Raw genomic sequence first — 143,273 nt, forward strand, 5'->3', positions numbered from 1 at the left:
AATGCAATCTGCCGCAAAGGGCAGATTCAATATCATGAGTTATCTCAGAAAAAGTCAGATAACATCATACAAAGTACAGCTTGAACAATACTGAATATTTCAGGCCAATTCAGATGTCAATAATTGAGAGTTTAAATATATATGTATAAAAACCAAAGCCATATTTAAACTTATTTCAAGTGTCTCATATCTGGCTAAAATCCAGTTGAGATTTAGGACACTTTCACTCACACATAGTTACTTACATATGCGTCTCCAGTGGTCTGATCACAAATCTGAATGCAATCCATCTTGGTTTTCCCAGGGTGCATGCAAATCAGAGTCCGGCCTACTCCAATACAGAGTGTGGTGGGGATGCACCTGAAGCTGAAATTCCAAAAGAAGAACAACTTAACCTGTACTTGAGCAGTTTAGTCACAACAATAACAGCATCACTAGCCAGCTAACAGCACAAACACAGAGATGAATCATATTCATGAACTACGAGTGAGACAAGTGTTATTATCTTCATGCCACTCCATCACCCACTCAGACCATTCAGTGATCAAACTGATCAGACAGTCAAGGCTAATATCAGTGTAATTTCTGCTGTTATCACAGGAGAGCTACTTCCACAGCCTTCTGGTTATTCAATAGTTACCCATAGCCATCCCCTAAGACGCAGAAAGTGTAAATGGGGTCCAACATCTGCGCAGGACATTTTATATTTAAAAAATAAATTTGTCCATTCTGGTTCTAAACTGCATCTATTATATCTTTGGCATTTCTGTATTGATATATTGTCCCGACTGATTTATCATAATGGAAACACGATGCAGAATTGTCAGGGGTATTGTTTACAATGTAAATACACATTTAATATCAAACATGGCACTTTAAGAGGAAAACAGACTTTCAGGGTCTATGTAGTTTTCATTAGATGTAAAGATACATCTCTATACAACATCTGATATGCATATGTACTGGCACACACTGCTGGGAACCTTTCAAACAAATTCAAATGAAAATATCTGTGGGGAAACAGAACACCTACTAATATGTCTTGTCTGTGGCCAGACGTAATTGCAACAAGCAATTAAGAATTTATTTCAGAGGAAAAAAAGACAGCACACAATCCATCACACTGTTCAGATGCCCTATCAAGAGATTTCTTGATAAGTTGCCCTGCCTAATCTAGTTAACATGGTGATTCTTCAGATTTTAACGATTCATTTCCTCAACAAAGTCCTGTCTGTGGACACTCCTCCCTTTAAGAGGGAGAGCCAGCCACATTGACTGTGTTTCCTCATGTTGTTCTTGTTAGTGCATAGCAAACACTAAACTCATCAACACAATTTCAAAAGTGTTATTCCAAAATGTAACACATTCATCATATGATTTGTACATTTACACGCAAACACTGCTTATGTCTGTACAATGTTTTCTAAGCAGTGAGCATAATGTACCTTGAACCCTGTGCCATTGTGATTTACACACTACAAAAATCCTGTGAAGTTTCCCATCTGCATTTGCTGATGGACCAGAAATCCATTCCAGAGGCTTTGCTGTTGAAGCCCGGAGGTCAATTTCAGCTGACAGATTCAGAGGAGATTTTCTTTGCAACCTGTACTTTCACCATTAATCGCAGAATGTGAACCAGCAACCCTGGACATGGAGTAAATTGCATCAGATGCTATCATCAATCTCTATCTGTTGGCAACATGTCTTATAAACTTTACCAGAGCAGAGTCGGCTGGATTGTGCTGTATCTCAGTCACGCAGGTCTCTTCAGAAAGTCTTGTGTGACAGGCCATGAAAGACCTTGTGTAAGCTTGTGTAACACACATTTCCTTTTTTTTTTTCTTTTTTTTTACTTTTAATATATTTTTGAATCAGATGGAAAGAACTGTGACTGTGCAAAGCTTATATGATATTCCCTGCATCATTTAAGCCTACTATGTGTGTCCACTTACACTCAACAATTTTAGTCCTAGTTCTTTTATCTAAGGTCTTAGAAGAAGTAGCCCCCTTAAGTAACTGCTTTGAAGTATAACAACAGTATTTTTAAATCAATCTGACTTTAAAGCCCTTCACAGCACCAAACAGTTACTTATAAACTCACTAATGATCTACGACTAGCGCAAGTGTTGAGCAATGCTCTATTTTAATCACTCTTGATCTCATCAGTGCCTTTGATACAGATGGTTGCTCCATTTTACTCGACAAAAAATTTGTTGGCACTGGTTCACTGGCAGGTCTTTCTCTGAGGTGAGTCGGGTGTTCACCAAGGTTATATTCTAGGCCCTTTACTGCTTCCAACAAGCAAAATGCATAAAACAAGAAATATGAATTAATTAATCATTATAGCGACAGGCAATTAATTGGAAGCTAGTTTGATAATTCATTAATTATTAATGTCATTTTTCAAGCAAAACACCAGACATTTTCTGGTTCAGGGATTAGTCAGTTTTCAAGTCATTTAAGTCACATAGCCCAAGATCACAAAATTGTCTCTGAGGGTTTTATTCTTAGACTCTTCATTTGGATGAGAAAAGACATCACATAAGCAACCCTGTTGGTATGTACTGGTTAAGGGCTCCTCCCATCCTCCTGTGCTGAGTTTAGTGAGTAAAGGCCAGTTTAGTATTCATAAGAATATGTGGTTGCCCAAAATCTGTAATCTTTTGCAATCTGTCTTTACTTTGTTTTATGTTAGATTGGCTGTGTACATGCAACAGTAATGGCACTTTCTGGCACACTGGAAACAAAACAATTATCATCTGCTCCCTGCCCGTGTTGGGCATTAGTCTTGTGGGCTCCCATTTCGTTGTACAGTTCACTGGACAAACCAAATTTTACAAAGCATTTGGCCTAGCTCTTTTTTTATGGATTCTCACTGTTTAGTGATTTGCAGTCAGCTTTATTGCTTTTATTGTCCAATTCTATTTTCACAATTTATTCCAGTAACAAATTCTACTGTATTCAACCTTTACTGGTATAGTAAACTACAGGTATTTTGAAAGGTTAAATTGACAACTTGTTTTGAAAAATTGAGAAAGTGAGAAAGAGAGAGAACAGAAATCCTAAGGTGCAAGTGCTGCTGAATTACTCTCAGCCAAACCAAAACATTTAATTTGATCATTTTGTAGGCGAATTGTTCAATAACATCGAAGAAACAGCCAAGTGACAAATACTGGAGTCACCTCACCTGTAATGAGAACTGTGGTAGAGGTGAAGAAAAAATGGTTTGACCTGAAAGTGAATTGCAGCAGAAAAAAAGAGATCAGTTCCACGAGAGGGGGGCAGAGAGCCAGTTACCTGTTAACCATAAATGCCCAGTATGCAGAAAACATGATGTGATGTTGGTACATTAAAAGCTTTAAATAAAATATCAACTTTGTTGAGTTGTTAGTTCCTCTGCATTAAAATCCCATATGCATGCATGCATGCATACCAGGGAGTAGCTCATGATCTACTGGCCTCTATAATGAACAACACATTAACTTTAAGTAGGCTGTGTAGAAGACTCACTCATTATTGCAGTTCATAAACTACAAAATATATGCTCCTGACAGTCATCCTTATTAAACAAAGCCATAATTGTTATACGCTCGTCAACATTTGTGATTTGTGGAGAAGAAACTCAATGGAGAAGAAGCAAGTACAACATTGGAACTGCAATTGCAAGATAATATAATGTAAGTTTAGCATCAGCACTGACATCTCCGGCCATCAGCACATGACCTTTTCATTTAAGAGTCTTTGCTCCTAAAGCAAAGTTGTGAATAGAAGACTACGTATAGATGACATCAAATTTCTCACAAAGGTCTCACTTGTAGTGCTGTTTATTCACAGCTATGCCCCATCTCTTTGCAATGGTAAATTATATAGTTTATATTCTTAAAGACTGCAGTCATCTTCACTTTCCCCCCAAAGCTTTCAAAACAGACAATTTAAAAGCAATTGTCGGTGTCAGAAAGGGCATTTTTAATAACAACATCCCATATGTGGCAAGGTAATGCAGTTGAGGCAGAAACACTTTATTATAATAATCCCTGTGGATTTCTCTCTTTTCAGATAAACCCGTGAGTTATTGGCTCATTTTGACATTTTAAGAGCACCGACCATCAGATCATCTTAAATTCCTCATAAGTAGGCTCTGTGTCACTTTTTCTTGCCTTTTTATCATATCACACAGTCTTCGGTGGTTGTCATGGAGTCCTTAAAGTGCCCTGGATGAGCTTATAACGGCTGCTGAGCTTCCATGTCATGTCATAGCCATCTCTATGAAAACTGAGCAAAGTCAATCTGCTGATGAAAGCAATGTGATGAGGTTGAAACCTCTCCAAAAAATCCAGTAAGTGGACCTTGAGTTGGGATTGTTTTTGTTTTTGGTCTCAGAATCTAGTCCCCAACAAAAACATATCAAGGATAAAGTTTATCTCACACTTTCTTCCCAGATAGTTTCTATTTGAGGGTGAACTGTTTACATTATTGTGACCTTTAAAAAATGATATGCAAGACATCAGGCATCGAAGCAACATAGAATGCTGGCAGCATCAATCTGGACTGTAGTAGGCAGCATCAGGAGTGTCAGTGCTTTTAGAGATTATCATAGGTCACCAGAGGTCACCAGAATATCTGGGTTTTTGGATTTAAATGCGTAATGCCATGTTTATTGTTGGAAGGAAACAATCCCCTGTAAGATATATCTATGAGAGAAAAAATCCTCTCTATAGCAAATGTGTAAAATCTGCATTTTGTACAATGACCTTTTGTGTTCCAAGTTCAGTCAAATCCGATTTGAAGGTCTACCTCATTCGCCTGATCTCAGCAAGCTGTGAAAAGCAGCAGTCATCATCTAACACCAGGACCAGAAAGCCAGATCCTGACATTTAAATAAAAGATGATGCAATTCAAAAGAAATGCCGGGCTTCATAGAAAATCTGATAACACAGAATAGCTTTTACCCCGATTTCATAAAGAGGTCCTCACTTGAAGGGAGCATTATTTTTATCTTCTGTGCTACATTGCTAGAAAATTAAATATTCATAGGCTGCTTTCCTCATATTTACATACAATGTGTTTTTTTCTCTGTAGGTGAGCCATTTTCAAGGGCACTGTTTTTATCACTGGGACTTACTAACCTCTCATTTAATTGTGCTGTTGAATTTCGAGTGTCTACCTTGCTTTGGCACTTGAGTGCTGAATGAAACAAGCAGAAATTATGTAAGGTAAGTTCCCTTTTGGACTTGTGCACCTCAGACATTTTAAAGTGAGACCATTGTCATGTAGCTTCATTGTCAAAAGACAGCAACTGATGAATATTTCATCCCTCCTGCCTACCGAACCTTTCCTGCCTGCATACAGATGTTCACTGCATTAAAACACTGCTCTGGCCTGTGGTGTTTCCTGTATGGAGGGTTCGGATTCTTCACCAGTGCTAGTCATACAACTGCATTTGATTCTTTGTTTTTCTCACAAAATGAAATTCTGGATTTAAATTCATTGAACAAAATAAGTAATAAGCTTTTGAGTCAAAGGATCACTGCAGATCTGATTATGAAAAAAATTGGGGAACTTCTATTTTATCACTACATAAGATAAGATATGATAAACATTTCTGTAGGAAAATTGAGGCTGGACTTTGTAGCTATTGGCGCTGCATTATGTAAGTATTGTTAGTATTAGTGTGGTTATTATACGGGAGCTAAGATATTAGAACGCCTTGTTGGCAACAATTCTGTGGGATATATGATTGTGCAAAAATATCCAAACCCACTTGGTTACCATTGGAAAAAAGAAATGTCATAAAAAGTAAAGACAGTGGCAGTCAGAACACTAAGTATTGAATCAGACAATGTGAATTGTGTTTGTCACATAAACACTCATGTGAGGCAATATTAGGAAATAACATCCCAAAAAAATCCTACATACTAAAGATTACCCACTATTACACTATGTGTAATTTACATTTACATATTTTACTCTATGTGCAATAGTGGATAATTACACTTCTTGGTAATTGCCCTTAAAATAGTCTAGCAGTAATCGTTTTAACAATGAGGGCAGCACAATAATGGAAATATGTAAAACAGTGTGATGATACCTGAGAGAAAAAGTCTTTAAATAGTCTAAATTACGCACCAAGGGGAGACAATTAAAGGACAAAAAAATATTATTCCTTATATTAATCTACCTCATAATTGATCAAGTATGTCAAAATAACTGTTTAAACTGACTTCACAATCTTGTCTGTAGACAGTAAAATGCTTTTTCAAAACTCTTTTATGTTGTCTCATTAACTGAAACCAAACAGCAGATATAGTAAAACAAGTGAGGCTGTATTCACGGTTGTTTTCTCAGTTTATAGAGGCATGCAGACACATTATGTTGTGATAATTTTGGTCTTTCAAATTTGAGTTATTTTATGACATTTGTATTATTGTTCACAGCAGCAGCAACAACAGTAGCAGCAGTGGTGTGCTCTGTGCTGACAAACGTTTGCGAGGCACTTCTACTTTACTGAAGTACAATTAATTTGACTTTATACTTAAACTCCACTGCATTTCATATTGTGTTTTTTACTCTGCATTGTTTAACAGCTATAGTTACTAATTACATGCCACATTAAGATTTTAAAACAAATGATCAGTTTATAAAATATGATGCGTTGTGGTAGATTAAACCCAATCCAACAGTGCATGACCTTGTTGACCCTGACCTTTAATAACAGATAATGTTGTTATAACACTGACAGGGACCATGATAAATACTTTTACCTCCTTCAAGCAGGTTTTGTCTCTAATTCTCCTGTACTTTTTCTTAAGGAAATTTTGAATGCAGGACTTTTAAGCATTTTGATGGTGCAAGCTTTACTTGAATAAATGAAATGAATACTTTTCCCCCCTGTCTTGTCCAACTTTTTGGCTCATACAGTATGTACTGCACATACAGGACAGCATGGCGGTGCGTTCACTGCTCCTCCTGCCCTGCACCACCATTCTTGTGCCTTTTTCCCCGTAGGCCACCATAGCATTATGAGGTATGAAAACAGCTCCTCTCAAGCCATTTGGCTTCCTGCAGAAAGGTTGCCACAAATCCGCCACACACAGGCAGTATAGGAGCTACGAAGCATGCCGGGCTTCTACGAGAGGGTGGGGTTTGTTGATGTCATCGTTGTTTTTTCTAAATAAATCCTCAGGCTATGAGCTGTTCCATGTCACATGCATCTTTTCTCTGATGAATATTGCATGGATTCCAACTTGACTTGCCAGCCAGACCAGCCCTTAATAAAATCACTGTGAAATGGTGAGGTAAATTATGCCAGAAGTGCGCTGGCACCAATTAATTATTCATTAATTATTCATTAGGATTTTCAGGCAGTCAAGGCCTACATACCTTTTCTGACAAAGCTTCTGATTGCAAGACAGAATTAGCATTCAGAGAAAGTTGTATAAAACAGAAGTAAAGGATTGCATGTACCTGTCATACAAACAGATGTATAAAATGCAAATGATATTGTATTACAGGCTTCTTCACTTCCTCAGAACTTTGTTTACTCCCTGTTTGTCTCTAAATTACCATTTTTATTGTCTGAAAAATGTGAAATTATTATGACGGATGTGGGTGCGTTGCACACACCACGCTTTAGCTAAAGACAATAAGATCACACATTGCAAAGGGAACAGACACATATTGATACAGTACTGTGTGGATGTGTAAAGGGTATTAGTCAAATTACTCTGCTGACCACTGCAGGGTAGGGTGGAAAAAGTGGGCTGTGGAAATACAGCGCAATTGCTGCATATATTACAATTATGTTTTCTATTGAAATAAGTGCACTGACATGTACAAGGAGAAGAACCTGTGTCATCCTTTCTAAATAGTCAAGGAATTGTGTTTCACAAGGAGACCAAACCATGGCTTTGCCTGCATAATCCATTATTCTACTCAAGCATACACAGCATTTTTATGCGTCTCCACGGGAAAGAGGCTGCATCCTAAATTCCTCTACACACCTCAGTACATTAATGAGAGCGTTAGTGCTGATGGTTTTTATTTGCAGCACAGACGCTCTGGGTCTCTTGTGTTGCTGTGCCACACTCTGACGCCCTGTGTCTAACCATGTGAGTGGAAGGTGCAGCTACTTTGCATGGAGCAATTCTAAGTCAATTTTCCCAACTTTCTCAAGCGGAAAATGAGCAGAGCACAGATAAGATGCGAAAGTGCATTGTCGACTGTGTAGTATATCGGCTTTATGATGGCATACAGTGAAAATCCTGTAGACCATGAGCAGGGAACTGACTGTAACTCGAATCACGTTGTATAAATATTCTCCCATGATCTCCATGGTAATGTACCCGGCTCATCCAACCATTTCTTGCTCTGATTCTGTTTTGTTGTGCTTTCATTAAGCATTAGCCAGCATATATACTTCAGTCTTCAAGCTGACAAAGCTATATAGTTATGAATTCATGGATAAATGGATTTACTAAACTGGTGATAAATGCTTGTGATGCAGCCATGGCATTGCAAAGACGCTAATGGATGCAGTTAAAACCAACACCTAACTGAAATAATGAGTCATTGACCCAAGCAGTCACACAATGATGAGATTTGAATTATAATTAGATAGAAAGGGATTTGAAATGTTATAACGCTTAGGTAGGCACCACTAAAATAGCTGCTGCAAAATCTAAAACATGGTCATTTGTTTGGTTTTTTTTAAAAGCAACTGCTGCCAGAATTTTCTTTTTTTTTAGCCACACAAGCAGCAGAGCTGTAACGATGGCCATGTTAATGGATTTCCATGAAATTTAGCACAGACATTAATAGTTTCCATAGCATGATTCCTAATGAGTTTGATCATCTCCTGCCCTTCATCTATGGCCACCAGTGGGTTGGCATTTTTGAGTTTATATACCAACAACGGTGGAAAGAGTTTTTTTCTTCCAGAGGTCCATCACCTTTGGACATTCCTGTACTGTATGTACTGTGAAATTATTCCTAACTTGTCATTAGAAGAAAATGAGCAATTAGGGGGCTGAAGTAACATTTGAAATAATTGTTTCAAGGAAAGAAATGTGTAAGAATAAATGTGTAATTAGGTTATCTGGATTCCTAGATGAAAGAATGCTATTTGGCCATGGTAACAGCCAGTAGATATCTGTTTTAAATGGTGATCAATCCTACAACCACAACTATTTAAAGTTATTGTTATTGTTAATGTTTTAACTTTGTAAAGACTTGAAACTACTCCTTTAGCAGTTAGCTACACCCTTTTACCCATGTACGCTCATGTGATGCAGAGTGTAATTGAAAGCAGGACAAAAGGAAGAATTAGGAAGATAAAAAAGTACATTAAATACAGAATTTTCTCCACATTTTATAGCCTTTGGAGCGCTCAACTTGGTGCAAAATATACTTTGTCCACAAGATGTCCCCACTTATTAATATCATAATTTGGCTTTCCAATAAGAATTTTAGTTTAGAAACAATAGTTCATTCAGTTTGGAACAGTTTGCATGTGGATGTCCCATATAACTCACCATCTTCATTATATTATACAGAGCATATGAACTGGGCTCAGTCTGTTGGCCACGCAGGAGGAGAAGATAATGAAGGGGAATTCAAATGTTGTGCTGGAGTTATGTGCTCATTCCAGCCTCCACTGAAGCTGGGGCTCGAGCCAAAGAGTCTCGTGGTGTAACAGTGCTCTTGTCTCTCAAATTTTATCACTCAATAGACCTGCCATCTGGCCTGTCTCAGAGGTGCAGAGAGACAGTGATCCAAAATAGAAGCAGCAATAGAAAAGGTCAGACATAGAGTAAAAGCATGCGCAAAATTACTCTCTCTTGGCATTGCAGTGCAACACAGTGACAGATTCAGTACAGATCTTTGATGGTTTTTTTCTATACAGAGGGAATATGCTTTCGTAACAAATGAGGGTATTCATTTTTATCACTGGTAATAATAATAACATTAAAGCCTGTATCCTCAAGATAATAACCTGCTCCATGTCCTTGATATGTAAAAAAAAATTGACAGGAACATTGTGAAATTGCCTCTTAAAGAAGATTTGATTTGGACCAGAGCCAGAGCGGCAAAGCCGTAAATAGAAGGAGATAAATCTGCTGATGCATGTTTTCCTGCATCACAAATCCTCATGATTACCCCACTCCTCTATGTTTTGTGTGAATGATTTGCTGGGGCTTGATCAGAGGCTCAGTCATTCAAAAATGGATCTATCCTAACCTCTCCCCATGAAGGTACGCTCAGGCTTGAAAAGTCTGATCTATGGTACTGCAGGAGGAATTGACCCTCATCGGATAAACCGCTCCAAATTGCCTCCCTGATATATAGCTGGCCCTTGTTACCGCTCTCCCCCCTGTCAATTTTCCTCATTCCCCTCAAGGTCAGCTCTCCGTGCTGTTGGACAAAGTAGCAGAACAGCTCTCCTGTTACTGCCTGCCTACCTCACATCCAGCTCTCCAGCCCTCGTGCCTCCACCTCTCTGCCCCTGCGCTCCAATCACGTTTCAGATACGTTGATTACGACCACATTCCTGAAGTACTATAGGGGTTAGAGGGGAAAGAACATGTTGACAACACAAAATGGCTTCAGCTCAAGGAGATACAGGGTTTAGAAATACTATAAAAGCCTAAAGGCATTCAGCTGTCTTTATAATGCATATGATCCCTCACATGTGTTTTGTAATCACAGGGCACAATGAAAATTACATATAAACTTTATCATTTCATATGTCAGTGTACCCTATAGGGCTGCAACTGGTGATCATTTTCATTATTGTGTAATCTCTTAGTTATGTTTTGATCTTTTAGGCTACTAATGTCCTTATTTTTCCAACCGCCTGTCCAACTGACAAAGATATTCACTTTACAGTAATATAAAACAGGAAAAAGGAGCAAACAGTTGCTGGGATAAGCAAATATTTTATATTTAAATTTACTTCAGTGATTTTTTTTATCATCAAAGTTGCTGCCAACTATCTGACGATTGCCTGATTAATCAAAAGAATTGTTTGTGGAGAAAAATGACGGAGCGTGTGTGCCGGACAATTTCTTGGCCAGGCACAGTAACTTTCTGGGGTTTCCGCTGGTTGCCTGGCAACTACTCAGAGCCAAGAAATAGTCCAGCACACAAAACCCCTATGAAACATAGATTTGTTGTTTTTCCCAGATTAACTAAATGAGGTATTGCGTGTTAATTAGGGAGCTTTAGAGGTGTTGTTTTTTCCCCCATTTCCTGTCTTCGTGCTGAGCTAAGTTAGCAAGCTAGTGGCAGCAACTTCATATTTACTGTACGAACATTAGAGTGGTCTCTTCTTCACATCTAATCTTGGAAAGAAAGTGAACAAGTACCCGAAATGTCAAACTATTGCTTCAACTTAACCTTGATCATTTGAAGTGTCTGACCAAACAATGCTGTCGATTGCCAGTGAAGACCAGCTCCAATGTAGCATTCATATGTTAAAGTATTCATACGTTAAAGTAAAAAATGTGCAGTTGCCTCAATGGCCACAAGTGACAATTACAGGATAATTGTGGATAATGGTAAAAATCTAGGGTAGCTAGATTTAGAGTCCTAAAGTCAGTTACACTGCAATATCTGTCTAAAGTTTTCCACAATTAGCTGCCATGAGCTACTGGTCATACCAGACCAGGTAAGGCTATAGCAGCAAAAACCCTGAACATATTGAATCAAACAAGGGTGTGTTTTATTGTTTATGAGTTCAAATTCTTGTTTGTAAGAGGAAGAATGTGTTGTTTCTTTTTTTCAATTTTGAAGTTTCATATTGTCACTAACACAAGATTTATGTTAAAGCTATAATGTGTTGTCGTCATTGTTTACAGACAAAAGCTTTAGTGTAAGAAGGAAGCAGGAAACAAAACTCAAAAGGGACTTTGTTGCCCTCTCCCACTTGTTCAATATACACCATGGGCCATCTATTGCAGGGGCCCTCGCATCATTTCCTAAAATGCTTCTTCATCAAACAATAGGACCCCTGTGGTGACGGAACATGCCCCGCCATAGGTTCTTTATCTGTTTACACAGGAACGTACTCTGCTGAGTGTTTGATGTGACAAAACTCCATGAGACTGTATATTCCTCACAGAGGAAGAAAGAAATGTTAGGTGACCTTATTTTCACTAGTCAGCTTCACTTTTTTTCTCCAGACAAATCTGTGTGCTTTGTGTGGGGTGCATGTTTTAGATTAGAATAGATTAATCTGTAATAACACCCCGAGGAAAATTGGGTTGCTGGAGCTGCAGGAAATGGACTGGAGCAAGAACATAGGATACTGAAGATAAAAAAACAATAACCACAACAAAAGAACATACTAGAGACAAACAAAGATATGTGGTCTTTGTGGTAGATTTAGGTAGGAAAGAGGCAATTGTTATTGATGTAAAGGTTGCTTCTGATGTATTCTAATTAATGTTATTATCTTCATATGTGCATCCTTATCAGCTGAGAATGCAGTCATTAGTCTGTTAGTCTAGCACGCGTGTGTCCTTGATACTGTTAGAATAATGTTGAAGTGAAAACATTTATATGTCTGATTTGACGTGTGCACGTGTGTTTTCAGATTATCCCACACACAGTTACAATTTTTGATCTCAAGAAAGGTCAGAGCCAGTGATATTTTCATACTAAATATGAACAGCTATAAAAAAATGTTTGCATCAGAGATGCTCTCTCTTGTGTCTATGCATGAAAAAACTCAGATGATCCGCCAGACCTCTGCCGCTGGATGTTTTCCTCTACACAGATAATTGCATTTCACATTGCATAACACATTTGATTTCATTCAGGCAAATCTGCACTGCAAGCTATTGACATGTTTATGTAAACAGGTGACATTTTGCTGTTTGCTGAAAATTGCTTAATAATGTAAATTTTTCAAGAAAATAAAACACAAAAAACAACTCTTGGAATTCAGCAAATGGATCACCAGATGTTCAAATTTCCATCCTTTTTGAACACTTTAACCCTTTCATGCATAGAGGTCACTGCAGTGTGCAGCTATTCAAAAGCTGTTTTCTTGTATATGCATGAGCTTTGATGGTGTAGTTGCACATCAGCCACTACAGTGGAAGCTACTGCATCATCTCATACCCAGTGGGAAGCCATTGCAAGTGGAAAAAAAAAAAAAAGTGTGAAGCAAAGATGGCCGACAGACAGCCAGAAACACCAAGTTGCTCATTTCTTTCTGTTCTATAAAAAGAAGAAAAATATGGTGAGTAAGTAACATCTAAGGAGGAATGCAATTGCTTAATTTTCCAAGTATTGATTTTATATTGGGAGGAAATTATGATTAATCACATGTCCACTGAATTGTATATCATGCATCAGTAGATATATTTCAACTACAGGACATGTAAATATATCTTTATAAAATTTGTGTTGAAAAAAATTTTTTTTTTTCATGCCTAAAGATGAATAAAAACACTTTGTAAAAAATCCTGACTGAGGTAATAATAATTCATGCATGAAAGGGTTAAAGACTTTTCTCTCATGTTGGCTTAAACATTGAGTAAAGTCTGAAGAAGATTCTATGATTTGATCAGAAGCACCAGAACAGCCACTATGTGGACTTTGTGGCGACAAAAACAGTTGTGCTTTTAATTTGAAAAATATGCATGTTGCATCCATAGTGCATAGCAAAACGGATTGGTATTTACCTACTTAGCCTACTTAAAGGTACCCTTACGTTTTTGAACACTAGTAGTGCTGTTGAGCTATCGTCTTAAGAGTGAGTTTCATTTGAATTCTGCATGCTCACTGGTTTTACATTATTACACTGATTAACAGCTGGTGTCGCTAATATGCAAAGAAAGGCAATAATTCAAAGGGGGGTAATAAAGACAACTGCAAGCTAGAGAGCATTGATGTTAATATTGGACAGTTTGAAATATTTAAAAGTAATTTATTGGGGAAGCTGCATGTTTCCTTAGACCACAGGAATTCATACATTGTGTTTTGGTAAGAAACTGCATATATGTAAGTTTTGTTTGTTTACAAGGAAACTCCAGCTTGAATTTAAAGTGCAACAGCAATATCTACAATTAAACAACAACTGAAGTTATGGGTCTTCAACGTGCAGTGTTAGATTGCGTTCTAAGACAGAGGTATCCCAATATAGTTTCAGTTCATAAAAACATAACAGCCCCTACAAAGAAAACTGCTTTGGAAAACTGCGCAAACACGGCAGACAACAGACAAGTTCAGAGCAAAAGCATGAAGGAGGAGAAAATCTGTCCAGGATTGTATACGTGAGTGTTCATGCTCTCGGTTCAGCACGACTTGTAGTGGGCCGAGGTTGAAGCCTTTATGGCAGGAAGTTTTGTGTAGCCGGATATCTGACAGCACAAAGGAGTGCTTGAAGTGCACCATAAGAGAGTATACACTGTGTGTGTGTGTGTATGTGTTTGATGGAAAGGAAGGAGGCTTGTAAACAAACAAAAGATCAAAACACGGCTCATGTGACTGAGGTATTTATCAGAAACCTCTCTAGAGTTGTAGTTTCCGATCCTTTCACCAGCCACCTTTTGTGGCGCCCATTGGTGTGTAACACTGCCTGATGTCTCAAAATCTGCCTGATAACATTTGAAATATGCTCTGACAAGTAACAAAGCATTCAAATACTCCCCAGAAATGCTTTGTAATTTGATAAAATACCTCTGTGAATGATGCAGAAGCCTTGGTGCACATGCTGGTCACATTAGGATGCACAGTCACCTTTGTGTTCAGCAACACAACGAAGTACAAATTAGAAGGATTAAATTGTGTAACGGCATTAATGCACTCATGTGCGTCCTGAAAATAACACAGTGTTGTAGCTGTTGTAATCATTATCCAGGATGCCACCAGCCCCCCACTAGATACTGACACAGTTTGGCTGTCATTTTACATGATCAGATTCATTTTTTAAATTGCCATGAACACCCGGTTATAATATTAACATAGCATTGGAAGTTCGAAGACGATAATACGTAAATAGTTTCCATATTGTCAATACGGGTGTCAGCACTGATCATTTTCTGGTGTTTTTCAACCTGGTCTATCTCTCATAATTGTTCCTGTTCTGGTCCATGCTAATGTTGTACTATATATTGGGGCAAGCAGCATGAACCTCCTCAAGTTACACTTGACAGCTCTACAGAGCTTTTACAGCTCACAGCGTTGCTGTTTTGGTCCACCTGTACCACCTTCACAGTATCCTTTCTAGTTATTTTCTGTGAAAATGTCAGGACCACTGCTCCTGCACCTGTCTGTGGCCAGAGGTGGCACTGTTGTCTGTCCCTGTGTGTCTCTCCCTCCCTGAGTGATTGCAGGATTTAAGGCAGCTGTTGTAGTCACCTGCAACTAATCAGCCTGCCTGGTACTTAAGTCTGGTTCAGGCATTCACTCATTGTCAGTTTGTAAATGCTGCTGTTCCTCCTCAGACCCTGGCTAAGACCTCTGCTCTGCCGTGCCGTGCCGTGCCTTGCCTGTCCTGGATTCCAGCCTGCGTCTCCAGCTTTGAAACCTGTTTTGGAACTCTGATTGCTTAGATCAGCCTTAATATCTAGCAGCTAAATTTTCTGGTTATTTTGTCAGCTGTTCACTTTTGTTTATTGGTTTTCAGCCCTTGTAGCTCGGCAGCTAAGTTTTGTCATTTTGCTTTGTTAGCTGTTCCGTCCTTAGTTGGTTTTCTATTTTTGTGCTCTGCCATACTCCCTTAGTTAGTTCCCCTTTTTTGTTTGCGAGGAGTGGCAGCCTCGTCATTTTTGCATTTTCATATTCGGTGATAAATAAACCTGTGTTTAACCTGAGTTCGGTTTTTGGGTCGCTTGAAGCTCTCACTGCACCTTACACAGTTAGAGACTAGCTGAAGCTGGTGAACACTGTGGGGCATTTAGCAGCTAAAGAAGCAGATATTTCCTTTAGGAGGCGGTGCAGACCAAAACAGAGCTAAAAGGGTGTATATTCATTGGGTGGTCAGGCACGCAACTCCAAATGAATCGCTGATATTACTTGATATGTAAATAGGCCTCTGTTTGCTAACAAGTTCTTCATATCAACATGAAAGGACAATGCTGTGTTAACAACGTATTGTTATTGCCTTGCATTGATTAAAAAAAACATGGTTTAAATTGTAAGACAATTAATTCAAAATGCTTTTCTCTGACTAAAAGCTATTCTTGCTAACTGCGCATAAGTCTGCTTATGGGGCAACCAGCCAGCGTATTCCAGTATTTTACTCGAATCTGGAAATATCTAAATGTGCAAACAAGGCCTGACAAAGCAGGTCATTTTTTTTTATTTTTGGTACTTTACAGTTTTTTATCTCTGTACTGAAAGAGCAAGATTAGTTCGATACTCGGTCCAAATTCTGTTCCCAAGAGATAAAATGGGCTTCATTTTTAGGGTGCAAAAAGAGCATTGTATCCCAGTGAGATGAGTTATTGCCTCAAGTCTCAAGGATTTAATAAGTGTATTATATCCTTTAGTAAGCTGTTCAAGAGACTAATGTCCCTTGAACTGCTTTCCTGAGCAAATAATGCATTGCTATCGATGCCAGAGCTGGACAGATCTTCAGTCACTTCAGACTCAGTGTCGCTTTTGCCTGGCCTTGTTCCACATAGAAAATGTCTGCCAAAAACAGATCTGTACTGTTTTTGGCAGAACTCTGTGTGTTTCTCTCTGTCCTGAGAGGAACACAGAGAAACACACAGAGTTCATGTGAATGTGCATGTTTGAGCTGAAAGTTCAGTAAGGCATTGCTGTACATTGGGGGCACCTCAGAAGATCAGCGGTTTGATCCCCGGCTCCTCCAGTCTGCCTGCCAAAGTATCTTTGGGCAAGACATTGAACCCTAAACTGCTCTTGAAGCACAGCTCCAGACTGTTTAGTTTTTCTAAATGAAGTCTCCTCCTGCCCAATTAGTTTCCTCCTATTTGAATGTAGTGTTAAAACACTTTGACTGGTTGAAAAGACCAGTAAGGCACTATACATTTACGTTTTACACTGTACTGGGTGAAACCTGTCTTGTCACCACAGCCACTAAATGGACTAGCTGTTTTCCTACTTGTATGAATGAGCTGATTGGCTTTTGGAACATTCTGCTCTCACCCTGACCCTTACGCAGACTCCGCTCCCACTTTCAACTGTACCACCTTCCCTGTGCAAAAGGTAATTGCCACTGACTTTTGACCTGTGAGTGTCAATTCTTTGGGCCATGGTGCAAATTGGTCCAGTGAAGTCAACACTGGAGGTGGTGCAATGTTTACTTATTTCTTGGTTACACTGCTGGTGCTGCTTTTGTAAAATAACCAACTTGTTGAGACATCTTGTGCTCTTATTATATTGCAGATCAGATTTATTATGTAATATCAGATTGAAAGAGGAGGTACATACTGTACACTTGATGAGGTGGGGTGTATACAGTAGTGCAGTAAATAACTTTGTGAACAAGGTTGGAAAATCAGTCACGGTAATGAACAAAGAACGTGTGTGTGTTGACTGAGAATGTCCTGGTTTAATTGAGTATGTATGGCAGTTTTTACTGCAGCTTATTATACTGTATAGGAGCTGTGTTTCACATAGCTTAGCTAATCAATTTTAATCCCTCTGACAATGCTATAAGGTCAGTCACAGCAGTCGTCCCTAACCACAGCGCTGCAGGCTGTACCAGACATCAGAACATTTGATAGCGGGCAGAGAGGAAACTGAATGATAATTCTGTAACTGTATAGGCTTCTGTCTTTATTCATTACTCCCTGTCATGCCAACAAGATAATGATTTTGAACTTAAGTACAAGTCAATTGGCATGTGCTGCGTTCTTGCAACCCTGTAGCTTACATGAGTAAACAACCGTAAGAGTCTACAGGCAGCGTGGGCCTATGAGGTTATACATAGGTTCTGTTATGTTAAACATGTTTCATTTTTATCATGCTCCCCATCTTAGATTAGTGTGTTAGTATGCCAATATTTACTAATAGGCTATATGCACATGGTGGGGCTGAAGCAGCTAAACCACTTAAACTACTTAAATCTCTCAAACCAGACATCCACACTTTTACTAAATGTCTCGGAAAAAGACGTCTAAGTTTCAACATATTGATTGCACACCTGATAACTGATCATTGCTGTCTGCCTTTGTGTCAAGCCTCCAGTAAGTACAACAAAATATTTATTATGTATATTTATTTCCCTACGCAGAATTTCCCTGATGCAGAAATCAGGCGAAAATGGATTGTTGCTATCCGAAGGGAGTAGTTTACAGTTACTCCTCATACCCAAGTTTTTAGCCAGCATTCTAAAAAAAGAGGATGTTCATGAGCCTTGGTCCAAGTTCTTGTTAAAGACCAGGAGCTTGGGAAAGAAGAGCGCGGCCGATGGAGGATGACACACCGGCAAGGCAGGCTGATATAATCCCCAAAGACAACGACTACACTTCAGCTCCGGATCCCACAGTTGTCATCTAAGCTCTCAGCTCAGCCCATATATGAGATGTTCATGTTTCTGAACTATTTTGCACTGGTGTGCACAGTGTGACTTTCCCGAACGGTATAGAGTCCATCAGTCCACAGTCAGTCAGGTTACTACAACTTGGAGCAACTTTCTCTACAGGGTCAGTGAGCATCAGGATACCAGAGGGGAAAGTAAGGAAACATCTATGTGTATATGCCTGTCAGTTGTGTACACATATATATATATATATATGTCAGCAGAGTTCAAGGACTATGCAGACACTACAGGCATCCTGGACTGCATAGAGCTAAGATGCAGGTGCCCATCAGCTCCTCATCTACAAAGTGTTCTCTGCATACAAGTCTCACTGTACTCTCAAAAGGGTCTCTTGGAGTTGCTCCTCGTGCTTTCACATTCATTGCTCCACTGTATGCAGGAATCTGGAATTTTCTCCCTTTTGAGACCTGGGATTGCCAACATGGTTGACATAGTCGCCAGCTTTTCTCTCAGATCCCACTTGTGACATTTCTCTCAGATCCCACCTGTGACATTTCTCTCAGATCCCTCCTGTGAGGTCAGGGAGCCCCCAGCCATCGCACACCTCAGGGTGCATGTAGAGCGCGTCATACGCAGAGTGAAGGAACACACGTTCTTTGACACTCCGGCTTCTGGCAGCATTAATTAGCTGTATGCTGTCTCCTGACAAACTATGAAAATGGGTCTCTCGTAAAGACAGAGTAGCACTTGTGCTTTGTATTTACATTTAGTCAACCGGCAAATAGTTTTATCCATAGCAGTATCCTCTGTTAGCATAGGAGAGAGTGAGATGTAAGTATTGAAAATAGCAATTATCTGTATATACATATATGAAGTGTTTTATATTCAAGTTATTCAATATTGGTTTATTGAAATACATCCTCTTTTTCCAATAGAAGTTATACTCTGATCTTTTCTGGTTGTTCATCTACCTCTCTATAACAATTACCTCAGTTTGCATGAAGCACAAACACTCCATTGCTGCCAAAAGAGCTGCCACACAATTTCAGAAAGCTGTATCTGCCAAGCAGGTACACTGGCAGCTTTGCAGCCATACAGGATGGGAATCTTACACACAATCAGTGCGTTGCATCCTTGTTTGAAACTGAGATATATACTGAACTTAAAACTTGGGAAATAGTTTTGGCTAGTAAACAAACATGCAAAAAGGCTAACATTACCCGTCCAGACCCCCGTAATTGTGGATGGTCCTTTATCTCTTTTCTGATGTGTCGCATGATGCATCTAACATCGTTGACCATGAGTCTAGGTAAGTCTTTAAGGGACAGAGTGAAAAACGGTTGATATCAAAGGTCACTTCATGGTAACCCACCCAATATTTGTTGAGATATTTTAACAAGAAACAAAAATGTGGCGCTGCAGAAGTCAGAGTATCACCAAAGTTATTAGAGAATATATGGTAAGCAAAATTGTGTGAAATCAAGCCAGTAGACGTTTCAGTAGATTTCAAAATGTGAAAACTTTCATTAGACAGGATCCACTAGGGATCTAGAATAAATCTAGCAAATCTAATGGCAATGGCATCACATAGGTCAGTAGGCTTCATCCTCTGGGGAACATGAACGTCTGTACAAAATTGCATTGCAATCCATAGTTGTTGAGATATTTCAGTCTGAACCAAAATGATGGGCCTACAGACCAACATTGCCATCCTCACAGCAAAGACACAACTGTGGTTTAGAAATAAGAGGGAGGAAGATTTAACTTTTAACACGTATTCAGATTTGTGGGAAATTGCAGATTACATTCCTATAATCATGTGTGTGCGTGTGGTTGAGTGTGTGCGAGTATGAATGTTTTTGTCTGACATCCATTTCCATTCTTCACACACCACACCACTGTGAATAAATGCCAGCCCAGGAGAAAACACTGAATTGTAGGTGGTGCTCTACTGCATCCTCTGTTTGAAAAGCAATAAAACTCCTCATTGGAGTGGAAAAAAAATGAGGGGAAAAACATAAAACAACGTAACAAAGAGAAATAATGCTTCAAGGGTGTCAAGAATTTGAAGGCACTTTGCAAGTGCGCACTGCTTCAATAACCTCTTGCACTCAGGCCTTTCCTTTCCCAAGCCCAGATACAAACCCATTAATAGCTCCTCAGGGAGTTTGGGAGAAAGGCTCAACCAGATCTGACCCCTGAAGTGTTCAGAAATCTTTCTTTCAGGTGGCTGAGGTAAACAATGTCTGTTGTTTAAATAAAATGGATTTCTTATATGTGCAACATCGAATATTCAATTGAATAGCGCTGATAAATCAGCTAATGCAGGAAATCATAGTCTCAGAATGCATCTTATCTCTTAAAGTGCAGACATTTTTCGATATCCTCTTAGGTCACACACGCTACAGAGTCCTGCAGTGGATTACTCTAACCTTGTGTGTGAGCTCGGCACATGACAGAGGGGTGGAGAAAGCATTGTGGGGGCACGGCACTAAGCCTCCCACAGCCAATAAGAAGTTGACTGACCTCACCATTTAGCACCATAGTGTCCAGGTCGTCCAGCTGTTTGATCTGGGTACTGAATGAACTCAACTTTTCAGCTTCACTTCAGTCACTGGAAACAGATGAAGTCTGAGGCAGAAGTGCCACAGGCTACTTTAGGACTGTCACGGTGGATATAGACCCACAGATCGCCTCTGGAGTATCTGTGAAACATATGCAGTGATTTTTTTTTTTTATTGCATACATAGTCAGAGACCATTCAATGATGTCTGCAGTGTGTTAACAGGCCTCAGAGACCACTGTTTATCTGCAGAGCTCATTCACCCCCCCCAACAAGAGCTCCTGCCAAGGTAAGATACTTGACACGCACTATGTTCATTTACCATTTGCCAGACATCACTTTAAAAATGATTGCCTGCATAAGAAATCTATTGTCAGCTGGTTACTCATGAAAGATGCATTGCTTTGTCAGTATTATAACAATACATATTATGTGAGCGCGCAATTTCCCTGAGCAAATATTTAGTGTTTGATTCTTATCTATAATTAATCAGACAAATTCACTAGATCTAATAAGCGGTACGAGATACCTGGGGTCACAAGAGGCCCAAAGCATTGCTGCAGGGAGAATGAATGAAAACTCATTTGCTAGAAGCACAAAAATGGAGCCGTAGATGTAAAATCTCACGTTCATTCAACATTATTCCAGCTAGTTTTGTTGTGAATCTCCCCAGCCTTACAATCTTCTTTTGACCTATTTATTTCAGTGTGTCTCATAATAAATCAAACAACCGAGTAAAGAGCTGGAATATTTCCCCGAAACCCTCTCAGAGAGTGAGTTAGAAGTCGGGTCCCTGAATGCAGCATACAGGTGACATTACGGAGGGCTTTCTTTACTTCAGGGTACTTCAAGCTCAGGGTCTCAACAGTGCTGTGACCAAGTGATCCATGTTAGTCAAACTAGTCAACTGTTGTGAGACTAACACTTGTTGTACCTGCGCTGAGGTCCTCTGCTGAGCTGGTATGTGTGTACTGCAGAGTGGCACTCTCAGGCCGCCCACTTTGACTGCTTTATTTAGACCTTTACAGTGTGAGGGGGGTTAGTGCTGATGTCTCTACCCATTTGTCTACCTATTTCATTCTCCTATCTCGCTTAAATTAATCGACTCTGCAGTTTTCACCAAATTGTTTGATACTTTTCTCTCCATTTTTAGAGCCAAGCCATCAATCCTCCGTATGAAATTACCAGTTTATTCATTATTTTGGTGGGTTTGCCATTCTATCTGGTGTCCTGTCGGTCGTAAGTCGTTCCTCCATTCATCACCTAATGTCAACCACTGAATTTTTCATTCTTTAAAAGTACAGACAATGCTGTCTCAACGCCAGCAAAGAGCATTTCCCCAGCATACTGTCCTATTTGAGAGGCCGTCTGGTGGATGTGTGGAGACTATTTTCAGATCTTTCAACCTCTCTTGTAATTGCGCACACCTTCAGTTTTCAGAGTGGGAAATGTGACAGGTGTGAAGGGAAATCGAGAGCATTCACCTCCTCTGTTTAATCAAAGGTGACAACAACTGCCACAGTACACCACCACATAGATAAACACTATGAAAACAAATGAGAATAGCAAAGCAGTCACTTGACACAGTTCAACATGTTGCAAAAAATACCTACTTGCTTTTATTTCCGAGTAGATTGAAGTCAATCTAATGTCTCTTTGTAATGCACTTAATGCTCCCTGAAACCACAGTTTATCATTTTTATGTTTCTGCACATGTATGGATTAAACAAATAAAATACATGTTAATTAGAATTATAGTATCTTGTACATTTTAACTCAGGACAGAGGCAGGCTAGTTGTTTTTCCCCCGACTCCAGTCATTATGCTAAGCCAGGCTAACTACACCAGCTTCTTACTCAGCACACAGATTGATATCAAGCCTCCATACTCACTCTCAGAAAAAAATAAAGCAAAAACAAATTCCTCAGTTTCCTGGAGTAGTCTGAAAGCTTACAACATACTACAGCTGTTAATTGCTGATTTGTGTTGGCCTATTCTACAAATCACCACTGTGTAGGCCTGTAACACTCTTACATCACTAAACAATGAGCAGGCACACATGGCATGTATTAGCTGCTCGTAACAGCTCCACCTCCTCTTGATAATGTGTAGTGTTACAGTAAAAGCTTGAATCAGTAAACTGCATCTGTTATTGTTTGGACTCACTGTAATCTTAGTGTCACATCAAGACAAATCCTTGATAGTCCAATGTAAGACATGCAGTACATAAGACAGGCAGCGCTTAAGCATTTAATGCTCAAATATGTTATTTTCATCTTATGCATGTATATATTCATTTGATTTGTTACGCCCTAGTTGTGGCTATCTAATTATTCCATGTAACCCCGGATGTCTATATGACTAAATAAAAGACAAACGTTCTCATTTTACCTCCTTTACGTATTACGTCTGTAGAATAATGCAGGAGGTATATTTACAGCTGCACAGCAGCAACCAAAATCCCAGCTCAATAACAAAAGTTCTTTAATGCATTAAATATTCACTACCCGCTGCACACAACTGGCTTATCCAATAAGTTTTCAGAGCACTAAACCAATTCATCAACCACATCAAGTCCTCTATGGCTGAAAAACACTATATCATCACCCACTCCCGAGCATAGCCCTGAGCTATTGAGCAGTGTGAATTCAACCTGTGTTCATGGTCGGATCGATGTTTTCTCTGGATAGTCTCCCCTGTGTAAACAATACAGTAAGTTGTTTGACTGTGCAGATGGACTCTTATTCATCACCTCTAAAGTGAGACTGCGGGATTCAGCGGGAGGTGGGTGGGGGTGGGAGGGGTAGTCAGTGAATACATGCAGAGAAAAGCTCAAAGCACAGGAAGGCCAGAATCTTAACTCTTTTCTCCAGTAAGGGAAAAAGAAAATTGACACATATGATCACTCTCCAATCACCAAGGTATCAGGAAAGCAAAGCTGATAGGCCACTAAATGGAGCATATACCAGGTGTTGCACATGTTGATGGTGACTTTATACAGCGGAGAGTATTTTGGTCAGTTAATACTGAAGAAGAGACACAAGACAGAAATCAGAGGGCATGAGACAGATGGAAAAAGAAGAAGATCAATACAGTCAGACAGCAATCAGCCCAGATACCTCCTACATAGAAGGTCAAATCATTTTCAAAAAAGATGTAATAAGCACAAACTGGGAGCTAAAAAGATAAAAAATATGGCTATAATTGTAAAATCAAAGTGTAAATGGTTACACTTCTGCAGTAGCAATTTTGTTATGTTTTGTTCTTATTTTCTGTCATTGTCTGCTTGACGTGAACACAGTGTTTTGTCCTCAGCTTTGAAACATTTGACATGAACCCTCAGCAACACTGCATCATCTTCCCAGAATAACGGTCACCGTAAAATACCAGGAAACACAACATGCTGTTTATAGCATTGTAAGGAAAACTTAAGCGTTATAAGGGCATCTATCAAAATATAGATGAGCAACTTATATAAAATTAAAAGGGGCCATTCGTGGAACTTTGAAAATAGCATTTTAACCACAGATCACAGCTCTCATTCATTTCATTATGGAAAGTTCAAGGATGAGCATGTAGGCATTCTGTTGATAACCAGTTGGAGCTGCTGTATGCTGTTATATTTCCAAGTAGGCTGTAAACAGACTTCATCCACGTGCGATGATAGAAATACAGAAGAGAAAATGGAGAAGCAAAAGGGAAACCAATTGAGACAATCAAAATGTCTTGTTTTACTGTCTTTTTTGAAATCTCTATAAAATGTCTTTGTGGCTTTAGCTATAACACCGATTCCATGTTGAAATTCTCATAAACCTAATCAACATTTTATACGTATTTAGTCTCTTAAATTCCTCTTTTATCATCCAATGAGAAATCGGTTGATGAAAGGCTTTAGAACCATTCGCTCCTTTCAAGCGTCTATGCGACAAAATTGTCTTCAAGACTAAATTAAACTGTTGCTGACACTTTTCATTCAGTTGACCCAAAAAATATTCAGAGCTGTCTAATGCGTCAAAGCTGAGGGAAAAACACGAAGTTCAAGTCATTAAATTGAACAATCGATTACAAATTGATGGATCGATGTGTTCTCTCAAGTCTTTTATCTTTTAACACTCTAACTTCAATGTATTGAACTTGTAGTCATATGGCTGTTTTCAGCAGCAATACGTTCTCCGAAGTTCTTCAACCTCATAAATAGAGAAACAGAAAATTCTAAATACTAATCAAATAATCATCTCTGCTGCTGTGTTCTGTCCTGAACAGGTCTTCATATCTGTATAACGTGTTGCACTTGAAGAGTGAAAATGGCACCCGCCGTCGGTGGTCCTCAAGGCTACACACCACCTGAGGGTGGCTGGGGATGGATGGTGGTTATCGGGGCCTTCATCTCTATTGGCTTCTCCTATGCCTTCCCCAAGTCCATCACTGTCTTCTTCAAAGAGATTGAGGCGATCTTCAACGTGAGCAGTAGCCAAGTGTCCTGGATCTCTTCCATCATGTTAGCAGTCATGTACGGCGGAGGTGAGCTAAAACCCACAATACCTCATGGGTTTGTTAATGCTTGACATTTAGCGCATCAAACGGATTTATAGATTGGATCTATTCCTAGCTCTTAGCACAACTGTAAAAGATTTATTCCTGGAGTGTTCAGTTAAAAGCCAATTCATTGCTTTTTGATCAAATAGAGGCTTGTATTGTAGCCTTTCAGCCTTGATTTGTCCACAAAGAGGCCAGAGATTCTTACAGCACGGCTTAAATCAAACACTGAGATAAGGCAACACTCTAACGCCTCCATTGAAGTGATGTTTACAAAAGTGTAACTTTTCTGTCTCTGGTGTACATGAGTGGGCTTTAGCCTTGTAAACCTGCTTATTGTCTTCCCCTGTGCTTTGAGAGTGGAGGACCTCTGGGGGTTTTGGGTGTGTTCCCACATTGAGATGAGATGAATGAGACGCTGGGTGATGTCACACAGGTCTGGCCAGTCAGGTGATGATACGCCTCTATTCATGTGCGTGATATTCAACACGGAGAGAACAGAGTTCAAAGGAGCTCTCCCCCCTGTCCCTCTAGACTGGCTCTGAAATCAAAACACTGCAGTTCTCTTTACTCTAACGTGTGATAAACTGGAAAAAAGGATGACTTAAGCATCTTTTTTTAATCTCAGGGAAGTTTCAGGAGAGTTGCTTTGGTGTGCCAAACTGATGAGAGGAGGAAAATATTACGCCACATAAGAACTACTTTGTATCAAATTTTCTTTTCTGGCCTGAGTGTAAAATTTATTTGCAATATCTGCAAGCAATAAAATAAAAGAGGATATAGTATCTTTTCATTGGCTCTGCACTGCATCCATTGCACTCCATGCATATTGTTGAACATATTACACCTAAACCTATCCTCCCTGTGTATCATATTTTTTGCTACGTAACTTCTGCAAAAGCAAGTTCCCAAATGTCTGCTATTAAATTTAACAGTAGTTCTTGTCAAAGGTGAGCAAAACTTCACGTCACACAGTTCACATTGTTACTGTGCAGCAGAAGGACTGAGCTCCCCATGAAGGAGTCAACGTGAGAACATCTGATTGTTGTTAATATGTTTATAACCTTGCAGTGTGTTATTTGATAACTGTTATTAGCTTGTGTGGATTTACCACCTTTTTCATGGCTGTAAAAGTGCGATGCTGCGTGCACCTGTCCTAACAAGTTTCAGAGCCACAGCGGACTCAATATGCATTTGCAGGTTTAACACTGGTAATTAATGCAAACGTTTAGACGTAAATATACGCAGATGTAAGCAAGCTATGCATGGTAATTGAAGGTAATTGAGGAAATGTTTGTCGGTGCTGTGAGTAGATGACAGCCGAGTCTGTTAGTGCATCTGTTAAACATTCTGAGCACATCAGCAGGAGAAGTTCATTAACAACCTACTGTTGCGTACCCCCTGTACTCCTTCAATTTTTGATTCATTACATTCATAATATTCTACATTGGTTTGTCTCCAACCTTTTTATCCTAACCAACTCTCCCTGCAAGGCGGAAGGAAAGAACTCATTGTTAGTGTGGAGACTGCCTGCATTACAATTTAAAAACCCTTTGTCTTGCGCCGTGCTGGCAAATGAGTCTGGACAACCTCTAAACAAAAACTGTCAGTTTCTATTTAGGTTCATTGGGTGGTGCAGGGATTTGGCAGGAAGGCAGAAGTGTCTTCCATGTGGGTCCTCATACTCATTTAGAGCGGTTGTTATAAGCCATAGATGGAGATGGTGTTTTTTTTACGACCTGAACCCGCCATGCAGCTTAGTCATTTGTTTACGAGTCATCTTGACTTTCTTGAATCGATGTTGAGTCCAAGGTGCATGCATGTTAATAAGTTGATTTACTGTTACCTCATTCTGTCACTCTTTCTTTGGAAGTAGAGCACCAGGTGCCAAAATTGCTAAAAATGTACTTAAGAAGACACCAGTTGTTATTTTAACCCCTTACACACACCCTCCCAAAAAAAAAACACACACTTCTGCACCCACTTGTCTGAAATGAGACACTTCCCGTAAATCACTTCAAATACGTTTAGAGTCCATTTAAGAAGAATCCACAAACAAATTATTCCTCTGTCAATTTTTATGAATCCCTGAACCAAATAAATGCTTATTTCATTACAGCTTTCATGGTTTTTCTGACAGATCGCATTATTAATGGCATGAGAACACATCTACTGCAGTGCAGCACTGACAAAAATGATTGCAGAAGTTGTTTGAATTTGCCGAGCCACAGCTGTGGCACTGGAGCTCTCTGCTGGTCAAATGTAGAACTGTACATTGACGATTGGATAGAAATCACCATGTCTCAGCTTCTCATATGTGTGTGTATGTGTGCATTGTTTTTTTTGCTCTCCAGGTCCTCTCAGCAGCATCCTGGTTAATAAATATGGGAGTCGCCCTGTAATGATGGCGGGAGGATGCCTGTCAGGACTGGGCCTTGTTGCCGCCTCTTTCTGCAATTCTGTTCAAGCACTGTACTTTTGTATTGGTGTGGTGGGAGGTACTTATTTTTAACTTTCTAAAGTTTGGTCATGAATCACCTTGTGTTTTACTACGCACTATTGCCATCTAGTGTTCTTCAACAATAAAAACAGCAAGAAATACTTCAAACCCTATTTAATGCTCATGTCTCCCTTTTTGACATCAAACATACTTTAAATTGATTTTTTTTTTAGGTTTGGGATTGGCCTTTAACCTCAACCCTGCCCTCACAATGATTGGAAAGTACTTCTACATGAAGCGGCCTGTTGCTAATGGACTTGCCATGGCCGGCAGCCCCGTCTTTCTCTCCACCCTCGCTCCTCTGAACACGTGGCTCTATGACCAGTTTGGATGGAGAGGAAGTTTCATGATCCTGGGCGGCCTGCTCTTCAATTGCTGTGTCGCTGGTTCCCTCATGCGGCCCATAGGACCAAAACCCAAGCCTGCAGAGAAGACCACAGAGAGGAGGACTGTGGTGCAGACCATTAACAGCTTCATCGACCTCTCTTTGTTCAGGCACCGTGGCTTTTTGCTCTATATTGTGGGCAACATTATTATGTTTTTTGGTCTCTTTGCACCACTGGTGTTCCTCAGTAATTACGCAAAGAGTAAAGATATCCCTAAAGAGAAGGCAGCTTTCTTACTGTCAGTGTTGGCTTTTGTTGACATGGTTGCCCGGCCCTCAATGGGCATTGTGGCCAACACCAAGTGGGTCCGCCCCAGAATACAATACTTCTTTGCAGCCTCTGTGCTGTACAACGGTATTTGTCACGTTCTGGCACCAATTTCAGTAGACTACAAAGGCTTTGTGATTTATGCCATTTTCTTTGGGTCTGCTTTTGGCTGGCTGAGCTCAGTGCTGTTTGAGACCTTGATGGACCTGGTGGGGGCCCAGCGCTTCTCCAGTGCTGTCGGGCTGGTCACTATTGTGGAGTGTGGCCCCGTATTGCTGGGACCCCCTTTGCTTGGTGAGTACATCACCCACAGTATGAACTTCAAAAATTCACTGTCACACTGGTTTTAGTTATTTCTGTCTCGTTAAGCCAGCTTAATGTTGATAGTGACTAAAAACTAAACTAACTGCTATGTTACTCTTTTGGTCTTCACAGGGAAGTTCAAGGACATCTATAATGATTACAAGTACACATACCAGGGATGTGGGATCCTCCTCATTGTCTCCAGTGTCTTCTTGTTTGCGGGGATGGGACTCAACTATCGACTGCTGGACAAAGAGAAAAAAGAGGAGGAGAGGAGAGCCAGGGTGGGAGGAAGAGAACAAAAGTCCAACAGGGACAATGCTGCTAAGGAGATGGCAGAGGCTAGGCACACAGAGGACACAGTCTAATATTCTGTACAATGTTAAGCTACTTTTTTGTTCAGATGTATCTCTTGTTTGCGAGGCGTATGTATATATACATATATGTATGAAAAACAAATGCTTGAGTGAAACAGTATGGTCGACATTCCTCTAATTTACGGGTCCTCTTCTGTTTTTGAAGACCACAACAGAAACCATCGCCTCACTTGCAATTAAATGTAAAATATTTACACACCTACTAAAGGCCTTTATAATCTAATGAACAACACACATAAAACACCTCTAATATTCTTATAGGGGCTGTTATGCGTGTGTTTGGTAGACTATTCAAGTTTGTTTAGCCACTTATATTGTCAGGATATTATTATGTTAAAGTCTCAGATGGTATCAGTATAACTTCTTTCATTTATTGTTCTTGTACCTTCTAAAATGTACCATCAGATAATTAAAGTTATATTTCAGTAGTGAACATGATAAGTGTGGTGCCCTACTTTTAAAGGGTGACTGCAAACATTTCTTTGTGAAAGTACGTAATTATAGTATTCACCTCACTTTGGTTGCCATGTCATCTCTCAAACACATTCATAAGGACTTTTTTTCCTGTTTACGAGGACGGTGCAGTTTGGAAGGCTTGAAAACATCCTTGGCGCTACTGTCACTTTGTATATTCCACAAATATGCTCACACTAATTCTCTTTTCTTCTTTTAAACATGTTTTACTGGTCTGTCTCTGATGATGAACGATGGAAATGATCAATAATTTTGAGTGCATAAAAAGCTTGTTGCATAGCTTTGTGTAGTCACATAATAGGAAAATGTAACACTGATTGCACATTACTGTATGTAGAAGACATAAGAAAACCAAATAAACTGTCATTTAACAAGAACCAAAACGTCCACTGTATTCTGTGTTTTTCTTATAAATCTTGTTCTTGGAGTTCTTGGAGATGCACAAACTCTATTTGCCTCAGAAACTATACTGGTATCATGTAATTTATCCTTCATTAAGCAGACTGGATTGGAGGAAATGTGTTATTAGATTTATTGTGGAGTCCTTGGTGACACTTGTATTAAAAGACAAATGCCTCCACAGCATTAACTCATTTTATCAAATTATGCTCTTGCCATTTTATACAACGTGATAACAGGCCCCTTTGCACAATATTGACGAGACGATAATAACCTCCCCATTTTATTTTTCACTGGTTGAACACTGTAATCTTAATGTGCAAAGCTGATTATGTTTTGTAGATAGTTTCAAAGATACAAATCAGTACAATACTGCACTTCTGATTTAACAGAATGACATTTAACCAGCGGAGCCAAGGCTTCACACTTGCTGCTGCTCAGGGTAGATGTAGCATCTTGCTTTGGACATGCATGAAATCCTGTGAAAGGACCTGAGCGCTGGTCCTCTGTGTCCAAATATTACACCTGCAAACGAAGCCTTCAAAATTAAATCTGAAGCAATGGTCTGTGCGAAACAGCTTGTTCGGTCATGCTTTTCTCCATCTGAGACCGTTTCAGAAATTAGATCTGGACTGAATTTTGATACGGTATGACGCCTGTCCCGTTTATATGGTCCCAATGTGTTTACTGAAACCATCTAATGACTAACTTCCTTTTTTATTGCTTCATGGATTAATTTCTGGTGGCCTGACTCTTTTCTGAAGGTGTGTTTATGAACCTGTGAGCCTCATAGATGGAGATCTTGGGCTGGCAAAGGTAGTGGGCTTTTTCTTTGACTTGTCTCAACCTCGCATGTCTTGTTATAAAACATATTTGGAGGTTATAATAACCCCGCACACTTTTATCAGAGTTACCACATTGTCAGCTATATTTGGGTCTTGTGATGGAGAGTTAATCTTTAGGTGGTCCACAATACATCTGTTATCCCTCAGCGGTCTGCGGGCAACAGTGGACCTGAGGGTTGAAAAATGAAATGTTTGACATGTATTAGGTAATTAACATGGATGGTAATTATCCATGTTAATTACCTAATACATGTCAAACATTTCATTTTTATGCCATCCTACTTAAAAGCTGATTACACAAGCAGCAAATGAGGCTGCTAGTATGTAACTAAGTAGTTCGCTGATATCTTCTATGTATAGTTTGGTTACAAAAATGTAGATATCAATTTAACAACAGTGGATATACAGTAGGGGTGGTACTTATATTAATATACAGACTGAAAACATGATGCTGTCCGATAATGGGTCTAATGAGCCACTGATTCACACTCGGTTTAAACCGTTAATAAACCGTTAACGTCTCCTTACGTGAAACAAGCCGGTTCCTGCTCGCGCCCCTTCACAGTCCGGTGGACAGATTTAAAGCCGTTAACCGTTTAACGGTCCGACCAGCTCACGGTAAAAGCTTCATATTTAATAATAGTGAGGATGTGAAGGTCACTGTTGTTTGCTAAAATATCGTCCTGCTAGCATTAAATGTGTCTGCCGGTATTTAGTTGTTGTTTCGTAGGAGGCGTGTTAGCTAACAAGCTAACCTCAAGTGGCGTTAACACTGCTAATTTGGTAGCTAACTTAGCTAGCAACGTTAAATTCAGGTGAAGTGAAACAATGAATGTTATTTGTTATAAAACTAACTTTGCCACGTACCACGTTCACTGTCCTTTAGGCTGTGTTTATGTGGTCTTTTCAGGATGGACAGTTTCAACTTCAAACTGTTGGTACCTCCCAGGGTGAATAATGGGCAGGTGTCTGCTGTCCGCCCTCAGGAAATCATAGAAAACTGTGCTGGTTCAATGAGTGCATTACAGCAGGCAAGTGAAATTAGACAACAGTTAACCGGCATTAAATACTCATGAATAAAATAAAGAACTTGCTCAGAGCTGACTCTGTCTTACAGCACAATAATTTGTCAACTTTTTACCAACAATGAAAGTATTAAACATACCGTATGCACACCAGTGGGTAATGTTTTCCTTGCTGTAAGCTGAAAGCAATAATTAATGAATGTAAGTAAGTAATTGTTAATTCATATGTTGACTCAGCCTAATTTCTCCCCCAGGGTTACAGTAAATGTTTTGACAAAGAGCACACCATGCCTTTTCCCAATACAAGCATGGTTGCACCAACAAAACCAACCAGACAAGGTATTTTCTACTAAACAACTCTGGCTGCATAAATATCAGCAGCACAAGTTTTATCATAAACTGCATAATAATTTAACTATTGTCTCTCGTCTAAAGACATTCCCAAGATGAAAGTTGTGCCACCAATGGAAAAATACGAGGTAACATTGTCATTGTGCAAAAAAATGTGAAGCATGAATAGGATTGACTTGGCCTTTGCAACATGTTTGTTTTGTTGTCAGTTTACTTCCCATCATTGTGATCATTCCTCAGAATAATTGCAACCCTGGACAGCTTTATACCAAGCTGTATGATGAAGTTGAGAAAATTAAGTGCTGGAAGGTCAAAGCTGAGTCTGACACAGCACAGAAGGAAAGGAGACTCCAAGAAAACAAAAGAACAATTGAAACTCAGCGCAAAGCCATTCAAGAATTGCAGGTGTGTGCCACAAATACAAGTTTTCTCACCCTCTCTCTCTTACCATATATATGAAGTATTCTTTTTTTCATGAAGGATTATTGACAGTAGAGGAACAGCGTACACTAACACCCTTTGATATCTATGGTGCCATCTATTGTGTGTGTTCTGTCTTTACAGTTTGGAAATGAAAGTCTCAGCTTAAAGCTGGAGGAACAGATCGGTGAAAATGAAGATTTGAGGAACAAGTATGGGTTTTGTTTGAAAAATGCTCCGAGACACGCTGCTCTGTAAAAGCCAGAGAAACATGACAGAATTCTAGGTGTAAATGTTTTATTGATATAAAATGTTTTAAATTATATTAAATTCAATTTCACTACAGGAACAACGCAACAAGGAATGTGTGTAATATACTCAAAGATACTTTTCAGCGGACAGCTGAAAAAATGCATTTATGTAAGTGAAAAGTGCTTTAATTTTTTCTGTTTAAATTACCTGACTCTTCTTAAGGTGTGAAAACTAAAGACACATTGCTGCATATTTTATAACCAGTCTTTACATTCTGTAGTTGAATCGGAAAGAGAAGAAACGCATCAACTCTTTATGGAAAATAGTGAGAGTATTCAGGTAAAAACCTCTAAATCCATATCCTAAAGAAGCATTTTTTAATTAATGATAATTTGCTGGACAGACGTTTGTCATATAGAGGTACAAGTACGTTTTATTCCTGTAGAAACTGATTGCAGCTTTCGAAAGCCTTCGTATTCAAGCAGAAGTGGATCAACAGGAGATGCAGAAAGGTTTGTTTATTAATTTTTTTTTTGTTTTCTCCAAATATGAAGACATTTCAAGCAGTTAGAAATAACATGAAGGATAAAATATACCTTAAATGACATAAGATGAATTATTGATAGATTAACAATCTCGTCCACCAGCAAAATAATTAACCATTTAATCCTCCTTCAGTCAAAGAGGGCTTGCTGCAATTTGAAGATCTGAAAGAAAAATATCATCAAGAATTTAAGATGAAAGAGAAAGAGGTTAGTAAAAATAAAACTCTTCACATCAGCTTATTGGGTGACTTGATGCAACCACATGTTTTGAAGTAAACGGCTTGTGGATTGGTGCTGCATTCACAGGTTGCTGTGTTTCAAACAAAACTTAAAGATAAGGAAAATGAACTACAAAAAATCCTGCAGGACTTCCATGAAACCCAGAAGCACTGCAAACAAATTCAAGAAGCAACAAGTAGGAAAACTATTAGATTTCAAGACAACCCACAAGCTCAAAGCTGTTTATTTTTTCAAATTGTTTGCAATACTAAGTTCTGACCGACTGTGTTATAAACTTTGGTTACTAAACTTGTTGATTCTTTTGTTAAACAAGATTCTGTGTTTTGTCAACAGTGTTTTCATCAACATTCCTTATGCAAATGCTAAATGACTCATGTTTAACTGAAGTATGATCGGGTTACAGTGATCTGTGAAGTTAACAGCGTGAGCCCGTGACTAGGTTCTCTAGGTTTGACTTTATACTTTTCAGCAGCTTTGACTGCAACAACGCAATATTAATAGTAGTTAACAGTTGTTAGTTCTTGTGTGCTCATGAAAATCACACTAAAAGTGGAACAATTAGGCCTTACTTCAAATCTATAAAATACTTTAGCTCCAATGCAAGTATTAGTGAGCAGTAAAATAAGATTAGAGATGGTTACCAAAGATGATCATTAAATATTCACTAACTTTACAGATGAACAGTATGAACTTCTCAGAGGCTCAAAAACTGAACAGGAATCCCTTCTTCAAAAACTGCACACGGCAGAGCAGCGCTGTAAAGAAACTGAGGTGAGTGTGTTGAGATTCTCGATCAGTGAAACTGGGCTTTGTTCCGTTCTGTCTTCTTTGATTACAATGTTTTCTTTCCCTCAGAAAAATTGTGAAGCTATTGCTGCAGAACTGGAACAGAGTAAAGAAGAATACACAGAGATGATTCAAACCAAAGACTTCAACTTGCAGGAGCTCATCAGAGTTAAACAACAACAAGCAGAGAAGCTGGAGCAGATTCAGACAGCCAATGGGGAACTACAGAATTCACTAGGCTTAGAGATCCAGAGGTATAATTAACTCCTGAAACCTCAGAGCATTTTCCTGACCAAATACAAATTTTCCTCATGCTGTTGTGTTCCTGTTATGACATTTTTTCAAGGGCCAAGGAGCTGGAGGATAAGCTCATGGCTAACAAAAAGGAACTTGAAAGGAGAAACACACTTTTAGGTAAGTCTCACTGAGAGAAATATGTAGATGTGTTTGTTCGATGCTCTGCCAAGCTGAAAGGAAATGTTTTATTCCACAGGAGAGGCAGTGGAGGGGAGTGCAAAGAAAGATGGGCAGATCAAAATCCTTGAAGATGAACTGGTAAGGTGTATTATCTTTTGCTAGCGGAGTGTATTTTTTGTTTCTCAGCCATTTATTGTAGTCTGAGTGCTACAGAAGATAACTCGAAAACAACCGCGGTATGCTGTTGCTGTTCTTAGGACGAAAAATCTAAATCCATTCAGTCCATGAAGGGTAAGATTGACGTCACAGAAGTCAGAGTGGAGGAACTCACAGCTGAGCTTTCAAGGAAAACCGAAGACACTCGGCTGTTAAAGGTGACACAAACAGACATTTCATTTCAGGAAGAAAGGGGATATTCCTTAGACTAATACAGACAACTAAAACTGTATGCCCTAGATAACATTATTTATTGATACAGAATGAAGCGGAGGTTGCCTTTGCTGAAACTGATGTGCTGAAGAGGGCTTGTGAAGCTGTTGAAAAAGCTCAGAAAGATTTAAAGGAGAAGTCCACACTGACAGAGGTTTTTACATTGTTTAAATCTCCTTACTGCACTCATCATCTCTTACTCGCTGTGGAGATATTTTTTTGGAAATTGTTTTTATAATGAAAAAATAATCCTGTGACATATAATGTATTATATACAATATATAGCTTGACTACAGTTAATATTCCCTCAGATCAAAGTGCAAGACCTGGAAGGACAGTTGCTCACTGAAATTGGCAAAAGTAAAGTACTCAACTTACAGATGGAGCAACTGAGGAAAGAAATCTCGCAGCATAAGTGAGTTCTTAGTAGCCAGCCATTCCATAATGTATGCATATAGAATATATGAAACTGTTGTAATCTTCATGTCTAATGTTTTATTTCTGTCATTTTTAAGAGTAAAGTACAAAGAGTTATTGTCCAACTTCAATGAGCTGCAGTCTGAGAAGACAGCCATTCAACAGCAGTTTGAGAGTGGATCATCTAATGTGAAAGCTATTCAGGCAAACATGAAGGTCTAAAATATCCAATCACATTTGATATATAATTTTCATGCAGTAGCTGTTTGCTTCAAATGTCAGTGTTTTAATTTACTGTATCACATTGGTAACTATGTGACTGTTCAGGTGAGTGAGGAGAAGGCTGTGAAGCTCACAAGAGAAATTCAAAGACTGGAAGAAGAAAACCAATATTTACGGTGAGTTTGCAGTTTAGAGACATGAAAGGTGTAACGTGTAGTTTTGGCAGTGTTTATTTTTATATTTTCATTGAATAGGGGAGAAGTAAACTCAATTAAAAACGAAATGGAAGGGAAATATCAGGAAACAGAAACTCTGCATAAGAAAACTGAAGAAAATGTAAGTATACCAACTAAACATATTATCAATAGAAACCCAAAGCTTTGAAAAGATGTCTATTTTGTGTTGAATGATGGTGATTTTGTGTTTTTGTCTATAGTTTGCACATCTGCAGGAGAAAATTACACAAAAAGAAAAAGAAGTCAAAGCAGCGGAAACAAAGGTGATTCTACATGTGAAAATGCTGTTATTGTTGTTGATCATTTTCTGGAAGTAACAAGAAATTGTTTGTTTTTTAGCTGAGCAATCTCAAGAAAAAATTGAAAATTGAAGTTAAAGCCCAAGAAGAATACCAGAAAGAGGTTTGTGATGACTATGACACAGCAGATATGCAATACTTGTGATGGCTTTGTTATTTATTATAATATTAATAATAATATTATTTATTAACACTTAACTTATATATGTTTTCAGAACAAAGTGCTTAAGAAACAAATAGTAAAGGAAATTGCGAAATCCAGTCAACTTGAACTTGTGGTATGGTGATGTTTTATTTATCATCCACCTCCTAATATTGATATAAAATACTGAAACTATGAAATATATCCTGATGTGAAGTAGATAGTTGTTTCTGTGTTTAGATCAACAGTCTTCGCGAGGAGTCCAGGAACCTTGAAAGACTGAACGAGGAAGACCATCAGAAATTGCGGAAAGATCTTGAGTCCAATTCAACCTTTGCAGCAGAGCTTGAGAATGAGGTTACTTACATAGCGTGATGTTACCACATTTCTAGCTCCCCAGGTTAAAAAGTTGAGAAGAAAAAAAAAAACCTTGTTTTACAGGTACAAAAGCTCAGCTTAACAGCAGCAGAGGCCATCCAGAACAAGGAAGACACAGAACTCAAGTGTCAACACAAGATAGCAGATATGGTCGCACTGATGGAAAAACACAAGGTAAGGTCATCTGAAACATCTCATACTGAACCTTTTGCTGTCTGAAACTGGTCTACTACAGCAGGACTGTCAATCCGTACACAATTTTCATTGAAAAGGACTTTTCTTGTTATTATTAGAGCCAATATGACAGGATGGTTGAAGAAAAGGATGCAGAGCTTGATGAGAACAAGAGGAGAGAGATGGAGGCTGTTGCCCATAGGACATCACTGGTATGATGCCGATAAATCATAGATGAATGCTTATTAACATATAAAACAACCAGGCAATGAATAAATCATATCCTAACCTTGTCTGAATTAAATTCTTAAAATCAGGAGTTGGATCTCTCAAAGCACAAGACAGACAATGATCAGCTGAAGCAAGAGCTGAAGACAGAAAGAGAAGAAAAGGTATGTCCTAGTTTGAGTCAGTTTATTTTTGGCTTTTTACTAAAAAAGGTTCTTTGAGAAACACTTTTCCGCTTCCTATTAGGAAAACCTGCAGAAGGAGCTAACTGACTTGAAGAAAGAAATGTCATCAATGAAAATCACTCAGCTGTCAGAAGCAATGAACAACCAGGTACAAAATCAGGTACATTAGTAAAGAGGCTGCCACTAATGATGTGGTTGTACTTAACCAAGAATTAATCTTTAAAATTCTAGTCGCCTGCCTCGAACTATAATCAAGGGAGATGTTTAGTGACTCCAAAAGAGAGCTCCTCAAGGAGACACGTGTTTGACTTCTCCAAAACCAGGAAAACTCCCTCCTACAGCAAAGACAATGGTGTTACTGCAGTAATGAAGAAAGCTGTGAGTTTAATCTACCTGACGCTTTTAGACAGATAGAGCAACTTATGTCATTTCAGGCACATTTTTAATTGTTAAGGTGAGTTGGAAATTCAATCAAGTTGTCATAATTTATTTTGCATTCTTATATATTTGTCACTGGGATTCTAATTGGCATGTTCATGGTCAGCAAAGGTTATGTAAAAATGCTGTAGACAGTGCGTTGACTCACCTCTTATTGTCATTTCCACTCAGACCGGCTTAAAACCTCTCAATAGTATCTTCCTTTTTCAGTCAAACTTACTGTGAGTTCATACATGTGCGTAAATATGCTGTGTTTTTGTATTCATGTGCATTTGTGTCGGAGAGGTGTCATTCTCGGTATGCTCTAAGTCAACAATGAATGAATGCAGCGTGGATGTGTCACTATAGGCCATTACCCAGCATGCTTGGGTGATTTTCCATTGTCAGCAGACCAGTTTAACTGTAATAACATTTGACATCTTGTTTGATTAAGGAATTTGACTCTGAGTCCATCAGAACGTCATGTGGAACAACACCAAAGAACCAAGTAGACGACAGTTTCATCTATTCTTAAATGTTGACTGGTTATGACAATGGAGGCCAGTTTAACTATCTGTGATTCTGTCTCCTACTGACTTTGCATCATAGGAAGTTCCCAATGAAGACCTGAAAACCCCAAGAGGGACTACAAACATGGTTGGCGGAACATCAAAGATCAAAGTAATATACAGTATCATTCTGACATTTCCCCAAATGATTGAAAATATTTGTAACGACTTGCTGACATTTCTTTGAATTCACTCTTCACAGTCCTACAGAATAAGGACGCCCCCTTCTGGAGAAAAGGCAGCACGCTGGGGGAAGAGCACCATAGAGCTTGACCCCAAGTCTGACAGCTCTGATCAAAATGATCTCTTGGTGAGTTGTGTTTTTATTGGTTGATGGTTTATTTGGTAGAAGTATACAGTATCAAAACTCTGTTGGTTTTGTTAAATGTATTTGATCATTTGTGCAAGATTGCCAGAAGAGCTGATTCTTCTTTTTCTGTTCTTGACAGACCTTTGCAAGTGCACCCCCATCCAATTATTCTGCTCCACACAGCAAACTCAGTATCTTCAAAAAGGTAAAATAACAATAGTGGTGTAATGTTATTTAGAAATTATATTTATACATGATATGCATGGACAACGAAGAAATTATTCCTGGCAATACAATTTTTTTTAAAAACTGGATCAATATTTTTTCAGATCCAGAGCCCTGTCACTCAGAAATCCCCAGGGAACTCACTGAAAGTAGCTGCAATGAAAAGAATGAGAGATGCTGGTTGGACTGCTGTTACTGGCTGTGACAAGAAAAAGAAGACCAATGAGAAGATCTTTGCATAAATTGTACTGTTACAGGTCAGATCAAAACAATATTAGACAGGTGTAGGTGTTCATATTCCACCATTGTTAACATGAATATATAGTAGTGTTAGGCATCAAATAGACAGTAATTACAGTTATAATAGGCACATTTATTTCTTAACGTGCATAGATAGTATTGTCATGGATCAGTTACACATTATTATTGTTAACAACTGAAAAATGTAGGTGTATTTATTCCAGCTTGTTTGGGGTTTGGAGGTAGAGGTAGATTTTAATTTACTGTAGCATTTTAATTTACTGTAGCATCATCCTATCTGTTTTTTAGTAGTAACATTTTTTGTTGTGTTGTTGTATGGTGTAATTTATCTTTATGGGTGTTGACATGAAATCCCATTAATTCTGCACAAGTTCTTATTGGTGGTCTGGGAAAAGTTGTTATGATTAACGGTCTAAATATATTTAAAATATTTATGTATCTTAGTATTGACATTAGTAAAAGTGAAGTTCAAATTGATCAGCATTGTCCTTGTTTGACTGTTCTACCCATCGTCATTTTCCCTTCCCCTCTGCCATTAGCTTCTCATGAAGAATTTAATTTAAAATTGCCTTTGTCGATGCCCATGAAGCACCAAAGGTGACATCTCAAACTGTAGGGACCCTCTCTCCTTAATGAAGGAACTCGAGACGGAACTGAGACTGGTCCTCTGAGGTCGGTATGTTGTCGTATATCGGATGGCCGTCATAAAGTCCTCCAGAAATTACGAGTGTGTCATCGTCTGGCGCAAATGCATCTGTTGAAAATTGAATAGGTATGTTTAACTGCCAGTAACAAAGAAAATAGTTCACATTGATTGTGTGATGAAGGAGGAACTCATTACCTGTGTCTTCAATGTGGTTAAGAGGTTGATGCAAGTATTGGATTTTGTGTTTGCATTTGTGAAACATGAACGCGACCAGTGCTAGGGCGAACACTCCAAGAACAACGCTGAATATAATAGTCATATACTTTTCAGAATTTTGAAGTCCCAAACCTAGTAACACAGGCAAAAGGGAAGAAATGAAAATCATTTTCATGAGATGAACATCAACAGACAATGAGCAGTTAAATCTTTAGTAAAACAGATGCCTACCATGTGTGGTTTTGTACACTGAATCTGCGGTTGTGTTGACAGTGTGAGATGAATATGCAGGTGTAATCCCTGTAGAATCAGATGTACTTCTGTAACCTACTGTGGTCTGCACTGCTGGTGTTGTCAGTGCAGCGAATGTTGGAGTGTGGCTGCCGGGCGATGTGGTCGTCAGTGGTGTACTATCTATCAGAGGAGTCATGATGGTTGTTGACTGAGAGGTCTGGAGGTGGCCGGTGCTCTCAGCTGTAGCCGCTGTACTTGCGGCGGATGTGTCATTGCTGGGAAATGGAGTTGTGCTCTCAGTCAAGTTTGAGATAACAGCTATATGTACAGTGGAGTTTGAGGTCACGTTTGCATTCGCTTGTGCCAGGTTTACGCCTGGAGCTGTTGTAGGTGTGGTAGTCGAAGGCACCTTTTCTGTTTGTGCCACAGCAAAACAAAGAGCCAGAAGGTAACAGACCAGGGTATCCATGACCATTAAGTCCTGCACAGGGAAACAACAACAGAGGCTGAAAAACACTTGCATAAAAGAAACACTGTAAAATCTTTTTCCCTGAGTAATATTCAGTTCAAAGATAACATCAACAGACATGTTGTAGGAAATGACTTCTTACTCACTAAACATGTGCACACAGAAAATACGTACCCGCCTATCACCTTTCATCTTTTGTAGTTACGTCAATGGAAACATTCCTAACCTCCCTCTGCTGTAAAAGCTTGACTAAGAAAATCTTGATGAAAAAGTAAGTTACTTTTTCCAAACATATCGTTCTACACTGATTTAAAAAATGAAGCTTACCTTGTTTTGTTGCGTCTTAGTATAACTTAGTATAACTGAATTCACTTCCCTGGCAGTGAGTCTGCCTCCATGTCATGGCTGACTCTCTTCTTCCTACAAACCTACGACAGCTGAAGGGTTGGTTTGCTGGCATAGTGGCAGGTAAAAGTGGGCAGGTCACTGCTTTGTAAACTTCCTCTATTGTATGTTGCCAGGGAGACAAAGAACCCAGTTATTACCTAGACCAAAGCTCAGTCTCTCTCTCTCTCTCTCTCTCTCTCTCTCTCTCTCTCTCTCTCTCTCTCTCTCTCTCTCTCTCGCTGTGTGTCTCTCTCTTGCTCAGCCCTGAGTAGAAGAGAAACCATGTTGCCAAAACATTAACTCCACAGTAAATGTATTTTTCTTGGCTTCACTGCCCTATATTCTCGCTTACTATATATGAAGGTCATACACTCACTGGTTCAACGGGCTGAATTTGTATGATTGTGTTTGTGCAAAATAGTTATTAACAAGTAGAATTTGTGACTAATTGGTAGTTCATGTGCACAATCTCCACACATTAAGAGCAAAGCAATGAAACAGAGGACAGACAGCTGTTGTTTGTTTGAAAATGTTGTTTAACGCTATAATGCAAATTGTAGAATAATAAATAGTATTCCAGCACACATGTCTGTATAAGAGGACAATGTTCAGGTTGAGCGAGAGGCTGCTATCAGGAGAACAATTGAACAGAGCAATAAAAGTGAAGCAGTATTGCCACATCACGCTAAACAGGACATGGGAGCAGCACAATCAGTGTACTAGATGTGGCGATCTTGTGTTATTTGCCCTTTTACCAGTTCTGAATGATACCTCAATAGCTGAAAACACTCTGATTCTCAGTTGGGTAGAGACATAAATATATAACGCTTTGGAATTTAAGTGATATCCTTTTGACGTTAATTTGTATCTCAGACAAGTTTTATCACAAGTTTTCAAGCTCTTTCTTAATGCAAAGTCTAAATTATTTAGTATTTCAATTTTAGCAACATGTTTAAAACACATACAGGTAATCAAGTTACAGTTATTTGTGCAAATCGAAAGCACCACAGGGATGTAGCGGCAAAACAGTTGTGGCTTTTCATTCTTGTGCTCGTTAAAAAAGGCATTCAAATGTCTTATTGAAGGAACAACGTAGTGATATAGCAGTGTTACAGTCTGGTGTTGTTTTCAACATTTTTACTCATCACATCAACGTCGGTGAATGCTGAGTTGTCAGCTCCCATGTGGAAGTCTTTTGCCACCTTTTCTGTGATGTCTGATGCCTGTTGTGAGTTGAGAAGATAAAGCAAATCGTTGACATATTACAAAATGCTGTGCAGTTTGGTGAGTCATATAATTAATCCTTAATTTGTTTCCCATCATCCAACAGAAGGGTCAGTTGTTAGTACCTCTGATTTGCTACACCAGTTGAAGCAGATCAGGTCGCTCCTCCTTACAAACAGATTGGGGTTAAGCTTTTCCTGCTTGCATCCACCTGAAAAGACGTGTTTTATGGTAGATTTTGATTGTAATATGGATGGTGCAAGTATTGATGTGCCTCTGCAGTGGAAGCAGAGGTTGGGAAATCATGTCTCACCTGTGATCATGCTCACCAGCAGGCCGGTTGCCATTGTGGTCAGTGTACCCAAGAGAGAGAAGTAGACGTAGGACAGAGAGTACCAGGAGTCTGCCAGAGCTGGACGAACACTGACACACACAGGGAATCATTTCAGTAACCGTCCCCCTGTTGTTCTACAGTTGTTACACCACCACGATTGCCACGGCTGACTCAGCCAATGATTATCTTTATTATGGATAAATCTGCTGTTAATTTTCTTAATTAATGGTTTGGTCTATAAAATGTTTGGTCTATAACCGTATTGTTTTGTCCCACTAACAAGCCAAATCCCCAAAGATATCCAACAACACATTGGTAGTGGAAGCAGTTGATTAATAAAAATTTTTTTAATTTAATTTTATGTAAGAATTGTCTAAAGTGCCTTTGGATCTTATTGTGGATTTGGATTTTCACTCAATCACTGTGCATTTAAAGCCAATATAACATTTCTAAATGTAGTCCAGAAAAACGATGATTGCATGGACCGTGGCTTAGCATTGTAGCATTCACGCGTGAGCATCCGTTCCCTCTGCCGTTGGGTCTCTCTCTTAATAAAAGAGTTTGGTCTAGACGTGCTCTCTATCGAAAGCGTCTTGGGATAACACATATCTATATCGATAAAGATTGATTGACTGATCTTACCTTGATAATAAATAGCCTGATCGTTTAGTGATTTCATTTTTTCAGCCCAGTCTTGAATCATTGTTGTACTTGGTATGTATTTGCTGCATTTAAATGCTAATGAGCATTCCCATTTACTGTGCCCATATCATGTGCTTCATTAACAGCAGATGACTCACTCAGACTGCGGTGTCAGAGTCACTGGACTGGTCCACGGGGCTGCTGTTGTGTAGTTTTGGCCCATTGTGCTGTTGCAGCCTACTGTGGAGAGTGGGAGAGGATTTGTCTTTTCAGCTGTTGGTGGGTAAATCTGGCCTCCAATCCCCACCCACAGAGTCAACACCAGACCAAGGATCATTCCCACAAGTCCTCCCTGCAAAGTAAAAAGTCAAATACTTCCTGGATGTGTAATATTTGATTTTTTTGTCTTGGTAGAAGGTGCAGTTGTGCAAGCGAGTGTTCCAGTAACAGGGAATACTCACTGTTGAATTTGATGTGCGGAATAGCATGCCTAATAGGTAAAGACCAAGAAGGGGCCCGCTGATCATGCCAAATATGGACAGAGCTGCCTGAAAATAGAAAACTATGAAGAGTCTTGCAGTTCTCAATGTTGAGCTCTTGGCAGTGCTGTGGAGCAATGAATGGCAGTGCTGTTAGTGCATGGTGTGGGAGAGGTTCACCTGCAGAATGCTTCCCATCAGTGAAGCAACTCCAGCCATCCCAATACACAGGGCCCCAAACAATACACCTGGGAGGTGTTAAAGCCAACGTTATTGAGTGGACAAAAGATCATCAAAGTTTAACAAATGAAATCCAGAGCATAGTGCTATTGGGCTAAAAGCATAATTTATACACTTTCATACAATACAACAAACAGGAACTTTGTGACCTTGTAGACAAACAGCATACTGATCCACACTAACCAATATCTGTATTAAATTAAGAAAATGATGAATTGTCTTTGCAACAGAATCCCTCTCAGAGAAAATGACACCGTGGCACCACTCCCTCGTTCCTAGAGTCAACATGTTCCTGCCTGTCCAGTTTGCTGTGATTCTCTAAAACTGTGGATTATTTGAGCGTTAACCTCTGCTTGTGCATATTGACGTGAGAAGTCTGCTTATAGAACTTCTTCACTCATGATTAACTTTTGGGTTTTTTATTGTTCACGCTATAAGGCTATTGTAATCGTGTCGTACTCATGCCTGCTAAGAATAACAAGATAAGATAATAGTTATCTTAGTGTTTACTGGTAAGCTTCAAGGAGTCTGGGCGTAATAGCAGTCGTACTGTGCGGTGATAACCGTGACATTCATGATCTGAATGAGCTGTAAACTCATTTTAAAGTAGTTTTTAAGTAAAACATTCTTCAGAACAGCTCCTGTTAAAGTATTTTTACACCACTTACTCAGGCCCATGTTCATCCAGGACACCTGTTTCTCTGTGAGGTTTTTGAACACTGGAGTAATAAAGTCCTCCATGGTGACAGCAACTAGGGCATTAATGCTGGACGACACCGTGCTGAAAAATATGCAACAGCACACTTGCATTTAAATGGCAGTGTGTATATCCACTATATGTAAATAAAATAATTCTGCACTAGATCATTTCCTGACCAAAACAGCAATTCTATCTCTGAAGTAAAACAATAAATTCTTCCTCGTTTGTCTCACCTAAGAGTACCACTGTATGCAGCAGCCACAAACAAGCCAGGGATGCCAGGGAAGACAGCCAGAATATCCATCACAAGGTAGGGCAGCAGCTGGTGAACAATTATACACCAGTTTTATTGTTAACCATGATGATGAGTAGTAATGAGGAGATAAGTGCAGCTGCAGTTACCTGGTCAAGGGTGCTTACGTCACCATTTGTAAGAGGGTCACAGTCCTTGTAAATAGAGAACATTGTGAGGCCGGAAAACACAGCCAGACTCACGGTTACCCACAAGCCAACCATGTTCACGTACAAAGACCTGAGGGATGAAAGAAGACTTGTCAGTGTAGGAACCTTCACTCACAGATGGACTGTTTGCATTGCCTCGCAGGAATGCTCACATCTTGGCGTGTCCCAAGGTTTTGCAGGAGATGTAGCGCTGCACCTGGGACTGATTGATTGAGTAGATGGACGTCCACATCACACTTCCACCGACTACGATAGTCCAGAAAGTGTGTCGCTTCAGAGGATCTGGGTCAAAGCTGTGATCAAGGTTAACAACACGTGAGAAAATATTGAAGATAATGTTTGGGGACAGTACATGCGACTGATAATGTGAGATGACACTTTTGAGGCACAAAGCAGGCATCACTGATTTTTGATCACAGTTTTCTTGATTATTGTGTGCAGTACAGACTCCGGTGACGTGTCCTTTCTTAGATACCGGAGCAAGTAAGAGTTACAGGACACCAATATAGGATGATTGGTCTGATTCAGGAAACCCCACCCATGTGGTATCATAATCAGTTTAAAACAACAAATCCTATTTGTCAGAAGTCTGCTTGTGTGCTCACTCAAACGCCTCTAGTCTGCCTCCCTTGTCGGCGTCCTCCCAAATCTTCGTCAGGCCTCCCTGCAGTACAGCTCCTCTAGCTATAACAGCCACAAAACCTGCCAGCATGATCACCATCTGCAGCACGTCTGTCCAGATTACAGCTTTCAGACCGCCCTGAAGTAAAATCCATGTTAGAGTCAGCTCATCATTTCCAAGTACTTCTGTCAAGTCTTTCCAATGTAGTGCTGCTGACTTACAGCTAACTGCAATGTTAAAATGAGTCCAATTATCACATACATTATCATGCACAGAATGACTTAGGCCGTCTTATTAAGCATGAACTAAAATAACAAACACAAACATAGTTGGACTGTTGTTCAGACTGAATGTTTCTATTAGTTGTAACTGTTAATATATATGTATGTATAATAGTTATTGACATGCACAGTACCAACCAAAGTGCAGTAGATGATGCACACTGCTCCTGTAGCCACCAGCACTCCCCACAGATCAAGTCCTGTGACTGAGTGATGACACATATTCATTTATATATCAAAATGGGCTTGGTTATACAGCAAACCTCTCATAACCTCTCTCTATTTGTCCATATTTTATAACAAAACACATGGTCACCTCTTTTTTTTTTAGGTTTGGTCTGTTTTTAAGATGATGAAACAGTGGAAAAATATAAAGCAGTATCCCTTAATAGCTGCTTCGGTAGTTTATTAACAGTTTTCAGGACAACATAAATAGATTAGAGAGAACACTGATACCAGGTTGTGGTTACAGTTTAATAAGTCAGATAATTAGAACGGAGAGGTTACGCAAAGGTGAATTAATAGTAACGCAGGTGCTTCTGGAGGATGGCAGCAACATACAAAGTGCTTTTTATTCAAAACTGTTGCAAGAACATACAGACTTACTTTGATTTAGTGCAAGAGCTGGAGCATAGATGACCAAACCGGTGTACAGGGCCTGAAAAACGATCCCACCATTAGTTGATTAGGTGGAAAAACATCATGCATGTGTTTCATATCAATCATGGCACTGATATCAAGAATCCACTTTGCATGAGGTCTAAAACCATGTTACATTTATGTCGTTATGTTAATTATGCATGCTTGTTCTTCGTTCTTCACGGAGATTCAGATGATGTTTTTGATCATCCAAATACTAAAAGTAATGTGCATTTACCGTCTGTACGATGTACATTGATGTCCCAATTAGCCGAATGGGCCGGCTGAAGCGCAACTCCAGGTACTAGGAATGAAAGGGGATGGTAGTCATTAAGCTGATGAAGGGGTTCACATGCAATGGTTTAGTTTCTACATCCGGTGCGGTGGTTAGCTCTGTTGGGTTTACAAGAAGGTTCCAGTTTTGAATTCAGGTTTGAACCTGGGCTCTGTGTTTCTGTGTGTTCTCCCCGCGCTTGCGTGGCTTCCTCCCACATTCCGAACATATGTAGGTTAGGTTAATTGTTGACTCTAAATAGTTGTGAGTGTGTATGGTTGTCTGTCTCTATGTGTTGTCCCTGTGACTGACTGGGTGTACCCCGCCTCTCCCCCAAAGTCAGCTGGGATTGGCTCCAGTCCTCTGGGACCCTGAAGGATAACCGGCACAGACAATGAATGGATGGATGTTTCTCTACTTTTAATTTCAGTGTCTGCCCACCTTTTGGAGGAAATACTTTTACAGCAGCAGCTTTGTACACCAGACATGTTTTCTATTTAGATTTATACACGTTATGTTATTATTTGCTGCTGCACCTGTCACCATGACATTTCCTTACCTCATAAGCGCTGGTGATCCCCAGTCTGTAGAAAAGAGGGACAAAGATCTCAGCAGTGATGGCAGACATGATGGTGTAGGCGATGCCAAAGGTCCAGAAGGCAGCTCCAAACCGGTAAGCTTCAGCAGGTGTACCGATGACTGTGATGCCAGACATGAAGCTGGCAGTGAGCGACATGGCAACCGGCACGGCTGTCATCTGCCGTCCTCCGAGTAAAAACTCAGCGCTGCTTGTCTCCTTACGGCCTCGGATGGCCTGGAAAAGGCCAATGCCAGCGGCCCCCAAAATTGTCCCAGCAAACACCACATAATCCCACACAGAGAAAGTGGCCACTGGACCACCTGTACCGACCATGGTCAGTTCAGCAGTTCGTTTTGTTTCGCTAAAACTTAAAACTGAAAGAGAGTTTAAGGTTTTAGTCCTCAGTTGTTTTTCGGCTTTTCCAATCCAACTATCAACTCTCACAGTCACTCCGACTGATAGTAGAACAATGAGATACTTCCACTACATTTTCTCCAAGTGGCAGTGGCAAAGATTAGTTCACGTTAGTTAATAATCCATCAAGGACACATCGCACTGAAGTCAGCCATAATGTCTGTGACTGTAAAAAAAAAAAGGTTAGTGGTGATCCTATGGTATCCCTGACGTTGTTTTATGATGATGGCAAACAAGAGAATTATTGGAAATATGTCTCCATTCTTCATGAAATGAAGTAACACACCCAGGAGGTCTTCCTGGATACTGGACAGCTCCATGTCACTAGATAGTTGTGGGTTAGATGAGGAATTTCAGGAGGCAGGACAGGTTAAATCTTCAAGCTGTTAAAGATTTTACAGGTTGGAATACCCCTGCTGGAGGTGTAACACAGTCACGTGTGATCTCTATTGCTTTCCATAGCACATCTGCTTTCTATGTAGCAGGGACCTTTGTGTCAGTACAACATTCGGTGTCTTTTCATGGTTGATTTCTTTCAATCTGAACACTGTCTTAACCAGTAAGTCCTTGTGAATATGAAATAGCACATACTGTTAATGTTTGTGAGGGTGAGTAAGCGCCAGGGGGAGGGATGGGGGAAGATCAACATTGACTGGACTGATTCAGATTTACACCCACTACTGCAGAACAACAACATATATCAGCCAATCAGCCATGTGCATTGTAAAAGATGAGCATTGGTCGTAGATGAGGACTTAAATTCAACAAGAGGCACTGTGGCCTGAATGGACGAGAGGAAAATCAGGCTCCCCAGTGTGTTTGTGAGGTAGCCCAATTTATGACAAATGTGTGTTTGACTGCAGGTCGACTCAACCAAAAAAGAAGAGTAGATAAAAACAAACACAACAATGGCATTACCACACAACAACCACATGCTTCAGAATTATATCATAACGCGTCAGAGAGACTTTTGACTACCCTCTGCAATCATTAAACAAAAGAATAGATAAGGAAATCCCGGCACTCTGGCAGTCTTGACTGGAAAATTGTATTCCTTCCTTTTTAAGTACAGGTACTGACTTGTTAGTGAAGATTTCTGTAAGCCACAATGGTCGAAGCATCAGATAACACGCACCTTCAGAAAGTGCTCTTAAATACTTTGCATTGCAAGATAGATAAGAGCCAGGTGTTTATATTGGAAACTGAAATAAAACTCAGGTTAAACTTTAAGTTGCTCTTTTCAATTGTTGTATCCTCTGAAGTAGAGATGAAGCTTCTGGGCGTTGCATGACATCTAGTGGACGGACAGTGTTTCAGACAGACAGAGCCTTTCAGCTTGGAGGGAATTCTACTTCTTAGCCCGTATTCAGAGGAGTGTCCCCAGGTCATGTTCAGATCAAGGGTTCCCATTCAGGCCAACTGTGAAACCTAAAGTTGGACTGTGGTTTAACTGTCTGACTGTTTATGTTGGCTGGCGTCCTCTGGATAAGGAGTGACACTATGTCGTCATGGTCACCAAAGTCACATGTGATAGCTGCTCTGTACTTTAGATATTGAAGATGTCGACTGTTGGAGAAATGTGCTGATGGTAACCTAAAGATTTCATACAATGTGATCTGGGGTAAGATGGATGGTCATAGTTGCTTATAGTGGCCTGGTCATTTTGAGGCACATCTAGCAGGCGTAAAAAGGCCTGATCACGGGAGGCAGCCTTCAGAATTGAGGTGACATCCGACAGTGTTCAAGCTGCGCTGCCGTCCTCTCCGTTCTCCTCGGCAGAGCATCAATAAACATTGAGGATATCAAGGTCTCCAGCCAGCTTTCGTTCACATCAGCTAGTGTAGAATCCATTGCATCAATTTCCATGGTTACTGCATGACAGAACTCATTCATTCATTCAGTCATTCATATAATGGGCTAAATGCTCAGTAGCTCCTTTTGGTCACAGATGGAAGATAACAGCTAGCTTGGGTGAAGGTGGATTACATGATGTACGTATAAATACTGTTGAGCAGGGATGTTCAGACCTACAGAATCATCAGGCCTGCAGGCGACGGCAACTCCGCAACAGGTGACTCACACATGCAGAAGGGAAACGAATCACATTTAAGATACCAAACTTTTGATTCTCTCTGTCATCTGGTTGTCAGTTTGTCTCTCCATCTTTTCCCTCTCATGCAGGTCCCGAATCAGTTGGAAAGAAAATAAATAACGTAAGATGGAGACTGCAGTGTTCAGCTGCTGGCTCCTTTTTCTGCTGTTCAGCCCGGCCGTTCCCATGTGTCTGCCCACTGACTTCACCCTGTACGTGGAGAGGCCGGAGTGTGACTACTGTGTGGCCATCAACACGACCATCTGCATGGGATTTTGCTACTCGAGGGTAAATATGTTCTGTTTGTGAAAGAGTAGATTGTCATTGATTTCTCCCAGTGGAAAAAAAAAGACAAAAAAAGAAATGATTCTCAAGTATGATTGACTGGAGTATGTGAATTAACTTTTTATACTATATTTCAATTTTATCATAACCAAAGTGATAAACAGTGTAAATAGAAAAGTTTTGATTTAGTTTTAGACTTTGTTTAAATATGTAAAATCATGGACTCATCCTCTGAATTAAAAACTATGTTCATTCAAATCTTAAGATTTACATTGAAATTCGTTTTGGGTCTTTACATTAAAAATCATTATCTCTAACATGAGGTTTGACTAATCTAACCAGATTTTTTTAGTGAGCTTAAAACTGTAAAAGAGTGACTCGTTTTGAATAACAGCAAACCTTAGTCCTCATGTCAGCGTGCATCTTTTCAGTATCATCCCATGAGTACAACATAAAGCACATTTATTCAAAGGTTGTGTTCACTCGTGTGTGTGTGTGTGGTGAGCAGGACAGCAACATGAGGGATATACTCGGCACACGTTTCCTCATCCAGAGAGGATGCACCTATGACAAGGTGGAATACCGCACAGCCCTGCTGCCCGGCTGTCCCATCGACGGCGACCCCGTGTTCACCTACCCTGTGGCGCTCAGCTGCCACTGTGGCTCCTGCAGGACCGACAGCGATGAGTGCGCACACAGGGCCAGCGTGGACGGGGCCAGGTGCACCAAACCAGTCAGGCGTCTCTACCCGTACCCTGACCAGAGCAACTACATGATCCCTTTCTGATTCTGCTGTTGTTACCCTTCTCAGCATGTGTGGGTTTTTTAAAAATTACCGAGCTCAAATCGCATGATCCATGATTGTTTAGAGAAGAAACAAACATCATCCTTTAGCTTGTGATAGATTCAGTGATAATCTGCACTGTCTGTACTGTAAGCAATATGACCAGCCTGTTCTATTGTCCCTTTGTTGCTCAACGTGTCTGTGATGCAGCTCTGATTTCAGTTTACAGTGGGGGGGGGTCCTACTGGGTATGTTTGTCAGCTTCATTATTTATCCTCCTGTACACTCGTGTGTGTGTGTGTGTGTGTGTGTGTGTGTGTGTGTGTGTGTGACTGATTATGTTTACACTGAAAGAGAGACTCTGAATGCAACCAAATTAAAGCCGAAGCCTCTAAATAGCTCTCTGACTGAGCTGTGCTTGACTTAATCACATCCTGTGCCGGCCCGTAGCTTTCTGTTTACAACATAACAAACACGAGGCCATGACGCTCCACAATGTCACCTCATGATTCTATATTTGCCTCCGCAGTCATTCTGGAAGGCACATGATTGTTGACACACCTCTTCTTATTAAATGGATTATCACTGGGGATTTTGAACCACAAAGATCAGGCCCAGCGCACACAAAAGATTCACCAAACGCTAAATTTACCGTGTGAGTTTATTAACTCTTGAGCTGCTTTGTCTCATCTCAAATAGAGCTTGTGTGTCTACAGTAGTTTCCCATTCACACGGGGGATTTCAGCAGACAGCTGGAGCTTATTAATAGCTCAGCAGTCCAGTGGGAGAATGTGAAATAAGCCCATCATGTGGATCTTTGTGACATTGCTCCCTCATTGCCGTATTTTATATTTTGTCGCTTCTGTATGTTTCAGCGTTCATCCGTCGGTGACCATTTCTATATTAAAGTTTCTGTGCTCATGAAAAAGTCTCAGACAGTTATTGTCTGTAACTTATTTGCTGTTCCTGCAGCTCTGATCTGCAGTACTCCCCATATGAAGTTATGCCTCTGTGCCACTGATGCCTAACACGATTAACAAAACTAAGGCACCTTGAAGCGACCTTGAGGGGACGGCTGTTTGGGGCAGAAGTGGAACAAACTAGATGACGTAACGGGGGGGGGGACGTATGGACAGAAAACCGGTTTGTAAAATGGTGAATCACTGTAAACACAAGGAGGCTTGTACAACTTCTGACAACCCGACACCCTGTTTAACCTTGGCAACAGTCAGCTGACAAAAAACTTTGACTATTATATCCCCCTTATTGTCCATTGTTTGTGTCTTTCTTCTGTACTACCTCTTTTCCTACGTGTTAAATGATTAAAACTGTCTTACTCTTATACTTGTTCATACATTCAGTATGTAGTACAGTCATATTTTGCATAATTGTTACACAATAGATTTTATTTTTCACGTTATGAATGTCCTGAGTAGAAATCATTACATGGTGGCTTTAGTCATAAATCCACAAAATGCAGGGTTGATAATACTGTATACTTTACACTAAAAGCTGACCTAAAATGACTCGAAAACCATCTGACCAATATGGCACAATAGTTTGAATTGCCCAGCTGAAATTCCCTGTGTGGTGGTGTTTTGAAAACCCTAATACCCTAATGGATAAAGCAGTGGATGAAATGGAATTTGCTTCCATCAGCACTCCATGAGAAGCAGCTATGTGGACCACATGCCGACCACTCATGTCATTCAGACAAACCGTACACTTTTGTTTGTGTTGTGTTTACTGAACTAGAAAATATGTGAGAAATGTTTTAGCCATGCTGGCGGCTCCAGGGATGGCAGCGTCGACGTGTCGGCTGGTGGTCCATCTGCCCCAAATAGCTCAGCAGCTATTGGACAGATTTACATTTAATGTGGCGCAAAGATTCATGGTCCCCGGAGGATGAATCTGACAGCCTTTGGTGTTTCAGTTTGCCGTTATTGCTAGATTACACATGCACAGGGGAAGATGGAGAGAGACCGTTAAAGACAAAAGTGAAATGTTTGCCACTTTCACATTAACACATACAGTAGTTCTGATTTTAGCATTGTTTTAATAATAAAACCCAAAGAGCATACACACCCATACTGTAAATGTTGTTTAGTATCAGTGACTTTTCTAATGCACAGAATATAGTTTTATATCATACAGACAAAACAGACTGTCTGTCCTCACTAGTCCTTTTGGTGTTAACAAGGCTTGTAGTGAATGTCAGTCCGATCCCTGATTATCTGATTCTTGATTTGACTGTATCTCTTCAAAGAAAACCGGATGACTACATGTCTGCCAGTCTGCATTTAAAAGATTCTGATCAAACTAACCCACTTAGATATGAATGGAACAGAATGGTTATGAAACTATGCAATGCTGCTTGTGCCAAAGCTGCATACTTGGCTTACAAATCATACATATTCATACCTTTTCAGCGTGAGTCATGTATGAGCAGTAAATGACAGGTTCATGATGCTTTTGTATGTGCCTGTACCTTTAAAACCAACATCTCAGACAAGCCGCTTTATATGCTACCAAGAGGCCTCTTGTTTTTGGCAACCACCGTGTAGTTTTGCATAATGTAACCAAAACTACCCACTGTGAGTTCCTGAAATCGAAACCTTTTCAGTGGAATTTACCAGATGGTCTGTCTGAACTCAGGAAACATCAGCTTCAGTAATTCATTAGACTGTTGTTCCTGATTCAATCCAGACAAGAGACGTGTCGTGCTAGCCTCATCCTAACCACATCAGTACTTCCCATTTATTTCCCTAAGATGAATTCACAGGAATCTTCTCCAGTAAAACCTGCTCCGTACACACACAGTTGTGCACAATCCCGCCTGTGAGTTCAGCATTTCCAAATAATGAGGGACACCTCAACAGTGGGTGATGGGAGACAAGTGAAACCCTGCAGCTACCCCACCCACATTTGTCCTGCTGATGGTGGAAGAAGTATTCAGATACTTTGCTTACATAAAAGTATTAATACCACTTATTTAAAGACACTCATGGTTATTTAAAAATATATATTACACAATCTCATTATTTTAACCAATGCATTATGGTGTAAGCTGCATTTTAATGTTATAACAAATGAAGAAGGAGCTAATTGTAACTATGTGGCATGCTGCTGTAAATAAGCTTTAATTTTATGAACTGATGTAGTTGTAGTTGAGTGGGATGTGTAAAGTGAACACAGTGGTAACTATTCAGTAGAGTTTAGTACAGTGGTGTACTTAGTAACTTTCCACAACCAGGACCAGCCTTAATGCACCTGAATAGAGAGAAACAGATTGATGTCCTCACACTAGTAGAGCCAGCAGCTTAACACAGTGAACCTAATGCCATTATGATCTTAGCCCATAAAGACTAACAATGGGATCTTAACCCTTATCCCCTTTTTGGGAAACCCTGTCCTGCCTTCCTCACCGACATTATGCTAATCTCTCACAGAGTGTGTCAGAAGAAGCGTTGGTAATTATATTCTTTAACTTTCAACCATATAATCAAATGTTGTAGTCAGACAAAGGTTTCTTTCATCTGACACCCTCGGCCGTCTTTGTAACTGCCTGGTGGGGCAGTTTGATTGATCGGTCTATCTACCAATAAAGTGAGGGGGGAGGTAAACATTAGCCAATCAGCACCGAGTATGTGATGTAGTCAAGCGGTGATTGGCTGTCATTCAATGGCAGTGTAACCACGCCCACGCCCCGTTTTGGGTCTCAATGGAAATTTCCAGTCCGCGCTGCTCATTGCTACACTAGCGGCAGACACCGGCACAGCGGACACCAACGCCTTCAAACACTCGTAAAGAAAAATAAAACACAAGACAATCTTTTGGTGAGTAAACTGTTTTAATTCACGTGTAAATGACTTAAGCCTTTAAAGGTAAGCCTTTAAAGTTGTTCTCGTAGCCGGCTAGGTCGCTTCTAGGGAGGGTTTTGTTCTGAATGGGTGTCTCAGCTAATGCCGCCTGCTAACCAAACGTTAACCGACCGTTAACTAATGCATTAAACTGATAATAACTCCTTTTAACCATTTTATGATTCCGCTGTATCCTGATAGGAAACTGTTTTGCAATAATTTAACTACCCTCAATCTTCTGCAGTGGAAGATACTTGATTAATGTATCAATTGAGAAGCTAGATGTGAAAAAGAAAAGTCATATCTGAACACGAAACAGAGGCTCTGTGTGATTAATTTGCATTGACGTTACCTCTTAAAACTCGACAAAATCAGTCAAAAGTTTTTCCTCATAAATTCAGCTGTTGTAGTAGATAAGCAGTAAAAATGTATGGAAGGCGGGCATGCCCATACATGGTGTTCCGGTATGCGAGGCCACGCCCCCCGGGTTGTACTCCTGCTGTATGTCCTACGTCACGGTCACATGACTGTGAGGCGGCTAGATAAGCCGGAGCCTCTGGTGGAGGTTAATCTCTGTGTACATAACCTCTGAGGACTGAGAGACCTGCCCACGCACTCTGTGTTTGGTAACCCATCGTGCTTTCTCTGTCCAGGACTCTGTGCATTGGTTTGACTGAAGAACACTCGGTTTATACTTCTATCTTCGCCTATTTCTTCAAAGTCATCATGTCTCAGCAGCAGATCAGGTAAATTTCATTCATTCTCATTTTCTCCACATTAGGTAGTGTTTGCCTCATTATGGGATCAGCCAGGTTCAGCTTCTCTACTTTTAGTCTTTGTTTCTATTTTGCTGTAAACTGATAATGGTTTGAGGTTTGACTGGGCCTTTAGGAAAGTGTGGTGGACATCACGGTTTCTACACTAGAAAATAATTGGCATCTTAATCAATGATGAAAGACATCATATAGTTAAGGTGCAGCCAGCAATTATTTTCATTATTGATTAATCTGCTTGTTCTTTTGATTGAAGAATTATTTAATGTCGGTATCATGTCGGTAAATAGTGAACATTGCCCAACCCAGAGAGATTTTTCAGTCCTTATTATAGTCCCACTTCCATTTTAGTTTTACAGTTAAAGATTCATTTCCACTTTAACATGTTGCCATTCTTTCTTTTTTTATCATCTCCTTTCAGCCTCCCAGCCAAGCTCATTAACGGAGGCATCGCTGGCATAGTTGGGGTTACTTGCGTCTTCCCCATTGACTTGGCAAAGACCAGGTTGCAAAATCAGAGACCAGGCCAGCAGGTCTACAAGAGCATGTAAGTATTTTTAGTTACTGTTGCCTTGACGTGATACACTCCTCTTGGCATTATTCCTACTACGCTCCTGTATAATCCAGTACTATTCTTGTTAATCCCACAATGACACGCAGGACGTTAGGATGGATGTGTAGAATTAAGGAAATTCCTGACTAGATGGTCCATGATGACTATTAATCTTTCCTGTTCATCTCCAATGATGCGGTCCTTTTTTTTATGGAACGCAAATGTACTGCACCATCTAAGTTTTCCTCTTTACAGCAGTAGCGATCCCCTGAGTCTGTCTTATTAAGAAGTCATTATAGTAATTAAATGGTCTTCATTTGCTTTTACTACATAATCAATGTGAAATCTTTCAATAAGCTATTTGAAATGGCTCATACACTAACGTCACTTGCCTTGTGTTTTTGCTCCGTAGGATGGACTGCCTTGTCAAGACAGTTCGATCTGAGGGTTACTTTGGAATGTACAGAGGTAAGAGTCACACATACCTGAATATTAAGAGTCAATAGGCTAGAACATGTAGAACAAGATCAAACGTAGGAGAGGGTAAGATCTCTCTATTGTGAGGTTGATAAGACAACGACTGGGAGTATCTGCAGATTCTTCTGACAGTGTATTTTAAGTGCATGGGTTGCTTGATTTACCTGAAAATACAGTAATGAGTGGGAATAAAGCATTAAAGCTGTTCTCATGCAAAGTGGTTTTGCAGCTTTTAGCGCTGGTGTATATTTATTTAATAGCATTAATGCAGCAAGTAGGAAAACACATGCCTTGTTTGATTATCAGCTCATTGATTTGAATGTAGAAAAGGAAAAGTAAGATCTTGTGGACATGATTTTAAATATGAGGAAATTGAGGCCTTTAGTCTGGGTCTCTGCTTGTGTGAGGAATGCTGCTTGTTTGCACATCTGTGTTTTTCATATTACAGACTTGGGTCCCCCTGGGATATTGAAGGCTAGCCGATAAGGCGCAGCCACGCTGGAGGCGAATCATTAAATGGTTCTTACAATATTGCTCTATCTAAAACTATAGGCACAAGTTTTTGTTTTGCCATCTATTTGTTCTGTAATTTTGACTACTTGTAAATAACTACCTGGCTGTCTCTTCACTGTCCTGTCAACTTGTCGTAGATCCTCATTTTCCAAACTATGAATTGTGTCTTTGCAGACTTTGGCTCATCTCAAACAATTCTGTGGTGAGCTTCAGTTTTATTTTAGATGGTTTCACAGTTCGGGTTGTTTTTTTTTTTGGTTTGCCCAAAGTCTGCACACACAGCACATAGTCAAGGATCCGTTCTGCCCTCTCACTAACACCTCTTCACCTCTCTTGTCTGTCATTAACATACTCACTGACTCTTTTCAGTAGACGCACATTTCCTTTCTGAAACTACGAAAGTGGGTCCTGTCATGATAAACCGGCTCACTTTACTTTTATAGACTTTTATAGATGTTTGCATCTTCCTCTGAATATTCATCACCCTCCTTGTTTCTCTTGTGTTCATGTCTGGCTTGTTTTCTCATTTTCCTTCTGAAACTCATATTTTCTGTGTTATTTCTCCCAACATCATTGTCATGATTGAAGCTACTTTTAACTTGAGCATTTGTCTTCTGTGTCTAGATTAGCTGTACATTGTACTTTATTATGTTGTAATGGTGGGAGCGGGGGTTTTTTTATACTTCTGGTAAATGAAAACGTGATTGTCACTTCACTGCTAACTGTGTTTGTTTTTTTCCTCAGGTGCTGCTGTAAATCTGACCCTTGTCACCCCTGAGAAGGCAATCAAGTTGGCTGCTAATGACTTCTTCAGGCATCACTTGGCCAAGGATGGGTGAGCAAAATCATCTCATTATATCATCATCTTAGGCAATCGCGGAAATCCCATGAGTCGCCATTTCTTAATTTTTCTTCTGGATGTTAACAGAAAGGGGCTGACGGTGTTCAAAGAGATGCTGGCAGGCTGTGGTGCAGGCATGTGCCAGGTCATAGTCACCACCCCCATGGAAATGCTGAAGATACAGCTCCAGGATGCAGGCAGACTCGGTAAGAAGAACAGAGATGATATTAATGTTATCTGTGTGAGCATTTCACCCAAACCCGAGCCCCAGTGCCGTCGTATGTGCGCATTTTAATGTTTCGTCTTTTTATCCAAAGCGGCGGCCCAGCAGCAGAAACCAGTCATGATGTCTCCCGCCAAGCGCGTGGCCACCAACGCCATGCTCAGCCGCTCCTACAACTCTGGCACAGTGGTGTCGGCACCACGAGCCGTATCAGCCACACAGATAGCAAAGGAGCTCCTCCATACACAGGGCATCCAGGGACTCTACAAAGGGCTGGGGGCAACACTGATGAGGTAAAGCTCTTCTTGCCCCTGAAGGGGAACCGTGTTAAATTGTTAAACCGGTGACTCTTGTCAGGTTTTCAGTCTGACTCAGCATTTTTGTTGAATTTCTTTCAGGGATGTTCCCTTTTCTATTGTCTACTTCCCATTGTTCGCTAACCTGAACCAGCTGGGCAAACCCAGCCCCAAAGAGTCGTCGCCCATCTACTGGGCCTTCCTCTCAGGCTGTGTGGCAGGATCTTCTGCGGCTGTCGCTGTCAACCCCTGTGATGGTGAGTTTTGAGAGCCATGAGAGTCACGATGTGCCCCCGTTCATTAATCGCAGTGTTGTAACGTTTCTGATGTTTATTTTTTTCTCTTTTCAAGTGGTGAAGACCAGACTGCAGTCACTGAACAAAGGGTCCAATGAGGAGACCTACAATGGAGTTGTGGATTGTGTGAGGTAAGACACATGAGTCATTCATTGTTACATAACCACCCCTCTTTTTTTTTTTTTTGTGCATGTGTAAAATAAGCCTGTTCCTCTGGTTCTCCACAGTAAAATAATGCGGAGGGAGGGACCGTCGGCCTTCCTGAAAGGTGCAGGCTGTCGAGCTCTGGTCATCGCTCCTCTGTTCGGCATTGCACAAGTTATGTACTTTGTTGGAATAGGCGAATACATCCTGGACAACTCTCCTCTAAAGCTCCTGGTGGCATGAGAGCGTATCTGCTGGCCGGCTACGCACAGGACCTTCTGAGCGTTGATGGTGGAACAACTGGCAGCTAAATAGCATCAGTTTACAGCAGAACAAATCATCACAAGTCTTGTCTGACTAAGTCAGAAAGGCTTCAGAGTGTTGAGACCTGTGATTTCATCTCCGGTGTGGTCTGACGGCTGTGTTGCACTTAAACACTTTTGTGACTTATTCAGTATGCGATGGCCAATGTTTGCACTTGAAGCTGTTAGCCTTACTGGGCTGGGGGACTCAGAGTTGCAGTGTTATTCTTTCTTTGTCCCCGAGACAGTCCTGTTGTGTTTCCCTCTGTGAGGGAGGGGAGCTCACTCCATCAAAGAGACAGACATATTTTTCTGTTTTCTCACATATAATTTTGTATGTGTATACTAGTTTTATTTTGAAATGCTGAAATGCAACATTTTGCAGTACTTTGGTGTTTTGTACGTTTTTCTTCTTTTTCCATTACTGTCTTGTGTTAAAGCCTTCCAGTTGGAACAAAGACATCATATGGGAGATACACAGGGCCCAATTTACACAATTTATTGCAAAGGGATCTTTTTGTATTTTTTATACATATATTTTCAGCAATAACAGTGAGTGTACATGTTTAATTTGACTGATCATGAACCTTCCTACTGATGTGGGACCATATACTTTTGCCAAATCATAAGCAGTGTCCTGTGATATACTTGAGATTAACCCTACAGTTGTTTAGTAGTCTGTGACCTGCAGTCGTTTGTATCTTAATATCTGCAAAAACTTGAGATGCATTCATGCACATTATATATATATATGTATGTGTTTGTCCACATAGCCTAAGTTTCGACATTTCAATATGCATCTGTTCAAATGACGCTCAAAACAATATCATTGGTTTATGCCATAACAGAGCAAAATTGACATTTCTGTGAAGGAACAAGGCTGTTGGCTGAAAAGCATTACTACTGTGATCATGTGAGAGATGACTGTTACCTTTTTTTTTTGAGTTTGTTCATACCGTAAATAAACATTAACATTTGCAACACACTTGTTCTCCATGAGTCGATTGACTTTGTGGCTTAACAAGAGCCATGTAGGGAAACCAGTTTGCTGCATGAAGAGTTTCCTTTTTTAAACAAGTACAGTATCTGCTAAATGTTGCTGCTGGTAAAGGTGGAGCTCACTTATTTTACAAGGTAGCGGGTAGTGTGGCGGACTTTTAAAAGTCGTCTCTTAACCTTTAATAATACATAATTTATTTGATTATATTTTGTACTAATCAACCTGCAGGACTACAAGTCACTGAGACAAATGTCACTGACATCAACATTGTGCTCTAAGTTTGGTAACAACAATCTGAATAAATTACAGGTTAACAAACGCATATTGAGACTGAAGTCATTGTAGTGTTTTTTTATTTATGCTGCTGTAATGATACAATTTCCCAGTTTGGGATCAATAAAGCACATCTATCTATCTTGAAGGTAAAAAACATTCCCAACACAAAGTCCACTTGATGTTTCCAAAGCTCGTGCGCACATCCTCCAGTCAGTGCGATGATCCAACAGGCCTGAGCCTGTAGTTTCTATGTAACCATTACTTAATTCTGGTTTAGCATTGCGCTGCCGTTCTGGATGGCCGCCATTTCTTGAGAAGACGCAACTCTGTTGTGTTCAGGAACTTCACCGACCACAAAAGATTTACATTCATGAGCCACCGGCCCTCTCACTCTGACACCTTACAGGAAGCGCGCTTGTGACTCAGTTAGAGGCGGGAAACAGAAAACAGACACATCACACACTGATAAAAGCACCCAATGAATGATTTATTATTATTATTATTATGGTTGACACTATAACATAAACTATATTATTCTATAATTCACATCTTATTGGCACACCAACAAAATTTACATCCAAAATAATTCACACAGAATGCATACTAGCTCACGGTTACAGTTCACACATGCTCCAGAGGAGCTCAGGACGTAGTGTTACTCAGGATGACCTTCTAGATGAACGTGGTGATTCACAGAGTGGCAGTTTGTCATCAGACCGTTCCTAACCCTTTGGGTTGATATCATGTCTACACTTCCTCTATTGTGCTTCAGAGTAGAAATACTTGAGAGTGGCGGCTGGGAGCAAACACAGTCGTTATACAGCCTACGTATTCAAATCACAAGGAAGAGGCAAACAGTACAGTAGCTTGAGGCTTGTGACTAAATATAGGCACATAATGGAAATTGACTCTGCAAAGGTAGACTAGTCTTCAAAACATTTAAGCACACAAAGTATGATTGGCATATGGCCTATAAATTACATAAAAAGGGCTAGAAAGGGCTGATACATAATGTTAAGTGCATAAAATAGGGATCCATATTTACAGCAATACTCCTCGGTCACAACATTCCTGTGTCAGAAAGGCTTCACGTACTGTGTGTTGTAGCTACAGTGCAGCGCTGAAACCTCTGCGGAGCGCCGGCTATGAAACAAAAAGATGTTAAAAACCGAGGAATGTCACAGAGTTGTGCCAAGAGCGGAGCGTGTGTTAAGGAAAAGAACAGAGAGATAAATTTTCAGTGCTGGTGGAGCTGGGAAGAAGGTGTGAGGGAAACGATCCAGCGCATCGTGTTGAATTTGGCCCGTGGACAATGGACGTATTGTGCTCTCTCTTTATGATATTCAGTGAAATTCCCCACCAGATCGCTCTGAACTGTGAGAAATGACATGGAAATGTGACTTTGGTGCTTCCCTCCTCACGCAGATGGGTTGATTATGAGGGGACCAGTGTGAGCGTGTGGTGGCCTGGCTGGTGGGGGGTGGGGAGTTTGGGGCAGGTGGAAATGGGGAGGGGGGGGGGGTCAACTCACCATCTATATAACCTCCCTGTTGTTCCTGATGGCACAACACAGAACCATACTGAAGATCATTCCTATGATCTGAAATCAGACACATTTAGGGGGCACATTAGAACATTTTTGGAGCTTCACAACCTAATCACCACCAATCTAAATCACTATTTAGAGTTTCATAAAGTCTTGTAAATCCTCACCATTACTCCTGCGACGCCGATCCCAATGTATCCAATAATGTGCAGCTTTTCATCGAAGAAGTTTGTTATTGCAGTGAGGCAGTCCTAAAAACAATGATAAATAGTTCATCTCATGTGCACAGGTCCCGCTGTGAATCTCTTACGTGAAGAGATTAAAACAGCGCTACACTGCCGGCGTGTGGCTAAAACGTGTCATAGCAGACGTGAGGGTTTTTACCTGGGTGTCCTCCACAGCCTCTGCACAAAGCGCGTTGGACACATCTGATGTGGAACCTCCGCAACAGTTCAGCTGTGAATTGATGAAGTACAACTGTGATTAACTGACAAACATGTGAAGGAAAGAAATGAACGCCGGCTGAGTTTTACTCACAGTTTTGTGGTAAATCAACGCTATAGCTGTGGCATTAGAATTGGAGATGTCAGCGATGGAGCTGCTGTAAAACTTTTGGACTTCCTCAACAATCTATTATTAATAAAACAAAAAAAACAAAAAAATCAGTTACTTCCTGGATGTTTTTAGTGAATTTTTGATCTGATTAAAAACGAATTGATCACTTGGGTGTCGTACCTGTTCCTTGTTTATGAATCCAAACACACCGGCGGCAATCTCTGCTCCAAAGATTATCAGAAGGCAAGCAAAGAACTGCGGAGCAGAGAAGAGGCCTGTTATTGCCCTCTAATGAGGGCGTCCTCATCGTTTCCTAATACTCAGAAGCTCAGTCGTGACCTCGGAAACAGCAGCTAATAATTTCCTCAACAGTTTCCTGGGAAAAAGTGAGTTATTTGGCACAGTACTACATTGTCAGCTGATAAACTTCACATGGCTTTCACATGCTGTGCATTGATTAAAAGACTCTTGGTTAATGCCACTCAAACTCTATTTCCCTTACAATTAGTATTCATTTGCATACAGATCTTTCCAGGACACTTCATGAAAATTACAAGGGAACTATTTTGAAAATACAGACCTGTAAAAAATAAAGTGTTACAGTTTAAAAAGTCAGTATATCTTGGAAATACCAGTGAAGGAACATCCAAATGCAACAGCGGACTGAATGAATAACGACATGAGACGCAGCACTTTTGTGCAATTTAACTCACCGATGCAAGAAGACACTGAGACTCACGTACGGCCCCGAAACAGCCAAAGAACCCAACGATCATCATCAGCCCTCCTGCACCGAGAAGGATGTACACAGCTGAGGAGGGAGAAGACACATAAATTACCGTGTTGAATTGAAATAAATCAGGGAAACGTTGGAATTCATATCCTAAACAGGAGGCAATAATCTAATCACATTATGCTCAGATGTCAGATGACTGCAGTTCACAGCTTCGACTGAGGATGGCAGCACGATCCGTCGGCTTCCATGTCTTTGTTGAAGCACAGTTCATAACGGGGCCGTTGTTGTGTTTGACCACCGGAAGAAAAGTGTAGGTGGAAACTCCTCGAGTAGCCTAAAGTCTACGAATCGCCTCCCACAATTCAGCGTGATTATCAGCCCACTCCTTCAATCCAGCCACTTGTGAATTTTACAGCTCTGAGTCGAGATGAAAGGGGTCTTAAACACAAAGAGATCTCTGACTCCTGCTCGGCTGACTGCTTAAAATAGTACGTCTTTGTCATTTAGCCTCGACTTGGTACATCATAGTGTGATAAATGAGTACATAATGTGTCAGATTAGAATCTGCATATATGAACTGTGTCCCTGCGTAGTGATCATTGTGTCTAAATTACATGCATGAAGTTATAAATCTCCATAAAAATACTGGTTTAAAGTTGCATTAGTGCTTGTTGAGATAACCAGTAACTGAACATGATGAAAATGAATACCTGCAGTGGCGATGCGTCTGTGTCTGTCTCTGTAAGTGTGTTGAGCTAAACAAGATGCTGGACTCTGTTCTGCTGCAGGCAAGCTGCAAATAGCTGGAAATCCCACCCTTGTATACATGTCTCAGAGGCACAGCCAGACTCTGTGCAGTATCACAATCAGGTTAGAATTTAATCTGATGGAGCTGCACAGTCTATTGAGAACCAAGGCCTCCGGTTTTTCTTTTTTGATGTATTACTGTTATTCGCAGTTGCTCAGACTTTGTGCATTCGCAGTCCTGCGGGGTAAAACAATAAAGCAGATGCCATCTGTCTGGTCAAGAGGCAAATCAAATTTTCAGGGGTTTGGTTGCTGCAGAATTAGACTACATCCCCCACCATCCCAGCTCCCTGCGAGTCAGGATGTCATCACCTCCCCGGTCTACTCCCCTGCTCACTGCTGAGCCCTCTGCACAGTAACTATACACCAGAGCAGTCCCTGAGGTCCACGGTAAGGGCCTAATCAGTGACATAGACAGCAACCACTGCAGCAATTTAATTAATCCACATGGGGGGAAGGATGCAAGCTGTTGTTTTCCTACTGTTGAACAAAAAAAAAAAGATGAGGTGAATAGTTTGCTGGAAACCAGGGATACACTGCTTCAAAGCAGAGTGTTTTGGTTAGCAATGGAAAATATAATGAGCCAAGACACCTTCTACTGTATATACAAAGTGTCTCCACAGATCTTTGCTGGTGATGTTTCCCATCACTGAAACGCTGACTTTAAAATGCTTCTTTAACTGTTGTACTTCCTCTTAGTGAAACCGTTGATGTAGCCACCGACCGTGCTTCCTCTGAGTTAATGCAGGTGGCGTGGAGCTGGTAACGATACAGAACATGCGCGTAAACATCTCGCCGCCTTCTTAGATTTTTCTTCGTCTGTATCTTGTACGTGCACGTAATGGCTGTTTACGCTCTGGCACACAGAGCAACAAAGGTGACAGAGTGGAAAGAGAGTCACCCTCAGGGAATGCTGCCACTTTGCCTTGTTATGGTATCACCCTCTTCGCTGGAGGTGAGTTTACGCAGCACGGCTCCATCATCCTGCTCAGGAAGCTCACGGTGACATCTGTTTTGTTGCCAGGGCTCCGCCGCAAGACGATCGCTCGTCTGCATGATCGTTCAGATACATAGATGAACTTTGCATTCAGTGACGTGCTGCGGTCCAGGACAGACCGACACTTGTGCAGGAAGCAGTCAGATCTTTTTCTTTAGTAAAAGTAGCAGCACAGCAAAGTAAAAACACACCATTACTAGTAAAAGTTTTGCATTCAGAGCTTTACTAAATTAAAAAGTATAGAGGTATTATCAGCAAAGTTAAAATACAGATTGGCCCCCATGTGTTATTATGTTATTGTGTTATTATTACTTTTTGCATTGAGTGAGCAGCATTTTAATGTTGTCACTGGTTAAGAGGGACTTTATTCTTACATCTTTATATACTATTGGACAGTTTGATAGATAAAAGGATGCAACATTATGTTCTAAAATGATCTTTTGTACATAAAAAAAACAGTGGAGTGGAAAGTGCACTATGTGCCTCTGAAATTCAAAGTGAAGTACAACCAAGTGCAACAAGGTCCTTAGGTGAATGTACATATTAAAAATGTGCATGACAAATCGGACGAGCTCGATGATATTTGCATGTCAAATTAAAGCAAACTGAAGAAAAAAACGATTTCATCTGCAGTAGTTTGCATGCACAGACAACATAATATCTTGTGTGCTGTGCAGGACAGCATTAATGTCCAGATTAATATAACACGCCCTGTATGGCACAGTGTTAATGCTGCTACCGAAAGAGTCCTCAGGTCACACTCCTGTCACCTGCCCCACCCAGCCTGCTCCTCATGCGCCGAGGGAGGCAGCCAGTTCCATGAATGCACAGCAGAGAGCTGATGAAGTGAAGTCACCATTTTAGGTCACGGCCAAAACGGGAGTAACAAGAATAGGCTTCATTCTAATCGTGTGCTCCTACGCAGAGCGAGAGCGAGAGAGGGCCTATTGTATGCAGCACTGCAGCGCTACTACTCACTGAAGACTGTTGTCAAGTCCACTGTATGTTTTAATCACCTGCTGTGTGTTTTATTTGGACCTGTGCAAGGAGGGGAGGACAGAAGACTGCATTCAAGATCAATCAAAAGCCGCCCGAGTACAAAGTGCTACAGAGACTGAGCTGTTCATTGATCACTTAGAGGCTCTGGTCAATTTGTCACTGTTTGAGCATCTCTGATTGATCAATTTGTGTTATTCCAATGAAAGGAAAATCAAATCAGTGTTCGTAAACACGAGCGAGTCTCTCCACAAGCCATAAACCAGAGCACCGCCACTAATGGCGCGTTTCAATAATCGTTTGACATGTCCGCTTTCACTTCCCCCTCAGCGCGCAGCACCGCCTGTCACCCTGAGTGGCCACTTGCAGAGCAAGGTGGCACATCCGAGGACTTAAAACACGCCTAACAAGTGAGGATATAAACGATAAAGACCACTCACAGAAGTGAGTTTCCATCGTGCGTCGTGCAGAGGAAGTAATGGAACAGTGAAATGTTCCTGTTCACTGCTCAGGAACTCCTACAGTTCCTCAAGGGTTCCTCAGTTAAACCAGTGGTGTGTTAACATGGGCTTGTTAAATGATTATTACGATGACATCTGGTACTGCCCTGTGCACTCGGAAGAGGATATGAGGACATTCTTTTGTTTTTATGCCCAAATTTGTTCTCCAGAAATCTCCAGAAAATGATGTCTATGAGCATCTTTCACTGTCTCACATTTAATTCCTGTTACAACCAAGACGTCAGTGTGTGAACTTAGCTGCATGATGTATTAAATACTCACCTGGATGAAAAACATCAGCACAGTTGCACTGTTAAGTGATGGATACACACAGATCTGGCGCTACTGCGTTATTAAAATTCTTACCATTTCGTTATCTCGCACCATATTTGAGGATCTGCAGATGTGAGGTGAGGTGCGAGTGGAGGCTGCAGAAGCTGTGACGTACCTATGAAGAAGGTGTCAGGGGCGTCGTCACCTGTCAGCAGCTCCACTGTTTCTGGGTCAAACCTGAGCCAAAGTCCCACAGCCAGCACCAACAGGCCCGACAGCTGAGAAGTGATGAATGACAGTATCAGTGTTCCTGTCAGAATTACACACATTTTTGCAGAATAACAACAAGCTTCTTCAAATGCGGTCCCTGTTTGTAGGGTTGAAGTGATGCCTTTGGTGATGAGCTAATAAGCCCAGAAATCACTTCACATTTTAACACTGAGGCCCGTCACGTGTTTTTTCCTCGGCTCTTCTGCTGATTAACATTCTGCAGGTGGCGCTCTCGTCTTTGTCTCATCAGCAAAGTGGCTTTTGATGCTCATGGGCAGCTCTTTCTTCGGTTTATTCAAAACAAACTGCTGCCAGATATGGTAATGCGCTTCTTGAGTGACTGAAAGTTTTTAAAAAAAACAAACAAACTCTCAAACACCTCAGAAGCTGCATGTGTAGCCAAGAGAACATGTTGTTTCTGTTAACTTCTTTTTCAAAGTAACTTTGTTCTCCGCATAAGGCAAAGCTGCACGCAATAATCTTATCATTTGTGCCATTATGCTCAAGCACAGCCTGCGTCATGCTGTGCCCGACGAGTCTGTCACAGAGTTTGAGACGACATCACTGCTCCCTGGGCGAGTTTGACCAGAAATAAACCGATCGATTGACACCAGGTGCCGCCTTGAGAAAGTTAATCCCTCTGACCTTCTACTTACACCTAAATGGCATTATTTGTTTTACACTGCCAGTGTTATGAGTTATTGAAAGACAGGTGAAATGTCTCCTTACTATTATGTGTATATGTTCATTAGTGCATATTGCGAACTAAAGTCCAGTTTGACAACCTTTTACACAACGAATCCACATGTGAACAAATAATTAACAGCTACAGCCCATATTTATCTATCTCAACCTTATATATCTGACATGATATCTGATAATGTATTTGGAGGTGATTTGATCGACAGTGAATTCTATGGAATGTATCACATTTTGGGAGGAAACCATATCAGTAACCAAAAGCTTTAGTCAGTGATTTCTATTTTCTCGGCACAACGCATCTGCTGCCAGGGACCTCCGGTGAGATTACCCTTCCGTGTGTGCCATCAAAATACCATATCTAAACGGCAGCATCACAGCATCAATAGTCCATCTCCCATGGTGCATTTCAGCCACAGGCTGTGCCAGCCTCACAGTGCCTGGATGATGTAACTCACACTAGCATTGGCTGCTTGTTTGGCTCTGCACCCCAAAATGACAGCGTACTGTACGCCCCTTTTGGCTCCGACCACAACAGCTCTGCTTTCAGTCCCCAAACTCCGAAAGACAAAGAGGCTGCTGTTTGTTTGGGTGACACAAGTGATCGTCTTACAGAGCACAGATGAGTCAATGCAGCCGTTTCATCCATATATACTGTATCATTTAGCAGTAAAACATGACCGTCCATTGACTCTATAATAGCAGGTGGAGCCGAAACAATAATAAAATGATTCAATGAAATGAATCTGCAACCATTATGTTCATCAGTTCATTGTTCAAGTCATTTTTCAAGAAAGAAAATAAAAAGTTCCAGCTTGTCGGTTCTTTGATGTTTCTGCTTTTATTTGCCTCATGTGATAGTACATTGAGTCTCTTTGGGATTTGGACTCTTTCAGGCTAAAGCAGCAGTTTGAGGACGTAATCTTTAGCTTGAGGGAAGTGTGATGTCTCTATTTTCAGACTTTTTATTGATCAAAAGATTATCAAGAAAAAGTTGGCAGATGAATCAATATTGAAAACAGCTGAAAACAAATCAGCTGCAGTCGCCCATTCACTTAGTGTCTATATCTATTGGATCTGTGTATTTGAACCGCTCACAGATAACGATACATGGCTCTTAACTAATGCTAAATTAAGACAAGGGAGTTATTTAAGCACAACAAACGTATGCAGATGTGAAGCACAAACAAATGAATATGGAACTGATGCGGTTTTCCACCAGTTCACAACATGGGAGTTAGGACCCCCTGGTGGGATGGAGAGCAAATCTGCATTGCAGTGAGATAATTAGCTGAGCAGGAAAAATGTATTTCAGCTACACACACCCATCTACTTTTTCAGAATGATTTAACTTCTTTGAGCGGGATTAAAATAAAACAACCTGAAAAGGAAGAATTTTTGTCCACAACCCTCTGATGAGAGATCAGAAGGAAACCTGTCGCTTTGTTCTAAAGGGTTAGAAGCCAAAAGAAAAGGGAAGTGCCAAACCATATGTTTTCCCATCAGCTATACAGACAGAAAGAAAACTCGGCATGAGGTCTGATGATAAGTCACTGCCTGCTTTTTTTAACTTTGTACCTCACATCTGTGTTTCCTCCATGTCTGCATTGTACAGCGCCTTGTAACCATGGTTTCAAAAGGTGCTCTTTACATAATCTTTACTTACTTTCACTGCACAAAAAACAAAACAAAACTGAAATTACATTAGTTGGAGCCACAAGTCACCTTATCTGTGCAGATCTAATGCAGCATAACAGACCAAAGCAAAAAAAAACCCATGTGATGTGCCCAAAACAGATAAATCACGTCTGTCCATAGAAATTGAAAAAAAAACAACAAAAAAAGACCTGCAGCAGGAAAGTCACAGCACAATGCAAGATCATGGGAGAGGATCTGAACTGGGGGGTGCTGGAAAAGTAGCAGGACGCTGCAGCCGTGATGTTTGTGCTGCAGGATGTCCACAGAACATTACATCCTACATGAATCATCTGAGCGTTGGGAGGGTTGGTGGCTTCCAGGCTCTCACTCTATGTGCTCATCAATTATTAAACACATTTCACAGACAGAGGACACTTGCAGAGCTGTAAAGAGGCATTAGAGGCGTGTTGTGGATTCAAATGAAAAGAATATGACTGATAACATAATGCAGGACTGCTTTGAGGCACTTGAGAGTCAGGGAGTACTTTGCACCGAGTAGGTGGATTGACACAATCTGCACTGGTCCTTTACTGTGTAACAACCCCAGGTTAATTAAAAACCATATCTGACAGGATCAATAGACTGCTGAGACTGTTAGTCTGCAGTGTTGAACATGTAAACACTACAATAAGGCGGAGTACTAACAGATTTTCCACATGCAAGCGAAACTAGATGACCACTTCAAAGGATTATATATAGATCAAATGACTAAAATATATTATCTGATTCAAGGGAATACAAATAAAGACGAGGAGGCTGCTCAACACCTGAGTGTGGTTTCAAAATAACAGTACCGCTGTTTCCATGCAAACCGCTTGAGAAGCGGACTTACCCAGAAGATGAAGTTGAAGACGAAAAGCAGATATTTCACGCATTTCATCCCACCCTGCACTTTGCTCATGGTGTCACCTCACTTGTCGATATCCTCCTAACCGAAACGTTGTTATTCAGCAAATCCTCGCTTCTTCCAGTTGGACATCAAACGCGCAGTGATGCTGGGCTGCTACATCCAAACATGCGCACAAGCGGCGCAGGGCTGCCTGCTGCACGCAGCCTTGCGCCGCCCATCCGCGCGCGCGTGGGTCCGTGTGGCGCGCTGAGGTGCCCAAGGTGGGCTCCGGGGGGACTAGGTGGGACCCTCAGAGAGCCTCCCGCAGGTCCCCAAACAACAGAAGGAATGGGTGCATTTAAGTGAGTGATATCACTGCTGATGTGCCAAAGACAGAACTCGTCACATTTGAACCAAACTTTGACCAACAAATCAAAAGTGTTTCATTAAATACAAAAAATCATATAAGAATCTATGTGGCTGTGAGATGGGAAACCGGCGTAGGAAGCTCTGGCATCTGTTTGCAGTCCCTTTCTGTGCTGCTTCTGAGAGAATGTGATGAAATGAAAGTGTGTGATGTGCTGAGGACACCCAGAGCCCCCACAAGGAAAGACTGAGCAATACGTGTTTAACTACATGAAAAGATTCCCAGCAGCCAGTGGCAGGTGTCTGCTGCTCACCATACCTACAGCACCAGACTGATACCAGTGTTTATTATGGAAATACGTGGGTATTGTGTACAGTATGCACCTAAGACGCAGTGACCTGAGATAAGCTGCTGACTGGCACAGTTAAAAGAAGTCACACCAGACTGGACTTGATATACTTCAGCCATGAAGTCTGCAGACGACTTAATCATTTTTCAATCTCTTTTTTTTTTTTGTTGTCGTTCAATTCAGTTAATGATGTCGTCTGTATTCTGGGTCAAAGTTTGTCCGTTGGTCCACTTCTTTGGTCCCAACAATAACCGATGGGCTGCTTGGAAATTTGGCGCCGACGTTCATGGTCCCCAGAGGATGAATCCCATAACTTTGGTGATTCCGTTACATTTCTTTGTTTGGCAGTTTTGAGTGAAATCAGCTTAGATTGGATTGGATTTATCCCCATGAACTGAGGTGGTGTCGAAAAGGCGCTTCGCACATTCAGACATTCACATCCCCCTCAGGACGAACTGGGAGCGCTGCCGTCGGCTCAAAAGTTTGACTCGTCCAGTATTCACTGTTAAACTAAGATGTTGAAGATGGTGAACATTATACCAGCGTCCAGCATCAGCGTGCTTGTATTGTCACTCTGAGCGTGTTAGCCTGTAGCCTCACGGAGAGCTTTTAACATCCTGTAGGCTCTCAGTCTTGTTATCTCCTAAGAACAATGTAATAATTTGTGTTCACAAGACATTAAAAACTAATCATCATTAATGTAAAATGATTATCTTGTTTTGGATGTTTTAGATGTTTTGGATCGTTTCGATCGGTGTCATCTTTCAGGACGTCTGGGGCTCTGCGGGACCCTTTTCTGTTGGCCTCAGAGTACACACAGTATATTCACATCTAGTATGAACTAGAATTAGATACACTGAGTCTAAAACATAAAAGTGTTTGCTTTTAATTGAATGTAAAATGTAGAATGTAAAATCCCCCCCCAGGTTGTTAAAAACTAAAACCAAGGACCTGACCTCCATGGTAGCTACAGTAATATAACATACATTATATACATTATACATACATTAAATTACACTTGCTATCCTGTGTGCAGGCACAGTTAACTTTTTAATTTGCTTGATAATCCTTAGTATAAGTTGCACACGCATGCACGGCTGTTACTGTCCTGTTGCTCTGCACACTGAATTGGAGCCAGCTCATGTGAATGAAGAGCCCATATGTGGTGGCGCATGACACCAAAGCTCTTCTGTGTCTTCCTCGCGGGCCGGAGGAGGTCAGCTCGGGTTCACCCGCTCTGACAGTCAGGCTTCTCATGTTTGTTCTGCCTTTGTTTGCTGCAGTGATGTGGGAGGGAAACAGCGACCCCCTGTTTGTCTGCCAGGATATCTGTGAGGATCAGCCCGGGTGGATCATGAGACACATCACATCACTGCCGTCCTCCTCTGCTTATCAGATGACAGCAGTAGGAAGGAAAATATAAAGGGGTCCATTTATGGTTTAGATAGATAGATAGATAGATAGATAGATAGATAGATAGATAGATAGATAGATAGATAGATAGATAGATAGATAGATAGATAGATAGATAGATAGATAGGCAGACAGACAGACAGACAGACAGATAGATAGATAGATAGATAGGCAGACAGACAGACAGACAGACAGACAGACAGACAGACAGACAGATAGATAGATATTGTATCCTGTTGAATTAGAAATGATTAATAGTTTCTGTGTAACCCTGAATGAGATCACTGAGCTGCATCAATGTTAACCTAATATCAGCCTGGTCATCCAATCCCCGTCATGAATTCAGAGCTGTAATTATCACAGTGGAAGTACACCCAAACAGAAATCATATCCTTGGGGTATAATGGAGTCAAAATCCCATTATCCTTCCACAGCTGCCCCCCCCCTCACCCTCATCACCCTCCTCACCCCCCTCTCCTGTGCTTGATATGTAAATCTGGTGCAATAATGTAACCTGATCTCCATATGGTGCAACTGTGAGTCATCCTTATGATCCAAGACGCACCAGAGGTGGAGAGAACGTCAATGTGGTGACGCCGAAGTAATTATTGGATTGTACACTTTTATGACGACAGGCCACGCTAATCAGTTGATTATGAATAACTGATGAATAATTGATGACTTTAAACTAGTTTCTTCTTTCATGATGATGATGGTAGACTTATCATGAAATAAAGGGCCAGTAAGCTGTTTATGAATGATCATTTTTCTTTGTTGTCTCCACAATGTGCATGAACATCTGGAGAGTAGGACCGTGCATTTGCATCATGTCTCCTCGACAGCATGACAGAGTGAAAACCTTAGAAATGACCAGGACTGGACAGAGTGAGCATTATGAGAAGAATGAATAGTAGACACACTTAGTAAAATCAATGTTGCCATCAAGTGGACAAACTGAGAGGTGCAAATGGAATCAGTCAGCCGCAGTTTACCAGTAGTTTGTAGGAAGGAAGCTGCATCATTGTAAACTCACTTTTCCTAAATGCATTTCTATGCAATCACATTTTATAAATGATAAAAGTTTAATAATCACTCTAATTATACTTTTATCACACAAAAAAAGCTTAAATCAATTTCCTTTTTGCTTTTGACTTCATCTCATCTCTCAATTCTCGATTCTCTCAATTATTTTGTCAAACTATATCCAAGGTAAAGAACAGAACTATTATTATTATTATTATTATTATTATTATTATCTTAAGATGTGTGTGAAGCACAGTCATTCACATCAAGAGGGAGGAGAGGTTTAAGATTAACAAAAAAAAAGACATTTAACAAATACTTCCTTGTTGAAAACTTTGCTGACAGAATGCTCATGTCATGTAAAAAAAAACCAAAAAAAAAATCGTTGTCCTCTTTTGTCCGAGTGTAACGCTCGAACCATGAACTCCGCACCACGCATGCGCAGTCTACAATTTGGGCTACATTTAGTGTAAATGGAGGCTACTTTTAGTGTTTCCCGTAAAACGTATGATTGAAATAGCAACAAACTGAATGTATCGTGAATATATGACAACGAAAGTAATTATTCGTTTTCAAGTTTTCTAACTGACCTCCGTATACTGAGAATCAAATATCTGATCATCTGATCAAAGTTCAATTGTGATGTTTTACTCGAAAAGACATTAGACATGTTCCTGCCTCTGGCCTCTAGAGGGCAGTGTTGTATTTCATGTGGAGGTTGTACTTTGGAGCTAATAAAACAAGTTGGCTTTGAAAGATTGTGTTTAAAGTTGGCGGGTAGACAACTTGATTAGAATACTTCTCTTAAAATTGTATTTTTTTTTTTCTTTTCTAGAAACATGATCTCTGTCTATGTTTCTGTTTCCACTTTACCTCCAATCACCTCTGAGCTCACATCAGACTTCTTAAATGTCAGCCGTGATTCAAAACTGGGCTGTGAGCCTTAAAAAAAAAAAGAAAAATCACTGCTGAATACTCATGGTTTGCCTCGAGTACACTGAAATGTCACTGCCAAAACAAAGAGAATGGCAAGCCATGATATTATCAGCCAGAGTTAGCCTGATGAATCACGTCTTATTTATGTTTATATCTTTTTTTCCGCTGGTTTCAAACCTACTGTAGGATGAAGAGCAGGAGAAAATTGCAAAGCAAAGCCAGAACACCAAATAACTGTCAGTAGAACGAAGCTACAGAAAACTTTTTCATGTCAAGCGGTTACTCAGTCAGAAATAACAGGCTTCCAATAAACTTGATAAAACACACACTGCATGTACGTAAGTGTTTAATAAATAACAATATCAATAACAACATTTTAAGAAAAGTTTTTACAGGTATCAGACCTGGGTCAAATGGCATTTCAGTCTACTCAGCGTGAGTGAGTTGTGTCCCACAGGACAATATAATGGGCGGCAGAAAAGTACTGTAATTAGCATGATTATGTTAGAATGCTAAAGCGCTCAGCGGCTGTTGCTCTGGCTTATGACTGGCTTATGACAGGTTTAAACCAAAGCTGCCTTCAATAAAATCACGTTGTTTCTTTAGCACCATTGCTGGGTCTTCATAAAACACAACTGAATGTCACTAGAGGTCATCGTATCTGAGGTTTAAATTAAAACTGCTGCAGAGGCTTAAAGGAGGTTTAAGATGGACGTAAAAATACACACAGGATGTGGTTCCAGTGGTATCAAGTTCTGCATAATAGAAAATCAGATAGCTGAAATTTATTTCCTCTCAATTGCAATTATTATCACAAGGTAACTTCATCAGACTGAGCTGCAGTTTAGTTATGGTTCACTTGAGTCCAGGCTTGAATTCATAACTGCTGAACTGTTAGAAGTGAAAGTTTAGAGCAAGATCAAGGTAAAAATCTATGGAGCCCCCTGAAAGGTCATGAAAGGTCATGTTTTGTCACAGAAATTATTTTCCTCACATCAAGTTCTGTATCCCCTCTGATCCACAAAGAATGGCTGAGCTTTATATTATCTATTACTGGTCCTATCAGGGGGAATGCACAAGTAGTTCACAAAATAAATTCCCCCCATGAGCCTCTGGGGGCTCCATAAAATCCTCCACTTCTTACTACTTAAAAATGCTCTTACATGTAAGAGACGTTCGCATGTCTGTTAAATTGATGAAGAGTAGATAAATGACTGCAGCACAGACACAGAAGCGAAGGCACAAATTCTGGGACGTGTTGTGTGATTGTAGAAAATGTCACTGGTCATGATGAATAATTTGTTAGCTGAAGCGACACATGTAGCTCATAAGAAGGTTTTACTCACGCTGGATTTGAACATTTGATCGGATGTGAAACCACTTCATTTGTTTCTTTTTGCATTCTTTAAAGGTGCAAACGAGGGGTTTAAAGCTGCTTTTGACTTTGTTGGAATTACTGTTCATACATCGTCAATGTCTGCACTTGTGTGCAGTGTGATAATGAATTCTCCTTCATATGATTTTTCTGATTTATCCATATCATTTTGATTTTGTTTTCATGGGGGCCAATATCCTTTTATATAATCCATAACCCCCCCTCTCACCCAAAGCCAGCTGGGACTGGCTCCATCCATCAATCTCCTTTTGTCTATTATGAATATTTTGGATTGCTGTTATTTTATATGGTACTTCTATTAGAGATATTAAGGATTTAACACAAATAAGAAATTTGAATAAATACATTTTTTCTTTGTAGAATAACACATAACTGAGTAAAATGTAAAAATTTTATTAAATGATGAATAATTAGGAAAATGTGGGGTAAATTCTAGTGTCTGGTGCTCCTGCTCTGAGTGTACGTGTGATCAGTCATGTGATCAGTTAAGAGTTGCTCCTGAAGTTAACGCCATAGACTGTATAGAGGTGGATGTGGCTTCTGGGCCTGAAAAGTGACGCCAATACTGAAGAGCCTCAAACATGTTTTCTTTCTAATGTCCAGCAGGGGGCGACTCCACTAGCTCCAGAAAGAAGTCCGATTGTATGGAAGTCAATGAGAAAATGAACTCACTTCTCACTATATTTATTACCTCAGCAAACGCTTTTCTAACGAATTTACGGTCACAGTCGCTAGTTTCAAGTTCCTTAACCTAACCAATCAGAGGCGGGGAAAAAAAACGTTTTTGGCTCCAAGATCAAGATGGCGACAGCCACTAAGCCAAGATGGCGATATTGAAAATGTTCAACTTGAGGCTTCAACAAGGAAGGCCACAAACCAATGACTGGCATGATGGCATATACAATCTATACATTACTGTAAACTTGATAAATATGTCTCATTCAATAAAGAACTGTGCTTCCTATAAGTTGGCTTTTTAGAGCACCCTTAAAAGAGTACACTGATTTAGCATTGCACAATAGTATTAGATTAGATGCAGCAGAACTAAATATATCACTTTATTTTAGTCCACACATTCTTCTTGCCTACACAACCCACAATGCAACAATACCACCAGCAGTTCGGTTGGAGATTTGAGTGTGTAATGCTAGTAGCGGCTAATGTGGCCTGAAGGGGAAATGAGGAGGCTACAGCGCTCTGATAAGCTCACTTCCTTCTAACGTCACACCTACAGATTTTGACATCAACTGACTCAATTGACATCATTTGAGGCAATATATCAGACAACAGGCAGCCCGCGTGGAGCCACCGAAGACCTGTAAACAGATCTTTAAAATTGGTGGAGTTCTCCTTTAAGTGTAACTCTTAGAAGTCTGAACCACAGGTAAGACAGTCAGATGCTAAGTAACACAGCAACAAGCCCGTAATGTTTGGTAAGCAGGTAAAAACAATAGCATCAAACCGATTGCAGATACTATTTGACCCAGGCCTGGAGTATATACCGTACATGCAGTCCTGATACTTTGACATATACCAATAATTTACGTTGTGCAGAAGGTGAGAAGTCTTTGGTGATGAGTATGTCTGTGTTTGTATTGTATTTCACTGAGTGTGTGATCCTATGTGTGTGTGTTGTGCATGCTCAGTCTTCACTGCCGCCACGACTTGCGGCTCAGCACACACACACAGGCCACGTTGATGCGTATGAGCCTCCACGCCACCAGGTTCTTAAAGGAGGTCAGCGCTCGTACGAAAGTGTGTGAGTTGGTGCAGTAGGAGTTCCAGTGTCTCCCATCGATTCCCAAACAGCCAGAGCTGCCTGAGCGGGCGCTGTGACACGTCGTCTCAAAGAAGTACTGCTTCTTGTTGACATTGTTGATATTCACGTCCGGCAGCACTGTCACCTCGTTGCCTGAGATGTCCGTGGCTTTGGTCTTGTTGCCCACCCAGACGCTGATGCTCTCACACACTGAGTAAACCCCACGGTGCTGAGGCTGCCCCGCTCGCCTGCGGGTCCTTCTGCTGACACCCCGCGACCCTGCCGGCTCTGCATCAGGGGGCTGAGCGCTGAAGAGCACCCTGGGTGAAAGGTAACGGCGCTTGGCGAAGAGTTTGGGGTCTAGTGTGGGGATGGAGTTGGGGCCGTTGCCTGGATCCTGCTGCTGTGCAGTCGTGGCGGCGCACGAGCCTCCTCCGATGGCGGCCACACCCCGGGCACTGAAGAGGAGGAACAGGACCAGCATGGACGACCTCATGGGCTCACAACCTGAGGGAGGCGCAGAAAACAGTGCTGTCACTGCAGATATGCAGTACACTTTTCTGGTGTTTCTGGTGCAGGCTCAAGGTGCAGAGTGGTACGTGTGTGAGCATCTCGTCCTATATTTAGGCCAGGTGCACATTTCCCCTTCACAGTCTCAAAGTACAACATGTTGAGCAGTGAGATAAACCTAATAGGTGCGTGCTGCAGCTCCCCTTCAATGTGGAAAATACATTCTTTTACAAGTACAGTACAGACAAACTGCTTTGCCTGACATGAATGTCATTTTACAGGAGATTTACATGAAATTCTCGGTCAGCTTCCACTTCCTGCTGTGTCCTGATCCACAGATCAGTCTGGTAATCCTAAATAAAGCTGTAGCACTGCCTGAGAGGCTCGACAGAGGGCAACAAAGACCCTGATTTTACATTTAACCATGCAAACAGGAAGTGGACGAGTGTTGGATTTCTAGTTTAATGGTGGAGTAACAGTGAAATGATCAACCTCATACCATCCACAGAGAGGACAGAGTCTGACTGAACACTTAGACCCTCACAGGTACTAAATGACAGTGCAAACAAACATTTGTAAAGAGGACGGTAAACTCTAATATTAAATTTTATTGTATTTTTTGTGCTGTTGTTTTTAATCTATGAGGTGGAGCGCTGCTATTTCCACGATTTCATGAATGGATAGAGTGAGTAAATATGTCTGAATATACATCAGATTCTGGAGAACTTTGCTTCTTGATTCTAAAAATATCCACGATATGGGCTGAGCTCGGATGAGCTCAGAGTTCAGTATAATCTTCAAACTGTATTCACAGACATGAAAAAGGAATCCATGATGTGTCTCTAGGTAAGCAGGCAATAACTAGTATATTTCTCCAGAGACAGAGCTGGATTTCCTTTGTGGAACAGTAAAGATGATCTTGTTTAAGCAAGTTTCCATTGAAGTAGGTGTCACATTACGCGCAGGTGTCTAAGAGACATTGTTGTGACATCCCATCAGTTTGTTTCTTTTCATCACACTGTGACTGCACACACCACAACATCTGTCTTTGCTGGTTTGCATAAACACACTAAATGTTGTGGACTGTATCTATCACAGTACAACAGGAGTCACAGGCGTGTTAACACCTGCGATGGCTCTGCCAGCAGGCAGAGCTGTCAGGTAGGTTTATTACATGCTATGTTTGCCTCAGGGGGTCAGGCTGAATGCTCGCGGATTAAAATTGTTTGGCGAAAACAAATCAAAAGAAAAACCACAGCCTGTTAAAAAAAACACAATGTGAGCTATGATGAGACCAATAAATGCTTTTGAGGTCTCCAATTTAGGTTAGTGTCTCGCCTCTCTGCTCTCTCTTCCCGTGTGTGGAGCAAAATTTGGACACGAAAAAAATCATTAGTGCATCACTTTTGGGATGATTTACATAAAGGCTATGCTTTCGGACACATGGGGAGGAAGCAGGAAACATAATGAATAGAATGATTGCAATACAGGAAAGCAGCAAATCTTGATACTTGTTAAGCTGGAAACGTGAAAAACGCTTTAATTAATTATCAGTCACTCTCTGTCAACTGGCTAATTGATCAATCTTTTTTTCTTTTTTTTTTTGGAGCCATACTTGTATTTACGGGTAGTTTAATTTATGACAAAACATACAATTTTTTAAGCTTTAAATCTTAATTTGCAAAGTAATTAAAGCTGTCAAATAAATATAGTAGACTAAAGTAAGGTACAAGTACCTCAGATTTGTACTTATGCACAGTACTTTCCACCACTTGTCTCTAATAAACTAAAACTGGTCTAATTTTAGGATGTCATTACTTAGTGAACAATCCCCATCTAATGATGTTTTAAACATGAGAAAATTAGGTCATCTTGATGTTCAACATTGTGTTTGTGAGCCAGGACAAGGTGTGACTGACTCGTCTATAACCTGCTGCATTTGATTGATAGCACTTTTTGTGCACTTCACTGTTTTTCCGAGACTGTCGTCCTTCCATCCCTGTACCTTTTCGGTGTCTCCTCGTGAACTGTAGCACCTCGTGGCTTCTAGAGGACGTGATTAGAGCTCTCTGAGTTCTGGGCTCCTGCCATCAGGACCGGCTGTGGCCCCCATCCAGCACGCCTCTGTCCTCCTGTGCCTCCACTCTGTAGCCCTGTTGAAAGACAAGCGGAGAGAGTGTCTCACCCGGCCCATAAACCCACTGTAAACACATTCTTGAGACCGATACGGGAAGAGAAAGTTAATATGTTATTCCCGCTCACCAGGTCCTCACATACTGAACATACCGAAATAAAGGAGCAGACCTGCATAATGTAGATTTTAGAGCAGAAACATGTAGGATAGTTTAAACGGTAACCCTGTAAACTCTGTCAGCATTCCTTCATGTGTGGGTTTTGACAGGTTTGTGAAGACTTAAACAGCCCTGTGCCTTAAAGGACACATAAAGACATTTAGAGATTATTTAGGAACAAGTAGAAACCAGATGATTTAGTAATTTGGTGTTTTGTGTATGAAGCCACGTACACACACACACAAGAGGAGTTAGACAGGTGTCACCGCTACATCACATTTCTTACATTAGGATACATTTTTGTCTGTTTTTTTTTTTGGCTCTGTCTGTTCAGGCTTCATTTCCTACATTCAGAGCGCCGTGATTAATTTTTGTACAGAGATGAAACACAGCCACCGTTGGAGCTCGACAATCCATCACAGGAAACCAGAGGCCTTAATTTTGTTTTGTCATTCTGTTTTATCCTTATGTCACTGCGCTCAAAGTGTGCTTGAGTTACGTGTCAGCAGGCTACGTGTTATGTTACACCTTAGTTAGTGTCAATCACCTGACACCCACAGGAACAAAGCCTTCAAAATCTAAGAAACCATCTCTGAAAACATCTTTCCTCCCAAAACTTGATCATATTTACGTGTGTTTTTAGATTTGGGATATCTTCGCAGGACGTTACTTTCACGCAGGGGTCAGAAACAGTGAGGAGGTTATGGCACGCTTGCAAAAAGGAAAGGAATGTAAGGTATATATAAACAGAAGCACATGGTCTGTAAATCTAAATGGCACCAGTGTACTCCTGAAAAGAATATACACTGGCACAGGAAATGTTCTTGCTTAATGGCATCTCAACAACGGTGGTCTCTGGTCTGTCATGGGATATAAAACACCCGACCTTTTGATCAGCTGTGAAAAAAAAAACGAGCCACCGTCCTGCTCTGTTCTCTGACCGTTCTCAGCCTCAGTGCATCATAAAGACCAAAGTGCTGCTGAGGTAAAACCTGATATTAACAAGAAGCCCATACTGTGTATTCCAGGTAAGTTTAAGGAACACTGACACGAAAAAAAAAACCCTCCAAGCATACAGTGCATGTGTGTGTAGACAGCTATTTGTATATATACAACAATATTCTACTTATTTCAAACATAAAAGTTCATCCGTGACCTTGGAAATAGTTTGACAACACAGTAAAAGGCTGACTTACTGGCTTTTTCTGGAGCTTTCAACACAGGTGGAAGGAGTAGTGCTAAGATCTTGTACTTAAGTTAAAGGAGCAATACCACAGTATAGAAATACTCCATTACGAGTAAAAGTCATGCAGTTCATTTTACTTGAATAAAAGCTGAAATGTATTGGCATTAAAATTTAATGAAAGTACTCTTTAGACAGAATGGTCCTTTTCAGAAGAATGTATATTATAGGATTATGAGTATAGATGCATTCATGTGTACATGACTTTAAAATTGGGGCAAATAATTACTACTTTATTCAGTGAATCTGGGGCAGCTTGTGAATTTCTCCCCATGGATAAATAAAGTTTTAACATAATTTCTGATCATCATTTGTTGATATTTTGCATTATTGATGCAAATCTGTAAAGTAAGTTATCAAATAAATGTTGTGGAGTTAAAAGTACAATATTTCCCACTGACGTGTAGTGAAGTAAAAGTATGAAGTAAAGTATCTTAGAATTGTTCTTAAGTACAGTACTTGAGTAAATGTACTTTCCACCACAAGCCACTCAGCTCGCACGTCATTGATCCGTCTGCATGGCAACTGAGCTAACGCCATGCTCCCTGTGACGTGGTTGAAAGCTGGATAAAGATAAAGTTAAATCTATACGTGCTCACCACCCTATATGTGGATTAAGTAAACCTTGAGTTGGGATTGGTTTGTCAAACCACTAATATACTTAATTTGATACTTGATTTAAAGAGGACTAAATGTTATTAAACTCCCGTACTTAACCTGCTAGTTAACACCAGCAGCTGCATCTTAACCAAACACTATGAGGTTTATTATGAAATCAACGGCATTACAGCAACAGGCAAGTACAGAAGTACAGTCATGTTTAAAGTGTCATTAAAGCTATTATCTGTGTGAAGAGCACAATTATGATGCTGTTTCAAAGCAACATTATTATTTTACATATCATGAAAATCATGCAATCATTCTAATAGAGAACAAATGTCTCTAACATCTACTCAGAAACACGCAGTCAGCAGTCTCGGCCTGTGTTAAGAGGAGAATGGCAACATTCATTCAGGCTACTAGGTGGGCTACAGATATGCACATAACACCGCTGTACAACATTAGTGTGCACTGGAGCGTCGCACATCGCACTGCTCATTGAGCCTTGAAGCAGATGGGCCGCAGCAGCACACGACCACGATGACTGGAGGGTGGAAAAATGCTGCTTGGTCAGAGGATGGAGATAGTGCGACAGTGAAGGAAATGCTGTTTCTTGGCACAGCTTTTAGGCCCCTGTGTATCATTACTAGACACTATCAGTGGGGTAATGTGTGCTGCCGTGGAGACGGACACTTGTAGTTTGACATCAGGACCCTGAGAGAGCCCAATAAAACACCATTTGGATGATGTTGAACAGGATGTTTGCAGCTCAACGTGCCAACGATAACATAGCAGGAAATAGGATGAACAAGATCCTCGTGGAATATTTCCAAAGCCTTGTTAAAACCGTGCTCGGAACAACGCAGGCTCTTCTGGGGCCTCCCCTTCTCACTGGGACAAAAGTTGAGAAGTTTAGCAAAAAGCTTAGCTTTGTATTAGCTGCAATAACTATTTCATGAAGCTAACGCTGCTCTCTGTAGACACAAGACTTACATCCTCACTTTATATGTGACTGTGTCTCAATACACCTCATACTGTTGTTAATAGGCTATAATATATGATAATATATATCATATTTGAAATGTTCATGCTTCATATAGTTTGCACAGAATACATGCAGTACTTTTTAAGGATTACTTAATTACAATGTGCATCTGTTCTTCCTTTTGCTGCTGTGATATATAATTAAAGTGGGGTCAATACATTTTTAGACATTTTACAATAGATTTTATATATAAATGGATGCAAATTTAAAAACCTCCAGTTTCTTGTTAAGTGAGCAAACCACATCTGCTGATGAAGACCATGTAGTCCAATCCAAATAAAGTAAACAAGCGCCAGCACTGATTATCACTCAATTCACTTTCAGTTTCTGAGTCAGTGTTGGATCAGTTTTAGCTATAAAATTGTTACCAGTGTTGGAATGTAACTGAGTCATTTATTCAAGTAACTTAACTATAATTTGTTCTTTTCACTTGGTGCCACTTTATCGTTCTTCTCCACAGATTTTCAGAGGAAAATATTATACTTTTTTCTCCACTACATTTATTTCCTAGATATAGTTAGTTTTCACATCAAGACTTTACAGACCTGTGATCAGTATATAAGATAGGACTCAGTGTCATAGATTTAACTACCCAAACACATATAAAGCATCGAAAATTAGCTCCTCCTCAACCAACAATAGTATCAAATTACTGTTTACATGTTACCGCATCAATAATAATGGTCCATTAATATAATAATATAACATAATATAGAAATCTAATGATATAATTCTGACAAAGGATTACTCATAGTTTGCACACATTTTGCTGATAGCACTTTTGTACATTTACTTAAGTGAAATTTTGAATGCAGGATTTAGAGTAGTATTACTATTTTTACTTAAATTATTTGAATACTTCCTCCACCGCTGCGCGCTACCATTTTATATACCAAATCATTAAAATTGGTTAAATTATATGCTGCTCTATTATTTATTGATTAACTGTAGACACATTTTTGATAATTTGATAACAATAAAAACGTGACGGCTTTATCCCCATAGCAACGGCAGCTGAGGCTCATGGGAAGTGTAGTACTTAGAACTGCATTATGCCTCATTAAACCGACAGGACGGGGAAACTGGCAGCCATTTAAATCTAAATTACAGTGAAATTATCTCGTGTTTCTCCGTTGATATTATCATATAAAACAACGATCAAATGTACAGCAGCTGCACACACTTTAAATTAGGCGGGTAATTCAACCACACTGTCACCGCCCCGCTCACATTTTTAAAAAAACCTATTTTCTTAGTAGCTAGTTGATAAGAGGCCGCTACTAATGTGACATTGCAGAGGCCAGTCCAGCTGTGTGTGTGTGTGTGGAGCCGCCTTCGTTCATAGTCCCTACAAGGTTATTCAGCGCGGACATGCTGAGGATCGCCGCTCCGCCTCATCACGGAAGTAGGTACCATGTTGCTGCTCATGCTAACCAGCTAGCTTATGGTTCAGTCTGTGTCTGTCTGCTACATTAACACGCTGTGAGGCCTCCCAGACTGCTGCATGGCTGCTTTGGTGTCCGCTGGCTGCTCACTGCTGCTGTTTGCTTTGGTTTCAGCTCATTCTGAACACATTTCATGTTGTCTCTGAGCTAGCCAGCTAGCTAGCTAGCTAGCTTAGCTGTCGTTGATTGGCCAGAAGCATTTTGTGTGTTGTAGGCTGTTAGTTTACTTAATGAAATCTCGCGTTGAGAGATAATATTAATGTTGAGTGTTACTGTAGCTAGGGCTTTATTATTGGCAGAGTTGGTTTTTGCAGCATGTTCCCTCTTTGCTTGTCTTGTTTTAGAAACATTTTTCAACTCCAGCCAACAGGTGTGTGACAACCTCCATATTCCTCACATCTGTGTGTGTGTGTGTGTGTGTGTGTGTGTGTGTGTGTGTGTCAGGTGAACACATTAGTAGCAAAAACATTAATGTTGTTCTGTTCCAGTTAAATGCTGCACAGCTCGGCAAGCAAGCACAATATCGGAGTCTAGAGCTGGAAACCTAAATGGAATGCAGTCTTGATTGTTCTTCATTAAAGCCTCCATATAATAGCTGCTGCCTTCTCTAATGGTTTTGTTTTGTTTTGTTTTGTGTGTTGAAGTTTTCTGTTAGTGCTCAGTATTTGTTGTTGTTGCTTGGTGTATGACTGCAGGAAGTGATGACGTCACAACGTAGATGGCATGTATCTACTCTTTACTCCATCTTTACATAATAAATCCAGCTCATGTGCCGCTGCCGCATTCACTGCAACACACTGCACATTCATAGCACGCACACTTTGCAGTAGAGCTGGAATGTAGTTATATTCGATTGGTCAGTCAGTCATGTCATCTGAAGTCTCTCTTGTATCGTTCCAGCATCCCAAATGTGTAGATTTTAAGAGCAAACTGAGGATCTTTTTTTTTCGAGTGTTAGTCAGACCAGTGTTTCTCCACCTTGCTCCTGGGGTCCCACTGTCCTGCATGTTTTAGAGGTTTCCCTGCTTCAACACACCTGATTCAAATGATCATGAAGCATCTGCAGAAGCCTCGTAATGGCCCATTCATTTAAAACAGGTGTTTTGGAACGGGCAGACCTCTAAAACATGCAGCGCAGTGTGTCCCTAGCATCAGGTTTGGGTTAAAACTGGGTTGGACAACAAATAATAGGAATCTTCTTGCACTTTGGGAAATTGTAATGGATATTTTTTTTGTCTATTTTGTAATGTCTTGTATCCTTGATTATTAATGAATGAATTAAGCAAATTGGCAAATGGATCCATAATGAAAATAACGATTAGGTGCAGCCATACCGCCTACAATTCTGTGGTCTATTTTAGCCGTCGCTCTTCTGTAACAGTGCTGCTGTTGCTCATACAGCATTTCAGCTTCACCCCAGCATCCACCTGCAGAGTCCAAGCTCTGCTGGGAGGGAGTTTGCTATTGCTGCTCCCTAATCTCTTTTGAGCTGAGCCTGATGTGCTGAGCTTTTAGACAAAGAATCACATCAATGTCAATATTTATTCCTACACTGTGTTTTTATTAAGTTTGAGGCTCCTGTAATGCAGGTATGCTGTGAAGACAGACAAAACTGTTATTCCCCTGCTGGTGTGAACAAACTGAATGGGCAAGCTAATCAGTTACGTGGTCTCTTAGCCCTGAATGGAGAGGCCACCCACAAACCACTGACCTACAACTCATTAGCTCTAATGGAGTCAGTTTAATGAAGCCCGCCTGGGACGACTGACAAGTAGCCTGGGGTGGCACACAATCCAGTCTGCAGACCACGAACAATCTACCTCCCTCTGAAAAAAATGGCAGTGGCTTCATTCATATGGTAAAAGTCACATAGTGCCTCTAGTAACTCGATCCACCAGGGCTGGCTCTCATTCAAAGGGGAAGGGAGGTGCAGGTGACTTTATCTGAAAGCCACCAATGGGCTTTGAATGACATGCTGCTCATTACGTTGCTGTGGTCATTCGTGCAAAACTGTGTGCTGGGTTGCAGCATAGCTTTGTGCTGAGTTTAAGCCCTGAAACTCAGCGGTTTCTGGGATGACAGCAGCCACAGTAAAATATGGTAATCTATAGGAAATACGCAAACACTGTACACTGCTGATGATGAAGGAAACTACTATGTGCATTTATTATATAGCTCTTTCTTTCTCCCTAAACTGCCTGGCCATGAAGTCTTGTCTTCAATAATATCCTCAAATAATGGAACAGTTCTTCTGGTGGTTGTGCTATAGCAAATATTCAAACTTTAAAACTTTTGAAATGCATTTATGCAATAGCCTCAAGCTTTTTTTTTTTTTTTTCCTCCAAAATGTATGTCCAAAGGAAAGGTGAATATTTCATGAACTGCAACCTGGCAAAATCAAAGTCAATGATTGATTCTGAACTTAATAGACGTCGTCTATAAATGTATTCTTTTTGGTGTGAAAAATGATCTAAATTGAAGTCTGTAGCACGCAAAAATGTTGGACTGGAAATGCTAATGTAAAGATTTTCCTTCACATCTAAGGCTATGTTTATCTAATCCATGTGGAATAAATTTAACTAGACAGTTGACATGAAGTGGATGGTTTAAGAATATCCATTTATCTTATGCCATTTGCCGCTATAATTTGTTCCTGGCAAAGCATTTGAGCCCCAGCAGTTGTTGCAGTAGGTCCTTTTTCCTGTAGCTGCACATTTCCTATTCCTATCCATCAATTAACCATGCACACAGCTCTGTCGTGGTGTTTTCGTAGATACACTAGAAAAGGCAGGAAGACGCAGGAATGGTGTTATAAACAGCTCTTGACTTGAGTAGTGTTTTTAGCCAAAGGCAAATGGGGCATTATTTTGTGGCTATGTCTGTACAGTATTCCTTCCTGGGACTATTTTTTTTTTTTTTTACCAGTCACAGACATGACGTAGGTACACATGAAGTGTTAAACTGGGGAAAAACATGATAAAGGGATCAGCAGAGGTAATAGAAAGTTACAGCTCGTGAGCAGCTATATTTTCTTATACTGCTAGTACTAAATAGAGGAAGGCTTTAATACGGTCACTGAGAACTGCTTCTAATTACAGAAATACTTGACAGTGGTCCAGCACAACAAGTTGAATGATAGTTCACTTCTTGTTCTCTCATTGACACTCCCCGTGGCTTATGGGAGAAACGGTGTCCTCTCAGAATACACATCTTGCATCTGGCAGCCCTCAGTGTATTCAGATTGGAGCCTGTTTGACAAAGACCCGAGCACACCCACACACAGCACAGCAGCAGGTGATGCCTGGCAGTGGGCCTCGGACAGTAAGACGCTGCAATGAATGGAAGATAAAATGTGGAGAGGTGTGTTCGTCGCTGAAACAGGGTTGTTTGAAATCCATTTTATCCAGGGAGCAAGAGAGAGAGAGAAGAGAAAACTGATTACTGAGGGAATTGATAAAACAACAGGCTCCAGTTTAGGTTCAGGACGAGGTCAATAAACGTCAGTGAAGATTTCCTCCTCCTGAACATTAAGATGAATAATTTGCGGCTTTTGAGCAATTTTTTAGATGTATCCATATCAGAGCTTAACTTGGACTTGTGCAAGTTTGGATTTTGCCCAGTGTTTATTTTCCTCAGTCAACATGAATAAAGAACTGACTGTAGGTCAGTCTGAAGGCCACCATAACATGATGTAATACAGTAAGCGTGTTGGAATATCAGTGTTTTACTGCAGTTGCACACATGCCAACAGACACACATGTATGTGGCACTGGATGGTTTGCTTTAAGACAGATGTGAACGTTGAACATTGCAATGTTCAAGGACTCACATGCAACACATTTAAGGTTGAGCTTTGGCATACCTGCCTCAGCTTGTCCACGAGTTGGAGGGAAGTGAGATCCCTTATTTTGTCTTTTGGCAACTAGTCAAAGGAAACATGTTAAGAAGGATAATCGCATGCAATTGAGGCACATAATTTCACATTTTCCCTGACTGCTGTCCTGTTGCATCTAGTTCGGGCAATTTTCTGTTTCACCGTTATCAGACAACTATGTGGGAAACTGTTTCGAGCAAAATATGACCTTTGGTTGAGAAATGGGGCCTCTGCTGGCAGTCGGTTGTGATTTAAGGCAGATGTGTGAAAGTCGGCCTAGCGCTGAGACCCGAAGACCACATCAGGTCCAAACTGAGACCGAACTGAGTCGAGCCAAAGAGCAGATCAGGGAGGAAAAAGGTTCAAAGATTTGGACTCTGACTTTTCATCCAAAGCTTTTAGTGACGCAACAGACAGAAACTTCATAGTTATTGCTGAGACACTTTTATTGTAACATCTGAATGACAACAGCAGCCTATTGTTTATGTTCCCTGCAATCGGATACACAGTCTGAATAAATTGAAGTGCAACTTTGAATTCACAAGCTAAGCAGTTTCCACACGAGGACATAAAACATGCTTCCTGCGGACCATTCAGATACAGCACATCACACATTTGTGCACGCACGCAACAAGATCTGTTTATTACTCAAAGTGAAAACAACTAGACCAAGAATGTGTCCTAAAGTGTGCGACATCTTTCTTCATATACTCACTATGACAGAGACTGCCACATGAGAAAGTAAATGGCAGATTTAACAAGGACAGTTTCATTACTCACTGATGGCTGTGTTTGGTCTCACTGCGCTGAGGAAACGCAGCTGACCCCAGTCTCTATACACAACGTAACTAAACAAAACAGGCTCCGCGCGAGTACTCCAAATTGGTTAAATAAACTCCTGCAACAACGACTGAAGGAGGTCAGCGTATGTGTTTCTGTGTTCACCACCCAGTGGCTCGCACTCAACAATGCGGCAGAAGTCGAGTTTGTACACTTTGTGATCAAACCTTGGCACAGATCGGCCCCCTGAGAGGAACTACATATTATCACTCAAGTCCACTGGTGAATTAGCTTTGGCCCAGCTAACTTGAAAACAGCCTCAGTGACCCGGCGCTGTCTCAAATTCTCCTCCTGATAATGAGTGCAACTCCGCTGATTTTTGTTCTCAGGATTACGGCCAGTTCAATTATTGGAGGACGGTACAACAGCGAATGCCAGATCAGATATGGCTTTCAAAGCTTGGACAGAAAGGCTGTTTTTGCTTTCTCACTTCACTTTAGGAAATTATTTGGCCAGACTTTTTACAACCCCCCCCCCCCCTTTTTCTCTGTCACAGGACAGTCGAGGAGGTCATAGGACAAGTGAGGCAGCCACAAACTACCGGTTCAACGACTACATCTATAACTATTTAGCTGTGCAAATAAGAGGACATCTCTGTTCGCACTTCTGTTTATTGCTGTTTGTGTCTGTCAGCAGTATGAAGGAGCGCCAGTGCAAATTAGCCTGTTTTTATGTTAGTCTGGAAACATTATCCACAATATATCGTTGGTATCAGAACAATCTGTCTGTTCTGTTTGTGGTGGCTCGTCTTCAGTGCGTCACATCAAATGTTCTAAACGCTGTTTGTTAAAAAGTGTAAATGTTTCCATTTCGACCAAAGGAGAACAAGCATGAACAAGACGGGCTGAAGAGGCTCATAGCAAGTTTTTGTTAACAAATGTTCACATCTGCAGTAATCTCTATGACCTCTGTTTAACTGGGAAGTCACACTGAGATTAAAACCTCGAGCACAGCAGCGACGATGGCTACGACAGAATGAATTACATAATACAGTGGATGAACCCAAGCAGCAATATTTCGACCACTCAAGTTTGAGCCTGCACATTGTTACCAAGACCAAAGATTGCAACAGGGTGCGCTTGTTTTGCCAACCTCTGTACTTATAGAGGACACATTAAACTGAAGCCATTCGTATGATTTCACCAGAAGTAATCCAATAGACTAAAATGTTTCAGTTAAAGTACAGTGCATTTCTTTTGGCTGAGGAGGGTCAGCAAGTCCAAACTATTTCAGTTCTTCGTACAGCTGCTCCAAGTTTGAGACCGTCTAACGTTGGTCTAAAGTATCACCATCTTGTGGACAGAAGACTCCACTTCCTTTTCTGGCATTTGTCTCTGTCTTTGCTTTGACATTTTGTGGCAAACTCTTTCCAGATTGATTATTTTAAAGTCTCGGTTCACTGAGCATGTGTATCTGCACCTTTACGACCAATCAAGCAGCGTCTCACATACCCTCTGACACCTCCGTGGCTCTTTTACTGCAACCACTCTTTTTATTTTTATTTATTTTTTGTCACTGCAATTTTCCATATCCCCACATTATGGTTACACCTTCTTTAAATAAATTCACCCCTGCTGTTATGGAGAGGTGGCGGTGTGTACGCAAAAATGCACATGTGGTTCTATGTTTCACGTTTTCTGTTTCAAGCTAATTTGACTGTATCCTGTCACTGTTAGCGGTCGTCTAGGCTTTTGTCGTATTTGTTTTTAGTGGTTCAAATCAAAAAGATTCTTTTACACAATTAGTCCATACTCTATAAGTGTGGCAAATCACAGGTTTGAAAAAGTGGTGTCAGAATACAAATTTAGATATAGGAACACCCAGTAATCAGTGTCCTTCAGTGGCATCTACAGGTAGTGGAAAACAGTCATCGGTTTTGGATTGAAACGCTTATTTAAATGATAAAGTAATCACATATTTAGAAAAAAAAACAGTCATTTACATTCTAAAAGCAAAGTTTCCCTCCTTTCAATGGTGTTAATGTAGAGTCGAAGGCGTCTGAAAGACACAGATGAATAGTTGGGTTTACGGGGCTGTGCTGTAGTTGGCGTGTGCAGAATACACGAGGAGAGTGACTCAGTTCACACACTGTGTGTGGCCTTATTGCAACTCACTCTGAGATGATGAGATACTCCTGCTTGCAGGGGCACTTCACTGGAGAGAGGCAATACTGCTCAATCACAGGCACAGGCTTGTTGTGTCTCTGCTGCTTCTCCTCCCCGCAGATATTCACTTTGCACCATTTTTGTACGACATGTTAATCTGCTGCCTTCAGAACTTGAACTTGGACCGGTGGACCATTAAAGTCCACTGTGATATCAGACGAAGGTGCTCCTGCTGAGTAGTCACGGGAGACAGCGCTGTCTGGCTCGCCACAGCAGCAGGTTTTAACAGTATTTTTTTTTTCTTTCCATGTTTTGTATGTTGGTATGATAGTCTTCAAAGTGTGCCTGAGGCTGCTAGAGGTGATGGGGCATGTCTGCACGGAAGGATAGATGCTGATGCAATTATATGTGAAGGGTGGCTGATCAAGTTTGATGCCAGTGAGAAGAGCTTCTGTAATTGTAGGCAATTACAGTCCTGCTTTTTGGGGGACAGGAGAAGAGGAAAATTATCAAAATATTCATCTTGTGTGTTGTGACATTTAAACATAGTAAGAGAGTAATCTCTATATGGATTTATTGAAAGAAGTAAACCCAGTTTTTCCACTTTGTACAGTGATTGGGTGTTTCCTCAGTATGAAAAGAGGCAGAAAGTAAAATAAATTAATTCGCTCATTCTTCACATAATTACATATTTCACTGTGTTCACCATAAAACTCTGTTGTCAGGAGTGTTTGGTTTAGACAGGGAAATAAATATGCATAAAAGCAAAGAATGTCATTCAAAAGTTGTTCTGCCATAACAAAAGTGTGACCGTATAACTATACATCCCTAATATAAGAGCTGTACTGTCTTTGCCGTACTGTAGTGTCAGCTAAAACTAATGTGGACAAGAAGGGCTAACGTGCTACAACAGCCTAATACATTTCCATCAGAAGAAACCTGATGCAGGTTAACAAACGACGGCAATCCACAACAAATACAACAATAGAAATGTGGCGCAGCAAATGAAAAAACGTATTTACAGCAAACATGTTTCAAACACGACGCGACTCAAAAAAAACACTGCAACAAAAGCAAAGAACGGCAGGCCTCCAGGGGGAGCACTAAGTGGACCAGCTTTTCGACCAGATGAGAGAGTGTGTTTGGTTTTGAAGCAGAAAGAAAAGTGCAGTAAAGAGGCGAGATACAAAGGTGTGTATTTTTTACTGCCTAGAGGTGTTACGGCATTTTTCTGCTGCATTTCTTTTTGGGGTTTGTGTGTTTTTTCTAACTCTGCGTCGGTTTTAATGTGAATGTATTTGTTCTGGCTCATTGAACACGTTTATTTAATTTCCTGCATGTTTCTGTTGCATTTGTTCTGGATTTTCATATCTGTTTTCTAATTGGCATAGTTTCTGAAGCTGCAGCATGTTTCTCCTAATGGAAATATCTTGGACTGTATATAACCATTTTTCAGTACCTTTGTTATAAATCAAGTGCAAAGTATTTAAATGCACATTTTTGTTGCTCATTACTGGGAATCATCATGAGACATAAAGTAACCGTTGAGGTCTGCAACATCAAAAACTCTCGTTTAACACTGTGCAGAGCAAAGTCATTCTCTCCAGTGGATTCTGGCATTGAGGAGGAGGGAAATTTTCTTTTGTTCTACATTTGTTCTGAATTCCTGGAGTTGTGTCTCTACACTCTGTGACAAAAAATATCAGAGGAAAATTGAGATTTTCTACTCCTTTTGTGGATTTGGTATTATAACACATATTAAAGGCAGTTGTTGTGGCACTGCTGAGCAAGTGCTGAGTGTGGTCCCCAAGTCAGAAATGTGAGAACCGAACAAAACTAAACCTACAACGGGTGCAAGATGTAGCTTTAAAAGAAATTCCAAGAAACAGCACTGCTAACATAACCATGAATGCACGTGTGTGTTTATCATGTCACCTCTTTACAATTGGCGCCTTTCAACTCATCTGCTCAGCTTGTTCAGAAAAGTCGTCGGTGACCGTCCAAACAGGCATGCAGAAGCCTTTACGCCATGTTTCTACTCATACGGACCATACAGCATCTGTAACCTGTCTAAGAGCCTCGGCCTGGTCCGCCAGACCCCGTTCATCCACCTGTGGAACAGATTGTTCAGAGATGAGGAATGCTGCTGTGTCCAGAAGCTCCACTAATGTACCAGAAGAGAAGAAAACTGTTTTCCACCTCAGTACAATTCAGGCACTGCACATTTTGTTCATGACAATTTAAAAAATATTGAAGTCTAATAGAATATAGAATATAAGCTACTTTATGCTATTGCTATTTTTTTTGCTATTTTATACTATTGCTTTCACTTGTTAAAGGAATTTCACATTTCATTAGATGAGTTTACATTTTCTCTGAAACATTCTCTGGTTTCATCTTGTTAAATGTCATGTGCTACTTTTCTTATCTATATCATTGTAAATTAAATATTTTGGGTTTTGAGCTGTTAGTTGGATGAATAAGCAACTTGAACACTTAACCCTGAGCTCTGGAGACTTGTAATGGACATTTTTTCCCTTGTTCACATTCTGTAGACTTTTCTGTGTGACTTTTTAAAGGTCCCATATAATGCAAAACACACTTTTTTAATATCTTTTCAACATGAATATGTTTCCCTGTTGTGTCTAGAGACAGCCAAACTATGAGAAAAGACTACCTCTCTTTTTTCTCCTGCTTCATCTTTCAGTAAATGTGTGTGAAAGCAACCCTTCATCAGGGTGACTGAATCCCTCCTGAATCCACTTCGCTGCCCACCACTGTCTTTTCCTCACAAATACCAGCTTCCAGTGAAGCGAAGATGCAGAAAGTGAAAGCAAAGCAATAGGTTGTTCCGTTTTTCTAAAACAGAGCGTGAATGAGAATGCTACGAGAAAAACAATGTGTTTTTGAACATTAAACCAAGTAAATCTATTCCAGTAGGACCTCCAAACAACCTCCAAAGTATGAACTTGAAAATGAGCAGGTTATGGGACCTTGAATTGAAAGCACGTGTACAGACACACATAGGTTAGGGTAGGCTATGGTACATAAATATGTAGTGAAATTAATGGCATAAATATTTTCTAAATGAACATAACTAGAATACTTGGCATAGGCATGTCAGCATTTCATTTAATCAAATGACCCACTATCCTAAGTTTGCACAAAATCATTTACTATTTATAGAAATACAAATGCCAAGTGTACTGTGTGTTCAAGCTCCTCTTGAAGGCAGCATAAACGTGCAGAACAAATGACCGCTAGTTCAAAGATGCCTCAAAAGACCAGATGACAAACTCCCCATCGCAGAGGAGAAAATTTGCCTTGGAATGACGCGGCCATTGATGAGGATGAACTTCTGATAGATTTAAAAAGAAATTCAAATCAACAACAGATGCCACCAGAGACGTTCTAGGAAAAAAACTGCTTTTTGTTATTTCCTTTACTTGACAAAGTGCCTGAAGTAAGCGTTGTGGAGACCAGCATCCTACCTTCAGCCCAGCCCCCTCTGATTTCATCACCCTGACTTCATCACTCTCTTTGTCGTTGTAAACTGACTACTGCGTCTTTTGTTTGAGTGCAGAGAAGCCTCCCTATTGATGGTGCAGTTTGTTTTTCATGCAAGTTGATGATAACCATATGGTTTAGTTTAGAAATGAGTTTCCATGTTTGCTATGTAGCTCAAATACAGACCAACTCTGTCTGGAAACTCATTCTATACTTAAAAATTGTAACTCGCTCAACCCCAGCAAACACATAGAAGCACAATTGACTTTTTCTTTTTTTAAACAACCGGGAAGTGTTCAATACAGGATAGTACAAATGCATTAAAACATAAATCATATGTATATTTAAAGCTTTATTGAATTCTTAATCTAAAATGACTAATATACAGCACTTTTATCAAAATAGCATAGCAAGTCTTCTTGGGTTTAATCACCTGCTATTATGTCAAGGATGCAGTAATTTGTTAACTCTGTGGCACACATAATTTGAGATAACTACCCTGCAGCTAGCTCCTTGTTTCCAGCCTAACATACCATACAAATACAATAACTCTGCAGGAATGCTTTGAGAATATTAGCTCGCCCCAAGGGGACGAGTGCAGGTCTGATCGGCGCTATTGTAACCTGATGAGCCTGAGGCTAAGCTTCAACGGTTTCTGAGGGGATGGAGGAGATGATCAGCCCTCGGTCGGGTCTTCTCTTCAACCCTCATTAGCTGTCTAAAACATGACGCTTTTGATAAAAACCTGCAGCGGTTAAATTATAAACTATACCCTAGAGACAGAATGTAGAAAAATGTTAAAGTTCACAATTTCTCCCTCATCTTGTTAAAAGAAGTTTTACTCTAACTTGAAAACTGCACATGTAAAATTATTCAATATTCTGGAAAAAAACATGTTAAGCTACGTCGGTGCACTGCATTTTACAGTAGTAATTATTCAGTTGTAAGTTACTATAGATTCATGCAGCATAGATGAAGGTAAAATAAGCCCCTACCTCTGCAAATGCCCTCTCTTCTCTCCACTGATGGGCGACTCCAGAGGATCACTGAAATATATTCCAGTTTGTTTCCAATTCCACAAGATCCCAGGGAGGGGAAGGACAATTTATTTTGTCAATTATCCCAAACAGTCCGTTCTGAGTCTTGCACTTGTTTGAAAAGTGTTCTGAAAGTAAGTGAGAAGTGTCCCAGGGGCTGCAGGCTCTGTCTGACTGAGGAGCGCTGCAGGTCCTAGTGCCTGTCCCTCTGCGAGGCTCGATAATTCACTTGGTTCTACGTTTTAAGTGTGGCACTTCATGTTCTGGGAAGCTTCCATGGCACAAATTACTGCTACTGCTGTTATAGTGACTGCTGTGGATCTACTAGAATAAACAGAGTCCATTTACATGAAGTTACTGGACGAGTACCACTCCATAGGAATGCTCACCCATCCCCGTCCAGACTGAAATGTCTCACCTACAATAGCCAGGAAATCTGGATATCAGTGATACCTAGAATATAAATCCTAATGATTGGTGATTACCCAACGATTCCTCTAGTTCCACTATGACTTTTACATATGCTGTTTTGAGCATAGATATAGAAACATGGTTACCTCATTCAATGTGTCCGCCATATCGGAGAGGTCAAGATCTGTTAGTATGTGTATTGAGGGATGGAGACTGTAGCTCGCTTAATTCTGTACTGATTTTCATGAACTCTGGTTTGTTGTAAACTTGAGAAATTGAACATGACACTGATTATTTGCTGGAATTAAATTCAGTCACTGGGGGCGGATCAAATCAGCTCTACAGCAAAACATTAACCGTCTCTATAGCCACAACTTCGACAGGGAACATGCAGAATCCGATCTTTGAAAAGGCAACATAGATCTGTTATTTGGAATATCAGCTTTTGTGAGTTTCTGGATCTATTATATTGTTATAAAGATGTCTGATTACTTGTTATTGTTTAAATAAATAAATAGATTAGTTCATTAATAAAGTGAACAAGACTATTTAACTCCAGTTAAGAGAAGAGCATCTCGTCAATCCATCTATAGCCTACACCCCGTACTATCTCCACTTCAGCGAGATGGATAGTTAGATAGAAATAACATTAAATATGATATGATATGATATAATCTGGGCTTGGAGCCTGCATGTCCGTGTATGTTGGGTAATTCAGAAGGTGAATGTTTTAGCATAATGCTGATTAGAGCGTTCAATTTCTCACATTTATAACAAACCAAATCTCATGAAATCAGTTCAGATTTAAGCAAGTTACAGTCAATTTGGTAATGAAGTCTTTGACCTCCCCAATATGGCGGCTGTACAGACACGCATCACATGAACAAATGCCATGTCTGTTTCTTTATCTATAGTTTTGAGCGTCTCAACAACTGTTTGATACATTTCTGATAAGTTTAGCACAGACAGACATCCATGCCCCCCTTAAATATAATCAGTTTGGTGACCCCTTAACTTTTCGTCTAGCACGATCATCAAGTCAAATTTAAAATGTTGCACAATACTTCAGTTCATGACCAAAACCCTGCAAAACTAAGATATTCCCATCAGCCTCATCTGGACTTTGGGTTCGTGTTTACTGTATGTTAGCATGCTAACACACTAATCTGAGATGGTGGTTGTGCTAACTGCTATATCTGCTAAACATTACCATGTTAGCATGTAGCTCAAAGCACGGCTGCGTCTACGTGCGGCCTTGCAGAGCACATGCTTGTGCAATCGTGACATTATTTTACAATACCAATGATGCGTATAAGATTTCATGCAGTTATTGAATCTCGGTTCTTCGTTTTGTTCTTTACTGGCTAATTAAAAGACACTTAGTGTTTTACGGGTGGCTTTTATCAGGCTATTTCCTTGCAAGAGCCATATACTGATTATGATGTAACACATAAGAAAATGCCCCCAAAAGCAGTAGGGTATGTGTCTCCTTAAGGTCTCCTAAAAGCTTGTCAAATTCACTTGCATGCTGAAACAAAAAGCAGGCAGGACAGGAAATAAAACCATGTACAGACTGTTGTCATTACTCTCTATTAATGTCCTTGCACTCACTGCAGCCAAGCAGCGTCCCATTCAGTCTTGAACCCAATTTGTCACCCTGTTCCTCATCAAGGTGATTACAGTTAACTAAAACTACACTAAAGATTAAAACTAGTTGTGAAATGAACTGAAATATAGATATAAACTAGACGTTTAGAAAAAATGAAAACTAACTGAAATTATATTTTGTACTTGCATAACTAAAGTTAATAATATACTGAAAATGTGTCTTTAGTCTTTGTCAGTTTGGTCACATTTGTAATTCAAAATTAAAAACTAATGAGAAACACAAAACTATAATAGCTCTGTTTTTCATACAGAAATAAATACAGATTAAATCTGATGTGGATACACTATTGGGTTGTATTAGAGTGAATTCAAACAAATTGTGTGTCAATGCTAATTTGTCAGCTCTACTACAATATCAGTATGAAAGCAAGCAGACTCTGTGTTTGACTCGTGACCTCAGGTTGTTTAATCTGGTTTGAGTTCAGCCAACAGTCTTAAACTCACAGGCAGCTGCAGTGGCCTGCTCCTTCTGAAACAAAAGCACCGAGAACCAGCGAAACCTTTGAAAGGAACCGTATGTAAGCTCTTTTGTCAGATTATCTCAAGCAAATTGAGCACCTGACCTCAGCAGTGATCTGAAGGATCTGCGCTCAGACCACCAGCCAAAACCAGGCTAAGCATGCGGCCTGTGACCTCCGCTCCACACAGTCCACATTAGCCTGGGGGCCACCAGGCAGATACCCTTTCAGGAAAAGGCTCCCCTGCTCTGGAGGACAATGGCTGTGTTGTCCTTGACAGAAAGGACCATTTCTGCATTGGATTCAATTTCTTATAGAACAGAAGAATTCAAAAAATTTCACGACCTTTCTGTACTTTCCTGTCAGGCTGTTTGAGTCTTTACTATCCTGAAAGCTCTGGCTATTGTTCCCAAACAGCAGTGTTCATCTGCGTCCACATCTGCACATGATACATGATACACGTGATAGTCGGTGCTCCACAGTTCCCCTCATGTAGAAATATGTTTGGCTTTATATCTTTTTATAGGTGGCACCAGTTCTTGAATGTGTGCAAGTGATTTGTTAGCGGCCTACTGTGCTTCCTGTTCAGCCTTGTCTGTTTCTGTTACATGACAAGAGTCTCGGCACATCTGTGTTTACAGCTGTGCGATGATGATGATGATCGAGGGATCTACTCTCTCTCTCGTTAGTGTTTGTTTACAAAGGGTTCAGTGTGTGTGTGTGTGTGCGGTTGGTGGGAGGTTGTGTCGCTCTGTGAGGACGGACTGCTGACGGATGAGCTCTCAGTTACTGCAGTTGTCATGAGAATGTGCTGATGGTCCAAACTATCACATCGTGACACTGTTTCACCATCTCACTTCAGTCTGCGCGGTGTCTTCACGAAGCCTGTCTCATAGGATTAATAGAATCTAAATGCACAATCTACAATAGAGCCTTTGGTTTCCATTGTCTTTACCTTCGTGTCACTGTATTGCTTTATAAAATGTGATGGTCTTGCATGATATAGGTCCATCAACTACAAATGCAAAGTATGTTATATTACTGTTGAACATTTCCTAAAGCATACCGTGTGTTTTTAAGTTAATATCCCATCTTCCATCAGACCTCTTTTGCGATTTAACAATCCACTTGCAGAGCTTCGTAACTTAATTTCTGAGCAGAGACTATTTAAAATCTTCCATGGTGATACATTGAGGCACTTCTCGACTTTCTGGGTTTTCAGATTTGTTTTTGTGAAGCAGCTGAAATTCATGCGATCCTTTTCATAACGTTCATGTTACTTTTTTGTCGTCTTCGGTTTATTTTTCATTGCTTATGAATGCAGCTTTTCAGCAGCCATCTCAAGTCTCGGATGGCACCATGTCGGGTTGTTTGAAGTGGTCCATGGACTATCAGCAATAATTATACTTGTATAATAATGTAAATAGATAAAGCTCCAAATTATTCTTTGTGTTGGAGTCGTTATCTCAAGCAAGTTCACACTCTAAATACAAACAAGTGGCTGGTCTGGAGAAAGAAAATCAGTCTACATGATTCCAAAGCATAGATTTTGTTTTTTCAAGTATCAAGCTAAAGTAAAAAAGTAGCGCAGTCATTAAACTTCTGCCAACTGTATTTTACTGAACATACTGTACACACAGTCAGCGTGTGCATGCAACGTCAATGATACTGTAATGTCAAGATACTCTCTGATGATGATGTGGCCTCAATGCCAGAGGATGTATGTCAGTCAGAGTGACATTCTGCCACAATAAGGGTCTGAGATTAAGTCTCTGCAAGGCACTATATCTCCAAGTTGGCTGACTTCCCACCGATGATGCCCCACGGCATTGGTGGAGTGCCACTGCACAGCCGTCTTGTACTGAAGGGTGATATAGTGAATCAGTGGAAAACATAGTTTGACGGAGGAGTATGTCATCCAGCTGGAATGTCTCCCTATATGAAACCTACTTGTTGTAAACTGCCTGTATTATTCAGTGCCATTTCCTCATATGGGTACAGACGTCGTTGTTTGGAAAAACTCAAGCACCCGTTCTCTAGAGAGCAATCCCTGGTTTTCCATCTCAACTAAAACTGGTGAACTTTAAGAATCTGCACCTACTTACTCAGATTAGAAATGTATTTCTATTCTATTTATAACCTGCTTGTTGGTAATAAACGAATCCTTTCGAGTGTTGAACAAATGTGTGAGCCAGATAGGACTTCTGCTAGGAGGTCTCATGTGGCTTACAAGGCTGGAGCTGATTTATACAGTTAATGTAAAACACCAGAAATACATTAATTTAAGTTTTTAATCTTCTAAGAACTCTAATTTCCTCTTTTAAAAACGCCTTCTCCTTACATGGATGTCTCTGATCAGTTAAGAGGACTGGCACTGAGCAGAGCCCCTCACATTAGCTGGTGAAAACATTACAGATATTACAATATTAACCTGACAGCAAAAACAAGCGTGACGAGGAAAGTCAAAAGAGGCCAGTGGTCTCCCTCGGTCCCTTTCGTGGCTGGCCAGAGCCTATCAATCCAAAGATTGGCCCTTGAAATCAAATATGGTTGAGGCGGGACATTTTGTCCAAAGGCTGGAGAGGTTTGACCCCTGGGGTTGGTTGATGCCTATTATACCATTGCCCCAAAGCACTGAACCCCCCTCCAACCACACACACACACACACACACACACACACACACCCAGAGGATCAGGTGACCCTCCAACCTTTTGAAACTGTGTATGCGATCAAACCTTCCGCCTATGCTAAGGACACATTGAATGAAACACAGACTGTGTCTCTTTTACGGGGAATTTTTCCCTCCCGTCGCATTGCGGTTAGAGATATTTGGATGGGATAAATACAGTAAATACTGTAAGTTTAGGGCCAACAAAATGTCCTTGTTTTTTTTTTTTTCCCGTCTTTGCCTAAACACCCCCTGACACAGAGAAAAAAGACTGTATTGTATTGTGTCAGCAGTAACAAAAATGAAGCCAACTTTGAGCTGATTTAAAATTGATAAAACATTTTCACTCTTATCTTTCTTTTTCTGCCTGTTTTCCCTCCACTACCTCTCTTTTGTTTCTGTTAGTGCTTTGAGTAGTCAACATCACTAGAAAGGAGCTATAAAAATACAGTCTATTAACCAGTACCATTCACCACTTGCTCATTGTTCTGTCTTGGCTATTGGACGATTGTGTAATTATCTTTTTCTATATCCCTCAGTTAGAAGGGCATGTCTTTGATGCATTAAAAAAAGGTTCATCCTGTCTCTTTGTGATCAATTTTTTATGTATCACATTGTTGGTATGCTTGTTTGTTTAAGCCGTTTCAGTTGCCCCAGTTCCCTCCTCAGACAGCTCGGTATCATAAGAATTATGTTGATGTTGGAGTCCTTTGCCAACATGCAGGCTGAGTGCCAATACAAGAAGCAGTGTGCCCTAAATGCAGCAAGGTGCAAAGTAAGTTTGTGGAGATCTGAGATCTTTCTTTAAGGTAAACCATGTGTTTTAGTTGCCTTACCCTAACATACCTAATCCATAATGTATTTGCCATAACACAGTGTTTCACTTATCCTAACTCTACTGTTGCTGCTATGTACAGAGAAAGGGAGGATGTGAGAAATATTGGCATTGGACTTAGTAACATCAGTGACATCCACAGCCTTGCCTGGTGATGGGGTGTCCTCAGAAGAGACACAGGTGCTCACAGTGGCCAGATGGTGATTTTCCAGTGATAAATGTCAACTTTTTTGTTTTTTTAGGAAATGCTGGATACTGGGTATGCCCCTTTAATCATGTCCTCTGGGCCTGGTGCTGGATTTCTGCTGCCTCTTTAATCTTGCATTTCTTATTCTCAGATGTGACTGTTCTGGCACTTTTACAGTCAGGATGTGGTTCTCCGTCTTACAATGACCTGAGATTTCACTGAGCAGAGATTTTCTGTCCTCTCTAATATTTCTGCACTCTGACAGGTCCATGCTTTGAAAAATAGATTGAAACAATATACACACACACACACACACATATATACATATATATAGTCTCTGTGAATTAGGCCCTGAAATGAGAAAACTCTCAACTAGTACAGCTCTGTCAAGATATAGGCATTAGTCATGTAATTGCACTTTCTGTAATGTAAAACCTTTTTGCAGTATTTTGAACCAGCACTGAAATGACTGTCACCATTGCATGGCATTATGTTGGAGAGCTGTGATTGTGAATATTTATAAACGGAAAGCCACCACTGACATGTCATTTGAAAATAAGATACAGTATCTACAACTGGAAAAAAATCTGAAAGTTATGAACGTTCATTAAATGAAACTCATCAGGGCACTTTTGGTAGTATTCTACTTTATCCAGCATTTTAGTTTAGCATTTTAACATTTAGTAAATAGTAATGCCTTATTTGATATTTCTATTGCTTTCCAATGCTTTAACTTTTTCAAGGAATTAAGGAGGAATTTTCTTTTTTAAGCATTCAGCATTGAGTCTGAACTTGCAATGTTTAAATGCAACTCTTCCGTAATCACCTGACCTGACCTCGGGGAACTAAACTTAATTGGGCACACTTGTAGCATGAAAGCTAACACGCAAGATGGCTCCCAAATATTTGCCAATCTGGACGCCAGATGTGTCCAATCTATATCAACATAATTCCCAACACAGCTGCACTCAACTACAGTCTGAATTAGAATATGTTCTCACAAAGTCAATATACTGTAGATGATTTATGGGTAATCGTTTTCTGTGGTACTTTGTATGGAATTTATAGTGTCCCAGTGGTCATAAATTTGAATGCGTGTATGTTTTTCTAATCTGCTAGAACATAAATAAGATTCAAACAGGTGCTACTACTCACTGACTATTGATTTAGTATATTATATGGCACTATTCAGCTTGTGACCTTCAGGCATGATCTAACCTTAAGAGTAAACGCAGACCTTTGTGCACGTATGCTTAACTGCACATTTGTGTCCTTGGCTTCTGTGACCCCAGGTCCTGAGGTTGCAGTTAGCATGTGATTTTCAGTTTAAACATCCCTAATCCACACTCAGCTTGGTGGGTCAGTCGGCCACATGAGAGGGTTAAGGGAAAAAAAAGGCATTACTAAGCTTTTGCTGTCATTTTCAATTAATCTGTCTGGTGTCTTTTTCAGTCCAGCAGTGTTGCTCCTGAATGTCAGCACAATTGAAACAAGATGGCTAAAAACACCTCACAGTCTGCCAGAGGGGTGAGCAGTGTTGAATTTAGCAAAATCTATCTGCTGCCCTCCTGTGGAGTCATGATGACACTGTTTATGTTATGTTTTATATTTTAGTAGATTGAAAAAACAAACAAACCCACAACCACAGTAGCTGTCAAGAATATGGATTGGCTGTTATGAAGTAAAACCATCTTAACTAAACAATCCTAATCTCACACCACAATTTAATGCATCTGTCTGTCGTCAGTAATTCGTCAGTATTACATTTTTGTATTGTGGATCCAGCCTTTTTAAAAGTTTACACACTAGTGTTGATCAAAAACAGTTGTTGTCTGATGTAGAAGTAATGGAGCGTCTAAATAACAAAATCTTTTTTTGTAATTTAGATGCTCCATTACTTCTTGATTTTCTCATATGTTTCTCTGCCCTGCACCTGCTAGTAGATGTATAGCATAACACATCCTGTTTTGATGCCTATATCCTCAGAGGAGCAGCGACAGGGCAGGTACGCCTGTCCAACTGCTCATTAGAAGAACGAGCAAATTAATCCTCTCAGGGATCTTTTCACTATGCGAGGCCGACAACAACAGATGCACAGACCGGCTGCTGGAAAACTCCAAATTATTGGTTAATTAAGCGTTCTTTGTGAAGGAGGGTTTGCCCAGAACGCATCGTGAGGACCCATGGAAGTAGACAAAATGTCAGCAGCAGCAGCAGTAGCATGGCATACAGAGTAAAGCCCCCAAGGAATGAGTGACTTCATCTTTGTGACAGTCCAAGACTGGAATGCATTATGGTCTGATTGGATGGAGACATGTTATAGGATTGTGTCAGATCACACTGAGTGATTGTTCCGGAGTAGACAAAAGCTTTACAGAAAACTACTTTAGAAGGAATGCTTTATTCATGCTCATCCATAAGGGATTCCTGCATAATAATGATGACTATATATAGACAGCAACATGCATTTCATGTTGCAGGGAGCCTTAGAGGAGTGTAAAGTCGTGTAGGATGTGGCATGAACAGTAGGATGCAGTGAACGTAAACACTGATGGATCACAGTCTTCTGTCACTTTGCTGTGATATTCTGTCCCCTGTTTGAGCATCTTTCTCTACTTGCGATGTACATTACTGTAGCAAGTATGTAGGAATGATTAATATATTTAGATATATTTCTTTGATTTATACACAGTTGTTGTTGTTGTTCTATGCACACACAGGTCTGAAATACAGGTGCATGCACACACTCAGGATCCGTGGACCGGCATTAGTGGGGAGATGGAGCTGCCACATAGTCTGCCCCCAAGCACCTATGGCCTGAGCTACCGCCACCCGCAAACGTAAAGGTACATTTGATGTAATATGATTTTGTTTTCATTTCAGAAATTGTTGTTGTCACTTAGTCAGGTTCTTGATGTCATTGTAATAAAAAAAACAAAACAACTGTTTGATATGTTGGTCGCAGCTGTCAGTAAATATATGCAAATATTTCATTTTTGTTTATCACAGCTAAACCTTTGTTTGAGATTATTAAGGTTAAAATATAGTAAAAGCAGACAAAAACTAAATTAAAATCCTGCATGGATAAAGGTATCCCTCACTGTCTGTCACGGTCTCAACAAAGAAGTTACTTGCTGTTCTGCAGTTTGCCAACGTTCTTGTCTCTCCCTCTCCCCTCACTCTTGAGTGTCTCCATCAGACAGGCTCATAACAGATAAGACCCGCCTTTTTTGCGTTCAGCAACCAATCAGTGGGTCAGTGATTATGACGTTACCATGATGAAAGTCACTGACACTAACAACCTGACCCTGCCTATAGGCCTCAGACCAGCTCAAAATATTTAAATAATAATCTTGAATTTAATCGAGAAATTGTTCACATTCAACATAATGACGTAACAATCAGGCCAACACTTCTTCTGATGACTCCAGGATCCTGTGACAGCAACCATTACCAACATTACAGAAATTAATTCCTGATCAAGACATCTCTGATCAAATCATGAATATATTTAAAACTGAGTTACAAGACTTTTTACGCGACTGCAGCTAAGCAAACACACACACACACACACACACACACAAACACACTCACACGGACGGCAGAAATGTTTCCAAAGCCTTCAGCACTGTTTGTTATCTTGAGCGAACATATTTGTGCAAATGTAATAAAATATGAGGCGTGCTGGGCTCATTTACTGAAGCGAGCGGAGCTTTGCAAAGCACTCGCACAGATACAGTAATTCATGCACACAATGAAGACAGCAGAAAGTGACACATTTATTCAAAAACATCCGCTCAGACTTTAAATGTGTCACGTTCAATACTGCTCACATTTGTTCTCTCGGCACATCTCACTAAACAAACAAGTAAGAGATATTAGACACCGTGGCCTGCCACACCAAGGGGAGGTCTCACTCCTTCCTGCCTGTGCAATTGCCTTAGCTCAATGATTTATGAAAAGGAGAACAATCTGTGCACAGATGGGACATAGATATAAATATTCTGACCTGTCACAAGGAGGCTAGACTACATTGCTCCTAGCTTCAGGTGATCTATGACAATGTGTTGGAATAAGGTACCAAAACGTCTCCAATAAACGCTGAGAAAACTGAGAAAAACTTACAAATGTGGCGATGTGATTGTGTCCTTGCTCCAAAACTTCTGAGCTCATCAGTCTTGACTGTTTCTGTTGTGCTCTGTTCTTTAATACAACCACTTCAGAGTTGATCCTTTATCCTTGCGATGCATCATTTGCACGTGACTAAATGATATATGCGGTAAAGGAGTCACAGTTCACCATGTACACCTGATCCAGTCGGCACGCCAGAACATTTTTTTTTTTTTTTCTTTTCCAATTTCCCAGGAGAAACGAAGGCAATTTTCTTTGGTGAAAAAGCAAAATGCTCATTTCATTATATTCTATTGATTTTTGACAGTAAGTCTGATTAGACTGTAAATCAGAGCATCAGAACTTAATTGGATGGTGTTATTGGAAGGCTGACAGACATTTTGGATGGTTGATATAATTGGCCGATTTGAGCTCAACGGCTTGTATTGTTTATTTGTATATGCTGTATGTCTGCTGATAAATACAGTCCCAAAAATAAATCAAGGATATGTTTGAGGTCAGTTAGAAACAATTTCCCCAATGCATGCACTACTCTGCTGGCTATTGATTTTATAACTTTATTTCTAGATAAAAACATGAAATCAGTCTTACATGTTCAGTAGCGAACAGGCTCCAGTTATCAAGTTAATCAACAAAGAAACACAAGGACTCTGTAGAGGGTGACATCTGGTTGGCCATTAATTCCTGAATTAACAGCTGACTGTGGGTTCATAGAAATGTGCCAGATCTCTGTTAAATTGTGCGGCCATGGCAGCTGCAGATATTAGCATTTTCTGATCCGGCATTCTGTATTTGGAAACATTTTAAGTCCCACTGACCTGCTGGTGGGTCCGACGTTTCAAGCTCACATCATTCAACCAAACATTGATCAAACCTACAGGACTTTATTTTACATTCCAAGTTCTTAGAGTTTCTAAATAAAGACATCCAGAGCATTTCTGTTTAACTGGACGGTTCAGCCATTAAAAACATGAAATCTTGTAAACATCATGTAGCTTCAAAGGGGAGCTGGATCAAACTGATACAGAAATGACCAGAGATCAAAGATCATCATGTGCACAGTTACATACAGATATACTAGCATTAGTAGGTTTAATAGGCTCCCTGACGACCGAAGGCATTGATTGTTATGTGATTTAGGTGAGATTAAAGTGCCTTTTTACATTTGATTGCTTATCATATGCTGATTATGATGTCCTTTGCCACGCCATATCAGTATGAGCTCATTGAATGGATCAAGGATTGCACAGGACAGGACTAATCCAGATTAAATACAGCTTCTTCGTCAGTATGAAAGTCGTCTTACATAAGCCACAGCGGACAGCCGTCTGAGTCTTTAGTTCCAGAGCGATCGCTGGCCGCAAGTTACCTTGAATAAAATTGATTTCCAGTTAGTTCCATGCAGTGATGTACAGAAGAGAGCACTGCTGTCAAAATATATGAATCAATTAGTCAATCAACGGACAATTACCTGGGGAAAAAATAGCTGATAGCTGATTAATCATGGAAGTCTCACATGGTTCCAGCTCTTCACATATAAGGATCTGCTGCTTTTCTTTGATTTATGTAATTGTATAATGTGAAGACCTTTTTGGGTTTTGGACTGTTGGTCAGACAAAACGAGCAGTTTGAAGATGTTTATAGATTCAGATCAGTAGAGTGAAAATTATAGGTAGCTGCATCCCTTCGATAAAGACCACCATTACAGAATACAGTATGTCATATTCTGTCTGGCAGTGTGAAATAAGATGCATTTTCCAACCTTAATGTTGTATAAGGAGAAATAAAAGGGGAAACGGGTGAATGGGTTAATACTTGATACTGAGTTATGAGCTAATGTCGTCCATTTCTCTAAACTGTTTGTACAGTAATTGGCCTTGCTTCTATCACATTCGATCACTGCCGTCAAAAGGGGTACAAGCACCAAACTGCTTAATAGAGCCAATAAACAGAGACTTCCACGGGATTTATAGGTGCACTTTGGCACTGCACGGCCTGTCAGCAGCAAACTGCCAGCGGTGGAATTTATTGCGCTGGTCAGTGATAGTATATACACGCACACCACCACTATAGTTGTCACGGGCTCCATATAAACTACACATCTAAAGCCAAAAACAATATATTCAGCTAATGTGTTCATAATTATAGGAACCCTAGTGGGGGAAGAACAGCTTTCAGAGAGATCCATCTGTGATTGTGCACTGAGGATTGCGGATGTCTCTTCAAAGGCGTGGTATGTCTAATGAGGACTCGCTCTTTGAAGTCTGTCTTCATAAAGCTTTCTGCTTTACTTGCTTTTGTTTGGATTTTTAGAAAAGATGAATTGCTCCTCCATTAACATTAAAAAGAAATGAAGGGGAACCATAGCTCATTGTTTGGTTGATTGGATTTGATTGTTATAGTTTGGTAATGGTAATAAACCCATTTAAAAATTGCATTGTATGTTTAATGGAGGAGGGCAGCCCCCTACATGCTGCCTGTCCAATGTATCCGTTATGCAACACAATACAATGAAGCCTTAAAAATCACATACAGAAGATACATGACATGTCCTCTGTGTTTTTGAGAAAAAGCTTTTAAATATTGCATTGTTACTGTATATTGTTGTTATTAGGCGGGAAATGATATTCATTATTATTCTCATTGAATTTGGCCCACAACACTCCCTCCTCTATTATACATTATGTCTGTGAGATGACACAGAATGCATTTTTCACTGGGTCTTTTCCTACAGCTGTGCCCAGGCTCTCTCATCATCTCCACTGACCTGGATCATTACCTCATTCAGGCCCTCGCAGCAATATCGGTAAATATTTCAATGCAAACTGATGCCGGGGAGGGTAAATGGTCCTGTAACACAGAGTCATGCGAGGATGCTGTCCCTGCCAGCACCGATACGTAGTCATAGTTTCAAATCTGTCGAAATAGGCAGCAGTTTGGCCTTTTGGAAATAGTCATTGTGGGTAGAAATAATAAGACATGAATTTAGGGGATTGTAATGGTGCAACATTCATAAAAATATCCTCCTAGGAAAAAAAAAACTCAGTTTCCATTTACGGTTTATGTCATATTCTCATTTTTTCTGTTGCATCAGTTCAGGCAGGAAAACAAATCCAGCTCTGCATCTCAGAAATGATCAATCCACAGCCCAGTTTTTATTATTTTCCTACAGGGTATTCGAGCAATCTGAGGCAGGCAATAGTATGGATAAAATCATATGATAAAATCATATTTGATTTTATGCTGCAACAGGGATCTTAATCATGTTATCATAGATTTTCTGGAAATGCAATTGAAAATCTGGGTATACAAAGATGTAGGCAATTGCATTTTGGGAAATGTAGGGTCTGCTGATACCAATTTTTAGCCTGTGGAAATGGGATAGTTACCTTGGTGTGCATGTGAGTGTGTAACACCTGTGTGAATGTCTACGTGTTTCTTGCCCCATCAGGATGTCTTTATTTTATTTCTTTTTTTTAGTGATCCTGCCTTTTACCTCAGAGAGGTCTAATCTATACGACTTACTCTACAGGTGGTGTCAGGGTGGAATTATTAGAGTATTAATGCTGATCCTGAGACAATGAATCACAAGGGCAGGAACATAATAAGAATATACTCTTCCTGCGACTGCAGACAAACATTTGATTGGAAAACAATATCTCTTACAGAGAGACGCATCATTAACTGCAGTTGTGTGGTTATTTGTGTGAAACTGGGGCATGGTGTCTGTTCTGCATGTGTGTGTTTGTCCATGCATGAACGTACGTGGTTGAACTATTTATATTATCACTGTAAATGTACACTGCGTTTGGCCTATGGCAGGAAATTAAAGCCAAATAAGTAGAATATCTGTAATCCTGCTTTGCATATCGTCCCACTCGTATTTGTATGAAAGCATGTTAAAGTGTGTTTGTGTGTGTGTGTATTATGTATACACGTGGAGGTTCAGCTGCTTGGAGAGCAGTGTGTTGTGGGCAGCATGCTGTGAAATTTAATCTCAAAGTGTTAATTTCACAGCCTGAAATACTGGGGAGGAAAATTCCCATTGCATTGAGGGACTGGGATCCCCCTCCCCATTTACTGTGGTTACCCTAGTTACCATGGTTACCACCAGCATGCCAAAATGCCATCAAAGCAATGGCACCATCTGTTTGCACACTGATATTGGTTTTACTTGGACTTATATGAAGTACGGTGAGGCTACTGGACCTACAGGGCTGCTGTTTTCTCCGCTTCTTTCTGTTTTGTTTTTCCTCCTCTCCTTTTCCTCCTCTCCTTTTCCTCCTTTCTCCTTCTTCTACTCCTGCATCTGCATCATATGCTAAAATATGCAACTTTCACCATCTATACTGTCTATAGGTGAGATGCTGATATATGCTGTCAGACGATATACATTTTTCTCTGCCATTTGTACCTTGATCACTATCCCTTCTCAGGGTGTGTTGGGCTAAAATGGGCAATGTTGCAAATTGATAGGCAGGACTGCTTTGTGGCAGTATTGGAGTTTCGGTCATGCTAGTGGTCCAGTAAAATATCTCAGTATGTACTTGACAGACATTCATGCTCACACATGATGTATCCTAACAGCTTTGGTGATCATCTGACTCTTTCTCTAATGCCACCATGGGGTTGACATTTGAGTGAAATGTCAAACTACTTTTGGAAGAGCTGCCATTAAAATTGTAATTTGTCTAATAATTTGGTTTATGACCACATACCAGCAAAACTAATGGCATTTGCAGGCATCAGCCTCAGCTGTAGGCTAATTTGTATTTAGTGCTAATTAGTAAATGTTAGCATGTTAATATGCTAAACTAAGATAATGAACATGGTAAACATTGTACCCGCTAAACATCAGCACAAGGCTGTAGATTTTTGCATTGAAATGACTGTGTACACTCTGACATTATCATTGGGTTGTTTTTCCATAAGCAGTTTGATATGAAAATTGACTGTGTGCTGAAGATGAGAAGGGTTTCTTTTTCTTTAAAAGTCATTAATTGTTTGAGATACTATAATTAAAGTGTGTGACTATACATAACATGCAATAATATCACATTGAGAGTCCTTACATGTAATATTAAAGATCAGTGTCGCATTATTCTGAGGCACAGAATGAATTGTAGTAGTAGTAGTACCACTCATCAATTAAGTGGATAAATCTATTTAATACTTAACCTATGTAGTTTTTAATGCAAAACCAATAATTAGTAAAATTTCCAAATGTCTTTCTTTCAAGAGAGTATGTCTGTGGAATAAATGGTAAATGGAGTGCATTCATGTAGCACTTTTATCCAAAGCATTTTACAGTTTTAGCCTCACCCACCCATTCACATGCACACGCTCACAATCAGAAGCCAAGTGTCTCGTCGATCATGACGTGATCGAGCCGCCAACCCGGCAATCAGTCGATGACCTGCTCCTGAGCCCATGTAAAACGCCATACAGATCTTTTTGTACATCCCTCACAGTAGACACATTGTGCATTCCTCTCATATGAATGTTCCTGGAAAGGTCAGCCTCCGGGGGACTCTGCTCTGGAATATGTAATCTCTCGCTAAATGGCAGTTTTGCGGTGTTTGCCAGCTCAATGAGTGTATTGTCATCAACATGCATTTACTGACAACGACAGGGCTGACACTAACCTATTGGTCAGACCCTCCACATTCAGTTGACGTGTAATCCCTCCCACACTCTTAAGAATTGAATTATTAGTTTGTGCTGAGATACGATACATGCAGACTCTTATGTTTCCAGGCTCTCAGTGAATCCGTGACAAAATCAAATTGTCAGATAAGCAGGAGAAGTGAATCAGTAGCCGAGAAGACCGAAATTAAATAAGCATATGTCTGGCGTTGTTTATTGTGATAACCATTTTAATTGAGTCCTTGCACCTCTCCGTCCTGGTGATTCCTGCTGCAGCCTGCTACATTCCCAAATGAGCAGTTCTGCCATATCTCACTGTGAATTGGCAGCGAGACGCACACAGCACCAGTCAGGAGTTACATTAGTCAGCCCATCTGCTCCCTACGAACTGTGGTTCGCACTTCAAGGATGTCTCTCATGCCGGCTCCTGAAGGGAGGTGCGAGCCTGATCATTTGCAGAAATAATGCAGCATGGTGCTGTTTCGAAGACGTATTTGAGAAATATGTCGAAGGAATCAAATTTGTTTTATTCCCCATCTACATTGATGCTGTTTGCCCTGTTGTTCAAATGCTGATAACTAATGAATGTTACCTGTTGAGTGTGTATATGGAGAATACGTATTCTACGATACTGCTCAATTTGAAGTCTTACAGAATCAAGCTACAATCATTAGTGCTCAAATTGATTAGATGGAAAAGGAATTGACAATGATTTTGATAATGAATTAATTGGTTTATGTCATTTGCGGCAAAAAAGCCACACATTATTGTTCCAGCTTGTGAGAATTTGCTGGTTTTACTTGTTTCACATTATAGTAACTTGAATCTCTTTGGGGTTGAGACTGTTGGTCAGCCAGAACAAGACATTTAGGAAATGGCTCTAAACAAACAGGGTGGTTTTTTTTTTTCATTTTGTTTTTATTGATCGATACTGAAAATAATCGTTGGCTGCAGCCGTAATCACTTTGCACCATATTCGAGAGTGGTGATTAAATATTCAGGTATTCAGGTTTTAACTCTCATTCTGATGCTATTTCGGAAAAGAGACGGCAACACAAGACGTGTGTGGAAATGACTCCCAGAGGACCTACAATCCTCTCCTCATTTCTTCAGCCCAATCTTCTCCTACCCATCAACTTTTAGACAAAATATATGGCCGAGCTCAGTCCACAATCAATTGAAGAGACTTTATTAGCATCCAAGCCCATGCCTGCGGTCTCTCTGCTACTGAAAACCAACCCTCCCCAGGTCAGACATAAAGCAATGGTCCAATGCTCAGGGGGGTCTTTCTGTGTCGCCCCACCAATCTATTACTGTGACAGCATGTCATGTAGGGGCCAGGGAGTTCGTTCTCCCCGGGGATCTCTAATCCAGGAGGCTGGATCTCTTCCTCAACATACGTCCTCCTCCTTGCCAACGACCTTCACATTTCACTGCAGGGATGCCGTTTGGAATAGCAACAACACATGCACCACGTCACATGCCATATCTGGTGCTGTAATTCTTGGTACTGGCATCACATCATGTCACATCCCCGAGGATCGCGTGGCTCTTGCTCGTGACTGTACCTCAAATGTTGAGAGGCCCCTGATAAAAATTCATATTTGATGCTGCTCGTGTTTAAAGGTCAGATGATGCTAATCACAAGTATTTATCATTAATTTATGGGATTTTTGTTTCTGTACAAACTGATTTTTTTTTTTTTTTGTCTCCGTCCACATTAGCAAAAACACAGTTTGTGTGTGTGTAACGTACAAACATAATTATATATTAATATATATAGCGCGTGTGTCTGTTTTTTTTTTTTTTTTTAATTAAGGCTCAGAAGTTGATGAGATGCTGAGTTTAATTCCCTTGTCGTCCTCCATGTGTGTCACACTTATTTTATGCATCGCTGTGGCAGCAGCTGCTCGCATTTCCTTGGTGGTGAGATGGACTTACTGGAGCATGCAGCATGTCAAATCCAAAATCTTAGCATAAACAGAACAAATATTGTGACTCTTACACACAAAACTATTATTGTGTCCCATTTCACAACCCAGTCTCTTGGAAATACTAGACTATGTCTATACTGCTAATGGTTGGGCACTGTTGGCCGCTCCACCACTTTGGTCCAGACTCAAGTATCTCAACAACTTCTGCTCTTGCGCCTGTTTGCTGTGACCACGATCACTGTTCCTGTCTTGTTTTGGTTATCTTTAAGCACTTAAAGTACTTGGTTATGGTTAAAACGTACTCTACATACCAAAAAAAAGTCAACGCTGACCTGAAGCTCAAGACGTGAACTGTGTGCTGTATCAAATGTAACCAAAAGTATATAAGCATCATTTTAAGGAGACAGACTTGGCTTTTTATCATCCATTTGATTGATTAGGCTATTTATTAAATGCCTCAAGTCGATCGGATTGAATTTGTCAAACTAGGTTTTAGTATTTTACAAAATTTTGACTGACAGAGAAACAACCAATTAGGTGATGCCCATTTAACCTCTCGCTTGGCTGCTTCAGATCACAGTAAGGAAAGTGTTGTTGCACTATTTGTGACCTTGGCCTTCACCTTGACTCATGATAGCTGTGGCAGCGGACAGTGGGAATGCATAATGATTCTGCGCTTACAGGGATCACAGCCAATGCATGACTGATCGATAGACGCTGCTAGTCTCCCTCTCTCTCTCTCTCTCTGCCTGTATTGATCAGCCAGTGTGTGCCTGCGAGCCAGACCGAACAGACAGGGGAGAAAAAAAGCCTTACTCCTCATTACTCAAAGAGCAGTCCAAGCATTGTCACTTTTGATGGAAACCAGCCCTCTTTTCCCCGACACAATGTTGAGGAATGAAAAATGCAGTTAAGATCTTTTGGAAGGGATTATTCTACCAAATGTCCTTGCCTCCTTCCAGACCAGACGCACAATATCATTTGTAATGTCACTTAAAATTAAAGCTTCTGCCAGAGTTAATAAGTCATTTTTTAACTTCCCAGACTGATAAAAAAAAAAAAAGTCTATCTTTAGCTGCCTTCAGCTCCAGAGGTTTGGATACATAATAGGTCTGTTTTATCCTCAGTAGGCAGCCGACAGAATAGGCTAGAAAATGATGGAGAAAGTGGACTGAATGACCTTGTGGAATAAAAACTCTATTAAGCATTTGTGAATGCATGTGAGATTAGACGCAGGCATGTGTGCAACAGAGTCAGTATCTAGGGAAAATCTAGGGTTTGTGTTTACTAAGACAATAAATCACCTTTAGTGCGGTGAAGGTTCAACAAATAGACTTGATATCAAGTCTGACACCTTTGCTATCTGCACGGGGATAACATTATAGCAAAGGTGTTGGTGGACTTTCTATTTCTCTCTCTTAACCCACAGAGGCACACATGCATTCACTCTCCTAGCAGCGTAATCAAGACAGCACTCAAACTGAACGTAGAAGGCTCTGACTGCTGCTCTAGTCATCAATTATTATCATCCCTGACCCTCAGAGGTTCATCTGAGTCACAGAGCAAAATCAAAACGGGATTTTCTCCAAAACTGGAATCAGACCCCGAGATGATGCACTCAATCAGTCTGTGTTTACAAGCGTAAATTACTGCTTACATGGCCCAGAGGAATTTAAATGTAATTTATTTTCAGCTATTATGTTTAACTGGAGAGTGAATTAGATAAAAGAAAGGAAGAAACCGAGAGGGACAGGGGGGTGTTGGAGCCAAAGGCTGTTTGATAACGAGTGCTGTTATAAAATGAAAGTGTCTGTCCTGCTCAGGGTCTAAGCTTTATATCCGTCCCTTTTAGTTGAGCTGATTTTTTTGTGTTTGAAAAGTGGCCTTGCAGTCGAGGCACACACACAAACAGGCACACACACACACACACGCACACACAAAAAAAAAACACGCAGCCTGATTCCTTTTCATCCTGATATGTAACATGTTCATTCCTCAGCGGCAATGTTGAAAAATAGTCTCTGGTCTGCTCGTTCCTGCACGAGTTGGACCGGAAATTATGTAACTCCTTCAACTTAACTCCTTTTCTCTTTACAAAACGCTTTATGTTTTGTTACCATGGAGACGAAAACCCAGTCAAAACTTCCCGTGCTTTCTGAGAAGCAACTACTGGGAGGTTGTTAATAGCAGCGGGATTTGGTCTCTGTAGAGGACAGTTTTTTTTTTTTTAAATGTTTATCAGATTTATATGCAGGGGTTGGACGAGCAGGTGCGGCTGCACCGTGTTTACAGCGATTTACAAAGAGACAGTCGTCACTTAGAAATGACCAGACCCCTAGAAAATGAATGAAGCAACACAAATCTATGTGTCCGTTTCAGCACACAGTGCTCTGCTGTCGGTTGTTTGAAGTCGAATGGAGACGACAATCAATTCCTGTATTGACAAGTCTGTCTTTAACCCCAAGATTTACATTCCCAATATTTACTGTCCTGCATTAAGGGACTTAATACTTTTCTGTAAGATACTGAATTTCCTCAAAGGCCTCGCTATCTGGAGCACCTCTCACAGGTAGCGGGTACTTCATAGTGCCATGTGCACTGAATCAAGAATAATGATGTACAGTTTAATAACAGTTAAAACAAGTCCCTCATTTGTGTCTATGTGGCTGTGACATACAGGATGTGAAATATGGGGCTTAATTAACAATTATCTTCATCAATTAATCTGTTCATTGTTTTTTTTCCCAATTTAATGGCTTGGAAAATAGTGTAAATTTTCCATCTCAGTTTCTCAGAGTCTGAACTGACATCTTCAAATGTGTTCCGTCCAAAACCAAAAGAGATTCAGTTTTCAAAGATATGAAACAGAAAAAGCAGCAAAAGGATCCCACTGGACAAGCTGGAGCCAGAGAACAGTTCGTATTTGTGCTTAATAAATGATTTTAATGATAATAGTTGACGCTGATTAATTTTCTGTTCTAATTAGTCGACCAATTGTTTCAGCTCTGATGTGAAACCTGGTTCGGGTCACGGTTCAGTCGGGTTAGAGGGAGTTCTGGGGTCTTCTCACTAAGGTCTTTCTTTTTCTCCTGTCTATCAAGAATCACTGTGAACATAATAATGATCAGGACAATAGTTTAATTGTATGTTACCTTTTATTTGTTTCACAGTTTTATTCTGTCCAGAAAATGGCGAGAGACTCCGACCAGACTGTGGAGGGGAACCGAAACGAAACTGGAGTGGGAGTGACAACCAAGTTATGACACAGACGGACAGACCTGGAGAAATGTAGGTGCTGTTTGTAGCTTTAATATCCTTCTGTAGTGATAGAAATGTACAGAATACACACTTGTACAGTTAAATTACTTATAAGCTGGGTTCTTGTAGGAGGGCTGGTTGCATTTGGGCAATCAGGTCTAAACTCGAGCTCTGGAAGGTCAAACTTGGGAGTCCCCGTGGTACTTTCATGTGGTTCATATCCGGGGCTCTGGTATGTTTCTCCAGCTAGTAATGAATCACTTAAATGAAATTAAGTTGTATGATTTGTTTTTTTTCAGTCTGGCTATTTTTAAACGGGCAAATAAACTCAAATTTATTACCTCACTTGTATTATACTGGTAAAGTCTGCTTGTCTTTTTATATACAGAATTCCTGACAGTGAGAGGTTTTTCCCACGCTCCAGACATATTTTTTTTAGGCAGCGCAAAAGAGGTCAATAGGTTTTTGAGATCAGTGTCATCCGCTTTAAGAGGATTTTCTGAGTGCGTTCATAGTGGAGCACTAGATGTTGCCATATTTGGATAGAAGAGAGGCTCAGCTCTTCCTCTGGGTTTCACATGTTGAAATTAAAAGCCAGACTGTCACAATAAAAAACTAAAAAAGAGCAGATTGTGCATTAGCCTTAAATCCCATTTGAACTCCACAGCCCAGTGCACATGCTCCTGAAGCCAGAGACGGCGGCAGATGCCTTTGATGCAGCCTGTCAGTATCAATTACAAACAACACTGATTTTTACATTTTCGTCATTAATCACAGCCGTAACAAAGGCTGACACTTGAGACGCTTCTTTGAGGCGTTTCTATCATCGCATGGCGGAGAGGCTTGTTTTTCTCCGAGTGGAAATGACTGTTCATGACTGATCCCGGGGCTTCTGTGTTCTGTTAACAACGTCGGGGGAACAAAAAAAAAAAAAAACCTGACAAAAAACAAAGTATGTGTAGATGAGCACACACGTGGACTGCGCACATACCAAACTCACCTCGGCGCTCCTGTGCTGGGGAGAAGCGCGCGTGTGGATTCACAGGCTGTTGCGCGCTTGTGTTCAGCACCATGGAGAGCAGCAGCCCCCCACAACAAGACAAGGAATCAGACAAAGACCGAGTGATTAAGTGCTCTGTTTTTCATTCGTCGGGTGTGAACGTGTTGTCCCGTGTCAGTGTTACTTCAGCTCAGTTTCTCTGGAAAAACGAAGCAATGTGGTGACAACATGTGCCGATGTGTGTCAGAGGTGGCAGACACAGTCGCTACCAGACACACAGTTTCTATTTTTCTTTTTTCTTTGAAATAAATGCGATAAAAAGCTGGATTCCGGTTGTCCTGCTGGTCCAGGTTCATCTCTCCTTTTCGCACAAAGTGATATAATATGAGCTCACAGAGGAATAATCTAACTTTGATCAAACAGGTGTGAGCGTTTCTGCCCCCCCCACATACACACACACACACACTCTCTCTCACACTTCAATGAAGGTGCGTGCGCTCTCTACATTAAGTGTCAAGTTAATTTCCGATTGGGCGGCTGGTGGACGTATGTCAGACATATGCGCGCCGTGGGCGGGTGTCGACGTGTTTGTAGAAAAAAAAAAAAAAGAGGCTGAGGGGAGTGCAGCGCTTCAGTGTGCGGAGACGTGAAGATAGGTGACGGTTAGAAGAGATGCGAGCGCCGTCGGCCTCTGCTCTCCAAAGCAGTAAGCTTTGGCTGGGAGAGGCGTGGCGCGCGGAGCCCCTCCAGACCGAAAAACCACCTGTATGGACGACCAGACCTACAGTGTGAGCCAGTCGCCCTCGTTCCACAGGCACAGAGGCAGCAACGCGACCGACAGCCGGGGTTATGCCGAGGTGGGGAAGGGCGTCATGACGGTGGAAAACATGCTGGAGGAGTCCGCCGTGCTCTCGGCGCCTCACCTGTCGGCGGATCGATACGAGCGCGGCCGCCAGGGATGCTGCGAGCGGGTGGTGATCAACATTTCGGGGTTACGCTTCGAGACGCAACTTAAAACTTTCAACCAGTTCCCAGACACGCTGCTGGGGGACCCCAGGAAAAGGATGCGCTACTTTGACCCACTGAGGAACGAGTACTTCTTTGACAGGAACAGACCGAGCTTTGATGCCATCCTCTACTACTACCAGTCAGGGGGGCGCATACGGAGACCTGTTAACGTCCCCATTGATATTTTCTCCGAGGAGATCAGGTTTTATCAGCTCGGAGAGGAGGCCATGGAGAAATTCCGTGATGATGAAGGGTTTATAAAAGAAGAGGAGCGCGTGCTGCCCAAGCGTGATTTCCAAAAGCAGGTTTGGCTTTTGTTTGAGTATCCCGAAAGCTCGGGGCCAGCAAGGGGAATAGCCATCGTTTCAGTGCTTGTCATTTTGATTTCAATTGTTATTTTCTGCATGGAGACTCTGCCGGAGTTCCGGGATGACAGAGACCAAGCCACGGTGGCACCCACGGTCAATGGCACTGCTCCACACGCGCCAAGCCCCTTCACGGACCCCTTCTTTGTGATAGAGACCCTGTGCATCATATGGTTCTCCTTCGAGCTGCTGGTCAGGTTTTTCGCCTGCCCCAGCAAAACTTCCTTCTCCAAAAACATCATGAATATCATTGACATCGTCGCCATAATCCCCTACTTTATCACTTTGGGGACCGAGCTGGCCGAGAGGCAAACCAACAGCAGCCAGCAGGCGATGTCCCTCGCCATCCTGAGGGTGATCAGACTGGTGAGGGTCTTTCGCATTTTCAAACTGTCACGACACTCAAAGGGACTCCAGATTCTGGGGCAGACCCTCAAGGCCAGCATGAGGGAGCTGGGCTTGCTCATATTTTTCCTTTTCATCGGAGTTATTCTCTTCTCCAGCGCGGTTTACTTCGCAGAAGCAGACGACCCCTCGTCCAGCTTCACCAGCATCCCGGATGCGTTTTGGTGGGCAGTGGTCACCATGACCACAGTCGGATACGGAGACATGCATCCCGTGACCATCGGTGGGAAAATAGTGGGGTCGCTGTGCGCAATAGCAGGCGTGCTGACCATTGCCTTACCCGTGCCGGTGATTGTGTCCAATTTCAACTACTTTTACCACAGGGAGACCGACGGAGAGGAGCACCCGCAGTACGTGCACACGGGCAGCTGCGAGCACCTCCCCTCGGAGGAGCTGAGGAGGTCGTGCAGCTCCTCGTCCCTCAGCAAGTCAGAGTACATGGTGGTGGAGGAGGGCATCAACAGTGCGTTCAAGCAGCCCAACTTCTCCACCGAGAACAACCAGAACTGCGTGAACATCAAAAAGATCTTCACAGACGTGTAAATAATCCCAGAGTGGGTCATTTATGGAGCATGAAGAAATAGTAGCTATAAATATTTTTATATATAACCAATCGTAATGTGTGCGTCCATATCTGTGGGTGAACGCTGCGTAAAATGTCCGTTTTAACAAGTCATGTGTGTTTTTATTCGACCAAATGAAATCGTGATTGTCTCCAGCGTAGATTCACATGTTGAGTATTTCTCAGAGATCAAGAGGTCTGGAAATGATCCAAAACATTTGCACTGGAAAAGTATTCATTCAACTCATAACATTTAACGATCACCCAGGTGGTTTGTTAAAACCGATATTTTTGCAGTGTATAGTGCCACGCGATGCCTACATATCTTGATGTTAATGCGAAAGCTGTTGGTGTTCATGATTTGGGTTACACGTGTAGCATATAACGCATCTACCCACCAATCAAAAAAAAAAACAAACAAACAAAACAACAACAACGACGTCTTGTGCTTCGTGGAAAGAAAAGTTTCATTGTCCAGTACTGTAATGAATAGACTATGGTAATCTATATAGCCAAATGCCCGTTCAGGTTATATTTAATATCATAACCTGTCGATGATGTTGGACTCTGAGTCTTGTTCAGATTATTATTCAGGTAATAACACGCAGAGTGGTGTAGATGGAAAACGCTTATCATGAATTAGAAGTGGAGCTTTTCGTCAAATTGTATTTTTATCCAGAACTGCCTATATAGCCTATATTGAATAAAAACGGAAACTAAGTGATTCCGACTCCAAATGTCATTCCAACATTTGGCTAAATATCGCTGCCTGTCCATCCCAGAGCGAGCAGGAGGGCGTCTGGGAATCTATAATGTGTGCATAAATGCGGGTTTGAGGTCACGTGACGACGGGAGGACAACAAAGGGAGGGAGAGCGTGCAGCACGTCCCGCCTCCTGCTCGCTGAGCCCGCCTTGTGATGCAGTCTCCATGACTACGGTGGTTTCCTGGGTAACCCCCTCCAATGTTACCATGGCATTGTGTTGCGTTTTCACAAAGTCTTTCCAACTGTGCTTCACGGTCACCTTTGTGTCCTTGAAGGGCAAACAGGGGACAGCGGATGCACGATTTCTGACACGTTAACACGGAGAGTTTGATCATATGTCTGTTTCCTTTTTAAGGCCGTTGAATGTCAGCATCAATCAGCACTATTAATCCGGCTTTTAGGCAAAAGTGGTAGCCTGTGACTTCAGGACGTGGGTTGGCAGACCTGTAGAAATCTAGTGAACGTCATGAAAAGCTGTTTGCATCAGTGCAGCCTCTCTTTTGTTTCCCTTCACTGAAACTGCCACAGCTGCTCTGTTTTTCAGATGTGAGCTCCGTTCTCTGAGTTGGCATGCCAACTAGGCCTGACGTCAGCTACCTTTCATCCCCTCCAGCAGACATTTGCACGTGTGCTTTTAGAACAAAGTGGCTGAGAGCTGAAGTGACGCAAACAAACAGGTAAACTCAAAGGAGTCCAGCGAACATTAATTACAGGGCTCTGCTTCCTCTTCATGTTGGTGCGCGATACGTATGAGAGTTTTTCAATATTACAGTCACTGTATTATTCTTAGGGCAACGATTCATTATCATTATCACTGTGTTAATTTTTTATTTTTTTTTAATTTTATAATCATTTGATAGTCATTTAATCAAAGAGTCCCAACTGGCACGACTTGTTTTGTTCAAATAAGAGTAAATAATCAAGCGATTTTTCAGTTCACAGTCGTTTAAAATAGAGAAAAGCAGCAAACCTTCACACTGGAGAAACGGGCACCAGAGGGAGTTTGCCCGGAAAAACCACACAAAATGATTAATTAACGATTAACGATCAAGAAGTAATTCTGTCTGCTAGTGATTTTATTTAATGGGGTGATAGGAGTGCAGTTCATTGTCGTTTCTTACTTTATAATTAACACGAGAAGAGACTTTTGTTCAGAGTTTAAAGGTAAAGACGGCACAGGTTTTATAAACTACAGTCTGTATCAGTTGGTCAAATGATGTGTTATTGCTGCTGAACTGAAGGTTCAGTCATGTTTGGGTTCAAGATGAACTGTGCTGCTTTTGAACCAACCAAGACTTCATTAGTCTGAAAATAGCTCACTTCTGTCCTCTAGTGGTTCAACTGGGTTATTACTGTTGGGAAGGAGATAAATATTGAGCTTGTACTGATAATATGTAGCTCCTTCTTTCTGGACTTGAACACTGACTGAATATGTTAGTGGGCCTTTATAATCATGTAAGTGTTATGAAGTTATGATTAAGTCCAGGTTTTGTTCTCGCTACCTTGGGCCGCTCTTTAATAAGACTCCCTCGTCCCTCTTAAACAATTCAAACATACCGACATTCCTCATTGTTCCATTAACGTGATCCTTCACGAATCTCCCTGATTTTATGAGGACTGCATAAAAACCTGACTTAGAACCGATGGCGCTGCAGACGTCTGCCTCAGAAAGTGACACATTACTTCTATTAGTGGTCTCCAGCTGTAAAATATGGTCACATACGATGGATTTTTATATGCTCTACATCTGCAATTAGTGTTGAAAGCACTATTAAAGCACCACCACACCTCCCAAATTAGTACAATTGAATTTTTCTTATCGGTCCTTTTAGAGCAAACAGTTTAACCTCCCTGGGGAATGGCTGACCTTATAAATACGTAATGCCACTATGTAGGCTGTATATATCTGTGCCCTAGGAATCATATTTGCCCATGCATAGCCTGCATAACATATAAAACATATTTATACCTCATTAGGTGGAAAAACAATGCCTTATGGTCAAATTGATATCTAGTCATCCAATGTGGAAGCCCCTTTATGGCACAGGGAAGGGTTACCGGCTCAATACTCGGATCTATATGTTAGGTTTTGTTCAGGAAGTATATGGCCTTAAAATCCCACCTTGAGGCTTTTAAAAATGTGACCCACACTTCTTATGTTTCCCAGTAGACAAAAGGAATTACAGTTTGTGAGCCAGAGGGCTAAAAAAAACGTCCTTACTTACAATTTGCATGACTTTGAACTAGAAAATGGACATGAAGCTTACTTGAAATTCGCTTTGCAGTATGCTGGGCTGTTACAAAGCAAAATCCACCTCTGAAGGATCACATGAAAGCTCATGAAGCCTTTTCTAAAAAAGACACATTTCAACAAAAGAAATGCGAATCTGCAAACCAAGAGTAAGAGACGCTAATTAATAACAGCATGTGCTTTCCACAAACAAACACCAAAATACTCACAGAATGGTTCCTATGGTTAACAAATGAAACCTCAAACCCACTCTGACACTCGTACTCATAATATACTGCACAGGTTTGGGTTTGGGTTCAGCATTTGTTTTGTATGGTTTGGTACAGTGTTTTAACTGTCAAGCCTAACAAAAACAAAAGCCGCCTGTTTTAGTTACACATGTGACCCACATTTCATTTCTAATTACAAAGGCTTATTTCATCGAATCTCTCTCTCTCACACACACACACAAAACCGCTAAGAGGCACTAGAGAAGGCTAGAAAGACATGGATTCATCTAACATATAATCTGATCCATACAGCATCGTTTTAAGATGAAGCAGTTCTGCAGTGAGTCTTAAGATTTAACCCTTCGACCACAGAGGACATTCTTCCTTGCTGAATGTTCAGTTTCCCATGCAGAGTGACGCTGACCCGAGTCCGGCAGGCCAGATACCCACAGCTCCAGGTGCTCTTCCTCAGAAGTGCTGAGTGGCTTTGTTCCCTCTGTCTCTTCTTCTGGATTTAAGTCCTCCTTCAGTGTATTTTTAACCCGAGGAAATAAAAACGTGTCTGCAGGTTACCCAGCGCCGTTAATCATCTCCCGCAGAGCTCGAGGACAGTGTCGGCCAGGGACACCTGCAGTTCAGCCTGTCTTGTTCTGGTTTGTGGAGAGAGGAAGAATCACATTAAAGGTAAACTTGTTAGGTTTAATAGGCTGAGATATTGCAGCCTCACGAGGAGATCAATGTTGCTCTTACAGTATTTAAATGAATGAAACAGCAGATCCTCTTATTGGGAGAGCAGGATGCTTATTACACAAGATTAATAGACACAACCTCTTATTCATTTATAAGAAGCCATACCAACAGGCGAAAAAACACTCTTCAATAAATTATTTTATTCCATGTAGGACTGGGTATCAAACTGAAGGACTAAAGTACCAAAAACTGTCATTTAAGCTACACTAATCAATATTTCTGCCTTCAAAATGGACCAAAATGATTGTGTGTGTGATGTTAAACCCTCAGCTCTCCTTTTTTATCTTTCAGCTCATTGTTTTCAAAAAAACTGACAAACACTGCTCTCATTAATGTTGCTTCCAGGTGCAGCAGGCAGCAGTTTTCAGTATAAAACAAAACAAAACTGTGATAGTGAGACTACCTACCTAGCACCAAGCTGCACACAGACAGAGGTTAGAGGCAAGCTGGTGAACACACTGAAACATTTAGAGGGGAAACACAGCTAGATATTCCTTCAGAATTTGGTGCAGTCGCTTGTGTTAAGACAACATTGGTTTAAAGTTTATGTTCCTGAAAGTATGGTATGGAGGAGTATTGTTTTGGTACTTCGAGCATCGAGTTATGCGGTAGTTATGTAATAACCACTATTGATGTAAGAATCAGATTAAACATGCAGAATGCAGCAGTTAGGAAAAGAGATTTAAAGCAGGATGCACGCCCATGATTTTAATGTCTGTGTCTGCTTGTTTTAAAATATGTTGATGTGTCTAATTGTCTTGTTGTCCCTGTGTCTGTGTGTGTGTGTGTCTGTGTGTGTGTGTGTGTGTGTGTGTGTGTGTGTGTTCATATGAATGAGCACGCTTGAATGCTTCACAGCTGTAAGATGGTCACAGCTGGTACGCCTGAATGCACTCTGCTGTGGGATCCTGGTCAAACAGGAAGCACTGGAGAGAGCGTGCACACACTCAGCACCGAGTGAAAGGGAACACACTCACAAATATGAGCTCACTACACAAAGACACACACAGACGCAGGAGACTGCGAACAATCAGCTCCGCAGCTGGTCCTCCATGACACTGCCGCTCCAGGCAGACATAAGGATGCGCGATCAGGATCGTGCTCAGTTGGGGCGGGTGGGGGGGTTCGGGAGGGTAGAGGGGACCCCCCGGCTTATCCTCTCCTCCTCTCTTCTCCTTGCTGTCCTCATCATTCTAACATTCACCACGGGAGGAGCGATGCCTTGCAGCAGCGTGCTACCTCTAATGATACCCAGCACGCCAACATGGGGAGTTTCTGCCAGGAGAGGTGCCGCTTGTCATCCTTGAACTTTACCAACGCATGTTCGTGACACGTCGGTGAAGGGAAGGGGGAAGGCAGTGGCTGCATCCGGTGCAGTTATTCATTGCTCTGCATATTTTTCTCCCGCTGATGATATTTTTATGTGGTACAGTATTTGCCCTAAAACTGTAACTCAGTGCTGCCAAAAATAGAAACCATGAGACATATTGCCATTATTTCTCAGGGTGCCATTCATCCATCTGCTCTTTGGAGAACATGTAATGGCACTCTGGGGGCTATTCATAAAGTTCATTCTTCTGCATCAAGACTCTGTGTTCAGGGCTTTCAGAGAGACAAGGGAAAGCCCAGGAAGCATGTCAGAGAAAGCATATATCCCTCCCCTCCAGAGGGAAGACGCGCTAAAGCTAACAGTGAAACCAGTTTCGTACAGACAACAGCACCATATGCAGGAAAACGTGTCCCAGGTATGGAACTGTTAAACAAAGAAAAAAATAATTCACATATTTTACACTTTTTCTAACCTCTAATTCATCCTTAAGTAATGCAGCTGACTGCAGGAAAACGAAAAAGTGCTTTGTCATCGCGCTCCAAGTTTACCTGAAATATCCCAGCGGCATCAGAGATGCTGTAGACGTGATGTCACCGCTCAGCCTCCTCCCACTGCTGCCCCGAGAGATGGTCTCCGTAGCAACGGAATGAGGCTGAGCAAAAGATTTACCCAACTACAGTGGCAATGCTGACTTTGGACAATTTCTTTTTTGATACTCTGGTCCTTTTAGGCACTTTCCAGGAGTCTGTTTACCCCAGCCTTGACAGACAGGATTAACATTGGTAGGGAAAGTCAGATGCATGTTTAATTTTGGTTTGACCCTGGAAATTGTGCAGCCCTGGCTCATCCCTCAGGTGAGCTGTGAGAGACTGCAGGTCAGACTGCTGCACGAGCCTGAGGCAAATATTTAGATTCCCTGAGTCACTGGCAAACAAAAACCAGAGGATTGCATCATTACAGTGACACAGTGGCTGTCACTGTAAATCCCACAAGTCCCAAAATGTGCGTCTGTGCAGCAGCAAACAAACACTGCAGCCTATCCTTTCTCAAATGTTGTAAAGCAGACCTGAATATGCGCAGAGCTCCTGCTTTTAATACCAAATGATTTTGTGCACTTTCCAGCACATGAATAGGGAGCAAAAAACCAGGCTTTGCTAAAATATTCAGGGGTGGAGCAAAATGCTGCAATAAGTCACTGCTGCATGCAATGGATAAAGTAACCCGCTTCCCCTTACAGAGCCTTGCTGTGCTTGTAAAAAGCTTATTGTCACACACACACATCCGTTTTATTTCCGTCCTCCCCCCCTCATACAAAAGGTGTCTTATTCCTCGTACGACCTTGGTGTAATATAACCTAGTGTTCCTGAAGCAAAAACTTACCTTGACTTGGATTTCATTCACTCATACAGACTCATTGTATAATGCAGCATAAGGGTATCCCTGCAACGGTGACACTGACTCACCGACTGACTCATAGTCCTTCCCTTCAGCATCACGATAGCTCACTGAATTGAATGAAGATACAATTTGATTTTTGGGGGTACATTTGCTGCTGTCTGTACAAATGAAGCCAAGTGTGCATGTCTGTCAGCCAAATGTTGCACGCTGTAACTTTTCAATTGCAGAAAAGCAGCGTGAGTCAGTGCAGCACACAGACACCGTTAGCATGTGGAAAATGTCTACAGGTAGTGACGAAACCCATAGGTTTAGAGAATAAGCTTGAGCAGTGGGTGTGTGTAGACTTCTGAGAGGTTATCTGGCTAAGTGAGATGCAGCTTGGCAGCGTACCGCAGTGGACCAGTGTCCTTGTGTCTCTCCTGGTGTCTGGCTCTTTTCCAGCATCTGCCCTCATCCTGCTGGGCCTCAATCTGATGAGCACGACTCTCTCTCCTTTCCCTCCCTTTTTTCTCCTCCTCCCTCTCTTTGCACAATGCTCTCTCTTCCCTTTCCCTCCCGTCTTTATCTCCATCTCCGTTTGCCTCTACCTCAGATGTACTGTTAGCTCCAGGGGACACAGAGAAGGACACGGGGAGCTGCACGGCTATATATTTGTGTACCGAAGCCACTCTTTTTTTCATTCATTGCCTCCACTTTCCGAGCCCGGTCCCTTAGCTGTATGTATAACCCGGCCTCTTTTGTAGGGGAGCCTTCAGGTTCTGTCTCCTGAGCAGTGATACTGGAATGACTCATTTCCCAGAGGGTCAAATAAATTGAGTTTCTGTGGAGATACATTGGAAAAAAGTGTTTAGCAGCGAGGTTGTGGGATAGCTAGATACTCCAAGGAGTGGAAAGACATGGTAGGAAGTAGAAAACTGTCAGAATAAATAGGATGAGATTTTTTTTTACGATAAGATTCTCATCATGGTGACGATTTTGCATGAGAAAAATTGCTAATGAGGAATTATACACAGGACAGTGTTGCATCATCATATCTAGAAGCAGAAAATCTGTTTTAATGCAGCAGCAAATCCAAGAGATTTGCTCATCTGTTCCATCTTACTGCACAGAGATGGCCAGTGAGCTAGTTGGTAATACAAAGAGCAGGGTCCTGGCGTTTAATTTGGACCTTTTGTTTACAGCCTTTTTCACACTTAGTGTGTGTGTGTGTGTGTGTGTGTGTGTGTGTGCTGGAAACCTGTGGCTGCTGCAATGCAGTATCAAGGAGCAAGGAGGTGCAATAGACTTTCAGTGCTCATAGAAGGAGCATTGTGCTCCAGGGAGTGGGCTAAACAGCACTGACACATGCCACATAAACGGTTAGAGTCAGTTAGAGCTAATATTGTAGGTTTTTTTTTTAGTATTTTTCTAGCAACCTAGCAAAGTCACAAGGAGAACTACAGGAAGCGATCAAATATGCTACATAGACGTCTGTCCACTGCATGTCCTCCCTGAGGCTGAGCTAGACTGAGTGTTGAAGCTCCATACTTTTTGGAACAAAAAAGAAAATGTTCTTCTGGCACTCTTTGGCAGAGCAAGGAGAAAAGGCTAAAGCCTTTATTTAGTCTGTCATATTGGTATTAAACAGCAACAGGTTTCAACCTCAAACCTCTCCATCTGTATCTTGACACACTGAAATGTTTGATACAGCAAAGGTTGAAAAGTCACATTTCTTCTCTTTCCAGTTGAGTATTAGTATTAGTAGTGGTTGATTTATTCTTTGATTCGATAGTTCCTAATTAAAATGAAAAAAGTTCTTACACAGCTGCCAATAAACGCAGACAATACTGAATATTTGAGAATGCTGATAAAAAAAAAAAAAAAGGCATTGTAGAAAATATAAAATATATCAGGTATCAAAAACGAGTTATCAGCTATCGTATCTGTGCAAGTCATGGTCGGATGACCCAGTTAGGCGCACCCCCCCCCAATCCCCCCCATCCCCCCACCGCGCCCCCTTCACCCAGATGGTAATGCAGTGTTGGTACCAATAGATAAGTGTTTCAAATGAATGCTGGATGCTTGATGGTTTACTTACTCCTTGATCAGATAGTTCCTGCTCTAAAGAATCATTTGTGGCAAATTTGAGGCATCCTGATCCAGGCGTATTGATTAAGATGCAGAACATTTTTTACCGCAAAGTCCTTGGTTCAGACTGGGAATCTTTGTTGCATGGCACACTGTCTCTGTCTGTCCTATCAGCACGTCAATAAAGAAATTAAATTAAAAAAAAGAATGAAAGAAAAAGGCAAAAGTGCCCAAAAGATTAAAAGTTTAGCCAATTTCAGGCTGTTTCAGCTGCTTGTGGTTAGACAACATTCAGTATGTGACAAGTTCAGCTTTTGTGTGTTGGAAAAAAGGCTTTTATAGAAAGACACGATGCATCTCAAGGTAAGGCACTGTAAAAAGTATGATTTTTGTATCAGCACCAAAACTCTTTCAACTTTCTGTTGAATGTAAACCAGAAGGATTATTTACCAGTGAAGATCGGCTGGTGCAGCTACAGTTCAGAGGGGATGGGTCAAGCTACATTTTGTGATGACTGGCTGAGAATAAACCTAAATGCTCTCATCTTTAAAATGATTAAAACAGCAGCAGCAGCAGAGCAAAGAGACGACCTGTCATTTAACTCGAGGCTCAGTGATAGTGACCCTTCAGTGTCACAGTGCTCAAGTTCATTTTCTCTGCTCCCTCTCCCTGCTCCAAAACAACATCCGATGGAGGCGAGCAGGAGCCCTGAAATCAATACCCCTTGGAAACAAATTCATCGTTGACACCCTCATCTGCCAAGTCACACAACCGCCCATTTTCACTTCCCCATATGATTACGCACAGCATTAGAGAGCCGGGGACCCTTCGCTTTTAATTAAAGCAAACCAGCTAATGCAAAGTGAACTGAGCTTTAGAGCCTGCATTAACAGTCTTTGTAATGGGCCCCCAGCTCATAAATAATGGCTGTGCTGTCATGAGGAACCTGGGAAAGCCATTAAGATAGTGAGAGGTATCCGCATGTGTGGCAGCAGGCAGGCGTGCAGACAGACAGAAGGGACGAGGTCGGGTGCCGCGATGGTCTCAGGCCTGCCAGCGGTAACCTTGGCAAAACCGAGTCTCGCACAAATCATTCCGCTGGCCTCCCCTCCCTCTCCCCTCCTCCCTTTTCTCACCGGTCACCTCCTCCCCTTCTCGACCAAGGGATTCCCGCTGACCTTTGGCTTCTCTGGAGGTCATCTCTGGCCACGCCGCTTTCATTCCCATCTGCAGAATTGATAGAGGGGCGAGGTTTTGCTATTGATCCATTTGTTCTTTGTTCTGAATATAGCAGGGTACAATGATGGAGGTTTTGCTCTATTTTAGTCACCATCCTATCTATTATTAATGGAGCTTGTTGCCAGGAAAGGGTAGGCCCACAAATATAGCTGCTGTAACAGGAATTACACCGCAGAATGCGACTTGTTAAGTGTCGTTGCAGCCACACGTGCCAATATTTTCAAACATAAAGCTTGGAGAAGGCACCTGATGGAGAAAGATGTCTCATTTGTGGGGCATCACCACAGAAGGAACATCCTGAAATATTCACAACTGTAAAGTGACGGCAACAACTGTAGTATAATCTATCACCACCGTGCTGCCACCACTGTACTTGTCTAGTCACTCAACCTTAAAATAGTCTAATGCTGCAAAAAATGAACTGAAACATAGAAAAACGGGCTGCACTAGCTGCTTCTTTGCACTTGGATCAAACGGACCAGCAGCAGTGCTGCTGAACATTGCTGAAGCTGTGTGCCCCTTTAAATTGCCCACACTGCAGATAAGGTAAGGAGTGGTAGCTACAGTGCGGATGGAGAGCGCCTTTTTTTTTTTTTTTTTTTTTCCTCGCCCTCGCTTTCTCCATCACCGGCACGTCTCTTGGTATGCATAGCAATGCCCGAATGCAGGTTTGACTAAGCTTTATATACCAGCCCCGCAGCCACCGCTGACTGATTCAGCCAGCAATGTTTCTGTCACCACCAAACAAAACTCAAATCTCTCACCTCCAGCCGCGCCGAGACCACGCAGGGGACCAATAAAGGCCGCTTTATATTAATGTGGGGCTCCGGCTCAGTGTAATTGCATAATCTTGTAGCCCACTACGTGGGGCGATTCTTTCATGCATGTCGTTTCATGTCAGTGTCTGAAGACGCTGCCCTGCTCACCAATGTAGGCTATTAGGAGACTCGCGCAAACTTGACTCAGCCTGAGCAGATCTGCAGCTCAGTCACTGGGTTCTTGAGGAGATGCTGCGTTAATGTGGCGAGTACTTAAATACGAAATAAAAATGTAAATTGGCTGGGTGACGCATGAATAGATGATCGGATTTGTTCCCTCACTGAAATGAAAAGAGGAGTCATTATTGATGCACATATCGCCCCAGAAGGCGTCTAATTATTAAATCTCTCTAATAAGATTATCCTTTGGTTTTTTTTTTTTTTAAAGCTCTCTCCCTCCTCCGCGCCCCGCTGTCTTCTTCCCTTTGCAGATGTTGCCTCTGTGCGCACCTGATCAGGACCATTTACCTTTGCGGCTGTCTGCAACCTCAGCTCGTCACACAGCCACACTGGCGTGGAGGGCAACAGTGGAGGCAGATCATTCTGCTGATCCCAGCACCTTTGGCTATTAAGGGGAGCACCAGCACCTCCTTGGTCGGTTCCCTCCTCCCATTTTGCCAATCGCCATCCCACGACAGCCTACCCGGAGGAAAGGAGTCGGGGAGGGGAAAGCGAGGACACACCCGCACATACTGTACCCGGTGTACACGGCGAGGATGCTGCAGACAACATGAGGTGAATATCATCGGCTGCCCTAAATTGGAATTTTTTTTTTTTACCCGATCTGAAAAGACAGAAGACCTGATTGTCGCAGCTGGTTATTCACCTTCCTGGTACCAGTGTCCAGAAGGAACATCAACTCACATCAGATATAAAAAGATGTCTGCAGGTATGTATGAAATCAAGATAAAGCAGCTCACGTTTGCGTGTCATCTCTGGTTTCGATGAATACATGTGTTTGTTTGTTTTTTTCAAGTGTTGGCATGCTGTAGTTAATGCACTGATTTGCACTTCACTGGAAAACGTGATAACAGGGACAAAGCCCGCAGTTAAACATTTGTTGTGTGTTTGATGAGGGATTTTATTTTGTAAAACTGTGCTCCCACGGAGTGGAGATGATGCAGACAAGAGATACAGTTTTTCTCTTGGAACCCTTTCCCCTCCATGGATAAATTATTTATGGATGTTTCTGAATATTTCAGAGACGGGCACCATTTCAGGACTAAAATGCTTCAACCAAACCAAACAGAAGTCAGTTGATATGAAGAAATTGTGTGCTTGTTCGGCACAGCATTAAATCCGAGAAGCTTCTCGTGCATTTGTGTTTAGACTGCAGTGGTTTTCTATGATATTCTAGACAGGATGCTGTCTGTATGAATTTGGTGCCTGCTGCATTGCCATATTCATGCATGGCTTCACTGCAAAAGGTAGTCCCATTCATTTCAGTAGATACTGTCCATTGCAGCAGATCAGTGTCCTAATTTATGAGCTTCTGTACGTTTTATGTGCCAGTTAGCCCCCGAGTTTACCTGCATTGAAGTAATTTATATGCAAGGCGGAGGGTTTATTTGCATATTAATTTGCCCAAGTCAGGAGCAGGGGTGTCAGCCTCAAGTTTCCATGAGCTGATTCATTTTTGTATCGACTGCCTTCTCACGACAGTATAACTTTACATAACTCATGCCAGATCTTATGACATTGTTTCAGGGGGTGGCTTCTTTTTCATCTATTTTCAGTTGTTTGCTCTTCAAGCTTAAGCAAAGTCCTACAGACATATCTAGACTAAGTGGCTGAAGTATTGAGTGCTGAATCATGTCTCCGGTTGACCTGACCTTGTTGTCTGTCTTTGCTCTATCTGTCCAACACGCAGTCAGATCCTAGGTGACATCCTGTGGCCGTCAGGTCTGTACGGTGTTGAGCCCCCTCCCTCTCCTGGCCCCTGCCTGCAGTTCTCCAGGCTGCAGGACCCAGACTCACTGAAAAGTGCAGGCCTCCTCCCCCTGCAGAATGACTGTTGCCACAGGCGACCCCTCTGACGAGGCGGCTGCACACCCGGGCCACCCGCAGGACTACGACCCGGAGGCCGACCATGAGTGTTGTGAGAGGGTGGTCATCAACATCTCAGGGCTGCGCTTTGAGACTCAACTCAAAACCCTCTCCCAGTTCCCAGAGACTCTGCTGGGGGACCCCAAAAAGAGGATGCGGTACTTTGACCCGCTGAGGAACGAGTACTTTTTCGACAGGAACAGACCCAGCTTTGACGCCATATTGTATTATTACCAATCAGGGGGCCGACTAAGAAGGCCGGTCAACGTCACCCTCGATATTTTCTCAGAGGAGATCCGCTTCTACGAACTGGGAGATGAGGCCATCGAGATTTTCAGAGAAGACGAGGGTTTCATCAAGGAGGAGGAGCGACCTCTTCCTGATAACGAGTTTCAGAGACAGGTGTGGCTGCTGTTCGAGTACCCAGAGAGCTCAGGTCCTGCTAGGATTATCGCCATAATCTCTGTCATGGTCATCCTGATATCTATCGTCAGTTTCTGCTTGGAGACCCTCCCCATTTTCCGCAATGATGAGGATGATATGCACAAGTCTCACGCGGAAGTCTTTTCACCTGAGACCAACACCACAATCATCAGCTATACAAATACCTACTTCACTGACCCCTTCTTTATCCTGGAGACTCTCTGCATTATATGGTTCTCCTTTGAGTTTCTAGTGCGCTTCTTTGCCTGCCCCAGCAAAGCAGGCTTTTTTGGTAATATAATGAACATTATTGATATTGTTGCTATCATCCCTTACTTCATCACTCTTGGCACAGAGCTAGCAGACAGGCCAGACGATGGTCAAGCGGGTCAGCAAGCCATGTCTTTAGCCATTCTCAGGGTCATCCGCTTAGTACGAGTCTTTAGAATTTTCAAGCTGTCACGTCACTCCAAGGGGCTTCAGATTTTGGGTCAGACCCTGAAAGCCAGCATGAGAGAGCTCGGCCTGCTCATTTTCTTCCTCTTCATAGGGGTCATCCTTTTCTCAAGCGCCGTCTACTTTGCCGAGGCAGACGAGCCCGAGTCACAGTTCGAAAGCATCCCAGACGCGTTCTGGTGGGCTGTGGTGTCCATGACAACAGTCGGCTATGGTGACATGGTCCCGACTACGATCGGTGGCAAGATAGTGGGCTCCCTCTGTGCCATTGCAGGTGTGCTGACCATTGCCTTGCCCGTGCCTGTCATTGTGTCCAACTTCAACTACTTCTATCACCGTGAGACTGAAGGCGAAGAGCAGGCGCAGTACCTGCAGGTCAACGTGCCCAAAGCCGATTCAGCCGAAGAGCTGAAGAAGAGCCGGAGCGGCTCCACCATCAGCAAATCGGACTATATGGAGATCCAGGAGGCTGTGAACAACAGCAACGAGGACTTTCAGGAGGAGAACCTTAAGACGGCCAACTGCACGCTGGCCAACACAAACTATGTAAACATCACCAAAATGCTCACAGACGTGTAGTCATCTGCTGTTTTCCTCCCCAGGAAATGTGGAGCTGAGCAACTGGACGGGACAGGTGTACAGCCTCCCACCTCACGTGTGCTGGAAATAACAAGGCAATAGATTTTAGGACGTTGATTATGACAGACAGTGGAAAAAAATATTACAAAGACCATCCGCTCTCTCCGCGCCCATCCTGTCGTCACTCCTCACAACTTGCCCTTAAAACTCCTGATAACTGTCAAACAGAGTGAAATTTTAAAAAAATTTGCATTTCTGCATGGAGTTGGCTTTGTCTGTGTGGCTGTTTAAAAAAAAAAAAGAAAAAAAAAAACAAAAACAAAAACGACGATACCTAAAATTTCCCTGCTCACAACAGTAGCCGACAGTAGTGCACAAAAAGAGAAGAAAAAAAGGGAGAAACACAGCAAGGAAAAGATGATTTATTGCTTTCAAAAAGGAAAAAAAAAAGCAACACAACACAAGCCCTGCTCTAGTCCCCCGTCCCCTTGGTCCCTCATTTCCCAAGGTACACTGCTCTGCCATGCGCTTTCAGAAGAGCCCTACTTGCGCGCTACATATGCTGCTTCCTGGAGCCAATGAAACAAAACTGTCTTATGCCACACCATTTAGAAATAAGAGGATGTGTGAGCATTAAGCAAGCCCACTCCAGCGCTGACGAGGTGACTTGTGACGAGGTTGGTGGTTAAGTACACCACGTTATTTCAAGGATGAATGACAGCCATCGGCGCTAAGCTTATGGTTCGACACCTTTTTTTCCCAGCAGGCATCAGTATCTGATGAATGACTGAGAATGGCCTTGACTTTTCACTGCTTTGGTCTTACATGTACTGTATGTATTGCAATGCAAGCTTTTCCCCCTTCCATTCACCCAAAACTGGTCTTACTGCAGAGCTTTGAGGACAACTTGAATGTTTCTTCTTGTTTTGTTTGTTTTTCACAGTTTAACACACGCACACACACTCAGACACACACACACACACACACACACACACCGTACTTATTCATATAGATAGGTAGGTTAACTGTGACTTAACTGATAGCCGGTAGGTAGGTGCTGTTAGTAGTAAACATAGTCAGTAGATTATTGCATGACATTTTTATCTGAATGAGAATTTCCACTTGTTTCTCAACTGCCACTTGCTTCATCACACCACTGTATATTTGTCTGTACACTGCCTTCTATACAAATCCACTCTTTTAAAAGGATGCCTGCAGGTAGCTGTTACTGTAAATCTGTATGTTAGAGGATTTCTTAAGGAATAATCATAAGGCCGAATCCTACACGTAACAGGATGCGGTATCCTTGTCAATATTAACATTCCATGTAGAAGTCATTGCCGATAAACTTTTGCCAGGTCGCTGTAAGACGTACCGCAGCTGAGCTGTGTTTTCAGGCGTAAGCTCACACTCTAGTTTTGGACATTAATCTCCCAGCTGCAGACGTGATAGACTTGCAGCGCTGTCTTTTTCACAGGTTTGTCACATGACCACGTCCTCATGATCAAAATAGCAACTTTTAAGGACTCGTGTATGGAATAATGCTTCCCCCCCGAACTGCCTTTTATCTGGGTTTACGCTACTCTCCTAGTGTTGCATGACCTCAAAAACATTCCTAGAAGCATGCATTTAAGCTCAAAGAAGAAGCCTCTGAGACAAAAAAAAGTATAATTATTACAATAGATATATTTATTTCTTATATATATATATATATAATATATGTATACAGACAGTACACATAAACAGTACACATAAACTTTTATCAGAGAATTAAAAAACTTTAAATAGAAATGTTTAAGAGAAATTGAGAGCCTTTACACAATGCGCAGATCGTTGCCATGCTTTTATTTTTAAGGACAATAATGATTGTCCCGAGCACTGTTTCTATGTTCTCCATTTTCAGGGCTTGTTTAAAGAGGGAAAAAAAAAAAAAACACACTCTTTACAAGCCCTTTCAATAGTCTTTACTGATGAGTTTTCCAGCAATGTCCTGGATTTAAAAACAGTGTGCTTCAAAACTGCCTTCTGTGAAGTAGTTGTTGAAAGGCAGGGCGTTGGTCAAAACTGTATCATCCCTAACTAGGACCTCATGTCAAAGAGCTTTTCATTGGCTTAAAAATTGTTCCGAGTTGAAATGGAGTCTGGCTGTCCTCTGACAAGTCTTTGATGCCAGATGCTCAATCTGTCTTTAAAGGTTGGCATCAAATGTGAATTCGGTTCTGATTCTAGGACTGTGTCCAGCTGAGATTTTTCCACCATTTGCTCAACACTGCCAAGGTAACAGTCAAAGGCAGTAACGTCAATATGGGAAGTGATAATTAGCAGCAGTGTAGCAGATATTGGCTAACTTAGAGGTCCTCTGGCTTCACTCCTTAGTCTCTTGCCTTTCTCCATCTTTTCACAGATGTCTTAGGTAATTAGAAAGGTGATGGATTAGGAGACGGTCTGTAGCAAGAACTGTCTAAATGAATTCTGTCATGCAAGGATGTACATCTTTATTCTTAGGGTTTCATTCTGCTCACTACAGTCTTTAACCTGCAGTAGCAAGATGTTTTTACGCCATCGTTGCCAATATGTGCTCAGGATGCCTCGTCCAACTGCCTGACATGAGGCTTCTGAAGTCGTCTCTCTGTCCAGATCTGTGTCTGCTTTCATGTGTCTTGAAAGGATTTTTAGAGAATTTTAGTAAATAAACTGGAGCAGTTATATTTGTTGCTTGCCCAAGAGTAGCACGAAGGTGGTTGGAGACGTTAAAGTGGTCAGTAACGGGAGGTAGGACCAGATTAAATAGCTGTTTAGCAATATCCCCATAATCCTTTGGTGGAGGGGTCTGTGTGGAGAACATAGGTGTTTGATTAAAAAAAACAAAAAAGAATGAACCTTTATGGATCTCCACAGTCATTGATCATCAGTTGAGTATTGATGTAAGTGTGTTGATGCACAGCTATGTAGGAGCTGTGTGTGCTTGCGTGAGTGTGTGTGTGTGTGTGAGTATGAGAGAGGGAAAGAAAGAGAACCACTGAATGTCAGTGTCTTAGCCTGGTTGTACAGCTGCATTTATGCAACAGCCATTTGCATATATGAAAAAAATATATGTGAAAAAAAAAAACACTCACAGTCTGACCAAAAATATTTGTCTATGCATGCAAATGCATTGTATCTTATTGTCGTCATTGCATTATTTTGGACAGATATTCCTGATAAATGTTACAGATACTTGAAACATTTATCTGTTGCGTTCAAAATTGGGCACGTCACTGTACCTCAGCCAAAATTCACTGTAGCAACTCACACACTGGAGTTCATAACGTGACAGTTATATCTGCTTAAAGCACAAAGACGAGTAGGATCATCCTCATCTGTATACCTGCAGATCTAATCTGTAAAATGTTTTTATCCAGTGGAAACAAAAGTCCATTCAAATGATCTTGTATTGCTTTATAGGGAGCACCACAGCCTCTAAAAATGTCATCTCTCACCTGCTGAGGGACCCACCAGCAAATCCACTCCACGAGAAGGGTGCCCAACAGTGAATACACTGAGAATCTATGCAGAGAGTGATTATGAGCTGGTAGTTGAGAAGGTTTAAGTACAGAATTTCTGTTTTTGTTCTGGCACCAATTACATGTCGATCCTGAGAGCTGGCAGTGCATTTTGAAAGGAACCTCTAAGCAGAAGAGACACACTTTGCAATATTCTGCTGCTGTACGTCAAACACTCGCACGTCAGCTGAATGTGAATATGAGCTTTCTGAGCTTTGAGGTTGTTTTAACAGCAATGTCAGCTCTTTGAGACAAGGCTCCTCCATTACGAAAAAACAAAACAAAACAAAAGAACTCATACATACTGGAAACAAGATGATCAATATGCAATCTGTATGCATGTGTGTGTTTGAGAACAAACATTTTCTTTTTCGTTTGAACCCCCCCAGAGCCTCATAGTGTGGCATCCACTGAGACAATATGTACAGTTCTTCACCCCCCGACCTCCCCCGTATCATAGAGGCCTGAAAACATCCATCAACGTTGGTACAGTGGATAATGGATTTTCTTTCTATGAAATGAAATGTGACAGAATAATGTAAATAATAACCAATAGATGATGGAGCAAAAACCATGTACTATATACTGTATGTGAAGTCTGGATTTAAAACGTAGTATTATCTGCACTTTACAAGACAAAAAGGACAATCTATGGACAAGAAAAACATGTGGAATTAAAAATGCATATAATCCTTCCAAATGATCATAACCCTGGCAAAGTAATATCAATAATGAAGCCAATAATAATTCTGAAACTGAAATTGTGTTCAGTGTGTTTATTGTGTGTCATCACTGCCCCTTTTTCATTTAAAGGTAACGTGATTTTCTTTTTTTTTTTTTGTTGGCATCAAGCATCAAGGAGAGGTGTTTTTCAAATGTTCATCCAGCCCTTTTCTCTCGCATCACATTGTTCGCAAGGTATTTAGTCAGCAAATGATTTGAGGAGCTAATTTTAGCCAAAGAGCGTCTGCTCTGCCACAAAATGCCATGAATCGATCAGAGGCCTCTTTGTTGTTATTCTTAGGACATCCAGCGTCTTTGTAGCCGCGGGCAGTGTGGAGGACATTTTCAAACGCCTCCTGGTATCTTCAGCTTCTTCCTCCCTTTAAGTGCACGGTATATGTTCCCTGCAGTTTAAAAGAGAGAGCAGGGTGTTCTATTAATAGCCTTTTTGTTGGAGAAAGCGATAGGAGGAGGAGGAGGAGGAGGAGGAGGAGGAGGAATGTGAGCAGAGGAGGAGATGGAGAGAAGGATGGAAAAGAGATGGCACAGGAGGAGAAAAGCAAAATTCTTAAAGAAATCCTTCACAGTGAACTTTTCGTGGCGGTGCAGCCCTGACATCCGTGTGCAACAAGCCACAACAGAGAAAAGTGACACGTGTTCATGTTTTTTTTTTTTCCTATAGATGCTTTTTCTTCAGATCCATAAATTCTGCTACTGCAATATGACATAATCCAAGCACATGTAATAAGTCACAGCTGTATTTCTCAGGTGATGTCACACTGCTGTGTTCTTGTGATACATTTTTGCTTTTTTTTCTCCTCACCCGTCACATCTACACCTGCACAGTATCTTATAGATGTGGCTGCCGTTTTGTCCTGAGTTATCTGCTATCTTTAGTCCGCCTGTGGTTTAACTACAGCTCTGCATTGCGAGCAGGAACACTTGGGGCCTCGGTGCTGTAGCTACATCTCTGCTGTAGTCATTAGTCTTTGCTTTGATCCAGCAATGCAGTGCAGCACTCTGCAGCTCGCTCTGCTGAAACCAGGGCAAACGGGGAGAGGCAGGCGGGGATGGAGCAGCCCAACCGAGGGCACGGGCAGCGGGAGCAGAGGCCTGCTGCAGGTGGCCGCTGCTGCTACAGCGCTGCTGCTGCTGCTGCTGTTGTTGTCAGGGAGGAGTGTGTGTGTGTGTTGTTTGTCAGGTATGGTAGCATGCCCACAGGAGCACGGTTGAGCAGTCATACAGGCTTGCACTGTGCCTACCAGCTTGTAATTATGAGACAAGCGCAGTGGGACTTTCTGGTAATCCAACAGGGCTGCCCTGGTACCGGACCACACCCCCTTATTAGGAGGTGTTGAGCTTTTTTACACTCATTAGCTCCTGCCCTGATATCAGCCACTGAGGGTTGTCTGTCTTCACCTGAGAAGACCTGCAGCGAGCCTTGAAAAGGTGGAGTGACTGGGTTTTAGTGGTTTGGCTTAAAGTGAAGAGGAAAATAATGGAGATAGATGATGTACTTGGAATCTTGTTTGTTCAGTGGTGGGGAAAAATGAAGAAGAGGGCATTACTGCCCTCTAGGGGTGTTTTTGGAGAAGTGACACGATGTTTGTACCTCAGTTCCTCTGACACCATTCAATGAGAGAGTGTACTTGAAATCAGCGGTGGAAGAGATATTCTTTACTTAGGTAAAAGTACCAATACAATAATATAAAAATACTCCATTACAAGTGTGATGATTGATAGGAGGACTAAGAAGAAAAAAACTAAACCTTTTGTTTATTCCTTTTTCTCTAATCTTTGTTTCCTTTGGGTAAGATTTGGGGTATTTTAGCACCTTTTTGGGCTTCAAACAGAAGCTTAGAGGTATATGAAAAAATATGGGGGGAAATATGAAAAGAGACCCCAAATAGACACTGCGTCTTTGTTAACACACCTTTGTTAAAAGCTTATCTTATGGTTTTATGTACAAACTTAATTGTCAGAGCTACAGATATCAAACAAATTTAGTAAATTAAAAAATACAAACTCGGAAATGCAGTGGAGTTTAAGTTTAAAGTGATACTCAAGTACAAGATCCTCAGTATTGTACTTCAATGCATACTTTATATATTAAATGTACTGAGAAATCTTCCCCCACTGCTTGAAATACAAACAGTCAGGATTTAATCTGCATAAATGCTTGTTGGTCTGATCGGTAACTGAGTCTCATCTTGTGATGAGATTAGTAACAGTGGTGCTGGGTTTCCTGACACAGTAGGTCTCATGTCCACGCCTGCTCCCCCATAGCGTCATATAGAGGATCGATACACTCATATTGTGTGATGGCCGTACTGAGCGAGAAATGAGAAGAAATACACACACACACACCCTCCTCCACCACCTCTGGGGGTGACAAATGGGCTGGGTTAAGGTCAGCCAACCATGTATCCCTCCTCACAGGGGACAGTGAACCTGTCAGGGCACCACACAGCACAATGGACAGACAGATGCTCCAGAGCTCACAAGCACACACAAAACCAGGTGACATGTAGGGATATGAAAAACAAAACCAGTATGGAAACTGGAGAAAATCCTCTTTTACATAACGACAGGTTGGGCTGAATAGACAAAGCGGGGAAAGGTCACGGCGAAACCAGTGATTATCAGTCAATAAGCTTCACTACCAGGTGTCGGTGTGGTGTTTGCACAGTACACGACAGCCCTCCGACCTGAGATGTGGACAGATTGACAAACACCGTGAGCCATCTTTGCAGTAGCAGTGCGTTTAAACTGAGTAATCGAAGCGCGTTTGGCAATCCTGTGTCATCTGAGGCGACGACATATGGAGTCCAGATGAAGCGAGTTCATGTGTAGGAGCCCCAGGCTATTTGTGCTGCAAGGTTAGAGGGTTAGTATGGAGAGATTTATGAAGGAAAGGACAACACAATAGAGCAGCGACATCCTCCTGTGAGCTACAGATGCTGGTGTTCATGTGGAGTGGGGGCTGTTAAAAACTACTACTCACCACTGGCTAATATCGCCTCTTAAAAAGCTGTAACTAATGTCTTTCTTCATTCTTAATAACTCATGTACTAATGTTTATATATTAGTCATAGACCACCTTTAGTAAGAACACCTTTTGAGTCTTTGTTTATCCTCCTCGTGCTCTCAACACTCACCGTATCTTTTTATCTGTATCTTTATTTCATCAGGTGGATGTTGATCAGTGGGCTTTCTGGAAACATTCCTTTATTTCCGTTATTTAACTTATAAAAGAAATTAGTCAGGCATTTTTGGGGAATTATGCTAATTTGTTTTG

At 41.1% G+C, this 143,273-nt stretch overlaps 10 protein-coding genes across 10 annotated transcripts; 6 read left to right on the forward strand and 4 right to left on the reverse strand.

The window, feature by feature from the left end:
• Positions 1–25,327: 25,327 nt before the first annotated feature.
• Positions 25,328–29,383, forward strand: slc16a1a (solute carrier family 16 member 1a). The gene is made up of 4 exons (XM_070847131.1): positions 25,328–25,544; positions 27,914–28,057; positions 28,233–29,006; positions 29,148–29,383. Exons 1-4 carry the CDS (start codon positions 25,328–25,330, stop codon positions 29,381–29,383), a joined length of 1,371 nt encoding a protein of 456 aa, XP_070703232.1.
• Positions 29,384–31,058: 1,675 nt separating this feature from the next.
• On the forward strand, positions 31,059–39,619 carry sycp1 (synaptonemal complex protein 1). The gene is given in 35 exon segments (XM_070851515.1): positions 31,059–31,081; positions 32,021–32,098; positions 32,392–32,474; positions 32,571–32,614; positions 32,727–32,891; positions 33,051–33,118; positions 33,253–33,326; positions 33,439–33,497; positions 33,604–33,670; positions 33,837–33,910; positions 34,010–34,118; positions 34,620–34,714; positions 34,799–34,983; positions 35,076–35,143; positions 35,223–35,284; positions 35,404–35,520; positions 35,580–35,729; positions 35,887–35,990; positions 36,091–36,208; positions 36,320–36,390; positions 36,469–36,550; positions 36,651–36,713; positions 36,790–36,852; positions 36,965–37,027; positions 37,132–37,248; positions 37,333–37,443; positions 37,563–37,655; positions 37,761–37,835; positions 37,918–38,004; positions 38,088–38,234; positions 38,728–38,781; positions 38,883–38,954; positions 39,045–39,152; positions 39,292–39,357; positions 39,482–39,619. Coding segments are annotated over 35 exon segments (3,153 nt in total).
• Positions 39,620–40,003: 384 nt separating this feature from the next.
• LOC139212872 (uncharacterized) lies at positions 40,004–41,796 on the reverse strand. The gene is made up of 4 exons (XM_070843434.1): positions 41,531–41,796; positions 40,732–41,215; positions 40,480–40,632; positions 40,004–40,392 (listed from the first exon to the last, which is right to left on the reverse strand). The coding sequence occupies exons 2-4, from the start codon at positions 41,207–41,209 to the stop codon at positions 40,268–40,270; spliced, it is 756 nt and encodes a 251-aa protein (XP_070699535.1). The 5' UTR covers positions 41,210–41,215; positions 41,531–41,796; the 3' UTR covers positions 40,004–40,267.
• A 583-nt stretch (positions 41,797–42,379) lies between these two features.
• slc5a8l (solute carrier family 5 member 8, like) lies at positions 42,380–48,627 on the reverse strand. Its single transcript, XM_070847767.1, has 15 exons — positions 48,047–48,627; positions 47,452–47,517; positions 47,181–47,232; positions 46,713–46,780; positions 46,277–46,431; positions 45,824–45,964; positions 45,612–45,741; positions 45,443–45,531; positions 45,178–45,290; positions 44,450–44,517; positions 44,252–44,338; positions 43,949–44,142; positions 43,128–43,237; positions 42,940–43,025; positions 42,380–42,813 (listed from the first exon to the last, which is right to left on the reverse strand). Exons 1-15 carry the CDS (start codon positions 48,398–48,400, stop codon positions 42,700–42,702), a joined length of 1,827 nt encoding a protein of 608 aa, XP_070703868.1. The 5' UTR covers positions 48,401–48,627; the 3' UTR covers positions 42,380–42,699.
• Positions 48,628–50,699: 2,072 nt separating this feature from the next.
• tshba (thyroid stimulating hormone subunit beta a) lies at positions 50,700–51,645 on the forward strand. Its single transcript, XM_070838788.1, has 2 exons — positions 50,700–50,861; positions 51,367–51,645. The coding sequence occupies exons 1-2, from the start codon at positions 50,700–50,702 to the stop codon at positions 51,643–51,645; spliced, it is 441 nt and encodes a 146-aa protein (XP_070694889.1).
• Positions 51,646–55,388: 3,743 nt separating this feature from the next.
• On the forward strand, positions 55,389–60,905 carry slc25a55a (solute carrier family 25 member 55a). Its single transcript, XM_070838787.1, has 10 exons — positions 55,389–55,478; positions 56,156–56,248; positions 56,697–56,822; positions 57,241–57,296; positions 58,563–58,653; positions 58,747–58,865; positions 58,977–59,175; positions 59,281–59,435; positions 59,530–59,605; positions 59,702–60,905. Exons 2-10 carry the CDS (start codon positions 56,229–56,231, stop codon positions 59,859–59,861), a joined length of 1,002 nt encoding a protein of 333 aa, XP_070694888.1. The 5' UTR covers positions 55,389–55,478; positions 56,156–56,228; the 3' UTR covers positions 59,862–60,905.
• Positions 60,906–61,662: 757 nt separating this feature from the next.
• tspan2a (tetraspanin 2a) lies at positions 61,663–71,282 on the reverse strand. The gene is made up of 8 exons (XM_070845213.1): positions 71,106–71,282; positions 67,782–67,884; positions 64,011–64,108; positions 63,478–63,552; positions 63,280–63,372; positions 63,127–63,198; positions 62,910–62,993; positions 61,663–62,796 (listed from the first exon to the last, which is right to left on the reverse strand). Exons 1-8 carry the CDS (start codon positions 71,172–71,174, stop codon positions 62,731–62,733), a joined length of 660 nt encoding a protein of 219 aa, XP_070701314.1. The 5' UTR covers positions 71,175–71,282; the 3' UTR covers positions 61,663–62,730.
• A 6,951-nt stretch (positions 71,283–78,233) lies between these two features.
• ngfb (nerve growth factor b (beta polypeptide)) lies at positions 78,234–96,938 on the reverse strand. Its single transcript, XM_070850453.1, has 3 exons — positions 96,801–96,938; positions 80,861–81,008; positions 78,234–78,852 (listed from the first exon to the last, which is right to left on the reverse strand). Exon 3 carries the CDS (start codon positions 78,839–78,841, stop codon positions 78,236–78,238), a length of 606 nt encoding a protein of 201 aa, XP_070706554.1. The 5' UTR covers positions 78,842–78,852; positions 80,861–81,008; positions 96,801–96,938; the 3' UTR covers positions 78,234–78,235.
• A 22,864-nt stretch (positions 96,939–119,802) lies between these two features.
• kcna3a (potassium voltage-gated channel, shaker-related subfamily, member 3a) lies at positions 119,803–121,458 on the forward strand. Its single transcript, XM_070841858.1, has one exon. It carries the CDS (start codon positions 119,807–119,809, stop codon positions 121,358–121,360), a length of 1,554 nt encoding a protein of 517 aa, XP_070697959.1. The 5' UTR covers positions 119,803–119,806; the 3' UTR covers positions 121,361–121,458.
• A 12,755-nt stretch (positions 121,459–134,213) lies between these two features.
• Positions 134,214–135,710, forward strand: LOC139212315 (potassium voltage-gated channel subfamily A member 2). Its single transcript, XM_070842838.1, has one exon. It carries the CDS (start codon positions 134,214–134,216, stop codon positions 135,708–135,710), a length of 1,497 nt encoding a protein of 498 aa, XP_070698939.1.
• Positions 135,711–143,273: the final 7,563 nt, after the last annotated feature.

This window comes from Pempheris klunzingeri, chromosome 2 (assembly GCF_042242105.1).
Source record: "Pempheris klunzingeri isolate RE-2024b chromosome 2, fPemKlu1.hap1, whole genome shotgun sequence".
NCBI lineage: Eukaryota > Metazoa > Chordata > Actinopteri > Acropomatiformes > Pempheridae > Pempheris > Pempheris klunzingeri.

What these genes read in the sequence shown, in the direction of transcription:
- kcna3a (XM_070841858.1), top strand. Translation starts at nt 119,807, where the DNA reads ATGGACGACCAGACCTACAGTGTGAGCCAGTCGCCCTCGTTCCACAGG.
- LOC139212315 (XM_070842838.1), top strand. Translation starts at nt 134,214, where the DNA reads ATGACTGTTGCCACAGGCGACCCCTCTGACGAGGCGGCTGCACACCCG.
- slc5a8l (XM_070847767.1), bottom strand. Translation starts at nt 48,400, where the DNA reads ATGGTCGGTACAGGTGGTCCAGTGGCCACTTTCTCTGTGTGGGATTAT. An exon ending in CAATGTACATCGTACAGACG is followed by an intron (nt 47,233 to 47,451) that starts GTAAATGCACAT and finishes ATCGTTTTTCAG; the next exon opens with GCCCTGTACACCGGTTTGGT. An exon ending in ACCTTGGGACACGCCAAGAT is followed by an intron (nt 45,742 to 45,823) that starts GTGAGCATTCCT and finishes TTCATCCCTCAG; the next exon opens with GTCTTTGTACGTGAACATGG.
- LOC139212872 (XM_070843434.1), bottom strand. Translation starts at nt 41,209, where the DNA reads ATGGTCATGGATACCCTGGTCTGTTACCTTCTGGCTCTTTGTTTTGCT. An exon ending in AGTGTACAAAACCACACATG is followed by an intron (nt 40,633 to 40,731) that starts GTAGGCATCTGT and finishes CTGTGTTACTAG; the next exon opens with GTTTGGGACTTCAAAATTCT. An exon ending in TAACCACATTGAAGACACAG is followed by an intron (nt 40,393 to 40,479) that starts GTAATGAGTTCC and finishes AATTTTCAACAG; the next exon opens with ATGCATTTGCGCCAGACGAT.
- tshba (XM_070838788.1), top strand. Translation starts at nt 50,700, where the DNA reads ATGGAGACTGCAGTGTTCAGCTGCTGGCTCCTTTTTCTGCTGTTCAGC. An exon ending in TGGGATTTTGCTACTCGAGG is followed by an intron (nt 50,862 to 51,366) that starts GTAAATATGTTC and finishes TGTGGTGAGCAG; the next exon opens with GACAGCAACATGAGGGATAT.
- tspan2a (XM_070845213.1), bottom strand. Translation starts at nt 71,174, where the DNA reads ATGAGCAAAGTGCAGGGTGGGATGAAATGCGTGAAATATCTGCTTTTC. An exon ending in CTCAGTGTCTTCTTGCATCG is followed by an intron (nt 63,553 to 64,010) that starts GTGAGTTAAATT and finishes TCTGCTCCGCAG; the next exon opens with TTCTTTGCTTGCCTTCTGAT. An exon ending in TCGGCGTCGCAGGAGTAATG is followed by an intron (nt 62,797 to 62,909) that starts GTGAGGATTTAC and finishes GTCTGATTTCAG; the next exon opens with ATCATAGGAATGATCTTCAG.
- slc16a1a (XM_070847131.1), top strand. Translation starts at nt 25,328, where the DNA reads ATGGCACCCGCCGTCGGTGGTCCTCAAGGCTACACACCACCTGAGGGT. An exon ending in TTGTATTGGTGTGGTGGGAG is followed by an intron (nt 28,058 to 28,232) that starts GTACTTATTTTT and finishes TTTTTTTTTTAG; the next exon opens with GTTTGGGATTGGCCTTTAAC. An exon ending in GCTGGGACCCCCTTTGCTTG is followed by an intron (nt 29,007 to 29,147) that starts GTGAGTACATCA and finishes TGGTCTTCACAG; the next exon opens with GGAAGTTCAAGGACATCTAT.
- slc25a55a (XM_070838787.1), top strand. Translation starts at nt 56,229, where the DNA reads ATGTCTCAGCAGCAGATCAG. An exon ending in CAGCAGGTCTACAAGAGCAT is followed by an intron (nt 56,823 to 57,240) that starts GTAAGTATTTTT and finishes TTTGCTCCGTAG; the next exon opens with GATGGACTGCCTTGTCAAGA. An exon ending in TTACTTTGGAATGTACAGAG is followed by an intron (nt 57,297 to 58,562) that starts GTAAGAGTCACA and finishes TTTTTTCCTCAG; the next exon opens with GTGCTGCTGTAAATCTGACC.
- ngfb (XM_070850453.1), bottom strand. Translation starts at nt 78,841, where the DNA reads ATGAGGTCGTCCATGCTGGTCCTGTTCCTCCTCTTCAGTGCCCGGGGT.